This window comes from Vigna angularis, chromosome 2 (assembly GCF_016808095.1).
Source record: "Vigna angularis cultivar LongXiaoDou No.4 chromosome 2, ASM1680809v1, whole genome shotgun sequence".
Classification (NCBI taxonomy): Eukaryota; Viridiplantae; Streptophyta; class Magnoliopsida; order Fabales; family Fabaceae; genus Vigna; species Vigna angularis.
This window is the reverse complement of record NC_068971.1, coordinates 4,494,149-4,611,187: the sequence shown is the minus strand read 5'-3', so window position 1 is coordinate 4,611,187 and position 117,039 is coordinate 4,494,149. Positions and strand designations below refer to the sequence as shown.

General features: G+C 31.5%; 6 protein-coding genes, 1 non-coding gene and 1 pseudogene across 11 annotated transcripts; 1 reads left to right on the top strand and 7 right to left on the bottom strand.

Annotated features, from left to right (window-relative positions):
- Positions 1-7,811: 7,811 nt before the first annotated feature.
- Positions 7,812-9,825, top strand: LOC108327863 (uncharacterized protein At3g28850). The gene is made up of 2 exons (XM_017561586.2): positions 7,812-8,028; positions 8,153-9,825. Exon 2 carries the CDS (start codon positions 8,197-8,199, stop codon positions 9,550-9,552), a length of 1,356 nt encoding a protein of 451 aa, XP_017417075.1. The 5' UTR covers positions 7,812-8,028; positions 8,153-8,196; the 3' UTR covers positions 9,553-9,825.
- A 3,240-nt stretch (positions 9,826-13,065) lies between these two features.
- LOC108326777 (binding partner of ACD11 1) lies at positions 13,066-16,894 on the bottom strand. Of its 3 annotated transcripts, none has more exons than XM_017560331.2 (5): positions 16,739-16,894; positions 15,927-16,097; positions 15,318-15,393; positions 14,806-14,922; positions 13,066-13,757 (listed from the first exon to the last, which is right to left on the bottom strand). In XM_017560331.2, the coding sequence occupies exons 2-5, from the start codon at positions 16,040-16,042 to the stop codon at positions 13,299-13,301; spliced, it is 768 nt and encodes a 255-aa protein (XP_017415820.1). In that variant the 5' UTR covers positions 16,043-16,097; positions 16,739-16,894; the 3' UTR covers positions 13,066-13,298. The 3 variants fall into 3 exon arrangements, with proteins under 3 accessions (XP_017415820.1, XP_017415822.1, XP_017415821.1); XM_017560333.2 differs by lacking the exon at positions 16,739-16,894 and adding an exon at positions 16,175-16,713; XM_017560332.2 differs by lacking the exon at positions 16,739-16,894 and adding an exon at positions 16,205-16,713.
- A 13,080-nt stretch (positions 16,895-29,974) lies between these two features.
- Positions 29,975-31,279, bottom strand: LOC108327168 (uncharacterized). Its single transcript, XM_017560899.1, has 4 exons — positions 31,157-31,279; positions 30,475-30,777; positions 30,295-30,378; positions 29,975-30,208 (listed from the first exon to the last, which is right to left on the bottom strand). Exons 1-4 carry the CDS (start codon positions 31,277-31,279, stop codon positions 29,975-29,977), a joined length of 744 nt encoding a protein of 247 aa, XP_017416388.1.
- Positions 31,280-40,466: 9,187 nt separating this feature from the next.
- On the bottom strand, positions 40,467-42,663 carry LOC108328716 (transcription factor PRE6). The gene is made up of 2 exons (XM_017562613.2): positions 42,175-42,663; positions 40,467-40,886 (listed from the first exon to the last, which is right to left on the bottom strand). The coding sequence occupies exons 1-2, from the start codon at positions 42,295-42,297 to the stop codon at positions 40,731-40,733; spliced, it is 279 nt and encodes a 92-aa protein (XP_017418102.1). The 5' UTR covers positions 42,298-42,663; the 3' UTR covers positions 40,467-40,730.
- Positions 42,664-60,899: 18,236 nt separating this feature from the next.
- On the bottom strand, positions 60,900-62,808 carry LOC108327941 (60S ribosomal protein L34). Its single transcript, XM_017561678.2, has 4 exons — positions 62,651-62,808; positions 62,424-62,503; positions 61,230-61,339; positions 60,900-61,146 (listed from the first exon to the last, which is right to left on the bottom strand). Exons 1-4 carry the CDS (start codon positions 62,727-62,729, stop codon positions 61,053-61,055), a joined length of 363 nt encoding a protein of 120 aa, XP_017417167.1. The 5' UTR covers positions 62,730-62,808; the 3' UTR covers positions 60,900-61,052.
- Positions 62,809-78,690: 15,882 nt separating this feature from the next.
- On the bottom strand, positions 78,691-82,616 carry LOC108329687 (uncharacterized). 3 transcript variants are annotated; one of them, XM_017564022.2, is made up of 5 exons: positions 82,037-82,616; positions 80,631-81,934; positions 79,508-79,924; positions 79,093-79,328; positions 78,691-79,010 (listed from the first exon to the last, which is right to left on the bottom strand). In XM_017564022.2, exons 1-5 carry the CDS (start codon positions 82,120-82,122, stop codon positions 78,756-78,758), a joined length of 2,298 nt encoding a protein of 765 aa, XP_017419511.1. In that variant the 5' UTR covers positions 82,123-82,616; the 3' UTR covers positions 78,691-78,755. The 3 variants fall into 3 exon arrangements, with proteins under 3 accessions (XP_017419511.1, XP_017419512.1, XP_052729455.1); XM_017564023.2 differs by having other exon boundaries at positions 79,093-79,325; positions 82,037-82,600; XM_052873495.1 differs by having other exon boundaries at positions 82,406-82,600.
- Positions 82,617-90,990: 8,374 nt separating this feature from the next.
- On the bottom strand, positions 90,991-91,097 carry LOC128195694 (small nucleolar RNA R71). The gene has a single exon (XR_008247490.1). It is a non-coding gene; the product is annotated as a small nucleolar RNA R71 (small nucleolar RNA).
- Positions 91,098-109,947: 18,850 nt separating this feature from the next.
- LOC108327165 (elongation factor 1-gamma-like) lies at positions 109,948-111,310 on the bottom strand (annotated as a pseudogene).
- Positions 111,311-117,039: the final 5,729 nt, after the last annotated feature.

Genomic DNA, 117,039 nt, shown 5'->3' with positions numbered 1-117,039 from the left:
TAAAATATTCGAAAAAATGTTTAATCATATAGTGATAATAATTGTGAGGAAAATAAGCCATTCAATCTTAATAATTATAAACACGAGCATTTTTTATTGTAAGTATGAAAGAATTCAATGTTTTATCTTAATTATTCCCTTGTGCTTTTTAATTATGGTATTTTTTGAAAAAAATTATTTGTAATCTATTTTGAAAGTTTAAAATTATATTAATGATTATTTTATCAATTATATTCTTCTTTTGTATTTAATTATACTTGATTTATAGTTTTATATTAATTTTTGTTATGAACTATAGAGATGGAAAGATGTAAAATAACATATTTTATAAATATTTCATGAAAATTTAGAAAATCTGTACAACAGGAAATGTGTCATGTGCATGGAGATGGATGAAACAATCATGAGACTTTTTTTATATATAGATTATTTTGAACTTTATTTGTGAGTGGAAGATAGGAATTTTTCTTTTCTAATTAGATTCTTTTTACTGTTTAAATATAATTTTTCTTCTGTGAAAGAGTAAATTTTCATCATGTTTTTTTTTTAACTTTTGCATATTGGGCTGAACTTTTGTTTTTTTTTTAAATGTCTAATAACAATTTTTTTCCTAATTTTGTCAGTTTTGTTTAAAGCTGTCATCTTATTTTTTTAGTTGTTCAGAGTAGTTTTATATTTTATAAAAATAGTTTTTTAAGGGCGTTAAAAACACTAACAACGTAATGTTTACTTATAGTTAAGTTGGAAGCAATTCACTCAAAGCTTTATTTCTGAATCAGAACCTAAAGAACTCTAAAACGCAAGATCACATATTCCAAAAATTCAAAAAATGCAAGATCATAATACAATTACAAATCATCCTAAAACGTGAAATCAGAAAACAAAATCCCAATTCGAAAATCCCAACTCCTAAATCAAATTAACAATTTACAGAGGAGAAACAAGACACAAGAAATTCTCAAATCAGAACCCTCAATCCCAAACGAAAATCTAAAATCCTTAAATCACAAAGAACACCAACCATTGCGTCACCAACCTATAGATAAAACAAAACATAAACTCAATCCAAGGAAGGAAACCCAACGTCGTGAGATCAGAATCCCAAAAATAGAACCCCAATTCGGAGTCCTTATACGAACAGAACCAGAACAAAACTAGAACAAGAAGAAGGAAAGAAGAAAAGTTCCTTGCGATGCCAACCAAAAATAAAGGAGAGGAAGGAAGAGGGTGTCTCCTTGCACGACGAAGAACCCACGCTGCTGGGTTTGTTCGAGAAAAAGAAAGTCGCGAAAATGGAAGCCAAGAGTTTCAAAAACTCTGATTAAGGTAAAAGGTAAAGTATCGTTTGGAATTTGAATTAACAAAAGAGAAATTAATTAGATGACAAATTTCACCAGATTCTTCAACCAAATTCACTTGCCACATAATGAAAAACTGGAGATATTATTCATTATTAGCTAAGTTTTGAACATTATTTAGTTAACGTTTTTAACATCGTCAGCAAAAAAAAACCAACATGAATCATTTCTACAAAACATAAAACCACTTTGAATAACTCAAAAATAAAAGGATTACTTAAAATAAAACTAACAAAATTAACTACCAACATTGATATTAAATCTTTAGAAATGAATAAGAAATTACACTTAAACAATAAAGTGGTCTAGTTTAAGAAACAATTTTCCTAATAATATACTAAAGTTATTAAAATTCAAAAGTGGTTTAAAAAAAATCTATCGATAATCAATCTCAAATACATTTTCAAAACTTCTCTATGATGGTTCTAAGATAATATGATTTGGAGGAAGTTAGGGATAGAATGAGATGGCGTTTGTGGGAATTAAAGGAGTACTATACTATTCAGAATTGCAAAGCCAAATGAGAGTATGTACATGGATGAAGTGAAAAATACTCAAAGTGAAATTCTCTTGTATTTAAAATTAAAATATACTTGAAACTCTTGATGTTGTAAATAGAATAATAAATGGGTGCTTGTAGAAGAAAATTCTTACATATTCGGAACTGAATTCAATAGAAAAGAAATGCATGAATTGTGGGCGCAATTTGAGGCGTTTGCGGAGAACCTCAGGATGTAAACAGCTAACATGATTGGCCATGGATACCGAAAAGTATCACACATTCCCACCATTACTCACCAAACTTCCAAACCATTTTTTCTATTCATTCAATTATCAATATATTAATACCTATCACTTATCCACGAACCATCAACCGACAAACATACCCTCAACAAATAATATAACTATATATTATCATATTATATATATTATATTTATGTCTTTCCCTGTTTTTTGCCACTAAATTATATACTATTAATTAGCATACGTGGTTAAATTAACATTCTAAGATATATGAATTAGTGACCGAAATATTATTTTTTTTGGTGGGTTTGTAGCAATGGATTCTCTAAGAAATTCAAATGAATAGGGACCGAATCCCTTCAACAAGAATGGTGCTCACGTTTGTAAAATTAACATGAATGTTTGACTTGAAAATTAGTAATAAATAAAATTGTTGAAATTAAACATTAATGGAATGCCTTAGTCTCCACGTGTCTTCTAAGTTTTGACATCAATGCTGCGGCAAAAGAAGGGAAATATTAATTCCATCGTAATAACTTCAAATGAGTCAATAGATAGTGACGGAGTTAGAGAATTTTGTATGGACAAAAACTAATTTATCGATATTATATATTTTTAGTCAAAAATTATTTATTTTATGACATAATAATTCTAAAATTTTGGTCTCCTATTTTTTTTACATAAAATGTATATAAATTAAAAGGAAAAAAAAGAAGGTATCAAATTTAGGCGTTGATGAGGGAAATTGATCATGTGGAGCCATAATTGGAGAAGCAGTGAGTTAGCTCAGGTTACTGCAAAGATCTCACGCCTGTCCACGTGCCATCACGTGTATCACCAAATACCAAATCATATTAATTAATTAATTCAGTTATTACTTGCGTAATCATGAATTCTGATTTTTGATAATGTTGCATTGATGAGCTAACCACGCATAACAGAATTGACAGGTGGATATCACTCTATGCTTAACATTACTTCCACATTTATAAATTATAAATTTAAATTTCTTAATTAAAATATGATTGTTATTAATTTAATTGATGAACCGATATTCGTCAATAATAAGGAAAAATCTAATGATTTATAATTTTGAATATATTTGTTATATTATGTCAATTGCCATGTACATAAGATGACGATATGTTAAGATAAATTTTATAAATATGAACTGTATTAATGGAGTTTTAATCTAATTGTAGAATTTGTGACAGACATCCAATTAAAATTATAAGTAATGTAAAACTAACATATTAAAAGTGTAAGCGTTAAATATATTTCTTTCAAGTACATGTATATTAATTTTTGAATGAATATTCATTAATGTAATTTTGAAATTTTTGTTTTAAGATTTGTCACGAGCTTATTGACGTGATTAATATTGATAATGTCAAGTTAACATCGTTGAGAACTTGAAAAATAGTAGCGTATTAAAAACTAAATTATAAATAAAAGTACAAAAATATATATATTAAGGAATCTAATCAAAGAAACAAAGAAGTAATGCATTCACAACGAAAAAAGATAAAAAAAATATTAATATATTTTTGTTCTTTTGTTTCTTAAATTTTCATCTAATTTCTTATTTAATTTTCACATGTCCCCACTCTATCTTATCATAATTGTAAAAAAAAAAATTTAATAGTTTAAGAACATCTGTAAACACATTTAAATATCTACAATGACAAAATATAAGTCACTCACTTAAAACTCATTAATATTTGAGAAATAAGAAATAGGAAAATGAAAATAATGTTTTAAATTGGTATTGTGCCGCTAAACACCACTAATTGAGAATGAAATGGTTTGAATTACATTCAACGTTGATGTTAACCCTATTTAATAAGTAGATTATGGCAAAAAAACATATTAAAATCATACAATATTACTATAATATTAGTTTATTAGACAAAATTTAGATGTAATATCATAGATATGGTTTACTGTTCTTCAATCATAATTGGAGTTTTACTTCACTAATATGCATTAATATTTAATCAAATATGTTATTATGTATATCATCTAAATAAAACTCAAACATGATAAAAGAATTAGACAAATTATATAGAATACGTGTATTTTTTTAATTAGAAAGAGCTCAACTGAAAGGGATATTCTCCATATAGGAGATAAACCTATTTTTTAATCAAACTATAAAATGGCATACCAAATCATTTACACATTTAATAGTATTGTAAAAATCCTTTACTATATATATTATAGTAATAACATTTTTATTAATTTCTTTTAGACTGTTATGAACATATTATTTTCTATATTTGTTATTATTAATTAAAATTTGGCGAAATGTGATCTGCAGTGTACCATGTTTCACATCATTAGATTCATATGAAATGGTAAGTTTATCGTATGCTGATTAAATCATTTCAAAAGTCTAACCCTATCATTTATTTGTCCTCCAATTGATTGGTTTTCTGAGTTAGTTGGCTTAGATTTGACCTAGCAGCCTCCAAAAGTTTCCTTAATCATCCATAGAGATAAAAGTTTAACAAAAATAATATAAATAACTAAATACCCAAAGTAAAAATGTTATTTTTTATTATTATTTTTGTTATCTCCAAAATGCTCTCTCCTATAGTAATGTCATTCTAGTTTTCTTCTTTTTTTCCTTCAACTTTATCATAACTAATCTATTTTTTGTTATCCATAATTAATATTGTAAGGAATATACATGAAAATAATAATTGATAGTACAATAAAAAGATAATATAATACTTATTTTGACGTTTTTATATGACAGATATTATGAGAGAGAAAGAGTGAAATTTTAAATTTTCTTAATTTTCAAATATTAATTATTGTTGTACTTTAATTAAATCGTGCATATACTCATCTGTGAGATTATTAAATGTGTTAGTTAGTGTATCTATGTCCTGTTATTATGACTTCTTTCAGTCTTCATTGGATAAAATAATAGCAATATAATTGAAGAAAGATGACATCATATTTATTGAAAAGAGGAAAAAAAACATTTAAATCAATTAATAAAAGTCTCTAAATGCAACCAACCCCCAACGCCGGTCATTTCCGCAACTCCCACCCACCTCTGCAACACAAATTACTACTATACTCTAAATGAAATCTTTTCAATAATTTTTTTAATTGCTCCTATATTTAATCCTTTGTTTCGGGTACATATCCAACGTTTATTTAAAATAATTTTTTGTTTTTCACACTTTGTCTTCTTCATATTAAGGTAATATATTTGTAAAATATCTACTAAAAATATTTTGAGACTAAAATTAGTTTAAGTTACCGATTAAAGCAATTAATACTATAATAAATAAGTTATAAAAAGTTTTAACAATTATAATTTTGATTTATAAAGATGTTGTTAAAGACAAAGTGCTCTTACATCTAACCAAGTAGGATGTGACTATTGAATATACCCATAACTTTTGGATTCTGAGTTTTAATTTTCATTTTCTCTTTTTTTTTAAGAGTTGGTTTTGTTTATCTTTTTGATAATTTTATAGGTCGATTTGATATAACTGGTATAGATATGTCTTTTGTAAGTCAATAATTACTAGATTGATTACCACACTTGCACAACTCTTTAAAGCAATACAAATTCACTCAATCAATCTTCACAAACTTTCCTTTTTAATCCATCAGATTGTGTTTGCCTTGATCGATCTGAAATGAATTTGTCCTTAGCGTGATAGGTATGGGTTCATGTAATGAATTCATTCTTGACTTAACTAATTTTAACGATGAGGATTCGACAATGATTCTTTTATAACTGATCCTTAGTGGGTTCATTGAATGGTGCGGTAGGGATTCTTTGAATGAACTTTTCCTTAACCATTTTTAATGGTGAATATTCGGTAGGGGTTCTTTTAGAACATTTTCTTAATCGATTGTATATGCGCAAATGATAGGGGTTCGTTTATAACTCTTTTGTAATCGATTGTATGTGCTCGAACTGCAATTTTTTTAAAAAAAAAAACTCTTCTTTAACATATCACTTGATTGGGTGGCTGGGTTTTATTGGATGAACTTTTCGTTAACTGACGGATGATCTTCATATGAGAAGAAGAAACATGCTTTATGCTCAACTCCTTGTAAAACTCCCTTAACTTCCTATCTATGACTTGCTGATTGTTATCAATAACAACTGCCTCAGATAGTTCGAATTGACAAATTATGTTCTTCCAAACAAACGATTGTATTTACCAAGCAGTTATGGTAGCTAAGGCTTTTGCTTCCACCCACTTGGTGAAGTAATCTGTTGCCACCAAGATGAATTTATTCTAAGCTTGACCGACCAAAAATGGGCCAACAATATCCATTCCCCATTGCTTGAACGACCATGGAGAGACAATGTTGTGCAACTCTAAAGAGGGTGCCTTAACATCATTGACGTGCTTTTGGCATCTATTGCATTCTTCAACAAACTTATTGCAATGACTTTGATTATTGGCCAAAAGTATCTCGTTCGTAGAACTTACTGTTTCATTATGCTGCATGTCATAGACACGTTGTGTAGCTCATCCATTACATATTGAGCTTCTTCCTTATATAGACATTTAAGGAAAGGCGTTGAAGATCTCTTCTTATAAAGGTCGTCACCATTGTAACAAACCAAATGATTGTTATTTATGTTGATAGTTTTTTTCATAAACTTTTGATTAGGATCGATCTAATTACGGTTTAATTCTTTTTAAACTTGATTATTAATTTATTTATGCTAATTAGATGTTTAACTGATTTTAACCGTAATCGATCAATTTTCTCTATCTCGAGTGATCAACCTTAACTATTATATGGTCGATATATATCATGGTTGTATACAATACAATTCTATTTGTGAATATAAAAAATTATAAAAATAATTTACCCGTTTAAAGAATCATTAGAAAATTATAAAAATTAGAATTATTAAAATACATTTCAATGCTTAATCAGTGCATATCCCATATACGGATACGCCCCACGCCCTAAAAGTTATTCTAATTTCTAATTTAGCATGATGGCTTAGGTAAAGAAGTTAATTATGTACTTATGTTGATCTTATCTTATGTAAGGAAAGTTATGTTTATGTCCCAAGCTTCGTGCCAAAAAAGTAAAGTCGTGATATCACACGTAAATCTATATTTTAAGGTTAATTATGAGTTATCGCATTTAAATCTCTGTGTTCTTTTAATTCAACAAATTGTTGCAAGGGGAAATCAAACTATATGGTGTGAGTAAAATCTAAATCATTAGGTATTATTCTTAAAGATACATTAAAATTTGTCGTGTAAGCGTGTTCAATTGCGTAAATTTTCCAGTTCCATAAGGGGACATGATTCTTGTTTGTCATACAATTATTAACTTATTTTGGTACGCAATGATTTAGCAATTTAGTATTAAATTGAAGCCTCTAACAAATATTTTTCCCTTTAAATGTAATGTAGTTAATTAACTGAAGTTCATGGACGCTTAATTATATTTTGAAACGGAAGATTGGGTTTTTTCTTCTAAAATACCAACTAATTTATTCAATGATTTTGCAAGTCGGAAGCCAAATATAAGAATTATTAATACATTATCTGTTATATCCTTACCGATAAATCATGATTATGAGTTTGATGATTGGTCTATTCATCATAATGAGAGTATTTTGTTAGTTATATTGGAAACTCGATCGATCATAGTAAGGTAGGAACATTTGGGGTACCTATATAGTTAGAAGAATACGATTTTCGATTTGAACATACATGGTGAGTTGTACGCAACCGAGTGGTTCCTTTAGTTTGGTCCCTGTGTATATAAAAACACTTTCTTTTCCCTACTTTTCTCCCTCCATTTACGCAACTTGGCCCACCCCTTGTGTGTATTTGAGCTCCAAATCTAAAAAGCAATTCCATTTCTTCTTCTTCATCTTCTGTTCAACCAATTTGAATATCCACCCAACGCAAAGGTAGTTCGTCCTTTGTTATCTTTTTCGTTTTTTCTAACTGATTCCTGACACTTATTTCTTTTCCTCGTATCTCCGAGCAATGTGTAACTAAAGCAGGAGAAGCTGTGTTTTTGTTTTGTTGTAGGCAAAGGAAGAGGTGGAAATGTTTTGGGGGGCTTGGTAGTGATCATGGGTTGTGCGAGTTCAAAGCAAAAGCGATGTCGGCGTTGCAATGCTCCTTATTCTCCTGCTCCCAGAAGCTACTCAATGCATGTTCACCATCCACCTCAGGAACAAGGTGATAGCTATCATGTTGTGGCACTCACTTCCACGACATTGGGCACTCTAAAACTCAATTCTCCCGCTCCAACTCACAGTTTCGCTGGGAATTGTGATCACGATTTCAGGCTTTCCAATGGTAAGGTTGGTAATGCCGAAAGTTTCAGGTTTGATAGTGATAGCTTTGTCCATAGGCCGGAGGCGAAAGAGAAGAGTGAGGAATTGGAGAAAGAGAAAAGAAAAGAGTTCTCAATGGGGTTGATTGAGGCCAAAACTTGGTCTAGCATGATTGAACAGAAGTTGCCGAAAGTTTTTCCCAAGACCCCAATTAGAACACCACCAGGTGAGCCTGAGACAATCAACACATGGGAACTAATGGAAGGCCTTGAAGACACCACCCCTTTCCGTTCTCCGAGTCACTTCCGGAGCTTCACCTTTGATGTCAATGGTGATGACGTTGGTGAGGTTGATCCACCCAAAATGAGTGTTGTTGCTTCTCCAAAACCCATGTGGCTTCTGATGACTGAGGAGGAATCAAAACTCACTCCTGCAATCTCAGACTTTGACCCTGAAATGATTTCTTCGTTCAGAAAGTCCTTGCAACAACTCTCTCCAGACAGTCCTTTCCACCTTCGACCGGCACCGGGTGATGAAGATATTCATGGGACTACGAAGTGGTCCCTATTTGAGGAAAATAAAACAAAAGGTGATGATGTTTTTGTGGATGATTTGAAGGTTGATGATCCGTGTGGGAAAGATAAGGTGGTGTTGTACTTCACTAGCTTACGCGGCGTGCGAAAGACTTATGAGGATTGTTGCCAAGTGAAATTGATTCTGAAGGGATTAGGAGTGAGGGTGGATGAGAGGGACGTGTCTATGCACTCAGGGTTCAAGGAGGAGCTTAGAGAGTTACTGGGTGAAGGGTATGGTGGTTTGGGATTGCCAAGGGTGTTTGTTGGGAAGAATCACATTGGTGGAGTTGAGGAAATTCAGAGGCTTCATGAGGATGGAAAGCTTGAGAAGCTTTTGGGTTATTGTGAGAATATTGAGGACAGTGTTGGATGTGATGGAGGGGGAGTGTGTGAGGCTTGTGGGGATATAAGGTTTGTTCCCTGTGAAACCTGTTCTGGAAGTTGTAAAATTTACTATGAAGGTGATGAAAATGAAGAAGAGTATGTTGATGGTGAGGTGGGGGAGTATGGATTCCAGCGTTGCCCTGATTGCAATGAAAATGGACTGATTCGTTGCCCCATTTGTTGCTGCTAGTTCCCATTTCCGGGAGATACTTCCAAGAGGTACTGAAACAAAATTTTGAGTCTTATTCCTAAGGGCATTTTGTACTTTGTGAAATTTTGTTGTACAGTAAAGTCTTTGTGTTGGATATTAGTGAGGAGTGAATAACGTGTTCACATCACTCCCTCTGCATAATCAGTGTAGTTTGCTACATAGAGTATACTTTTCATTTTCCCTTTTGTATACCATTGCCTTTCTTGCAAAGTCAAGAAGAAATGCAGAAGAGAATTATAAAGTTGATTGGTATCGTTTGCATTCTTTCCCTTCATGATTTGTCTTTACAAATTTGAAGATGTAATGTTTGCAAGTTATTTCATGGTAGGCTCTGAAGCTTTTCAAGCCTAGAGTTGAACCAAATGCACTTGAGGGTATGAGGTTTGTGAGCTCAATGCAGTTGTCATGCTTCTCATCTTTTTCTATCAAATTTTGACCACTTCACTATTGAAGAACGTGGATGGCTAGCACATCTTTTCTAGTCCCTCATTTTAAAATTGATTGGTTACTGATAAAATCTATTCGTTCTCTGCTTTAATGGCTTATTTTTATATTTGTTTTGAAGTGATTGTTTTCTAAAGCATTCATGCACATTTTAGTGGGGGCATAAAATATCATGTTAGGAGGACATAGTATAGGTCAACTTTGGAAAGAGGCTTGCGATTGAGTCAAATCATGCTTCTCTGGATGGAAAAGCACTATATTTACATGTGAACTTATCACAACCTAGTAGACGATTTCTTTTAAAACCTACTTTAACAGTTGAAAATATAAAGTTCCTTTGAAATTAAAGTTTCAAAAGCAAAAGACAGTTATATGTTTCTTTCTTTTATTCTTCTCAGCCATTAAGTTAGAGGATTGGTTTTTGGCTTTCAAGAATATTCCTACAAGAGACTAATCCATCAACTTATACCATCAAACACCAAAGAGAAATACTTTTCTTAACGGGTTTTTTTATAATAAATTTGAGAGCATTAATATAAAGGAATTTAAGAGCATTGCTATGAAATCTAATAATTTGTGCAAGAAAATGACACTGCATGGTCCAGATGGTCCAAAACATAAAAGACAACAAGGAACACCAATTTTGACTTGAGGTTTCATCACAGCATATCTCCAAAGAAGCTGTGGAAAATGGTGAAAGGGCATTCAGACTTTTTCTTGGTTGTTCATTACGGGGCGTTGCCATATTTGAGACACCCTATTATGTGAAATAATTAATATAATTCATTGGTTCACTAATAGTAATCCATGTGGTGCCATTTACAAAAGAATGCACCGCTAGGAACGCTAGCACCATACAAATGATCTGTGCCAAGGAAGCAAAGATTTTTTTTTTCCTTACCTACTTATGTCCTTTTAATCATCCTCATATAATGCAAATCAATGGCCATAGATGCAAGAAAACCAAGATAAGCTACACGTCCCTTGCCGTCCAATCAAGATCGCAACACACTTAGGTAAGAGGTAGATGACAACTACAGTGCTGAAATTGTTGTAAATGCAGATAGCTTATTTATGTGGAGAGCAATGTTAGATGTAGAATACACAAACTATAACATTAATTTTCTTATGATTTCATAGAAATCACCTAACATTGTTACTGACCCCTACAGCTACAAACAGTTTTTCATTTAACAAGGATCAATGCATCGTCACAAAAAGGTGTAGTACTAGATTGGCATGAAAATTTTTCATATAATAACAAATGATGGAAGGATTTTGAGACCTCAATATATGTAAAATGTTATTGTACTGTAGGGTCGGATGGCCCAAGAAGATAAGAAGAAATTGAACGGTTTAAAGGCGTAAGATACTAGGAACAAAACAAAATTTTGACAGTCTGGTCCGGATGGATCATCCAAGAAGGACCGGCCTACCTTAGTAATCAATTCCTCTTAAAAGCAAAGTTAAATGAAAATATTGATTAAGTGTAATAGACTGAAATTGGATGGTAATTAAGGTTTTATTGATCTCAAGCTCATCTCGAAAATTATAAATAAAAGTCATAAGTAAGAGGTAGGAGATCATATTTATTGTACATTTAAGACTATTACTCTGACCCCAGATTGTTTAGTGACTTAAGCATCAAAGTACCTTTGACATGATCCTCTAGTCGGTTGGAGCAAAGGTGTTGATAAAACGAAAATATAGTGTCCCAAACGATTTTGAAGGAAATTGTGAAGGTTTGTAGAAATCGTTTGACCCTATACCCGAACCAGTTATAATTCACATTAATATCATCTCTTACATGACCTTATTTAGAGATTGGCATGAAAATTTACATAGTGAGTTTATCATAGTAAAACTCGCTTACCTTTTAGACAGAGAAGTTATATATCTAATAGCTTATAATATGAGTGAAAAAGTTTCACCGTAAAGAAAAGAGTCCATGTATGAAAAAGAAACCAACCAACCACTACCCGACTTTGATGGTATATAAAGTATTGCAACTGGCAGATTGTCGTAGGAATAGAAAAGGAGGAGACACACTTTGACAGTACCCATTCACCAAACCCAAGCAACAAGCCAATCCCTGATCAACGATACATAAGATATGTAATCAATGTGTACTTTTAACAAAAAATGAAAAGAATGGATAAATGTGGTTACATTTTCCTACTGACACGGTATCAGGACCAGCAAGAAATAGTACATTTAAATAATTAGCATTTAAATAATTGACATCAGTGCATGTAAGTTATTATTATTAGACCAAAGTAAGTCGACTACGCAAAACAGTAGTTGAGTCGCATAGAGAGAATGATAAATTGTTTGCAATGTATGCTGGCTAGGATGCCTTTAAAAACATAACAGTGAAGTTGGCAGGGAATCAATCACTGCATACAAATATTAGAAAGTAGTTCACATGTTATAATGTAAATTGTTGGTTACTTATGTTTTGATTGTAACAACCGTGGGTTGAAGACAACGTGAAAAGATGTTGATGCAACAAATCTTCTGACACCATAAATTAATTATTTTTTATGGAGGAAGCCAAGCAATGCCTATTTTGCATCTTTCCTGCACAGCATCTGGTTTGAAGTGCCTTCCTTATTACAGTAATCCCTTTCTTTTCTGAGTAACTTCAATTCTTTTTTTTATTTATAACAAATGTGGTAAAACAAGAAGACACCTTCAATGATACCAAACATAGTATTAATGACATGTTTGAACGCTAACACAAGCTCATTGTTACATCACTTTAGATGTGCACATAAATAGGAATTAAGCAATAGTTGAGACTTACCTTGTTATTTAACATCTCTAGTATAAATAGAAGTACCTTTTTGTAATCTTTCATCACCTTTTATCTATAATCTATGATCATATTAAATGGGTGTGACTCGCATCTCCAAATCACATGCAAGCAATTTTATTTAGTCAGAAGCGTTACCATTAGCTATTTAAGAGAGCCTTTAAGAAAATACTATTTCCACCACAATTAATCCATCTAAACCATTCCCTTCATATAAGTTTTGCACCTTGATATGAAAGTTGGCGCTTAAAATTTAAAACTGTCATATTTTGTAAAACGATACACATATATAAGTGGCTTCTTACCATGGATTCTTAAAAACTACTGATATGAACATTTGCACCAGATGAGTAGCCACACATGTAAAGCAAGTTCGTGCCTTATAATACAGTATCAACAAACAAATGATGCTATTTGTTTGTGTCCAAGGACTCAACATATAACGCAGCAGTTTTTGTTTGGAGTTTCATTTCTTTTCACTCTGACCCAAATCAGCAGTTGCTTTGGCTGCACGTGTCAACATATCTGAAACCCAAAGAGCACCTTTGGCAAAGTACCTACTGTTGGCTATAGCATTTCCAGCTGCCACAGCAGCTTTACCGGTAACTGATGCAACAACTATAGCTGTTGTCCCTGTGACTGTTGCGGCTGATTTGGTGAAGTCTGTGACATGATACTTCTCATCCACAGATTTAAAAGTTTCAATGCCTGAATTAATGGAATCAGTCAAGCCAATTTTATTGCTGAGTTCAGCAACCTTTGATGATGCTGTAGACGACACATTATGAGATTCATCAAAAGCTTTTGCCATGACAAATGCATCTTTTCCCAACACATAGCCCTTAGCCACCATTGTTTTGACAACCACCTGAGCCAGAGTTAGTGCTTCTCCAGGGGAAGAAACAAACTTATCCATGCGATCATCCTGTCAATGAAAACAACCGTTAATCAATTCTTGACCTCAAACAGCAACCACGCAAGCCACTTTTTACCATTTATAGAGGTGGATTGTTGTGAAGTTTTAGGATAAGTTGGGTTTTTCTACCAGATTCTTTTAATGATGAATTAAGGTAATATGTAACATGAAGTGATACATCAAGATAGAAATTCGTAAGCCAACTTCAAAGTGCATAAAACTTACCTCACTAAACTCATGGAGTTAACAAATTCTATCGACTATTAACTAAAATAGATGACCATACCATTAAGTAAGTTACTACTAAGGATGAGAAGGAAATAAATGCAAGAACACAAATCAAAATATGTTAGAAGCACTATATTCTTTAGTGCATGAAAGGCAAGCCACAAATTTCCAGGTACTGAGACATAGTCATGGATCTCAGTTGCATAAAAGCCTCTAGGAGACATAACATACTAGTAAGTTATGAGAAAATCCAATTTTCCAAAATATAAATTCCTATTTGGTTTAAGGATTTCACTAAAAATTACAAAAAAAGGGTCTCTTTTTCACTTTATTTCATGTTCTCCTTCAGAAACATAGAATAAAAGGTGATTGAAAACATAAAAAATAACAGCAGAAAACTTTTCTGTGAACACAATAGACCATAAATTCCCCACAATTGATACTGAACCATATTGCAGAAAAATAAAGACTGTCACTCCCCAAGTTTCAAATAACTGCTAATTATTTTTCATAATAAATAGTTTTTCATGCGTAAACCAAAGGATAAAAAATAGGACCATGATATGTTAACAACTTTTTTACAATAGATTATGTGTCACTATTTTATTGATCCGTATATTTGAAATGGACCAATCAGAAGCTACCACTACCACATAGACTGTCGTAAAAAAAGTTGTCAAAAAAAGTTGTTAAAAAAACATTTTCCTAAAAAATAACCTGAAATGTACATCATTGTTTATGAATTTTTATGAATAGGCATAAAAAAAAAAACTTCTGTCAGTTTGGTCTAACTAAAAGAAACAGGCGATTCTGAGGATTTGAGGCATACTTGTGAGATTGTAATACTGTGTTCAGGCTTTGATACATGACTACCCCAATCATCATAGTCATTTACGTAAGCTTCATAGCGTGAAATGAATATACATTGGTCCAATATCATTGATCCCTGAAACAACATTGAACCAAATATGTAGGTATTATTAACAAACAATATTCAAGTGAGAACAAATTAACAATGCCACCACTGATAAATTAATTTCTGCAACATCAGAAGATGAATTTGATTTAAAAGAGATTCAAGTAATACAGTATTTCAGTAACAAATTTCCTCTAATGCAATGGAAATTTCATAAATTATTACTTTTTATCATCCTTTCTTGAACTGTGTTAATAAAAGAACATGATGCAACAGTGATTGTCATCATTATCTACATTCTGAAGTTGAAAACATCTCGAAACAAAATTGTGAGAAACAGATGAAGGAACTCGTTGTATGTTATGTCAATCCATGATATCCTACAAGAAGGGGTAAGCAAGTAAGAGAATAAATAAGTAACTTACATTTAGCAATAGTGCAGTTTCAAGTGCATAGGCATCCCGATAAGTCACATATGCAGTAGATGCATTGTCATCAGATCTGTATCACGACAAAAAGAACTATTATTCATATTGTTTCTAAGAAACCTTGATATTGTAACTACAAAGTCGCCAAACAATGCTATCCTTTAGGCTCTGCAACTTGCAAGTATAAATCTTTCTGCAGAACTATACTGTGAAATAACGTAACATCTTTGAAGTATTCAATCCAAGCATGCCAATTGTTATTATTGAGTGATTAGGAACACAGAATACACACTCAAAACAACAGAATTTTGAATGTCCTTCAATTACCTAAGCCAGAGACTCCTATGTAACATACTGATCAAGACTTGATTTTCTACATCTGTCGCATTTTCTTATGACTTGTCTCAAATATTTACATTGGTGCTGGGAGAGATTAGATAGTAGTATGGGTGAAGCACAATCACCAAAAGGAAAATGAAGATTCTGATTCATTATGTTTATAGTCCACCATGCTAATCTGAGTGAGGGGCTCGTAGATCATATCATCTATCCTATGAAAAGGTTCAATTTTGATACCCAGAAATTTACCAGCAAAAGTAACATTACCTTATTATTTCAACATGCTCAATTAGACCACAATAAGCAAAAAAATTGTGTACATCGTTCTCTGTTGCTCTTGGAGATAAGTTTGTAACTAGAGCAGTATAACCGTCAGTATACATACTTGTCAAGTGACTCAATCTCAAAAGGGAAAAAGTAGGAGCAGGTTCAACAAATCTGCAGAAAGTAAACCAAGTAAAAAAAATTGACTGACTACTTTATAGAGGAAAAGATGTAAGGATAATTGATGTAACTTCAGAAACTGGTAGTGGGAACAGGCTTGCCTTTCCCTTTGATCTCTCCATCAACAAGGCCATGCATTGGTAGAACAAACAATGAAGATAAGCAAAACTACACTAAATGATAGAAAACATTATCTATAATTCAGTAGCATACATTATCTATCAAGAGATTGTAAATTTCAAAATATTTGGTGGTCCTCGACAGATATCAGCCACAATTTTAACGCAGAACTATACCACAGATCACATGACTATCATTTCAATTGTTTTATTTATTATTTTAAAACACAAATGAGAATGAAGACTGCCCATCAACAAAAGACATAATTTTTTTCACCCTCAAGCAAACAATGGAAACCAATCCAACTCAATCAAATTCTATAATGTTAAACTGGATATGGAATCACCACCACCGCAATTGAAAAAAACACTGATTTGATCCACAAAAGAGACAGAACAATAAACTAAAACAAAACAATCGAAAAAAAGACAACATCAATACGAGAAAACAAAAGTACTTGAAGAAAACTATAAACCAAATACCAGAAAGAGATTGAAAATGGTTATATGTTTTACCTTACAGTTGTTGTCGGCGAACTGAAGCAGGGGAAAGTTTAGAGAGAGAGAGAATGTCAGCAGATAATGAATCCAAAGTGGAATTGTTTGGTTTTGTGATTAGAGCAATGGAAAATGATAATTTGTGCAATCTCACGCGCCTGACATTTGTCTTGTGTAGCATTCTCGTTGGTTGATTATACATGCAATAGAGTACGTGGATTGTTAGTATTTTCTCAATTCAACTGGCGCGTAATACTTATTGCTGTCCTAAGAGCGTGAGTGATAAAGTTTGCGCCATTGATTTCTTCTAGATTTATTATTAGTGTGAAACTGAATTACAGTGACAGGGTTGGTAGGTGGCAAAGATTAATGCAAAAGTGAAGTGGGAGGTAAAAAGATAGCTTTTAGGCTGCTTTTAGTCTTGTGAGTTATCTCTAGGAAATAGTTTTATTTAATGCAAAAGTTATGCCTTTTTCATAAAAAAAAAAATGTAAACCCCTTTCTTCCATTTGAATTTAATTTTTTCTTTGGAGAATTCCAAATTTACTTTTTAAAAAATTAAATTATTATACAATCCCTACTTCTTGGCTGATAAAGTTATATACTATTTTGGTCCCATGTTATTTGAAATTATTACCAATTACAAATTATTAAATGTTATTTTTCTATATCTTACACAGTTTGTTATGGAGTGGAAAAAGAAGCACTATAAATTAGAGAGAATTATTGAAAAAAGATAGGAGATATCATTCAAGTGGTGCTTATAAAGAATGGATCTAGGCACCACCTTTCCCAGATGGAGTATATGTGTTTTCATGAGTGAATACTTATACATTTATTGTGTATTACAAGTATTTATTTGAATTGGACAAAAATTAATTTTGAATTAACCTTTTATATAATTGAAACTAAAACCATTAAAATTTAAAAAGAAATAAAAATATAAAATATTTAAGTTTCTTAGTGTTCTTATAGTAGGTCGAGATCTCCTTATAATATTTCATTTCACAGTTTTCACTCCTAAATATATGATTATGCCCTATTCAGCTAAATTGTAAATATAAGGTGATACAATATAATATGAAACTCAAATTTACTGTACATGATCATAAATGAACAATGCTTTTGTTTTCTAAATAATTTTCTTTTATATATGAATTTTTGTTGGAGTGAACTTACTGTAAGTTGGATCTGGTCTAATAATTTCTAAGATGTATTAATATTAGAGATAAAAAATAATTTTATTCACGTTAGTATTGTTTGAACTCATTTCATTTTGAATTTTTTTTTCATCAACTGAATTTGATTATAAATAATAATTACTTTTTCAGTTGAGTATGAAAATATATATATTGGTCATATTCATGTACTCACCATAATATCCATTCTCACTTAAAATTTTTCTTTTAATTATAAACTTTGTGCAATTATGTTTTTGTGATGTAATTAAATATTTTTTATGTCTTACATTTAAATATTTTTACTTTTTTTAATAGTTTTATTAATTGTATATTTTCTTTTTACATGATAATGTTTAATCCTTTCAATTTAAGTGTTCAATAATTATTATTAGCATATAAAAAATATATTAAGTTATTAAAGTTCAAAAACAAAAGAAATTATGTTAAATTTTAATAATTATTAGTTTAATGTTTGTTTTTTATGTGAGCAAACATTTAAAATATATTTTTTAATTTGAACATTTGTTTTTCTTTCATATGTTTTAAAATATTTTTAAATTTTATTTGCTAGATTTTATTATTATATAAATATTTTGATTCTAATAAAATTTTATTTTATATTTTAATTTGAAATAGATATAATTATAATATTTTTTAAATATTTAATATTAAAGATATAATAATATTATATTTTTAATATTAAATATTTAATAATATTATGTTTTTTTATCATATTTTTTATTATTTTATAAAAAATAATAATAGAAATTAAAGTAAAAAATAATAATATAGATACCGTATGATTATGTACCTATTACCTAATGAGAGTGTAGATGAAAAAAAATAATATCTGTAGAATTAGGATATGAGATAAAGATGATTTTTTTTCTCAAAAATAAATATAAAATAATGAAACTCATTTGTTGTCATTTTTAATTAATCATATAATTAATGTTTTAATTATTCTATTATAAGTTTTAATCATAAATCAAGATGACACATAATTTGATCCTATATATTTATAATTAATTTTTAATTATATATTTATTCAACGTAAAGAATTGTAATAGCAACACCAATTCCTAATAAGAAAAAAAATTACTTTTGATGATGATCTACCATCTTTATATCATCATATTATCAGACTCTATTCTTCTCTTCCTTATACAATTTTCTAAAAGTTCTTGTTATCACCATTTCTTTATTAACTTTTTTAATTATTTGGATGGATTCTTATTTTTCAAGATATTGATAAACTATTATATTTTTAATTTAACATTAACAAACAAAACAAAATTTTTTAGACAATGTAATTTAAACTTTTTCATTTGTCGTCGTGTTTGAATATTGATATAATAGTTATTTATACTTTTTATTGAAATATGTACACACGGTTTAAGTTTAATTAACTTAATTAACTTAAATATGTACAAAGGGTTGAGAAAGAACCTACTTTGAGATTGAGTACTTTATGAAGGCAACTTCATATTTTCCCAAATAAAGCAATTATGTGAATTTGTATCATTTCTAATATTACATTAAATATTATTTGGTAGAGAAGTAAAGATGTATTATAAAATAAATTATCTACAATTGAAAAATATTACTAATATAGTACTTAATCAATTTTGTTAGTTTTTGAAGAAAAAAAGAGTAGAGATTATAAAAGAATTTAGATTTTGTTTCATATTTAATGAGTTTCGTATATAATTATGTAATTATCAATAATTTTAAAATAATGGAAATAGCATTTAGAGGGAATACATTGAGAGCCATCACTAATAGTATTTTTAGTCCACAATTGCATAGTATGCTATTTTATATCATAGAAAAAGTAATGTATGCGTCGGCAATGCAAAGAATTTGTACACCATTGTCCAATAAAAAAATTGTCTTGTAAGTTTATTTCCTTTAAAAATTCATACCAATGATGCATTTTTATAGCTGTCAAATGAGCCCCTTTAATAAGATTTGGCTCTAGTCCATATGGGTTGGGGCCAAAAAAGCCCACAGGACCATAAAAAACTCTTCATTAAAAAAGCTCACAGGACTAAAAGCCCTATAGGCCAGGGCCAGCCCACGGGCTTTCTTTTTTACAAAATTTAACGTCCAGAAACATAATATCATCATACAAATAATCACAAATCATGTTTATTTTTTATCCAGCTTTCATTTTATCTCTGTTAGTAATAACTTATAACCATAATTGATTCATGTGTAATTATATTTTTTTGCCAATAAAATTAATTTTTTACTTCATAACTATTTCTATATTAATTAATTTAATAATAATGCTTTTAAACAATTATTCCTTAATTTTCAAATTTTGTTTTGATAATTTTTTTATCTTAATTTTGGTTTGTAAATTTGTCGGTTCAGAGATATTAACATAAAATAGGTTTAAAAGTTAAAAAAATTAATTTAATTTGTAAAATTTTGATGGACTAACGAATTTATTTATAGATGGTAATCTATTTTGTCACTAGTTTAAATCAATATCATTCAATTAAGATTTGTGATCAAAATTACATTTTTTTAATTGGTGTGAACATGTTAAAATTTTGACTTAATCACTTTTTAACTTTTTTAATTTCCCAAATTTAATAAAATTAATGTTTATTATTAATAAAGTTATATAATTCTTTTAGAATTTTTTTATAAAAGGTATAATTTAGTCATTTACATCAATTTATATATTTTTATGTATTTTCATATATTTTATATTATATTCATTTGTCTTTTTTATTAGTTTCTTATTAAGAGACATTGATGTAATTTATTTATTATTATAATTATTATAATTATTATTTATTTTATATGTTAATAATTAAATACAAAAATAATTTTAATTTTAGTGTTATAAATTATAACATTATATTTATTTAAAAATATTGTATCTATTATTTAATTACTTTCTATTACAATCGGCTCAATTATGATAAATAATTCAATAAAAATTATCTTTGTTGGATAAAGATAAGTCTGATTTTAAAATATTAATTTAATCTAAAAGGTTAAAAAAAAATCTGATTTTATAATCGCTAGAATTACATCTAGATCTTGTATACTAACATATATGATATTTATAACAATTTTGCCTAACAAGGATTTTCACTAAAAAAGTTAGTTCTTTTATTACCTGAAATTAATTTTAAACTTCATAAAGTTTGTGGTTTAATTTTTTAATGTATATATATCTATACAAAACATTCAATAAAAGAATTTTATACGACAAACTATAAAAAATAAAAAGTTTACACCGATATTAAAAATTCATCCAATCAGTAGATTTGAATTTAAAATCTATCCATAATTAATATTTCAAATATTTATATAGATATCAGAATTCGATTATTGAAAAATCAACTGTGTTACTTTTATAATTTCTTTTTTGAAATTTTTTTCATTTTCTTTTAAATAAAAGTAATAATAAAAATTTTCTTTTTTAACTTTCCAAAATAATAAAATTATATATTTAAAATATACTTATAATTAAAAAATTATTTTAAATATTTTTTTATAAAATCAATATTTATACATTTATATTTAATTAAAAAGATATTAAATATCATGTAAAATTTTTAATTTAGTTTGGGGGTTAGCTTCATCCTAACCCTATCACAACCCACTTTATGTGGGGCTTTAGGGGTTGGGGCTTTTAAAAAGCCCTCTAAGTGGGCTAGAAAATTGGGACTTGATTTTAGAATGAGTCAGGGTCAACGCATGGATCAAGGGTTCAAATGACACCTCTATGCATTTTGTTTATAATTACCAAAATATATATTTTTCACATTCAACTAAATTAAAAAAATAAAAAACTGTTGAAACCCACACGAGAAGCCTGAAATTCATCTATGATTTTGTACTTTTTAGTAAATAATAAAAATTATATTAAGAGAAATATGACTTTAGCACTAATAAGAAAGACTGTCTTGTTAGTCCTACTCAAAATATTTTTACTTAAATTCACTATTTCTATAATTGAGTTAGAGGTGTGTTCTTAAAATTTATTATAAAGGTTATAGATCAATTCAAATATTCTTTATTAATATTAAAACAAATTAAGACAGTATTTGCAGATGTAACTTAATTTCGATTTCAAATATGTTTACACTCCATTTTAAATTTTGATTTGGGCCTAATGATAAAACATAGTTCAGCGCCATAATATATTTTTGGATCATTGCATGATTGGATTTGTTATTCCAATAATATTGATGGACTAAAACCTAAAGATAATTATTATTTTAATCAAGACCTATTAATTAGTACACTTAGAAACAATTTAAATATTTTTTAAAAAATAAAATGAAAGTATATTTATAAAAACAAGGGTGTTAATAACAAAAATCAACCTCAATGGAGTTTGGGCTCCTAAGGACTGGACTTGGAAATGAAACATACCTGTAGATTTTCTTCCTCTTTTGAATGTATGTTGAAATCGATATTTATACCTTTTCTTATTACTAAGCACACATACCTATCCAAATTTCTTTAATACCTTTCTCTAGTGCCGTCAAAATGAGTTGAAACCCGTGAGCCAATCCGACTTACCACGGGTTTGAGCTGGGTTGAGTTAGAAAAAAATGCAAAAATTCTGATGCGAGCCAATTTTGACCTGGTTCACTAAGAACCCAGCTCACACAGGTTGAACCCGTGGTGGTTCGGGTTGACTCACCAACCCACATATTTTTTTTAATTAAATTAAATTAATTATTCAAATCGTATTTTTTTTATTGAAATCAAATTAATTAAATTAATTATTCAAAATGTACAACCTTTACTTAACAATAACGCCTTTCGCGCTGCCATCTTTCCAAAAGTTCTCCTCTGCAAATAAAACCCTAAGATTATAGATTGGATAATATTATAGATGGAGATAAGGAAGAAGATGCTTCATGAGAGCATAATACTGTGGATTTATCCATTTAGGACTCCAATTTAATAGATGGATAATATTATAGATGGGATAATTCAGGAATATACCATTTGTTTTATCTTGTTTTTAGACCTATCTACAAACATGACAATTTTATCTTGTGCTATATATTTTTGTTAACGGCTATATGTAGTTTCTTGGCCAAACGGTTGTGTATATCTCATTAAACTAAATTGGAAAAATTTTATGCATAGCTTAGTGTATATATATATATATATATATATATATATATATATATATATATATATATATATATATTTCTTTTGTTTCATTTTCTTTTATATCAATTGGTTCAATTATTATTGTTTTAATTTGATTGATCAAAGTAACATCTTATAAGAATCTGAGAAGAGGGTAAAAAAAAAGTTAATTAAATGCGCCAATGAGCCAACCCGTTTAACCCACCAATCGGCGGTGGGTCGGATCGAATTCGAATTTTTTCGACTCGCTAATAAATGAGCCGGGTTGGGTTGACTCATTAAATGGCCAACCCATAGTGAGTCGGGTAGGGTCGGATCAGATTACCCGTTTTGACAGCTCTACCTTTCTCTTTCATTTCCCGTTGCTAAGTAATCAATAAAATAAAGTCAAATGAGCTAACAAAACACAAAAGGTGTTAATAGAGCTACATATTACTTTTTTAATAATAAAATAAAATCAACAATAAATGAAAAATTAGACGAGAATGACGTAGTTAAGTTCTTAACCCTATATGTTTTATGTGCATTAGTTACGAACTCTATGTCGTGGTTTCTGGTGTATGAACTTCAGCATGCTATGATGTTATTTTTTCCCACAATAACAATAACAATAACAATAACAATAACAATAACAATAACAATAACAATAACAATAACAACAACAATAATAACAACAACAATAATAATAATAACAATAATAATAACAATAACAATAACAATAATAACAATAATAATAATAATAATAATAATAATAATAATAATAATAATAAGATAATAATAATGATAATAATAATAGTAATAATAATAATGATGATAATAATAATAATAATAAGGATGATGATAATAATAATAATAACGATGATGATGATGATAATAATAATGATGATAATAATAATAATAACAATAATAATGATGATGATAATAACAATAATAATAATAATAATAATAATAATAATAATAATAATAATAATAATAATAATAATAATAATAAATAAACAAATAAATAAAAATAGGAATTCACACAAAAGTTGAATATTTCATAACTATTAAAATAAAATCTCATAATGTAACTAATTATAAAAATTCAAAAGAATTCTCAAATAATTATTATAAACAATAATGAGTATCTAATTTTGCAATGCCAAATTTATTTTCAACGTTTACGATTCAACAATAAACTGGTAAGCAGCCAAGGTAAAAAGTGACTAGTAGTATTGTTGTAATAAAAGTATTAACTAGATGTCGATTGCCTACTTTTTTTACGTCATAAATCACATTTAGGCGTAGGTGGTCCATGTATCTAACGTTTAAAACCTATTAGATGTTGGCTAGTCAAAGAATAAATGTCTAACTGTACTAAGTCATTAAAAATATAAATTAAAAAGACATTTTTGTGCAAATTAGACATTAGTGGGTCAAAGTTTGACGTTTAGTGGTGTTCAAATTAATAAAAAAATTAAGCACAAAGTAATTTAAGAGATTCATTAGACGTCGACTATATAGGTAATCTGATTTCTAATAGGTATATGACGTTGGTGTTGGGTAACCAACGACATGTCCTTTTATGAAAAAAATAGTGAGAAAGAACATTTCACTCAATGTTTTTGTGCACTCCTTCTTTAGTACGTTTCAAACGTCTCCAGCAAAGCTTTCGACGACCACCAAATGTAACGTTTCTGTTAGACAATTTTCACTATATTCAACATTTTCTTCCACTTAAGAGAAATGTTCGTTGATTGAATACTTTATGTATGATTTTCTTTCATTTTGACCAATTGGTTTCATGCATAAACACAATTTGTGTTGGAATAATCGGTACCGTTATAGAGTCGCGCAGCGGAATAAAATATAGATGGCAGAAAGCGTGTAACGATCACAACACAAGTTAAAATAGTCGGTTTCAAAAATTGATTTTCTTAGCGAACTTTTATCGAACAGTTGATGTGCTAAGAGTTTTAGGAATCAAGAAAATCAACACAGAATTTTTATCCTAGTTCGAATCAAAAGATTCTACGTCCAGTCGTTAATCACTTTAAATAATGATTAACCTTTTTCACTAAAAATATAGTTTGTAGATTACAATCAGATAATCAAAATAAGCAAAGAATAGAAAACACCTTCCTTCGACAAATGAACGGAAGAACCTGCTCAGCCAACTTGAAGAGAACCGCTCCGACCTTTGACACACAAAACGCGAGCTTCTCCTATTCACAAGACCAGGCAAGAGCACTCTATCACTTTGAGAACTTCCTCAGACAAACTGTATTCTCAAAATGGCATAGATCCTTTTCACTCACAGAGAGCTTCCCTTAGGCACAAAGCTCTAATACTCTCAATTGAAAAGTTCTTTCTAAGAGCTGTGAAGACCTCTATTTATAAGACTAGTTTCGTACAGGGTCAAAAACTGAAAAGACATCTCCCAACTGCCACTGATAATCGATTATCAAAAGTGATAATCGATTATTTGTGTCCGTTATGGGGTTTTCAAAAAGTGATAATCGATTATCCTGAGCAATAATCGATTATTCAAGAGACTTTGACATAATTAAATGAAACAGTGATAATCGATTATTCTGTGTAATAATCGATTATTTACGCAAGCAACTCTCTTTTAAACTGGCTCGTGATAATCGATTATTCCTCTTGATAATCGATTATTTGTGCAATGACTCACTAAATACGAAAACTTCTAAGAGTTTTTACATCATTACATTTTATCCTATACATTTGTTTCTACAAAATGCGTTTAACAAAGATGCATTTAGAGTCTTCAATTCTTCAGCTTTTATCATCATCAAAATTTCACAGTAGCTTCAAGATACCAATGCTCCTCATTGGTAACAATTTGAAGCATCATCGAGTCCTTTTTTCTCCCTTACCGACAATGACTCATTACCTCGGTTGCAAATCCACCCTCAAGGTTAGTTTCGGTTTTGCTTTTTTATGTATATTGTACTTTGTTTATAAATTGGTTGTTGCACTTTCATCTTGGATATATACCACGGGGTTTGCAAAATTTCACAGTTTGTTTGGGTTTTGTGTTATATATTGTACTTTGTCTCTTATGCTTTGTACGTGACTTTAGTTATATTTTGTCTTCATCTTTTAGTGTGATTTTTGGCATTTTATTTTTTATTAAAATTTTAAAATATTTGTTGTATGAAATGATAGTTAAACAATGAGTGATTTAATTCCCATTTGAGATTTAACACAAATGATTAAACTTTTAATCGTTTGTACTAAATCTCAAATTATTTGATCGAACAGTTTCGAAAAATTATTTTTCATAATTTGCTATAATTTGTACTTGGAGTATATGGATAAATTTGATAAAATTTTGGATGAGATCATTTTGTATTGTTCTTCTGATGAAGTTTGTTACAAACATATTATGAATCGAAGCTGGATGGAATGTCATATCAGTGAAGAGTATGAAAATGAAATTTCCAAGTTCTTGCAATATGTTTAAGAACACGCAAACTCTACAAATAGGACATATTTTTTGTCATTGTGTTCAGTGTCTTAATCAAATACGTCAAGATTTGGGCAAAATGCATGATCATTTATTCATTTATAGTATCATGAGGAGTTATACAATTTGGACATGACATGGAGAAGTATTATACAAGCCTACAACATGATGAGGAACAAATTATGTAGACGAATAAATGAGTGGCCATTTAGAGGATATGGTATGTGATGTTGGTGAAGAAAGTTTTGGAGGAGCTTATTATTTGTATGATTCTCTTAAGAACAATTCAGAGGATGAGTTGTATCCAGGATACTCCAAATTTACATGCTTGTTGCCAATTTTGAAACTGTTTAGTTTAAAAGTAAGAAATTGATGAATCGATAAAAGTTTCACAAAATTGTTGGAATTACTGAAAGAGATGCTTCTAGAATATAACACGTTACCTATCCATAATTATGAGGTGAAGAAAATTCTACGTCCAATGAGTTTGGAATACCAAAAGATACATACAAGTTCCAAAGATTGTATATTGTACAAAGATGAGTATGCTTCATTGAAGGTGTGTCCCACATGTGGTTTATCGTAGTTTAAAAAGAAAGTTGATGGAAATAATAGTGTTGAAGACAATGATGGTCCACTGAGGTGATGTGATACTTGCCTGTAATACCTAGGTTGAAATGATTTTTTCCATTGAAGAATATGCGAAGAATCTTAAACGGCATGTTGATGGAAGAAAGTGTGATAATATTATTTGACACCTAAGTGATTCCCCAAAATGGAAGAAGATTGATGAAACATTTCCATAATTTGGTATGAAGCCAAGAAACTTAAGACTTGCACTAGCTACTGATGATATGAATCCTTATGGGAGCTTAAGTAAGAAACCTAATTCATGGTACAACAAATTCAAATACTATATTCAAATATTGGAACTCATTGATCTTTAAATTATTAATTTCCGTATGTCAAGTTATGACCTGAATATTTGATTATTTTCTTTGTCATGTTTAAGGTAACAAGAAGCCATATTCATGAGTATGTGACTACTATGTCATGCCTTAGATCAAAACCATCATTTGAGTAGGAATTAGAGATGATTGGACTAAGGTAATAATACATATATTTCACATATTGCGAATCATATTGAATTAAAACATAATGAAGTTGTGTTATTTTTATAGTGCTTCAAGAATCCATCACTAATAATAGTGGACACAATGGAAAAAATACGACAGGAATGAGTTGCATTTCTTTTGGAGCGATGGAGTTAGGACTTACACACCATAACAATAATTGTTTTTTTTCTTGAAGACATACATTAGTTTAATTTTAATACTTTTAGTTTTGATAGCTCTAGTTTATAATTTTAGTTTTGATCAATTCATACTTTAAACTTTAAATTATGTTGGTTTTCTGCTTTTTGAAGTTTAGTAAAATTGTAAAAGCAAATAAATTATTTTAAAAAACTGACCGTTGATATTTATAATGCATTAACGAACATCAATTGACATCGACTAAAATAAGGATTGATGTCAATTTGTCTTATTTTTTTTATTTTTAAAAATTTGCACTCAATACTCCATGTGAATGTCATCATTGAACGTCAATTGGCCTAAGAACTAATGTTCATTCGATGTTACTATTTTATTTCAACTTCAAATTAAAATTTTCGACTAAAATGTCAAAGTTTACATTAATATCAAAGATAAAAAAAGAACTAACATCAGAACTTGTTATTTTAATAATAATTTAATCAAATAAAAAAATAACACATAAATAGTTAACTAAATGCAATTATGATCATGCAAAGATTTTGATGTGCAATTATGATTATCCAAATACTTTTAGGTACAAGTTGACATCTTAATATCTTTCTAAAATAAACTTTTAAGTTAAAATTAGACTTTTCACTTTTTTAAGCTTGATTGATCTTTAAGCCATACATGTATAGAGACACCGGCCAAATTTCTCATTCAAAATCACATGAAGTACGTTTCATAGTATATAGCTATTCTTAAAAAGAAGAGTTTTGACAATTAACCCGATACCTAATCTATCCATGTAACACACATATATACAAAAGGAAGAATTTGGCAGCTTTTAAGAATTGCTCTTACAAAAACTAGATCCACGTCTTGAACATTTTAATTTATGAATCAATGGACCAACAAAAAGTTGCTGAACTTTCAGCAGACCTCTACTCATTGTCAAGTAAAAACATCAACTTCTAGTGTACTGATAAAAAGGGAAAACAACAACATGAACTTCTAGTATATAGATTTGATTGTTTTTAAGATATATGGATGAATGAAAAGATAAAAAAATAAGAAGTGTGGTAGGGTAAGTTTGTAAAATGTATTTGAAGGAGATAGAAAAGAAGAAATGTAAGTAATAATTGATAGGGTTATGATTGGACCACATCGAAGTTGGAGCCATGGTGCAGTGCAGGACAGATGATGGAACAAGCCTTGGATTGCAATGCAAATGTTTGTACGTCTTTTCAATTACTCACTCTGACACTCACATATACACTTGCATCTTTGTCTGTACGCTCTCTTAAATTACCACTGTGCTATCACACGCACTCTTAAAAACTACCTTCTTTGGAAATCTATACTACACCCTACACTTACACACCTATATTACAACCACAATCTTTCAAACATCTACGTTCCAAAATCAAATATGCTTTCACTTTATCTATATATAATCACTTTTTTTATAAATTGCACGTTTCACTTTTCGCGGAGTGAAAACTTTAATCTGATATCCCTTTTAATACTTTAGAAATTTTGTATGCTGGCTCAATTTGTTATAGATTGATAAGGAAAGTGAATTGGTTTATATTTTGTTTTTTATTTTATATATGCTCATACAATAAAAAAGAATTAATTTGGCTTATTATTTTTTAAGAGTTGGATTTAGTTTTAAAACTTAGGTGTGAAATTATAATTTATTTTTGTCCTACACTTTAAATTATTTGATCATCAATTTTAACTTTTTTTTAACATATTTATTAGTTATTAAATAGTATTCGAAGCTTGCATGTGATATGTCGATGTAAATAACTCAAATGCATGAATACATAAAAAAATTAACATTATTAAGTTAATAAGATTATTGTTGTGTTTTAAAGTATATGAAGCAAAAGAATGAAAGAGAAACTGATATATTTTATTGAACATAAGCCGTAAATATTATAGTATATAATTTGTAACCAACTTTGAAAAATATCTCCTAAACTAATTAATTAAATAGTGCATAAAATCTTTCTAAGAAATAAGATAGAAATATATTTTTATTTAACTGCTTTGACTACTTCGACCAAATACTGTTTGAGTTACCAAATTCCAACAATCTCCTCCTTGACTCAAAGTCAGCATATGCTAAATTTTTTCGTCCTTGATCGTAATATCTAAAGTTCTTTCATATCTAAAGTTCTTTCACTTTTGGAAATCTTGATCAAATTTTTTTCTTAGTTTTCAAGTCCTTACAATCTTCTGCAACTTCTTCATCTACTTGTGGTTGTTCTTTTAGCTTTTCCGCATTTTCAGCTTCTGCTTCGGAAAGAGTTGTCTTAAGCTGCTCTTCTTCCTCTAATTTTTTTGGTTCATTTTGACTTTCACCAACTTTAACACCCACTAGGTCTACTTTCTTGTCATTCAGAGATGGGGTTTTTTTAGGTCCTTTGAAATCCTGTAGTTTGTTTGTTGCTCTCCAAGATTTATCTTTTGGAAAAGGCAACCTTGTTTTTTTTTTTCATATTGCAAAGTTACGCATACGAATGATTTCTCTTCCAGTTGAGGAAGCCCTTGTACCTGCATATTGTCTTCAACCTTGTGCACAACAAACTGCTCTTCATCAATCTAATTCAAAGCAAAACTCTTGCCTTTCATTTGAACTCTGAATAATTCTTTATCATCTGAATCTTTAATCATGCAGGTTTTATCTTCAAATATAACTTTATAGCCTTTCTCTAGAAGTTGGCCAACACTCAACAAGTTTTGATCAATTTCAGGAACGTATAGAACATCAATAATTAATTTCAAACCTGTGCAACCTTCGATCACGATGGTTCCTTTGTCCTTCACTACTATTTTTGCTCCGTTTCCAATTCTGACATTTGTGTTGTAGGTTGCATCAAGATCTTTGAATAATTCTTTATTGTAAGTCATGTGGTTCGTGCAACCACTATCAATTAGCCAACTTTTTGTTGATCTTGCAGTGGCAAAGCAAGAAACAACAAAAAGATCTTCTTCTTCACCCTATTCAACAACAACTTGCACATTCTCTTATATCTTTGATGACTTGCAAATTTTCTCCACATGCTCTAATTGTCCGCATTTATGGCATTTCACATCTGGCCTTCACTAACACTTTGTATGTGAATGATTGTTTTTCTTACAAAAAGGACATGATGGAAAAATATGAGAGGATTTGCTGTCATTTTTGTGGTTGAAACTTCCTGACTTACCCTTTTTTTTTTCCAGAAATTTAGCTATCAAAGCCCTTTCAATATGACCTTCTTCTCTCATGAGTCTTCTTTGTTCTGGAGCCTAAAGTACGGTCAAAAGTTCCGCCAAGGTAATAGTAGAAAGATCTTTTGAAATCTCCAAGGAAGTCAATGTGGCTTCATATTGTTACAAGTATTTTTTGAACAATTCGAGAATCAGGAATATCAGTGCCAAAAAGACATATCTCGTTTGCAACGCCGAGAAGCTTGTCCGCATAATCTTTGATTGTCTCTGAATCTTTCATCCTTTGCATCTCAAGTTCTCAAACTAGATTCAAAGCTTGCATTCCTTTGATTCTCTAACTACCTTCATACTCTTCCTTCAAAAACTTCCAGATTTCATGTCATTTTCAACATCATTATTCTATTCAAAATGACTAAAGATACGGCTATGAACAAAATTGATTTGACTTTGGATTTTCGAAGCCTCTTTTCTTTGTGACTTTTCATTTGAGCAACCGTAGGATTATTTGGCAAGGGAGGCACTTCGTAGTCCTCTTCTACTTCTTCCCATACATCGTTAGCATCTAGATATGCTTCCATTTTGACAACCCACATTTGATAGTTTTGTCCATTAAATACAGGTACATAAACGGTAGTAAAAGATGTTTGAGATTCCATCTTATGTGTGGTGGCTATTTTGTGGTTGTAGGTGTTTGTGGGTTATATCACAAATCTCGTAAGATCCTTTTTGCTCTTGATACCAATTGTTGTGTTTTAAAGTATATGAGGCAAAAGAATGAAAGGGAAACTGATATATTTTATTGAGCATAAGCCGTAAATATTTATACTACATAATTTGTAACCAACTTTGAAAAATATCTCCTAAACTAATTAATTAAATAATGCATAAAATCTTTCTAAGAAATAGGATAGAAATATATTTTTATTTAACTGCTTTGACTACTTCAACCAAATGATGTTTGAGTCACAAAATTCCAACAATTATATCCATTCATTTCTGAAGTTTGAGACATGAACAAATCCTAATTTCGCATATAAGTTTATAAACTAAAAATATATTTAATCATTTTTCTAATAATACAATTAATATGTTTAGTTAAAGGGTATTGTTGGATAAATTATTTGTAAGGGAGATCCAATTGCAAAATAACATGTGTGAGCAATATTCAAATTGTGAGGAGAGTGTGACACACCTTTTTTTTACCAGTAGAGTATCATAAAGGGTGTGAAATATGCGTGATAGATGGATGAGAGTGTCTTTGGTGCATCATAATCAACCTAGGACTAATTTTCATCATTTTTACCTCTTTAACCTAAATAGTAACCAAAATCTTATTGGGAAAGGTAGTGAATAACAATTAATTAGAAACTTTAGAAAAATAAAAATAGGATGAGTTTTATGCAAAGGAAGATGAACCTAGAAGAAATTTTTAGTTTAGTCCAACTGAAAATGTGGTATTAGATGAAACAAAAAATCCCAAGTTAATTTCTCTTATATGTGTTAGATATATTATCTTTATTTTATATTTATCTTTTATTTTAGTTAGTTTGTTTTTAATTCTTATTTATATTTTGGGCTTAAACCTATATTTCTTTTATTATAAATAAATAACTCTATGTGTATATTCAATACAAGGAAAATTAATCCCATACATAATTTTCATTATATTCAACATGGTATCTAGAGTTTAACGTTCTTTTGAGGAAAAATTCTTGTTGTCTCTACCACTACACTAGTCGTTGCCGGCGGCAGTGCCATTTACTTTGTTTGCGACGCTGCCGCTGCCACTACTAAAGTTCTAGTTTTGACCAATGATCACATGATTTTGATTGTCTCGACCAAGAAACCACCATGCCATCAACTACGCCTTCGTCGGAGCTCATACGCGCTCTTAACGCCTTTTAAAGATGTGGATTTGCTTCATTTTACATCGTGCATGGTGACATGTCTAGTAGCAATTTAGAGCATCGGTGTTGCTTGTTTTCCTCTTTCAAGTTCAGTGTACGTTGATGCACGTCTCGTCTCCTCTCAGGCGACTATTCCGAGCATTGAGGTTGCTCTTTTTCCTTTTTCAAGTGTCTTGATTGGAAATCTTGGATTTTTTTGGTTTTTATCTCCTGTTCATCCATGACTTCTTACACTGTCGTCTCTTCTGACCTCCCTTTTGTCACCGTTGCGTTTGACTCGTCCATATATGCTTTTTTTCCCATAGAAAATATGACTTTTGTTAGTTTATTTATAGCTGTGATGGCTCTCCAACAATGACCCTTTATCCACTGAATGTCAACAATGAATTCTTCAACAACGATTTGCAAGAAGAGATTTACATAGAGCAACCTCTCAGATTTGTTGCTCAGGAAAAGTTTTTGGGTTGGTATTTTGTCTTCCATATCGTCTTGTAAATCATTAGGAATTTGGTGTCACTCGAGTGTAGAAGAAAAAATTTTCACTAAGACTTTATGTAATATATTAGTAAAAAGCTTGGTACATATGATTTGTATACACTAGCTTGAGGAGGAGTGTTAGATATATTATCTTTATTTTATATTTATCTTTTATCTTTAGTCAGTTTGTTTTTATTTCTTATTTGTATTTTGGACTTAGTGCATATTTCTTCTATTACAAATAGATGACTCTATGTGTATATTTAACACAAGAAAGATTAATTTTATACATAATTTTTACTATATTAAACAATATGCAACCAAATTTGTTATGAAGTCAATAAGAAGTACAAGAAACACTAAGTTTAGCCACTTTGAAAGGCATGCTTAAAACATAAGGGATTTGGGGTGAAGTTTGGCTACTTATTTTTGTGACAGGTGATCTACACACTAAGCTCCTTATGTATTCATGTATCTTTGGTGGGTTTTGAATCATGAGTAGGGTTTATATTTGTTGAATTATAACCAACCTATATATTTGATCTTTGCTCATGTGGAAAACTGTATTTCAAATAACTTCTCTTTTGACTTCTTTGCACATGTTATGTTGTCTTTGCACATCTTATGTAGAGGACTAACATGTGAATATGTTTAAAAGGATTAAAGTAATCATAAGTGCTCTATATCTATTCATTTATTTCATGCTGATAAAAAAAAGTAAAAAATGTTTATCTATTGAACCAAGCATTATTAAGTAATAATTGAAAGTTAAGAGATGAACTTATATAATATGACAAACAAATAAATCACATATTCAAACTATTTCAATATTATTAAATAACATTATAGTATTTCAAAATATCAAATGGTTAATTAGAAATAGTGAATGATATAATAAAAAATGCTAAAAATAATAATAAAAGATTATTGATAATTGATTATGGATCAACTCAACTTCAACCTCACCTAAATTTGTTTAACATGCCAGTTTAGGTTCGATTTGATTTACAATTAAAAAAAATATTTTTTTGACTCAAATTCATAATAAACCAAATTTTCTTCCAAGTTTAAACCTATTTTGACATGTGTAGAATGTGAGATCATATTTCTTTTCACAAAATAAATTCTCAAAGCTAAGTCACTTTCTATCACTTTAAAATATTTAGCTTTTACTCGTAATTGGTAAATTATAGTAATTCACTTAGAAAAATATCACCGTAGAAATATCATTTGTTTAAAATAGAAACTTTCAATTATATACACTAGTACGAAAATCGTGTACAACGTCGAAATATATTGAGATTTTAACGGCGAATTCACGAATAACGTCATATCAGGAGACGTTAAATTGACGTCGAATTCAAAAAATTTGATGTTAAACGTCGAATTTTGTTAATATGTTAATCATTTTCTTTAGTTTTTGGTATTTTATAAAGCAAGAACTATGAACGTAGTATCAACAACAAACAAGTTCAATCAAACAACAATAACAAACAAGTTCAAGCAAACAACAACAAATAAGTTCAACAAATAAGTTCTTCAAAACGAAAACGAAAACTAACCTTCAAAAGGTGGGTTGGTCAGAATAAAGTATCGTCAGTAGTGACAGAGAAAGCGGAATGCGCCTATGAAGGACAAGAGCATGAAAATAATCGGTCAAAACAAACGAAAATCATACATAAAATGTTAATTAATATGCATTTGTATCAAATGAAAGAAATATCGTCATCAAACTTCGTTCGAGAAAAGTTTGAGAAGAGAAGAGGGTCTCGCGCACTAAGATAAAGTGAATGAATTTTCAATCTCCCACTCAATTTTTTATTGAATTTACTAACCTAACCTTTTGACGCACTGAGGCATTCGACGTTTTATATCCTTTTATGTCGAATTACAATTCTAAACGACTTTTAATAACTGTATTTATTTACAAAAATGTCACGAGTTTTTTACTAGTGATATAAGAATAAAATTATAGTCAAACCTAATATATAATAAGATTTACATTAAGAAATAAAAAATTAATTAACTTTTAAATTTCATAAATTTAGATATTTTTAAAAGGATACTATAATATTTTTTTTTATTTTATTGAATATTAATTTCTTTTATATTTTTCAATTTATTTATTATTATTTAATTTTTTCTTAATAAGTCTAAGTGATTGTATTGTCATGTCATCCTACTTACTTCCACATGTTAAAAAAATGTATATAAAATTTTATAATTAATATAAAATAATATTATAGTTAACATAATATAATAGTTGATTTTTGTTATTTTGATCGAAACATATTAGATAAGTAATAACTCAGTAATGATATAAAATAAAATAAAACTAATTTATTGAATATTATTTTATATTAATTATAAAATTTAATATTTATTAACATGTGAAGATAAACAATCAAAATACGGAGCAAGATAATAATTAAGTCACTCAATTATTCAAAAGAAATTAAATAATGATAATTTAATTGAAAAATACAAAAAAAATTTGAACACTCAATAAACTGAAAATAAATAATAAAATTTAATTTAAAATATTGAAATTTATAAAAACTCAAAATTACTTACTGTGTCTACAATAATTTTTATATTTTTATATACTGATATAGAGTGAGGTAGTTCGTTATTGAAAAAATGACATGGTGATATAAATAGAAGAGCATAAAGGGCCAAATTTATAGTTAGACGTTTCACTACAATTTAAATATCCATGTACACAATGTTCAAAATTTCGGTTATTTGACTTTGAATTCCTTCGGGAAAAAGCCTTATAAACGTGTGGTAGTAGAAGTAAAATATATAAATTTGTTGACTGACATAGTTTCCAATGAATGGCCACAAAAGCTTCTTCTCACGTATCATTTTCCTACTGCAAAGGATCAACCCTCTGTATGAATCATATGGCTCAGCCAGATCTTGCAAAAACGTTTAGTCCCTTTCCCACAATGTCGACCGAACAAAATTTGCAGATTTTTATTACCAAACCTACCGTTTTCTTCCAAATTCATGCAACTTGCAACATGCACACCCCTTCTTTCTACCGATAAATAAAAGATTAAATGTCAGAACCTATTCCATTCAACTAGCCATATAATTTGTGGCATATAATAAACATCACCTTTCTCGTGTTATATTTGGAAAAAATATTTTCTTTTTTTCAGTTTGTTGGAGATCTTATATAAACTATAAATCAAATAAATTTATAATGTAAAAATGAATATAAACTCACATCATTATAAGAAAATATCTAGATAACAATCAATTTTAGAGTCAAAACATAATTAATCGTTATAATGACCAATTTGGATTTAAATTTATAAACTAAAAATTGACATATAAAATAGTTTTGAATTAAAGATTATAATTAGATTGTAAATTTGTTTCTAAATTAGTCACTAACATTAGCTACTACTATTATAATTAGCGATCAATTTATATACAAATTCTTTTGGTAGTAAAAAGTAATGTTAGTAACTAATTTAAAAACCAATTCACAATCTAATTATAATTTTTTTTAGAAACCGACTAATCCTTAATTTAAATTGGTTATTGACTTTTTTTTTTTAAATATTAGTTACCATTTAGGAATTTTCTTATATTGTATTATATAATTCAATTTTATGGAAATTAATTTAGATTTAAAAGTTTATTTTCTAATATGATATTATAACTATTATAAATCTATTATAATGATATTTATTGTTTATTAGACCTATTATGTCATTTATTATCGAATCATTATCCGACCATCTATTAATATCTAAACATGACTTTACGTTATATCACAAGTTTAATATATATATATATATATATATATATATATATATATATATATATATATATATATATATATATATATATATATATATATATATATATATATATATATATATATATATATATATATATATATATATATATATACACGTGTGTCTGTGTATAATTGCCATCTTTAAAATATGTTAATAATAGATGTTTCTCATCTTTGAAACATACAAAATTTGGCCATAATCATCAAATGATGGTAATAACATTGGTGATGAAAAAAAAACGATAATAATATTTTTGCTCCAAGTTGTTACATTGAAGTCTCATAACACGATGTACACCGCAAAAAAGAAATGTTTATAAGGTGGTTGACTGGTTTTTATTGATATAATATTTGCAGAAATTAAACTTAATTATATGTGAGTTTACTTTATTAGTATGACGACAAGTTACACAAAAAAATGTGGCACCGACAGTATATACATACAGGTTTCTTATATATTACAAAATTATGTGTATGATATATGATGAAGACAAAGAAAGTACACATCAACGAAGAGAAATCTTAAAAACTAATCGTTACATGACAAGAAAGTAGTGGAACTAACTACATATTTGATCGTTATTTACGTTAATACCTTTTAGAAGAAAAAATAATTAGGTAATCAGTGGATTGATTGAAGGGATTGCTGGTTTTTCTTAAAGGGAGTGGTGCACTCAGGTGATGGCAAGCTTATAACAAGGTGCGAAAGAAGAATGGTCAGAAAAAGTTGAAGAAATTGAAATTGGGATGATATTTTGGGAGATCAAAACTTAACTTCACCGAGTTGGATCCGTGACAATAATTGTGCTGTAAACAAAAAAGAAAGGGTACGAATACATATATGATCGGACATCAGAATGTCGAAAATCTTAAAAAATCTGTCGTGGTGGAAGGTGGTGGTGGCCAAGTTAGCTTGGTCGTGTCGGTGAGAATAGGGATGAAACGAAGAAATGTGAAGTTAATTAATGGAACCGAACATGATAACTAATTGGTGATGTTGTAATCGAGAAGAACATGGCATTGGCTGGTGCAGTGTGATGAAGATGAATGTTAGGAAGCGTGGTCGGGATTCTGACATTTTTCATTCATAAATATAAAAGATTAGGTCAGAAATGACAGAATTGTTTCTTGCTAATTGTCGTCATGGAATTACACCCTTAAAAGAATGCTTACTGTATTTTTTTTTATGTAATTTTTAATTGGTACAAACCATTCTTCCTTTTTTTTTTCTACATATCGTGCATGCCAAATACTTCTATTCAATTTCTTTTTTAGTATTTTTTACAACATAAACTATGGTTATATATATATTTATAAATTTTGAAGTTTTGGGGGCTTATTTTGATTTCTTCAAGTTATTTCAAATTGAAGTGTCGATCCAAATAGTTAAAGAATCAAGTCGAGATTCAAGGTTCAAAGAAGTATAATTTCAAAACAGTTCTAACTGTTAGGTGATGAGGAGTTTTGACGTTGGATTTGAATACCAAAGGAAGTTGATTAACGTTGATTACTTTCAACATGCAAAATTGAGACAAATAGCAAAAGAATATTGATTTATTCATTTTTCTTTTAATTTCTTCTTTATTTTGCCTTTCAAAAACAAAGTTCTCCTTTTTTTAGTTGTTTTATTTTCTTTAAATTCAATGCATTTGGTTTTTGGACGCATTTATGCTTCCCTTTATTCGTTTGTATTATTTAAGTTTCTCAATTTATATATAATTTTTTCTATATATTTATATCTCTTTTAATATTCAAACTTCATCTGTTTGCTTTCTTATTTTGTTTTCTTGTTGAATTTGCATGATTCATTTTCATATCGACTATTTTTCTTCTTAAGTTTGACTTTTTCTTTATAAAAGATGATATATGCAAGAACAATGACCTCGTCAAGTTATTTAATTTTTACACATACTTTTGTCTATACCAGTTTTGGTAAAAAAAAGAAAAGTCTTGTCAATTCAATTTGGTCATTGCAATTCGAATTACACAAGGTTAAGTCGAATAATTAAATATTTGCTTACAAGCATTATATTTATTCAAATTAGAAATTTATTTCTTTTATGTCATTTGGTTATGAGAAACTACTAAAAATTCGTTGTATATACTCCTATTTATAAATTGAGATTTCAATTACATTATAAATAACTAAAGTTTTGGCTCATACACATGTAATTGACTGAAAATTAAAATTTTGTGTGCATCAAAACACTTAGAAGATTTGATATTTAAATTCCCAATTTCTATTTAGAACCTAAGAGTGAAAGAATCTCATTAAGAAGCGCAAAGACAACGACAAAGAAGACTTCAATGTCGTGTAAGCAACATTCAGTTGAGTAGAATGGTGGACATATTTTAGTCATTTTTCTATAGCATTCGAAATTTATTGCATTGTATTGTTTTGCTTTTAATAACGTTGATTGGACAATAGGATTTAAATCCAAAACATTAAGAGGAAATGTTCCAACAGCCTCATTTTTCGATATTTGAGTTGTCGTTTTCACCTTACATTTTTCATAGCATTAATACTTATGTTTATTAGTTTTATCTCAATCTTTTTCAATCCTATTTTCAAGATGTGTACATATTCTGAATCCTTTGCTAACGGTAATATTCATTTCACTCTCATACACTGTTGCCTTCCCACAATCACGCTATGACAAGAAAAACAACATCAAACAAAACGAAAAAAAAAACAAAACTACAGTTAAGAAAATGGCTCGAGCACAAGAAAATCGAGCACGCTTCATTGAATATCCGCTACATTCCAAACTCTTTCACTTTTCACTTGTAAACGAGGACACTTTCTGAGGGTATTTGTCTCAAATTAAGTGTCTCTTTCCAAACACTAAAAGTCTAAAAGTGTGGATTTCTATATTATTTAACCAACCGTCCAATTAGACCAAACCTCTCACTCACGTCAATTACTTTCAGCTCTTATTATAGAAACTTGAACCCAACTTTACCGACACAATCCCATGTAATTAAAACCCGTCTGCATAATGTTCATGTTACAACCTCCATTAACTAACAATTTTATCCACATAACCAAACTTTCCGTTATACTCAGTAGTAGTGTTTAGCACGAGTTCATACTTTACCAATAAGATTCAAGCACAATAAACAAACATTAAATATAATATATATATATATATATATATATATATATATATATATATATATATATATATATATATATATATATATTTCTGTATCAAATATGCATCTCTTACTATCTGACTTCTTCTAAGTTCTAGGTGAGTAAAGCAATATAAATTAAAGTACATAACTAGTAAGAAGTTTAATAAATTTAAGGAGTGCTACATTTTGGCCATCCATAAAAAGAGGCACATACATATATGTAGCTGGTACAAGCACTTAAAATTTATTGGCAAAAGAGAAAACATCTGGTTATGAAATGTCCTACCTGCCATATGGGAGGTACAGTATAGCTCCCAGGCTCTCTCTCAGCACACCTAGAATGAAGTACACTCTTATAATAATTAGCACTCTTTGAATGAAAAAATCATAACACTCATGGCTTATTGATTAAGTAGGCTCCTAATGATTCCCGCTTCAGCACTATCAGCATCAATTGTGGTCAACAACTGAGACAGTCGCTCACTCAAGTCACTCACCTCTCTGTGCAAGCTTCTGATGTAGTTGCAGGTTTCTTGTAGGACCTTCGACGCTGAAACCTGCATTGTAAAAAAGTCAGTATCTTGGTTACCTACGAGTCACTTTCTTTATCTCACACACACTCACACATGCCGTACTTTGCATGAAATTTAAACCGCTTCCGTTGAATGAGCAGGAACAAACAGATTAGACTCCAACACATGCTATCTGACCAAATTGTTATTACTATATGATCCAATCACTCCATACGGAAAGATTCGTTTCATGCATGAATTGGTCAAAATTAACCACTTGACTACTCTCCTCGTTTTTTATGGTTTTTTTCTACTTCTGGGCTTCTGCATTACTTGTATATACTGCTGTTACTGCCAGAGTTGTTTTGGCGTAAGCTTTCTTGTTCTTCGTTTTCAACATGTAACTGTGCTAGATTGTCATTTGATTTAAATGTTAAATGTACAGTATAAGTTAAATATTTAAAAAACATTATTCAGTAATTATATCATGTTCAAACACGATTAACTCTTTTAAAAAATAGATGTAATATCTTTTGAAAAATATTGTGTGCTCGCATCTTTTATGAATTATAAAGTAACACTATTTCAGAAATACACATGTAACTATAGCGCATCAAGTAAAATCAGTAAAATGGACCAAGAAATGTATGCAATAAAAAATATTATAATATATATATATATATATATATATATATATATATGTATATGTATATGTATATGTATATTTAAATACGTTATCTTTGCAAATATAATTTTATAGAGTCAATGCGAAGGCTTTAAAGTCTGAGGGATCTGTATAGATTTTGGAATTGTTTGGAACTTGGCCCTCAATATGCGGGTCAAATTATGACTATCCATGACTCCTCCTTTATTATAATACGATTGACATGTTCAGCAGGAGACATGCCACTATGATCGGTAGCATAATCCTACTCTATCACTTCACATATACAGAAACAAAGAAGCAAGCTGTTTCTGTGTTTGTATAAGAGATATATATCTTTATCAGGAAGCGTGAGGTTGAAACAGTTGTGTTTTATATGAGCCAGGAGAAGCTTCAGTCTAAGTTAGATGCACATGCCAAGGAACCCCTTCAATTTTCTCAACAAAAGAGTTTAAAGATTAAAAACTCCCAGTAATTATGTGTTAGTATGAATACTTTTAAATGATACTGTAATTCTCTCTCTAGATGTGGTTTTTCATCATTTTTACTGCGAGGTTAATAGCTATATAGAACTTTCACACTTCAAAAGTAATTTTTTTTTTATTTTTTTTATTTCTAGACACGCATTACATTACATTTGTGAGTAAGGTGAGAGATTGAGTTCTGTACCTTGTCAGATCGCCTACTGCGAATCTCAGGAACAAGTTGGCGCAATTTGGAAACAAGCTCGATGATTTGGTCATCGGAGATCCTTGTAGACCCTGAATGTTGTCTGGATCTTCGGCTAGACATGTTACTAGGTTGCTAGGTGGAGGTTGGTGTACTTGTGTGTAATTGTTGAAAGTGCAAGCTAAGCTAGGCTAGTTTTGCTGCTATATATAAGCAGAGGTATGTGTGGGGTTATGTATGTGTATGATAAGTTTTACCTGGTAATATGGAAGCAGAAGGAAAGCAAAGAATGAATGGTTTTGGTTTGGGAAGTGGGAAATAAAACACATGGAGTTAGTGGAAGAAGGGGAAAGGGGATATATAGGAGTAGGAGGAAGGAGAGAAGAGTGTTGGATACGAGGGAGGTTTTGAGTGAGAGGAGAGAGTGATGAGAGAGATATAATGAAGGAAGAGAGGACCATGGGGACAGCAGATAGATAGAGAGAGTACAATAACGTAGACAGCTATGTTGGATGTCAAGAAAACATTGATTGAAAGCACTGGACTATCCTTAGTAGTTTGAAATTTAGATTAGAGAATTGTTAATTAAATTAACACTGATCAAGATCAATTCTCCTATTCGCAAACTCTCATTATTTTCTACTCTCATTTTATACATTTCTTCTTACTTACATCCAAAACTTTTTTTTGTCTGCTTACTTATTCTGTGCTATTTTTTATCTAATCTTTTTATAGCTTACCCCGATTTGTAATGATGCTCATGCTTAAGATCTTTCATGAGATTGCTTATCACTGAGACGTGGTATTAATATTCTACTGTGAAAATTAAAGTCATTCCTTTATTATCTTAACTACTCCAAGATATAGTTGGAAGAAAAATGCAATCTTATGTCTTCGAATTCTATACATCCATCAAAGTTTTGAAACAATTAAAATGTTAAAACACCTAAGTTATTACAAATGGAGTGAAGAAGGAAGAAATTGACCGATAACTGTGTTAGGAGTAAGAACGCATATTAAACCCAGTTTTAACTTTTTTTTTTAATTGGTCGAGGAGAAACATGTTATCAAATATAATCTACCCCATTCAGAAATAATTTGTTTTGGGTCTGTCAAATGGTAAAATGTTGGGTTGACTATTTAACTTATCAAAATCTGTCTAAAAAATCATCTCATCAATTATCGACTATTGTAAATCAATTTCATTCAAAGAACCACATATATGATTTACTCAATATTGGAACCACAATCCTCTTGAGTTCAAAATAATATTTAACAAATCTGAAACTGAAAAAATATAAAAAAATTGACGGGTTAGGTGTATTCGTAGATTAAGTTATTTAGTACATTTCACCATTTGTTGTAGTTTAATTGGGTGGGTTGACCTAACAAGTTCAACCTGCTTTGATCCATGCTATACTGAAAAGCTTAATCTTCGTAAGTTATGTTTGAAAGATTATCTGTTGAGAGATAGTTTTTTTTGCACAAATCTTTTGTAAATTGAGAGATTAATAATTTAGTTTAGAAGAATACCTCAAGTTTTTAATTAATATTAACTATAATTGGAATTTTACCTCCATAACCTAAACTGAGATGTAATATGAATTTTATTACTTAATCATTTAATATACATGCTTTATATATCAAACTAAAACTGTATGTTAATTAGAGAACATCTGAATGTGTTCCTATAATCTGTAAACACTATCTCACCTCACGTCTTATATTTATTATTCTTTATTCATATTTCTTTAATTCTCAAAATTGGTTCAATTTTTTTTTCTCGAAATCAATAACAATCTCTACTTTACTTGTATTTTATTAAAATATTGAACCAAATAACCTACACCCATCTGAAAAGGACAAAGTCGGCTGTTCAATTAGTGTGTTCTCTTCCTCGTTCTTAATAATAAAAAATGTCATGTAAAAAATTATAAATAAAAGGATAACGTTTTTCTTATGACAATAATGGTACTCTTTTATTAAAGCAAGCATGTCGTTTTTTAGCAAACCATAAAAGAAGACTTGATTGAGTATCCAAAGAGAAGAAAAGAGAAAACTGAGTTATGATGTTGTAATTATAAAAGAAAATCTTGAAGGAAACATGGAAAAGAAATAGTTGACAAAATGTAGGAGTAAATATATTTTGAAATATATATGTATTGAAAAACAAGAATAGTGTATTTTGGTGGAGCATACTCTAGCAGTTTCTATGGTTTTGTTCTGAAAAACAAAAAAGAAAAATAGTGTATTTTGGTTAGGAAATGTCCTTTTTAACAACTCTTTTTTAACAATTTTTTGACAACACTGACATGGTGGCTTATGATGGGTTGGTTTCAAATATTTTTCTGAAAACAAATTCAAACAGACCAATAAAGCAATGACATGTGGCTCATTGTCAAAAAATTGTTAAATTTGTTGTTAAAATATCAGGATCCTTTTGGTTAAGATTGAAAATAGTTGATTTGAGTATTTGAAGTTTAGTGAGTATGGAGAGAGAACGTAGGTTTGAGTTCCGTGCTTGCCTCCAAATTGGGTTGTATCTCAAGTGTGATTATAAGAGTGTGTTTGCTTTTAAGTAAACAAAGTGGCCCGTCATGTACATCTCTCTATGAACACGATCATGTGATTATGGAAAGACGCTCCTCATTCAAGGCTATATCAAAATTTTCTCCGCAAATCACAGAATTCCATGTGATCGTACTTCAAAACATGGTTGTCCACACCATTCACGGATTTCTTTCAACATTTATCTCCTAAAATCATCTTTATTAATCGTCATTACTTCACTAATCCCAACTTAATTACAACCCACTTCTTCTTATCATATATCTTTTATCCCTTCTCTATTACACTTTTGCTAAAGTTAGTAGAGTGCATTGTCAATTTTATAATAATAGATTTTGTTGTGTTACATTGCTCATGACGTGACATCTTGACATGAAAATTCACGTAACATTCTCACATGTGTATTGGCCTACAATATTCAGAATATGAAGTTACACCTTCCTAATTCTTATTAATATAAAGGTAGAGAGTAGAATTTAACCTAATTTAAGATCTTTTATAAGTTTTTTACTTAATCATATTTACTAACTTAATATAAGTTCTACCAGTCATATTCACGGAACTTTTACTGAAAAAACGAAAACATATTCAGAACTGCACAGAAAAAATAGTCCGCAAGGACATCCCATATACACAAACAAAAGACATGCAATAAACTGAATACAACACATTCAATAAAAGATGTTTACGTACATATTAGTGAAAATACTAAAACAATTTGATTTGAGCTTTGAGAAGAAGAAGGAATAAACTAGAATAGGGACCTTACGTTCAGTTGATGCTTGATTATAGGTGACAATGTGGTAGATAGGTTTGAAACGGTAGAGGGATGATGCTAAGCGGGAGATGTTTAGCATGCACATGGCACAGTGATGGAGTATCTGGTTCATAAGTTGGTGTGGCATGAATCTGGTTCAATGTGTTTAGGTGCTGGATCATGTGATTTTCATTGGTCTTTTCAAGGTGTAGTTTGATGGTGAGTATTGAATGATCAAGTTAAATTGTGCATGACAATCAGAGATGTTTGTGGTTCATGACTGGACTTTGGTGTGCTCTTTGTTTATAATCCATGATAATTATGTGGTGTTGTTCTTACCATTGTCGGTTGATGGGAGAAACGCTTATGGTGCTTAGATTGGCTGATGACAATGTGTAAAATCCTCATGCTAGCTTGTCAATACCACACTAGCGAAATTCATTACAAAATTTATGACCATGTAACAAACTAGACCAAAGTTGTACAATCAAAATCCACTACCACGTTATTCTGCAGAATATGTTTTGCCACTTGAGATTTCCATTTTATGAGATTTGGTTTTGCACCTCTCCTTCCATACTATTGTTTCATGTGTTTGTTGTAGTGTATGATAATACATTTATTCCTACATAAAATAAAATAGAGTTTCAATTTCCTATTTCTTTCCCCTCTTAATCTCCTTACTTTTTACATTTGTTCCTTTCACTCTCCTATTTTTTTCACCTTACGGATTTTATACAATATTTGGGATCTAGACAGCAGTCAGAGTACGAGAGCACAACTTTTTTCTCCTCACTCGTTGCCCATGCCCAAGCCTTTCTCTCCTTCATATATATATATATATATATATATATATATATATATATATATATATATATATATATATATATATATATATATATATATATATATATATATATATATATATATATATATATATATATATATATATACCTTATATATCATTTCTTAATCTTATATTTGTTTTTTTTTCTCCATATATTTATTGTTAGAGCTACCACATCTCTTTTTAGATTTTATCTTCCTTCTTGCTCAACATTAGTAAACATAAAAAGATAAAAGAGTTTCACCAAACATTGTTATCACACCAATGCATTTATCGCACATACTTTTGTGATCACACAGCTAAAAAACAAATGATTGTGCATGATGCTTACACAAATGAAAACTTGACAAAACCTCTAAGCTTATATTAGTTTCAATAATCCTTTTTTTTTTCTTTTTTTCCTATAAACATGTTTTTTATTTATTTTTTAAATCTAAATTTACATGTGTGATGATTCTTTAATGTTTATGAAGTTATATCTTATTATCTTTACTTTCTTTATTAAGTTTTAAAAGATTGATAGCAATATATAGTATATAGATTGACTATAGTGTATGCTATAATTGGATTTTATCTCATCCTTTTTTAATGCACCACTACTTATCTTTTCTATTCACTTATGTAAATCATGTAATGTCGTGGAAGTGTTCTTCAAATGTAACTCTAGGTTTATTGCTCATACTTAGAGTCTTTTTCTATTCACTTATGCAAATCATGTAATGTTGGGGGTGTGTTCTTCAAATGTAACTCTAGGTTTATTTCTCATACTTAGAAAATGTGGGACTTGGATTCATATTTGGATTCCCAACAATCTCCCCCTCAAGGGTGAGTCCCTTCCATCTTAATGGAACTCGCTTACCTGAATACCCTTTGCTAGGAAGACAAACCATCGGCTCTGATATCACTGTTGGGTCTATCGAGGAGGAGGTTCCTTGTGGGTTACACAAACACAAATAACATCTGAGCCAACTATATAAGAGATCGACATCACTCTTTATCCAAAACCTTAAGGCAATGGGTTAATGGGTCTTTCACCTTTATATATTGCTCTACTTTCTCATTTCTTATGTGTATATAAACTCATGTCAATATCTTATTTTATTCGATGTGAGATTTTGTTTGTACCCAACAACTATAACCAACGAGGACTACAACTTGGAATCAGTTCTCACTCAATCCTAAGCTAGTAAAATAAGATTAGTGATTCGTTTATCCAACAACAATCATAAATTAATTCACAAACAAATTGAACGAAAACATAGATAAATATCCAAGAAATAAAAGCATAAAGATTTAGCATTGATTACATCTAACCTCAACACTAGAGAACTCCACTACTCATAATATTGGAATGCAATCTCAGCACCATCTAGACATAAGATTTACATGAAATTGTCTCTCTCGAGCCTCCAACATTATATTCTTACTACACTACTAGTACATATTTAATTCTCCACTCAATGCCTAAAATGAGGACATAAGGTATGTATTTATAAACTATCCAGGATGGTACTCAACTCAACTTTGGTGCTCAGCCATAAAGGTTTCCCTCCATGTAGGGTTTTCTTTTAATCACCTTAAGTGCTCAACATCGCTTTAAGCCTTGGTACAATTACATTCCCGCTCCAGTAGAAGCATTCCCAACAAACCACAATCACGAGTAGTCATTTCTAACTGTCGTTCATCTTAACGGAACTTGCTTACCTGAATACCCTTTACCAGGAAGACTTTCGATATAGGGACAATTATACTCGTCCGAGCCGGTCACCAAGACAAACCATCAGCTCTGATACCACTGTTGGGTCTATCAAGGAAGGGGTTTACCGGGGAGATACAATATCAATGAGATCTGAGCCTAACCACATAAAGGATTGACACCACTCTTTACTCAAAACATTAAGACAATGGATTAATGGGTCTTTCATCTTTATATAGTGCTCTACTTTCTCATTTTTATCTAATGTGAGACTTAGATTCACACTTGGATTCCCAACCATCACTCTTAATTTATTATTATTTTTTATTTCTTGAGATGTTTGTAGATTTGTAGTAATTTACTTTTTAGGTAATAGTCACTAGAAGTCTATAAAAGACATATTATCTTTCAATGCTTGTGTGAGTGGGTCTCACAAATTGAATATATATTCTTATAATTAAATTTCTTATATTATAAAAAAAATATTTTTACTTTTTTGAATGTGAAAGGAAATGAGACTAATATGAAAAATAATTTTTTGGCTTTTCTATTATAATATTATAGGTCATGTAAGGAATGTTAAAAGTATTTTTCCAATTAATTGAATCTTATTGTAGGCAAAGTAACAAAAGTAACAACATTTTTTATCTTTTAACCATTACTGTTATTAATTAAGAATTTATGGTATGATGTATAGGTAGCAATGACAAAAGAAATAGATTAGTGTTCTAGTGGGGTTGAAGGTCCCTCGCTAAAACACTCTTGATAGTACTGAAGACTGGATGGGCGTTGAAGACCGGACGGACGTTGCTTGCACGCCCTCCTCCTTCTCCAAGTCGGGCAGAAGGGCACCTGTCAAAGGCACTCCGACGCTCAAGTCAGTAAAATGACCGAACGATTAGCACCATAAATAAGGCATATGGTGTGCATAATGAGTAGTCTGTCTAGAAATTATACTTGGGACTCTTATTTATACTGGTTGTAATGTGCTTTTACCTTTTGTCAGCCTAATGACGGCCCAATCACGCCTTAATCTTCATTAGGGGCTTTAATGAGCTATTATCGGCCTGGATGATCGACCGGGTGGTTGGTCAGCCTAGATGATCAGTCGGGTGGATGGTCAGCCTAGATGATCGACCGGGTGGTTGGTCGGCCTAGATGGTCGACCTGTGGTGTTGGCCTGGTGGTTGGTCGGCCTGGATGATCGACCGGGTGGTTTGTCGGCCTAGATGATCGGCCTGGATGATCGGCAGGGTGGTTGGCCTGGATGATCGACCTGGTGGAAAGGCCTAGTGATTGGCCTGGATGATCGGCCTGGTGGATTGGCCTGATGGATCGGCCTAATGATTGGCCTGGATGATCGACCTGGATGATCGGCCTCGTGATCGGCCTGGATGATCGGCTTGGATGATCGGCCTGGATGATCGGCTTGGTGGATCGGCCTAGTGATTGGCCTGAATGATCGACCTGGATGATCGGCCTGGTGATTGACCTAGATGATCGGCCTAGTGATTGGCTTGGATGGTAGGCTTGGTGATGCCCAAGAGACTGTACGGTATAATTAGTATCTATCAGTTTAAGAATATAATTTGCAGATAATTGATATTTATGGTATTTATTATTTATGAGTATTGAATAATGGATATTTTAATAGTAGTTTATAACCGGTTACTGAAGATATAGTACTATTTGTATTCACGAGTATTTGTTATCTATAAAAAATTAAAATTAAAATTATATTTTATAAAATTAACTTTAATTAAAATTAAAATTAATTTATAATTTATTAGATTAAATTTAATTAAATTTTAATTTATATTATATTTTATATATTTTTGTAATTTTTTTTATTTTAGTTTAAAAATTTATAAAATATTTTTTTTAAATATCTGTATATCTATATATTTTTACAAGTTTTAAAATATCTAAGAATTTTAAAATATGTTGAATATTTTTTAAACAAATAACGGATGAACTTTTATATATATTGTAAGTTTTCAAATTTATCTCAAATTGTTCTACTTTATAGTTATATGTGAAAATATTTTGCTCCTATTAAATTTGAACTCTCAAACTCAAAATTTGTGTATTTGCATTCAATATGGACCAACCTAAATATCTTATTAAATCATATTTTTGTCTAATTCTTCATGTAATCCCGGTCATGTACTAAAATGGATTTTCAATTGTGATAAACTCATAAATAATTGACAACCATCAAAAGATTGTGCTTTGGAGCTCTCTTTGGGTCTATGTCAACAGAAACTTTGGTTGACATGTGCTTAATTATCATATGTTTCAATTGTCATTTTTTTAATGTTCTTAAATGAATGGATGTTGTATTCTTAAAAAAATGACCATAAGTGCGAAATTATAATTAAACATTCTCTAATTACTTATTAAAATATAAAATATAATAATTATTATTTACTTCTAATGAAATATTCTCTTATAAATTTTCGTTATGATCTTTATTTTTTTAAGAGAGATGTACAAGTCATATCCATTATTCAATCATATTTTAATAAATAATATGTTTAATTTATTTTTATGAAATAAATGACCGTACAAAGACGCTGATTCACATAAAAGATTTATTTTCCTTTTTTTATAAGTTATTAAAAATAATAGCATTCTTATAAATTACATTTTTAAGACTTATTAGTAAATTCCGTCTTATTTTATTTGTGTGTCGGATTTGCTTAAAATAGCATGTGGGTGTAAAACTATGGATAGATGCTAGTTTATTAGAGTCGAATTTTTGAGGGTAACCATGATTTATCGTTAATTTTTAAATTAATTGTTTAAGTAAAATAGTTGTGTTGATTAAGTTGAAACTAATGTGTTTCTTACAATTTATTTAATATTAGTTTAATTTATGTTGATTTTATCAGCATTAATAAAATGAACTTAAAAAAAATTATAAAATGTCTTTTTGTTTAATAAACATAAATGAATAAAATAGAAAGAGAATTATAGTGGATAAAAAAAATTAATGAAAAAATCGGTATAAAAGAAAAAGATGATGAGAAAAATGAGATGAAATAAAAACGTAAATGAAGGAGATAAATATGGATGAAGTTTGAAGAGATTTATCAATATGAAAAAAAAATAGAAGTGATAAGATTTATATAAAAAAGAAAATAAGAAAATTGTTGTCAAAAATATTTGTCATATTTAAATTTAGGTCTTTAAGTTAAAAATAATTTACTATTCATATTTAATATCACAAACGGAAACAAATTTATAATATATAACTTAGTGTCAATTTATTTACCATTAACTTAAATAAATAAAAATAGTAACTTTATATTTATTTGTTTTAACTAGTGTTGGTTAAGTTTTTATTTATTTTAATATTTATTTTAGTGAATGTTTATTAAACTTATACTAATCCAACACTAGGAATGAAAAAACAGATTATCTGGATTCGTTTTGGCTTGGCTTACCCTTAGTTCACCAAAAATCAGTTGAGCAACTGTAACTTATCTTACAAGAAAAACTAGTTTGACAAGTTGGTAAGTCACTTTCTTTTTACTTTTTAAAAAAATTTGTTTACGTATATACTATAAAAAATATTAAAAATATATATAATTATATAAATAAATATTAAAAATATATATAATTATATAAATATATTTTAAGTTTTTAATAAACTAATTAATATTTTTAATTAGATGAATTAAAATAATTATTAAATTTATATGTTAAATTATTATATTATAACTAATAATTAAAATTTTATTTATAAATATGAATGATTTAAATTATTATATAATTGTATATTTGTATATTTAAAAAAATATAATATAAAATATTTAATTTTTTAAATTATTTTAATTTTAATTTGTAATTTAAAAAAAATAAAATAAAATAAAACGGACTAACGAACCGAGAGAGATGAATTCCCTTTTAGTTCGCCAAATTAACGGATTAGATCAACTGAATTAAAGTAGTTACAAATTATTAATCACGAGTCATTTTGTTATTCCTATCCTGACATGAATATTTATTTATTGAAAAAATTAAACTTGTTTTATTGCATTAAAATTGATTTAATATATGTTATTAAAGTCTAATATTCATCATATGCGTTGCATAAACAAACCAGTTTGCAAAAATCATATAGGACATAAAAATCAAAAAAAGAAAAAGGAATTGAGTGTATGGAGATAAAGAGGGAGAAGCAGGAAATGAAAGAGAATGATGGAGAAGGAGGGTCCATCAAGGTGACGATGCACGTGACGATGCTTCATCAAACCATCAAATTCCTTTTCACCATACAAACCAATCCAACATCAAGACATGCCACGTGTCATGTCGTCTGCTCCAACAAAATTGCATGTGATGACCTCAGTCTCACACCAGACCACACCCCAACCTTCTTCTTTTTCCTTCTTCCTCTCAAATCCATCAAATCAACACTCTCTCTCTTCATCTTCTTCTTCTTCTTCTTCTTTCCCTTTTGTTCTTCTTAATATCCTTTAATTTCGTCTTCATTAAGAATTAAGAGGCTCTTAATTAAGGATATTAAAGTCATAATCAATCGTCATTTCATTAATTCCCTCCAAATTGCTCACTACAACAACTCTTTAGTCTGCCTCTTCGCCAATTATTGTGTCTCAAATGCAGTGTTCACTCTGACTTAATACACTACCACTGAAAGGAACAACTCTCTATTACAAATTATCATAACAGTTACACTTTTATTACCTTACAATATAAATTTAATTATTTCTCACAATTTATCTACGAAAATATTAAGTTTCTAGAACATCTTTCATATAAGATCATGTACACAATTATAACTTTTAAGACTTTCTGATTAGAGTATGGTAACATGATATCAAAATTAAATTTTTTAATTTTAAATAAAACTTTAAGTCATAAAAATAAATAATATTTTTATATTAAAAATATACATTTTTATTAATAAGAAAAAATAATTAGAAAACGTGTCTTGTAAAATTGCACTAAAAAGTTACAAAGCTTTTAAAAATAATGAAATCTTACACAATAACTCTTAAAATGGAGATAGAGAGAGCTTAAAACTACATATACAATGTTTTTCTTGAAAATTACTGAGAGATGTAAGGAAATTTACGTTCATATTTTATTCATCGTGTATATTATTTAAACTATGTTACTAATTCAACTTTAGATCGAGTCAATATATTGCTAATGGAATCGATATATATTGTATAAATCTAATTGTGGGTTCATAAACAAATAATTTTATAAAATACTAAATTGTACTGGTTGTTTGTATAGAAATGTGGTATTTAATAGAAAAAAACTATTTTAAGTAATATGTGAAGTTTCTTTTTAAATTATATAAAATGTTATATATTTGATTATTTTTATTTATACTTATTTATTATAGTATTTTTTATATATACTTTTGAACTTTAATTGTACTTATCTTAATTTAATTTTGAATTAAATTGTTTTTAATATTTAACTTTTAAATTTTATTTCTTTTTGTACTTTATCTATTTTTCTTAATTTTGAAAATATTAGTTGAAGAATCAATTTTGGAAGAGTTAGGAGGTTTCACATCAAAATATGAAGGAATGAGAGTTTATATGAAGCCTCGTTTGTTCATAGTCATTTTGTAATTTGATGTAATTGGATCTATTCTCATTTAATTGTTATATTTATTTTTCTTCAATTAATGATTATTATTTTCGATCTATACTCAATGTTTATATTGTCCTAATTTTGAAATTAATAGATTGTATAATTTTTATAATTTCAATTGTAATTTAAAAATTCTTTTAAAATTAAAAAAAATACCATCAATTGTTTTATGTCTACAAAAAGGATATAGAGAACCGATCCCCTTTCTTTCTTTCATAAAGCAAGTACTTAATTAAATTAATTTAAGATATTGATAGGAAAAATAAGAAATTTAGGCTTTTTCACTTAAAGAAGTAAAACCCAAATATAATTTCGTGAATAGATGATAACGTAGTCTTGATTAAATGAAAACAATACGAATGTTAACAGAGTTAATAAAGTTAAATTCCAATAATTGTGCTCATTTATATTGATCTTATACATATGCACCAATTATTTGATTCTTATTTTTTATGCAATTTGTAAAAGATAGGTATCTTATTACTCAAATTCTTATAGTTTAGAAAGAATATTTATCTATTTAGTTAAGACATAATCTATTTGAATATAATTGTATTTACTATTTTATTACTAAAAGAATTTCTTTTATCAATATTTTCAACAAAGTAATACTTAATATACCTTATAAAAACTTTTGAATTTATAAATTAACTTTTATATATAAAAATTAACTACGCTCACTCCACGTAAAAATAAAATGACCTTTCTAACTAAATGGGTATTTTTCAGAAAATAATTTCCTAATTATAATTAAATAAGAAAAGAGTCTAAACTAAAGTTGCATGTGATCCACAAAATACTTATCTTTATCCGTATAAGGGAGTAGGGAAAACATTTTCGAATGTATAAACTTTTTTATAAAGAAGAACAAGATAAAAGACTTCATAAACAAGTAGTTAGAGGCCAAACACTCCCTGTTCGATTCCCCTAATTATCATTAACTTCAATTATAATACAAAATTATTGTGGGTTCATGCTTAGCATAAAAGTTTGAAAAGCACACTTTCGTATAGGGATAAGAGAAATTTTAAATAATTTCATTTAATTGTTTAATGTTTGTTATAAGTTTTCTAGAGTAGAAATAACAAAATGATTAATCCTTTATCTGCTATTAATAATTTCCCTCTCTCCATTAGAAAACTATATTTCTATTCCATTTTTTATGGAGTAGAGGATAATAAGCTCATGAATAAAATAATCAATTATAAAAGAGAAAAGACATAAAAAAAAGTGAAGAAATTGATATTTCATTGAAATTATCTTGCCCACTATCTCTTCCTTCTCGAAATTACAAGAATAAATATAACTTTTAAAAAAATAAATTTTCTGGCTTTTATTATGAATAATTGTTTTCTTTTGGGGGACTTATATTAATATTTTTTTCTTTATTTATTTTTCCTAAAAAAAAGGGACAAACAACCTAACAAACCCTCAAGATGAGAGCTTTTATATATATATATATATATATATATATATATATATATATATATATATATATATATATATATATATATATATATTATAAATTAAAATATAAAATTCAATGGGTGAGATTCTTACCTTTTTTTTTACTCAAATATTTTCAGTCATTTTCCTCAACCGGAAATAATTTTGCATCTTAAATATTTCAAATTAGAGTTCTTATTTTGTTTTTGTACTATTAAAAGTATTTATTTATTATAAATTGTAATCATACAAAAGAAAATAAACATTATGAATAATGCACTAAAAAGTAAAATACAAATTAATTATATATATTTGAAACAAAATAATCACAGGTTGGATATAGCTGCATTCTTTAACGGTCATTTGTTAGGATGTTGGATTGTTTCTCCAGCTATTGGTATGGTAACCAACCCACCACCATTTGTCATTTTCATTCTGTTAGAATCACTTTCATTGTTAGGCCTTGTTTGTTTTCCCCATACCCTTATCTTCTTTCTACAAACACATCTTATTATGAACACAACAGTGTGCAGTTAATCCAACCTATGACCACAGTATAAAACATCAGTAATATAGAATCACTTTCTTAAACCTGCTAAAATACCTCATTTTCTTTGTAGCATTAAATAGGAAAAAGGTTATAATAATTTGACATCATTTCTTTCTTTCTTTCATTCCTCCTTTAACCCGTTTTCTTTCCAACCAAACCTGAGGTTATGATTGAAATCAACAAAAATAAATAGATAGGTAGGAATAGGATTTTATTTTATTTTTTTATCATCAATTTCCATTTTTTTCATTATTAAACCAAGCATATCATATATATATATATATATATATATATATATATATATATATATATAAAGAATAAAGTATGTATGAATTAAGGGACTAGAAAATTTATAATTAAAATAAAAAATTATGAAGATGTTTATTAATTTATTTATTTGGTGAGGAATTGTGAACATGTCTATTCTTGATTTAATGAAGGAGTAGTGTCTAGGCCCCAATCTTTGTTTGCTAAGTGGGATGGTGGTGGATGAGCTAGGTTGGTATACTGAAGGAGGAGGTCACACAAAGTTAAGAGTGTAGTGGTGACGGTGACACAGATGTCGGAAGAATTAAGAAAGATGGGACTGCTACTTTATTAACAACAACAAATCTTGTGAACACAACATAGGATGCAACTCTTTAAGATAGGTCACTGTTTAACAACTTTCAGGTTAGGTCCAAAAAACCCTAATAAATTTCCTTATGTTACTCATGTTTAGGTTAATTATATATATTTTACCACTCGACTAAATATATATATAATTTTCATAAACCTTATGTTTACTTGTTGTGTCACCTAATGCAATAAATTCGCGTCTTTTTATTGTTGACTTAATAATTAAAGGCTATTTTTAAAATAACATAAAAACTATTTCAATGGACATCTCATAAATATGAAAAAAAAAGGTATGCATGTGATAAGTATAGATATTGCAAACCATCATGTTAGCATGACACATGTACAAGAGATTATTTCACTTATTTTTAACATGATTTTCGTATATTATTATTGATAGCAATAACTAAACACTATCCAGAACCCTGAATCTGAGTATATTCTCATTTTAATATGTTTTATTTTATATTCAGTTTGATTGCACCAATATTCAAGTTATGTGAAGCAATGTTGGTAATTGGTATATAGTTTACTTTGATAATATTTAAAAATATTTTACATTATTATTTTTTATAAAGATGCCAGAAATTTGATTGATCTTTCTTTTTACTTTTATTAAAACAACAACAATATCGATTTGTTTCCCCCGTTATAGTTTTTTTGTCTTAAACTTTTGTTGCTATATATATCCCACTTCCGAGATATGCTCGCACTTTTGTTTTTTATCCATACAAAAGCAACATAGATTGGTGCGAACAATACTCGAAGTTCATATATGCTAAATGTGGTATTATTTTATTTGTGAAAGAAGAATGTTTTAACATATCCATAGTTGAGGCAAAAGAGAACATGTACAGTTAAGGTTTGAAAACTTAGGTGTATGATATAAGTAGCATATCCAACTTTAACTGTCGAAGAAATCCCATGATTCCTTTTTCTTCATTTACGGTTAAAAAGGACAAATTACTAGCCTGTTTGAATCCGACAAGAAGTTGGAAGTTAGAATCCAATTGAAGTCCATGATAACAACCGAAGACCAAAGGATAGATAGGAAATCTTTAAAGTACTTTATTTAAAAGTCTTCAGCACAATCTCTCAAAGCAATGCGTGCGCAGTTCCCTAACATGGTTACTTTAATTTGAAGAAAGTCTCCAATATTAGTCGAAATTCAAAGCCATGAGATATTGTAATTAATGAATATTGTCACGCTAAAGAGTAGTTTTGATGATTCATGGTGCTGATTACAGGTCCTTTTTTGTTCTTTAAGAAAAGAGGAAACTATGGGCTTCCGACAATTTCTTAAAATTTGTCTAAACTTTCGTGAAGCCAAATTAATGCATGTATCTCTCACCTACTACTATTACAACAACAAGTTCAAGATTGAAACTTTCGGTTCGTATGTCCAAGGGTGCATTCGGATAACAAATCATTGTCTTGGTTGACCCTGGTTTCAGATTGTTCACCACTCACTCTAAAGTTGCTATGATTCAGATCCTCAACACACTTTATCATAACTGCAAGCTGCATGCTCTGCATGCAGTTTGCTTTTTAGGTCAAATAATACTAATCACAAAAGGACATCAAATACTATTTTTTATTACTAACTCTATTCCTGGTCATGTGTTTTTTAAGTTATCTTTTATACGTAGGAATTAGAAATATATACAAATAACAACTCATATACTATGTTTAATCAACTACACTATATTTTCTCAGCAATGTTATTTATAATTATTTATTTTGATTTCTTAAGTCGATGTCAACTATTTTTTTTAATACGTTTTTCTGACTCCAAACACAGCTAGAAGTCCTTCCTTCACTTTGTACTTACTATACCGTTATGTTGAGTTGGAGAGTTACCTACAGAATATATTTCAATGTCAACGTCAATAAGAATTAGACAATACTAGCAATAAATGTGTAATGAAGGTAAATAATCTATTACAATACCTCAAACATGTATGTATAGATTTCAGAATAAGTTTCAAATTAGTAACGGTCTAATTACGGTCCAAATAGTAATAATCTTACTTAAGTTTAACGTAATCGTTTTTAATATTAATTCTTGTTTAATCAGATTGTTCGAGTATTTGACCGATTCTTTTAGCGTTCTAGACTAACATAATCGTCCGAGCTAATCGGACGATCATAGTATACACTATTATTATTATTATTATTATTATTGTTGTTGTTGTTGTTGCATTCTTTGTCTACTTAAAATTTTAATATTTTGTACATTAAAAATTAGAGAGAAACATTGACATAAATCACATTAAGCAATTGCAGATGTTTTTTTTTATATAAAAAAATTACATTTCGTAATCTGTCTGAGCTATCTCTTATAGTAAACAGATAAAAGAAATAAAGGTGATAGTATTAGCATAAAAAATAATTGATTCATTTTTTAATGTAAATAGAATGCTAATTAATACATGCTGGAAAGTAGTTAAGAGATAAAATAATTCATTACTTTTACATGAATATGTAATATCTATTGGTATTAATGCACTCGCACTTAAAAACATTTCGTTTATGAATTTATTAATCAAAAGCAATGGGGCAATTAAAATATTAGTAAAATATGCTCAATGTTTTTTAAATATTATTATAAATCTATTTAACAGAACTATCTAAAATGAAACAGTCGACCTTGTGAAATTTACAGCAGATTGAGAAATAAATAAGTAATTGTTAGTGCTTTAGAAATTGTGTACCTAAGTGACACGTATTGACTTTAATCCATCTACTCTATGGGTTTTATACTTTGAACAAAAGTGACGTTACATGAATTGGGCCTTAAGCCCAATATGAAGAAAACAAATAAAGGGCATCTGGTGTATTAGGTTCCTTCAATAATAACCAGAACAACAACACTAGAATAATTAATTTTGGATTAACATGATTATCAACAACGTTAAGATGACCTATTTATCTAGGGGCGCCAGTTTCCGAAAGGGCATGTGTTTGAATCCCATTCTTGACAAGCTTTTTATTTTAATTTTTATAATGTATTGAGTAAAATAAAATAAATGTACAAATTAATATATAATTTGAATTTATCCCTAAAAATATGCAAATCTATTTTTAAAATTAAATCCGTTCAAGTTAACTTTTAAAGACGCGTCATTTAGGTAACTTTTTAATAATGAGTGATGTATCTCACCCCCTCTTACTCCATATGTATATCTAATTACAAAATAATACAATATGTAAATTCAAAATGACTCAAAAATAGAGCTAAAGGTGAATTTACTCGTAACAAATTTGTTTGGATAAAAGTGTTAGGCTTTACACCAAAACTTTTGTCATAGCATACGATATTATAAAATGAGTAAGAAAATTCTTACAAAAACGCTTAATTTTTAAAAAGAAAATATAATAAAAACATTTTTATTTTTCTTCGAAGTATGTTATTTTTTTTTTCTTATCTTTCCTATTCTACAAAATCGACGGCATAGATTTTTTTTTTCATATCCTTCACCTTTTCATTTCACATTTAAATATGAAATGTTGTAATAAAAAAAGATAAAAGCTTTAATAAAAAGAAAAACAATTTTTATCATATTAATTAATTTTGTTGACTTAGTCACTGAAGTGGATGATTCATCACTTGAATAAGTAACAAAATAGAGATAAAATAAATAAATAATTTTTTTTATTGAGAACCAAAATGAAAAACAAATGCAAAATACATAAATTTGCTTGCAGAAGTAAAATAAAGAAAACATGTATCACTTTACATAACTTGTGACTGATGTATCACTAAACAAATTAATAAACAAAATCACAGTATAAAAAAGAATCCTATTGAAGATAAAGAAAAGGAAAAATATTATTAACAATTATAAAAGTGAACAAAAAGTTATTTAGAAAAAAAAAATATGTATTATATAATGCTGATGACACCGTTATCAGGTAGGATGAAATATCGACTACCTTCATCATCATTTTTTATTTATTATATTTTAAATATTGGTTTTTTTTATTCGATAATATTATTTTGAAATTTCAAACTAAATTATTATGATTCTTTTTATCTCCCTAAATATAAATCAAACTAAAACAATAAAATGATTGATTTGAATATTAAATTTATAATTTAAAATTAGACTAAATCCGCACCACACCAATGACTTAAAAATGAATATTAATAATGATTACTTATATTGCATGAAACTTTATAACATTATATACTTACAATGTAATACTTCCTACTATTAAGTATATATTAACAAATAACTATTACTTCTGCCCGTCAAGATATTAAAAAACCCGGTTGAGGAAAATTTAGATAAATCCATTTTTTAACCCACTAAAAAAATATTAGAATCGAATTTCTATGTTCAACTCGATTTTACCGAATCCAGTCATGGAAGGATTACATTATCCGACACATTCTTGAGCGAATGATATCAATTCAATCAAAATTATAAAAAACTCCATCGAATTTCATTTTCGTCCAGACCCTTATTCCCTGCTCAAAATATTTTAAGTTAATCTTATTAAAGGGTTTTAAACTACCTACTAAACACAAAAAACCTTAAATGGTTTCAGTTATTCTATCCTTCAAATCGAAATCCTACACTAAATATAGAATTCCCAATAAACTACCAAGTACCAATTTCATATCATTGATTTAAGCTACCAAAAAGAAACAAAAATCATAAAATCAATTTCAAATTAAGTTCCAGATTCATGATCAACACCAAAGCCAAAATTCTTTAGCACAATTCTTAACGACAAGATATTAATCAGCTTAACTCTTAGCGGCCTGCTTTTCTTTTGCCTTCTGGATCTTCAATACCTTTTTCACAATTTTCTGTTCTTCAACGAGGAAAGCCCGAATAATCCTATAACAAGTTTAAATAGTTGTTAAATTTAACTCAACAAAGAAAAATGAAAAACATGCCCAACGATCTTCTAAGCAATATACCTTTCTCTAACAGCTCCACCAGATAAAACACCTCCATAGGCCCGGTTAACTGTCCGGCGGTTCCTAGACAATCTAGACCTCTTGTATTCAGTAGGTCTCAAGTGGGGGATCTGCAGATAAATCAGCATTACAAAATTAAGAGACAAGACCAACAACTTGATTAAACACTTTAAGTAAGGATAATGGGGTTGAGTTACAGTGGAACACTTACGTAAAAGATTAGTGAAAAAACAAAGTATAATGTACCAAGATCGAACAAAACTTTCAGTTGATTCTAATAAGCTCCTGGGATTACTTTGGATTACTTGTGAACACAGTTTACCATTTATACGAAACAATTCAACTCAATTTTCTCTCATTATAAAAAGCTTGCACATCAGCACTTATATGACAAGTGCTAAATAAAATTGTGTTCAAATTGCTTCCCCAAGTTATATGAGAGCTTATTGGAATATGAATATAAGCTTAGATAAACCCTCCATAATATTAAGTGTAATGAGATATACATGGTCATATTAAATCATTTAAACTTACTAGAATAATTCAGATACAGTATTTTATAAGCTTTTCCATTAGACTTATTGGGAAAAAAAAGTATCGGAATGTTATAAACCATTTTTGAAAGAGAAACCTTGCTCTTTCAAAGAGACTAACGAAGAAATTAATAAGGTCAGCTAGAAGTAATAAGCTGCGGCAAAAACATTCATTGCGTGACCCTTTTAAATCATTCATATTTTCATTAGCTAAATTTAGTTATTTAAGAATTAATGTCGCCAAAAAACTCTAAAAGCAAAAGAAAATTAAAGCATCCATTCTCCTGAAACCGACAAACAACTCATTTCCATAAGATAACTGATATAAATAATTAAAAACAGCTCAATCCCATTCCCACAACCAATCCCTAATTATCCTATAACCAATTCACACATATGGACACATACCAGGACCAAAAATGCACAATTTTACAAACAATTAGGCACCCCACCAAATGGAAAAAAATAAAAAATAAAGAACAACCCTTAAATTTTTCGGTTAAACCTATCTAATAGGACACAACATAAACATGTTTACCCACAGCATACAAAGCATGAGATCTCTCTATGTAGCATATAATTGGAATTCTTCACAATGAATTACAGTTCCTTACTCTTCAAAGAGCATACGAAAAAAACGTAAATAGCACACACTACATACCCCTTGGATCCTCTTCCCAGTGACAGGACACTTGGGTCCACTAGCCCTCTTCTTAGTGCTCTGGTACACCAACTTCCCACCTGATGCATACCCATGTGTTAAAACACCAAACAGCAATTGCAAAACATAATTTTGACAACAAATTGAGAAACACAATTGAGATAAGAACAAAATATACAGATTGGAAAAAAGATCGCAAAGAGAAAATAATAAGAGAAGACACTTACCAGGTGTCTTAACAATCCGGTGCTGATTTGATTTGGTGGCATAGCTATGGCGCTTGCGATAAGTGAGCCTCTGCACCATTTTCGTAGGTAATGGAGTTAAACCTAGAGGACACAAACTAGGGTACAACGTGTGGGTAGATGTTTTATAAAGGAGGCTTCTCTCAAACCCTACATCTAATTCGTTGCCTTTATGGGTTTCTATCAAACTAAGCCCAGTCCAAAACTCAATCCATCTATTTAGTGGGTTTTAATATTAGAAAGAAAATGTTTGGCCCAAGTTTTAGGTAATTCACGTGTAATATTTTGTTTAAAATATATTCAAATTTTAAAATATAAATTAAATTATATTTTTGAGGATGAGAAAATATGATTTTAAACCTTGGAATTTTATAAAGTCATGACAATAAAGTATGAAACAGAAGTTTAATACGAATAATTTTTCATTATGAAAAATGAGAATGAAGACAATTTTGAGGAACAATTGTTTAGTGATAATTCAAGAAAAAACTTTTGGAGATCACTAAGTGAGAAGAAATTAATGAAAATGGTATCGTGAATTTATACTTAACGTAGATGCAGTTTTATCCAACGTCATAAAGAATACTACAACGAAGGAAATTTTGGATACTCTCATCAAATTGTATGAAGATAAGTCATTTCACACAAGAATATTTTTGAAGAGAAAACTCTATATTTTTTGAATGTGTGGGTCCACATCAGTGACAAACCACGTAATAATTTGAATACGTTATTTGTCTAACTTGTAGTGGCAAATTTTAACATAGATGAACATGCATAGCTTCTACGGTAGAGTTTACCCGATTCGTATGATTAACTCGTCATCAACATGAAAAATAACAATATTAATGGGTACCTATACATAGAGGATATTGTCGGAGTTATTTTTGAAAAAAAAAATCTAGGCGGAAGAACAAAGTAGATATAATGGAAAGTTCAAAGCAATCAAAATCTTTGGTGATAATGTGACGTAGATCAATAAAATGTGGATCTAGTGAAAGTTAGACTCATGATAGATCGACGTCTCAAAGTAAGAAGCATCTTAAATGCTACCATTGTGGCAAGAAGATGCATTCAAGAAAGACTATTGGCACTAAAAGATTGGAGGAAAGAACTTTGAAGCATCAACTACACAAGATTGTGTTGCAAGTACCTTGAAGGATGGAGAAGTAGTGGTGAACAAAGCAATAATTAACTTTTGTTGAATATAGTGAAAAACTGTATTTGGGATTAATCTCCCTTGTGTTAAATACACACATAGGGTTCTCTATTTATAATAGAAGAAATATGGGCTACGCCCGAAATACAAATAAGAAATAATAATAAACTAACTAAAAGATAAAAGATAAAGATAAAAGATAAATATAAAATAAAGATAATATATCTAACACTCTCCCTCTGGTGCATAAACCGTATGTACCAAGCTTGTTACTAATATAATCCATAAAGACTTAATGAAAATATCTGCTTCTGCACTCGAGAGATATCAAATTGCTAATGATTTGCAAGACGACATAGAAGACGAAATACCAACCCAGAAGACTCCCCTGAGTAACAAATCTGGGAGGTTGCTCCATGTAAATCTCTTCTTGCAAATCGCCCTTGAGGAATGCCATCAGTGGATAAAGAGGTAATTGTTGGAGAGCCACCACGACTATAAATAAACTAACAAAACCATCTTTTCCATGGTAAAAAAAAAATATATGGATGGGTCAAAGAGAGGACAGAAGAGACAACAGCGGAAGAAGCCATGGATGAACAAGAGAGAGAAACTATAAAAATAAAAAATTCTCCAATCAAGGCACCTAAAAAAGGAAAAAGAGCAACCTCGATGCTTTGAATAGCTACCTGAGAGGAGACGGGATGTGCAACAACACACGATGAACCTAAAAACGGAAAACGAACGACCTCGACGCTCTAAATTACTACTAGACATTCCACCATGCACGACCAAAAAGGGAGCAAATCCATAAGTTCAAAAGGCGCTGAGAGCGCATAGTAGCTCCGATGAAGGCGTCAATAATGACATGGTGGTCGTCTGGCCGAGACGATCAAAACCATGTGATCGTCAATCGAAACTGAAACTCTGGTAATGGTAGCGGTAGACAACAACGGTAGGTGACGGCGCTGCCGGCATCGGTAGATGATGCTGCTGCCGACAGCAGCGGATGTAGTGGTAGAGGTACCAGAAACTTTTTTCTCACAAGAACCTTAGGCTCTAGATACCATGTTGAATATAGTGAAAAACTATATTTGGGATTAATCTCCCTTGTGTTAAATACACACATAGGGTTCTCTATTTATAATAGAAGAAATATGGGTTAAGCCCAAAATACAAATAAGAAATAATAACAAACTAACTAAAAGATAAAAGATAAAGATAAAAGATAAATATAAAATAAAGATAATATATCTAACAACTTTAATGGTGAAAGATAATTACATGATAGGTGGATAATGGATCCAAGTACAACTTGACACTTGACCTCAAACTAAGATTGGTTTTACACTTATGAACTTGTCTCAGGTGGCACTTGACCTCAAATTAGAATTGGCAATCAATTAACACTTTTGGCTATTTTATTGAAGAAATTTGTGTTGCTATATTGAATTGTTTTTTTCGACACCTTTTGGAAAGTAAGATACAGGAAGCAAAGTCAAAGAAAGAGCTTAATTTGCAAAGTTTGTATTTACCTCATCTTTCATTTTTGTAAAGTCATGGTTTGTCTATCATCTTTCTTCTTTTAGTTCGTTTTCTTTTCCTTAGGACTTCAACCTTAGTTAGTGATATGATTATAACATAAGAAAAATCTAAAAAACGGGTGTTGAATAAAGTTTCAAAATTGTTTGAAAAATAATGTTTAATATCATTTGCATTTAAGACAAGATCATTTAAGCAATGATGTGCAACATCAACACATGCCCCTACAACTTTTGATAAAATGGAGGAAAAGGGTTAGTTTTCTTCTTGTTTTAGTTTGTACTCTATTTCGAATGCACCATATTGAAGAAATAGATTCCATTCATTGTATCAATGTTAAAGATTTCTATTGTACATATATGAAACATGCCAAATAGACTAGTTATTGATATGAAAGATTGCATGTGCTATTTTTTCCTTTATAAAAATACATCTTTATTTTTATTAGTAATGCACTTATGTATTGATATATCTTAGTGTGTGCTAGAATGTGAACTATATACATAAACCCTTTTTCTACAATATTTTGTAGATAAAACGGTAAAGCTTTTCGTACAATTTTTTTGTGAACAAAACTACAAATCCTTTCTTGTACAATTTTTTTCTTACAAGAATTACATACCTTCTAATGACATAAATTATCAAGTCTCCTATACACCCTAGAGACTTATTAAATTATGATGATAACTCTAAAAACAACTCCTTATTTTTAGAATACTTTTCGGTTGCTTTTTTTCTTCATATTACTTGAGATGAAATTTTGGTGAATATCTATTAAGAACCAACGATTGTCTTCCCATCCAATTAATTAGATTTCATATAAACAACATCTTCTAGTTTGTCATTATCATCCTCTTGGGACATGGTTTGTTATGCTCCAAACTCTTCTTGAAAACGCACATTTGCAAGAACATTTTTGATTTGGAAGTTCATGTCCACAAGGCGTAGTGTCAGGCCTCAAAAAACGTGCGTCCACGTGGCGTCCACGTGGCAGCAGGAGAGCGCGCCACATCAGCCGTGCACATGGCCGACAAACAGTGCCCGACACCATTGCCGAACGCCAGCTGTCGCACGCCCAACTGAATCAGAGCACAGTGGGAACGTGCGTCCGACGTAGTGGAGAACAGTGTGTCAGTCAGGAAGAACGTGCATCCGCGGTGGTGGAAGACGCGTGGCAACAGTGCAGTGGTCTACCGTCCGTTATGGGCTGTCAGAGAAGCGGCGGAGTGCGATGCCAGCGCAACTGCCAGAGTGAACGTGCGTCCGGCAGCAAGTGGGAACTCTGAACATATTCTCCACTCACCCTGCACGCACCTCTCTTCTGCATTTTTCTGAGAAACCTAAGTTCTCTCCTCCTTCTCTCTACACTCTCTGCACCCTTCCCTCTCTAAGGAACCACCACTGCACCTCCTCCGATCAGTATCTTCGGCGCAGCTGAAGGACGCTCGACGTGGTACTCCAGAAGGACGTTCGGTTCGTGAAAACTGAACCGGTAAGTCCTTTCCTTCCTCTCTGACGTTCGTTTTCATGCATGCATGTTGTACGTTCGTATTTTCCTCAAAATGGGTAGTTCTGATTTTAGTTTTTGGCGTTCGTTCGTATAGTGAATTAACGAGCGTTGGCGAGTTGAGTCTCTGTGGAGAGCGTCTGTGTGCGTCTGTGAACGTTCGTTCATTTTCCAGGTAAGGGAAGCTTATTTAATTTAACTGGTTTGATGTATGCTATGTGAACGTTCGTTATTTGGCTGTATGAAAGAAATGCATGATGTATGAAATGATGGTATGAACGTTCGTTATTTTACTGTATGATGTTTCTAGGGTGACTTGCATGAACGTTCGTTATTTTGATTATATGAAGCTGTTATGCTTGATTTATGTTGAACGTTCGTTTTTATGGAATGAGAATGATATATGACTGAGTTACATATTATGCATGAGATGTTGGATAAAATGAAATATATGAAATTGAGAGTTTGGGTTGATATGAACGAATGAGATGATTTGATTTTATGAGAAATGAACCTTCCATGAGATGTTGTGCGTTCGTTCTGAACGGTCATTGACCGTTCGGTTTTGTTGGCAAAAATCATTGAAATGGGATTCTGTCATCTGGGTAGAATCCTGGTCGAGGACGAACGTCCTCACTGTTTGAGCGTTCGGTTTGGCACTGTTGAATCTTGTACGTTTGATAAACTTCTTTCTTTTTGTGTACTTGTATATATATATGTAACAGTGCATTTTTCCCGTTCGTACTACTTCTCCAAACTTCTCTTAGTTTATTTTCAAGATTTATCAATCTGAGTCACTGGACGTTCGGTCTTACACCAGACGTTCGCCCAGAATAGCGTTCGGTCTTACACTGAACGTACGCTCAAAGTGTCGTTCGGTTTCATACCGAGCGTTCGTCATAAATAGTGCTCGGCCTCGAGCGTTCGTTCAAATAGTGCTCGGACTCGAGCGTTCGTCCAAATAGTGCTCGGTCTCCAACTGAGCGTTCGTCCTAATAGTGCTCGGTTTCGAATTGAGCGTTCGTCCAAATAGTGCTCGGTCTCCAACTGAGCGTTCGTCCTAATAGTGCTCGGTTTCGAATTGAGCGTTCGTCCAAATAGTGCTCGGTCTCCAACTGAGCGTTCGTCCAAATAGTGCTCGGTTTTGAATTGAGCGTTCGTCCGAATAGTGCTCGGTATCATTTTGAGCGCTCGTTCTCTTTTCCCACCAAATAGCGTTCGTCCAATGAACAGTACATGAGATTAATGAACAGTACATGATGAATAGTAAATGATGATGAATAGTAAGTGATGAAGAGATGAATGGAAAATTGTGACGTTTGAAAGAGCGTTCCGAGGAGGAACGACTCAGAACTTGATTATTAAGAGTTATAATGTATGAATGTGGTAAGCTTATCCGGTTGTTCATCCTGATGTTCCGTGAGTACTCGTCCTCACGTAGAGGGGGGTACGTCATGTGTGGGAACGACAGGAGGTCCTAGTCCTGGTGATTATTTGGACAGATAGGACTAACCTCGGGTGGCAGCTGATGAGAGTTCCAGTTACTACATCACCCGAGTGCATGAACACCGAAGCTACACAGAGTTCATACAGTCCGGACAGTCAGTCGTGTTGAGTTTCATTTAATGAGTACGTTAAAGTGGGCTGTTATGTAATGAATGTGTATGTTGAGATAGGCATGTATGTTGAATTGTTTACCTGAAATTGTATGTTGATGCATGAGTTAAATTACGTAAGCTTACCCTTTCGTTTTCCTTGTGTTGTCCTTTGTTCTTGTACGTCCGTCTTGTCATTGCAATGATCATCCGTGTGGATGTGAGCAGAGGGAGATGAGCGTTTGGAAGAGTTACTGGAAGAAGAGAATCTGGTAGATGTGGAAGTGAAGACCGAGCAGTGAGACCGCCCTGCCAGTAGTGTATTTTGTTGAACTGAGTGGTCGTTCGACCACCTCTTGCTTCCGTTTAAGTTTAAATTCGACCGTTCGGTAATTGTTTCTGTAAACCGTTCGGTCAGCTTTCTTGTACGTCCGGTTTATTCACTTGTAACTCTTGTGGAGACGTGCGGTTTTAAGCGCTCGTCATTATTGTCGAAGTTGCACTCAAGGACGTTCGTCCTTGAGCGTTCGTTTGTTTCAAAATTTTAAACTTTTAGTGTAAAACTGTTTGAGATTATTATTAAATGTGATTTTTCTAAATTTATAGTTATGACTGTATTTTTGGGATGTCACATTAGTGGTATCAGAGCCAGGTTTGTTCTTTTAAGGACATTGTAGGTTGTGAGAGCACCATGCATGTTTTGCTGTGTGCTCGACATTCGTTTATTGAGTAATATAGACTCTTTGAACTTATCTAACGATCATTTCCTCTACTTTCCAGAGAACCAATGGCACCTAGACTTCCTCCTCCTCCTCCACCACAGACCAATGAAGATGATGTGCCCAATAACACGAGGCTGTTGGAATCTGTGATCGAGAAGCTACAAGAGCAGAATGCTGTTCTGATGCAGCAGAACGCGACTAATTCACAAAATCTCGAAGCTGCTCGCGCCAATTCTGAAATGACTCAGAGGCAACTAATGGAGATTCTTGCAGCTACTAGGGGTACGCCGGGAGCATCTGCTTCAAATGCTACTCATCAGGCTGAGTGGACTTTGGAGAGCTTTTTGCAGCATCGCCCTGCAAAGTTTGATGGGAAGTGCCTTCCTGACGGAGCTGATCAGTGGATAAGGGACATGGAACAGATCTATGATGCCAAGGATTGTCCAAACGATCGAAGACTGGCATTCACTGAATATTTATTGACTGGAGAGGCCAATCATTGGTGGTCGACTGCGAAGATGTTGCTAACGGAATCTCACAGCCCTATTTCCTGGAAAGTCTTCAAGGAGAAGTTTTATGAGGAGTATTTTCCAGATAGTGTTCGTTTCGGCAAAGAAGTGGAATTTCTCCAGTTGGTGCAAGGTAATATGTCTGTTTCTGAGTACACCAATAGGTTCAAACATCTGGTTCGTTTTCATACCCTTGCCACCAGTGAAGTGTGGCAGTGCAGGAAGTTTGAAAATGGACTGAGAAGTGATCTTAAGGTATTGATATCCAGCCTCTGCATTAAGTCTTTTCCTGCCATGATTGAGAGAGCAAAAGTGTTAGAGAAAAATGTGGCTGAAGCAGAACGACTGAAGAAGCAGCAACCACCAGCTAGAGGGCCGATCATGTCCAGGCCGAATATGAATCGGAACAGGTTGCCGTATGCTCGTCCAGCACAACCATCAAATTCTCAGGCTATGGTTGTTGCCGGACAGTCTGGACAGCATGGATCAGTCAGATGTTTTAAGTGTGGAGGACCACACTACCGATCGTCGTGTCCTCTGTTGGAGGGAGCAAAATACTGCACTCGCTGTAGAAGAAACGGTCACATGGAGCACGAGTGTAATATGGGTGGGCGTGCAGTAATGAGGCCGCCAAATGCCGGAAGGATGCAACAGAATCGGGGTGGAAGAGCACAAGCGGTTGGTCGTGTTTATGCTATAACAGGCGCCGAAGCTGCCAGTTCAGGTACGCTCGTCACTGGTACTTGCTTATTGCATGGAATGCCTGTTTGTGTGCTGTATGATTCGGGGGCAACACACTCCTTCATTTCGAAGGCGTGTGTTGAGAAATTGGGATTAGCCGAACGCGAGATGCAGTTCGACTTGGTAGTATCAACCCCAGCAGCGGGTGAGGTTAGGACGTCTACTGTATGTGTTAAATGTCCTATAGAGGTTGAAGGACGTAATTATAAGGTAAACCTCATCTGCCTACCCCTAAAGGATTTGGAAGTGATCCTAGGAATGGATTGGTTGGCTGCCAATCGCATTCTCATTGACTGTGGTGCTAAGGAATTGGTGTTTCCGGACGAGTACGAAGTAGAGCTATCAGTAACGCTCGGTCAACTAAAGGAAGACATTGTGGATGGTGCTAGTTGTTTTCTGATCATGACGCATTCGGACGAACGACTTGAAGGTTTGAATCATGAGCGATCGTCCAATAAGTCGAGTGGAGAACGATCAGTCGTGGATGAATTCCCTGATGTATTTCCTGATGAAGTGCCTGGATTACCTCCTCCACGCGAGGTGGAATTTACTATAGATCTAGTGTCGAATGCTGGACCTATCTCTATTGCACCATATCGGATGTCGCCAGCAGAGTTAGCTGAACTCAAGGAACAAATAGAAGAGTTAATGGATAAGCAGTTTATCAGACCAAGCGCATCACCTTGGGGAGCACCGGTACTCTTAGTGAAGAAGAAGGATGGTAGCTCTCGTCTCTGCATTGATTACAGACAGTTAAACAAGCTAACTATCAAGAACAAATATCCTTTGCCTCGGATTGACGACTTACTGGATCAATTACATGGCGCGACCATATTCTCGAAGATTGATTTACGGTCGGGATACCATCAGATTCGGGTAAAGGAAGAAGACATCCAGAAGACGGCCTTCCGATCTCGTTATGGACACTACGAGTATGTAGTGATGCCATTCGGTGTGACTAACGCCCCAGCAATATTTATGGACTACATGAATCGTATCTTCAGGCCGTATCTAGACAAGTTCGTGGTTGTATTCATTGATGATATTTTGGTCTACTCCAAGAGCTATGAAGAACATGAGGATCATTTGAGGACTGTTCTGGGCATACTAAGAGAAAAGGAGTTGTACGCCAAGTTCTCTAAATGTGAATTTCTGATGAAGGAAGTGCAGTTCTTGGGACACATAGTTTCAGCTGGAGGAATATCAGTGGATCCGGCAAAAGTAAGAGCAGTATTGGAATGGGAGAGTCCACGTTCGGTAACTGAAGTTCGTAGCTTTGTGGGACTCGCGGGCTACTATAGACGGTTCATTGAAGGGTTTTCCAAGATAGTAGCCCCGTTGACTCAGCTGACCAGAAAAGATCAACCGTTCGCCTGGACCGATCGGTGTGAAGGAAGTTTCCAGGAATTGAAGAATAAGTTAACGAGCGCCCCGGTATTGGTCATTCCTGACGCGGCCAAACCATTCGTGGTGTATTGTGACGCGTCTCATCAGGGTTTGGGTTGTGTACTCATGCAAGAAAAGAGAGTGGTTGCGTATGCTTCTCGGCAACTGAAGGTTCACGAGAAGAATTATCCAACTCACGACTTGGAATTAGCAGCAGTCGTCTTTGCTTTGAAAATCTGGAGACACTACTTGTATGGTTCAACGTTCCAAGTATTCAGTGATCACAAGAGCCTCAAGTACCTGTTTGATCAGAAGGAGCTGAATATGAGACAGAGACGTTGGCTGGAGTTCTTGAAGGACTACGACTTTGAACTACTCTACCATCCGGGAAAAGCAAATGTGGTAGCAGATGCTTTAAGCAGAAAAGTAGTTCACGTCTCCTCCATGATGGTCCGAGAGTTGAGTTTGGTAGAAAGTTTTAGAGATCTAAGGTTACAGTTTGACTTGCAACCGAATGTTATCAAATGTTGTACTCTTAGAATCTCTAGTGACGTATTCGACCGGATCAGAGTGAAGCAGCGAGAAGATGAAGAGTTGGTGAAGATCTTAAGCGTACTCGGTACAGATCAAGCAAAACACTTTAACACTGGAACTGATGGTCTTCTACGCTACATGGATAGAACGTGCGTTCCGAATGATGGCGAGTTGAAAAGAATCATTCTTGAGGAAGGACATCACAGTCGTCTTAGCATACACCCTGGTATGACTAAGATGTATCAAGACCTCAGGAACTCATTCTGGTGGCCAGGAATGAAGAGTGATGTTGCACGTTTTGTGGCATCTTGTTTAACGTGCCAACGAGCCAAGGCTGAACATCAGAGGCCTGGCGGTCTACTTCAGCAGTTAGAGATTCCAGAATGGAAGTGGGACAACATTGCGATGGATTTCGTAACTCACTTACCTCGCACGGTCAGGAATCATGATTCTGTATGGGTAATTGTGGATCGACTGACGAAGAGTGCTCATTTCCTAGCAGTCAATCTGAAGATGTCAATGACGAACCTGGCTAAACTTTATATCCAAGAAATTGTTCGCCTGCATGGAGTTCCATCCAGCATTGTTTCAGACCGAGACACGAGGTTTACTTCTCGGTTCTGGAGATCATTACAAAGTGAGCTCGGTAGTAAACTTCAAATGAGTTCGGCCTATCATCCTCAGACAGACGGTCAGTCCGAGAGAACCATTCAGACGCTTGAAGACTTATTGAGGACGTGTGTCCTAGATCACATGGGCGTCTGGGATGAAGTCTTGCCTTTAGTGGAGTTCACATACAACAACAGTTTTCAAGCCAGTATAGGAATGGCTCCTTTTGAAGCTCTATATGGAAGGAAATGTCGAACGCCCTTGTGTTGGTTTCAGGAAGGGGAAAAGGTGTTAACAGGACCAGAGCTCATTCAGCAAACAACTGAGAAAGTGAAGCTGATTCAAGAAAGGTTGAAGACGTCCAGGAGTCGACAGAAATCTTATGCTGACAAGAGGAGAAGACCCTTGGAGTTCGATGCAGGAGATCATGTCTTCCTTAGACTACATCCGACCACTGGTGTAGGGAGAGCCATCCGACCAAAGAAGTTGTCTCCCAAGTTCATCGGACCTTATCAAATCTTGAGAAAGATTGGGCCAGTTGCGTACGAGTTGTCTTTGCCGCCTCAGTTATCAAACTTGCATCCAGTCTTTCACGTTTCTCAACTTCGTAAGTACGTATCCGATCCTTCTCATGTATTGGAGTTGGAGAATATTCGTCTTCGTCAAGATCGTACGTTGGAAATGCAGCCGGTACGCATTGAAGATAGCGACACCAAGTACTACAAGAGGAAAGCAGTCAGATTGGTAAAAGTCGTCTGGGACGAGAAGACAGGCGACTCTACATGGGAAGTGGAAGATGCCATTAAGGATTTGTATCCCCATCTGTTCGAGACTCAGTCCTAATTTTCGAGGACGAAAATTTTTGTAGTTGGGGGGAATGTCAGGCCTCGAAAAACGTGCGTCCACGTGGCGTCCACGTGGCAGCAGGAGAGCGCGCCACATCAGCCGTGCACATGGCCGACAAACAGTGCCCGACACCACTGCCGAACGCCAGCTGTCGCACGCCCAACTGAATCAGAGCACAGTGGGAACGTGCGTCCGGCGTAGTGGAGAACAGTGTGTCAGTCAGGAAGAACGTGCGTCCGCGGTGGTGGAAGACGCGTGGCAACAGTGCAGTGGTCAACCGTCCGTTATGGGCTGTCAGAGAAGCGGCGGAGTGCGATGCCAGCGCAACTGCCAGAGTGAACGTGCGTCCGGCAGCAAGTGGGAACTCTGAACATATTCTCCACTCACCCTGCACGCACCTCTCTTCTGCATTTTTCTGAGAAACCTAAGTTCTCTCCTCCTTCTCTCTACACTCTCTGCACCCTTCCCTCTCTAAGGAACCACCACTGCACCTCCTCCGATCAGTATCTTCGGCGCAGTTGAAGGACGCTCGACGTGGTACTCCAGAAGGATGTTCGGTTCGTGAAAACTGAACCGGTAAGTCCTTTCCTTCCTCTCTGACGTTCGTTTTCATGCATGCATGTTGTACGTTCGTTTTTTCCTCAAAATGGGTAGTTCTGATTTTAGTTTTTGGCGTTCGTTCGTATAGTGAATTAACGAGCGTTGGCGAGTTGAGTCTCTGTGGAGAGCGTCTGTGTGCGTCTGTGAACGTTCGTTCATTTTCCAGGTAAGGGAAGCTTATTTAATTTAACTGGTTTGATGTATGCTATGTGAACGTTCGTTATTTGGCTGTATGAAAGAAATGCATGATGTATGAAATGATGGTATGAACGTTCGTTATTTTACTGTATGATGTTTCTAGGGTGACTTGCATGAACGTTCGTTATTTTGATTATATGAAGCTGTTATGCTTGATTTATGTTGAACGTTCGTTTTTATGGAATGAGAATGATATATGACTGAGTTACATATTATGCATGAGATGTTGGATAAAATGAAATATATGAAATTGAGAGTTTGGGTTGATATGAACGAATGAGATGATTTGATTTTATGAGAAATGAACCTTCCATGAGATGTTGTGCGTTCGTTCTGAACGGTCATTGACCGTTCGGTTTTGTTGGCAAAAATCATTGAAATGGGATTCTGTCATCTGGGTAGAATCCTGGTCGAGGACGAACGTCCTCACTGTTTGAGCGTTCGGTTTGGCACTGTTGAATCTTGTACGTTTGATAAACTTCTTTCTTTTTGTGTACTTGTATATATATATGTAACAGTGCATTTTTCCCGTTCGTACTACTTCTCCAAACTTCTCTTAGTTTATTTTCAAGATTTATCAATCTGAGTCACTGGACGTTCGGTCTTACACCAGACGTTCGCCCAGAATAGCGTTCGGTCTTACACTGAACGTACGCTCAAAGTGTCGTTCGGTTTCATACCGAGCGTTCGTCATAAATAGTGCTCGGCCTCGAGCGTTCGTTCAAATAGTGCTCGGACTCGAGCGTTCGTCCAAATAGTGCTCGGTCTCCAACTGAGCGTTCGTCCTAATAGTGCTCGGTTTCGAATTGAGCGTTCGTCCAAATAGTGCTCGGTCTCCAACTGAGCGTTCGTCCTAATAGTGCTCGGTTTCGAATTGAGCGTTCGTCCAAATAGTGCTCGGTCTCCAACTGAGCGTTCGTCCAAATAGTGCTCGGTTTTGAATTGAGCGTTCGTCCGAATAGTGCTCGGTATCATTTTGAGCGCTCGTTCTCTTTTCCCACCAAATAGCGTTCGTCCAATGAACAGTACATGAGATTAATGAACAGTACATGATGAATAGTAAATGATGATGAATAGTAAGTGATGAAGAGATGAATGGAAAATTGTGACGTTTGAAAGAGCGTTCCGAGGAGGAACGACTCAGAACTTGATTATTAAGAGTTATAATGTATGAATGTGGTAAGCTTATCCGGTTGTTCATCCTGATGTTCCGTGAGTACTCGTCCTCACGTAGAGGGGGGTACGTCATGTGTGGGAACGGCAGGAGGTCCTAGTCCTGGTGATTATTTGGACAGATAGGACTAACCTCGGGTGGCAGCTGATGAGAGTTCCAGTTACTACATCACCCGGGTGCATGAACACCGAAGCTACACAGAGTTCATACAGTCCGGACAGTCAGTCGTGTTGAGTTTCATTTAATGAGTACGTTAAAGTGGGCTGTTATGTAATGAATGTGTATGTTGAGATAGGCATGTATGTTGAATTGTTTACCTGAAATTGTATGTTGATGCATGAGTTAAATTACGTAAGCTTACCCTTTCGTTTTCCTTGTGTTGTCCTTTGTTCTTGTACGTCCGTCTTGTCATTGCAATGATCATCCGTGTGGATGTGAGCAGAGGGAGATGAGCGTTTGGAAGAGTTACTGGAAGAAGAGAATCTGGTAGATGTGGAAGTGAAGACCGAGCAGTGAGACCGCCCTGCCAGTAGTGTATTTTGTTGAACTGAGTGGTCGTTCGACCACCTCTTGCTTCCGTTTAAGTTTAAATTCGACCGTTCGGTAATTGTTTCTGTAAACCGTTCGGTCAGCTTTCTTGTACGTCCGGTTTATTCACTTGTAACTCTTGTGGAGACGTGCGGTTTTAAGCGCTCGTCATTATTGTCGAAGTTGCACTCAAGGACGTTCGTCCTTGAGCGTTCGTTTGTTTCAAAATTTTAAACTTTTAGTGTAAAACTGTTTGAGATTATTATTAAATGTGATTTTTCTAAATTTATAGTTATGACTGTATTTTTGGGATGTCACACGTAGATGACAACAATGTAGGTTCATCATCAGCCTGTGAGCTTCCTTTTCTTTTCACACTGTGACATAGGTGCACACATTATGATACTGTAATCATAAACTAAAACGAGATGAACACCATAGAATGCGATTAAAAAATATAGAAATAACTGTATATACTCGTTAAATGATGTCCTTATCCTTCTCAGAATTTTTTACAAGATAAAGACATATTTTAAAAAATATTACGAAAATAAACATATTATGAAATAATTAAGATCAATGAATAACTCGTCTAAGATTGTAATGACTTTATTTGAAGAAGTCGTACACTCTCAATACAAATTTAAAATATTTTTATTTATATTTCTTTTTAAATAAAAATCGTGAGGAGTAAATAAAAATCTTCTTGGAGGAAACGGCTTTAAGTATAGAAATTATAATAAGGATAGACTGGTTTCAATTTAATAGTTTTGGAACTAGAAGCGGTGTGAAAGTTAAACAACTCAATTCAAAAGTCGTGATAAATGTACACGACTTCCAATTAAATGTTTTTTAATTAGTAGTCATAAAGAAGAGATACAACTTCAATACCTCTTCATCTTTCATCTATATTTATTTTATAATTTTACAAAACTTAATTTCTTTCTTAAAAAAAAGTATTTTTACTTATCACATTTTATCATCCGAATGCATGTATTAGTGATTAAGTCGTATAAAGTTATTTTAACATTCGAGAGTTATTGATTACAAGATTTGTATGGTAAAAGTATGTATTAGTAATAATTTATTAATAAAAAAATAATTTTATAATAGAAACTCATGAAAAATACACAGCAGCAAAATTTGGCTTACGAAATAAATATATTTTCCAATGTTGATGAACTTCATCCGTTTTGCTAATGTATATATTTGTGTAATTTGTCAGGTAGAAATCAATAGATATAATATTTTTTAACACTAAAATGTAAATATCTATTTTATTTTATTTTACTTCATAGTAAAATGATAAATTTAAATTATCTACATATTACATAAAATATAAGGATATAATTGAGAAAAAATGCGGGTAATATATTGAATTGTGAAATTAACAAATTAATTTTATTATCAAACATTTTACTTTAATTAATGAAATCGTAAAATACATATTTTCGAATATTTTGGCCAAAATTCGATGTTTGATTTGAAGAAAGATATTTCACTCTAGATAGTTTTAAATCAGATCCACAGTTCTTTTTTTTTCTTTTTTTTTTTTAATTCGGTGCTTATTTCCTTTATTTTAGTTATTGTCAATTATTTTGAACGAATTTGATGCAAGGATTTTCATATGTTTTAAGTTCTCGTTAATTTATTCGAGTTCTGTCCTAGTTTTTTATTTTCGTTTGTAAGTCCTAAAATTTAAAATAGATGAAAGAAGCTGTTGAATATAAATAAGTGGTTGAAAAAAAATGGTAAATCACACTAAATAAATAGAGCTTGCAATTAATAATTAAAGAAATTTCAATTAGAGAAAAATTTCATAAAATTTATTTTAATGTATTTTATCACATTGTACTTCTTAGAAAATGATTTAGTAAGTTAAAAGCAAACGAATAAAATATATTTTATTGGATTTATTAACTAACGTAAGATTTTTGACATACCAATAAGTTTTGATTTAAAAGTTATTTTTCTTTATTATACTCTTAATTCGTTTATATTATCGATGTTCTTTTTATCTTTTTTTTTGTATTGAATTGGTTCGATTTTAATATCGAGGATTAAGTTAGTTAGTTTGAATTGAAGTATCAGACCAAGTGAACAAGGACGGAAGGTTAAACTGAATCATAATAAGAAAATATCTAGTCGAGTCAACCTATTCGATTTTTTACTGAATTGAAGTAACAAAAATATTTTATGTAGAGACAGCATGAGAATTAAATGGGAAAAAAACTATAAAATATGCCCTTTATTTCCTTTTTATTGTGATAAAGTATTTTTATCTAAGTTTAATAAAAATCGAATGCGGGCTTATAACATAATATGTTAATTATTAGAAAACGATCACTTGAAGAATTCGATCATTGAGACACTTTGAAGTTATATGAAAAAATTCATTACTACTTCAATAATAACATTCTAAATGTGAAATAAAGTATTAAGTAGGGAAAAGTAAAAATGATGGTTCTACACGTATCCTTCGGTTTATAAAAGTGATCTTGTTTAATTTACTACGACACCATGCTAGTTGATCTGTCGTTATCCTTGACATGTTCAACACTCTCAAAACCAATTTCATGTCCACTTGAGAGAAAAAGTAAAGCACTTGATCTGCCTCATCTTCATGATGCTTTTGGAACTTCTTCAGAATGCAGCTTCCACTCCTCAAAATCTCTCTCAATCTCTTCTCTTTCTGCAAAAAATGCAATCTTTAAAGAACAAACTCGATTGCATTTCACATTAAGAAAGTGACTGTTGAAGCTTTAGTCAGTTACCTTTTGAAGATCTGTTCTAATCTCCACCAAAAGCTCTGAATTTGAAGGGTCTTGGAGCTGTACATGATTTTCTTTTAGACCTTTTAGAGCCAAGCTAGATGCATCTTTATCAGCTCTTATAAAACGCCAAATTGTTCTGATGGATTCTTCCAAAATCTCCACTAGCATGTCACTGGTGATTGCATCTTTATCTGCTTCTCTTTTACTGAATTTCCTTTTATCCTTGGCGTTGTCTTCTGCGTCCAAATAAGATTCTAAAACCATGAGGAACTTTTTTGTCTCATGTATGAAACTTTATATGGTCCCCCCACATAGGAAAGTGGACATGAAAAAGGTAACCACCATGTTCCATTTTGAATAAAGACACTAACGGAATTCACATTCTAATTTTAAAAAAAAAGAACAGAAAATTCACCTCTTATTACTGGAACTTGAAGAAGATTGCGCATTGCACAACGATTCCTGGCATAGTTTTGAACTCGTGGACCATGGAGGAAAGGTTCATTCTCTATAAACCTTTGGAGAAGCACTTGGAATTGTTGAAATTCTCCTGCTACTTCGTTGAATCTTAGTAACCCGTATTGGTCAGATTCCCATAGCTTCAAGGCCTTCTCATATTCCCACTGAAGGAATTCCCAAGAAAGGCACAATTGCCCCACATAAACCATTTCCAAGTCACTGTATAATTCTCCTACAAACTTCTTCATTGGGTCAGCTTCTATTTGTTTTCGTCTAGAAAGGCGAAAGCCGCGTGGAATAATGCTTGTGAAGGCTGGTGAAGGGTTTTTACGGGTTGAAAATGATTGGAGTGGGTCCTTTGACTGCAAAACACCTACAATTTCCAAGAAACTTAAGGAATGTGCTATGACTATGATTGGAATCTTCTCTGTTAAGCGTAATGCAAAGGGTAATGAAGATTATTAAAGTATAACAACTTTCCCTGAGAATGCTTTCCTAACTAGTCTTGCATGGTAAGAGTTGTATACAGAAAGAGATAAGAAACAAAAGGCGATAGAAACATTTCTTGGAGCATTACTGTCAGTGCTAGATCATTGTAGGGACTGGTTTCTTTTGGAAATTAGGAAAAAGTTATCCACAATAAGAAAATGTCCAATTGTTAGGCAGAAAAATAGTAATTGCATATTTAATGTTTATGAACCAAGTAGATGTGATCATCTAGTTAAATGTAAAGGAGCTGGTAGCTTTTGGTAGCTTTATGCGAATCTGACATTGTTAAATACTTGATAGAGCTATTAGACAAGGAAAAGCTTAGTGTAGTTATTCACTCAACTGCTATATGTATTTGGGTAATTCATGATTTCCTAGTGCCCAGCTAACCAATTGAATGGGTCGTTACCTCTACTTCAATGATTTAGATGAGGTAGGTCTTGATGACCATCTAAATTAAATGAAATTGTTCATGCACTAAGCACACTAACTTTGAACAAACAAGTGAAGAGCAATTTAAAAAAAAAAAAGGAAAAATAGCTGCAGAAAAGAAAATCAAAGTTCAGGTAGCTGATGTAAAAAATACTGACCTATAGCATACATCTTTTGGTAATTCAAGATGTCGAATTTCCGCATTCGTTCTCTGTAACTCCTGTAGAATTTTGGAAGCTCGTTTGTGGTGTTACCATGCTGTAATTTTTCATCAATTTTCCATGGCTTCAAGTCTTCCATTATCCTTGGAGACTCAGAATCCTCAAGGATGGTTGGCAGACCAGTGGCTCTGACCTTCTTCAGTTCCATCTTCAACTGTTCTATCAAATCTTGATGTTCCCACAGTGTGTCAAACCGGTTAGAATCCTCAAGATCAATAGTTGTTAAAGTTTGTGAATGGGGCTTCATTGATTGTTGAAGCTTGGAATTGATATTTTTATCTTCAAAACTTTTTCCTGAAGACTCCTCTAGCTTGCATTCTTCTTCCAACTTTCCAAGCTCATCCATTATATCTTCATCCTCTTCGGTGAAATCATCAGGCTCATATCCAACATCAAAATTCTCATATCTTTTCTCATCCCCTAAGTGCATATTCTCTTCTGTTAAAACTGCATTTTCTTCTGCATTGCTCTCCAGTGTCTCAAACTCCACAGTGTTTCCAAAATCTGTGTCCGACAAAAACCCCTCCCCCAAAGAACTGATAATAGAATCTGAGTTGGAACTTGAACAGGTAGAATCATCTTCCGAAAGAAAATTGCGAACAATTGGCTCGACAGGATGCTCTTCAGACTCCTCAGCTTTGAGTTTCTTTTCTGTGAAATTGTCGAGATTTTCTTCACTAACCCGTTCTTCACAATTTTCTGGCATAAAATTCTTCCTTAACAATAACCCAAAATCATATTTAACTTGATTTTCCAATTTAAAGGCTTCGTTTGAATGAACAAAACATTCTTTGACAGTGAAATTTCCAGCCTGAGGTTCATCCAAGAAGTGACTGAAACTCTTGCCTGACATGAACTCATACTTATTGGTGGTGCTGGCAGAAACAGCATCACCCCCCTTCACAAAATCACTACTTTCATCATACCCTTCTCTGAATTCGTCATCATAATTGTAATTCCACTTTTGGTATTCAAATTTGAAAACCAACTTTGTCGTTTCATCTTCTTCGGACCCAAAATTCTCACTGCCACGAAGAGTTTCAGAACAACGTTTTTCAATGGACTTTGTTCCTCCCTGGCAACCATCGGAATAATTTGGATCATTTTCACGTGAGAGAGCATCAGCCAGATACCCAAAATTTTCAGACTCAGAGTGAATTGACTCAGCTTGCTCATTGTCACAAGAAAACTGGGAAGAATAAAGCGGTTTCATTGCTCTAGAAGAATCAGAACAACAGAATCTGGAACCGAAAAAAAAGAAGAGATTAAATGAAATGGCCAATTGGTGTATCAATTATTGAACCGTTGGTAGAATTCACATTCTAAAATTGAGAATACAATACCTCATGAAGACTTTGGTGAAGACCCAAAACAGAGTATTCAAAAGCCTAGAGAGAAATTTCTGAAAATATTCCGCAAAAGGATCCATTTCCGTTGAAGAAAACCTTTCATAGAATCCATAATCACATAAATGGAAGTGAGCTTTTCACCCAAATCTCATTGAGGGGGTGAATTCATTCCACAAACGTGTTCATTCCTTTTGAAGCAAAACAGAGGAAATTAAAACAGGGGAAAGTCATGCAACTCTGATTTTAACTTTGAAAATTTGCACAGGAATGAGACTTTACACCCGCAGGGATAAAGATGTACGTGCAAACTCTGGAAGATGTTTTTCACATGCGAATCCGATTCAGCAGAGGGTGAAGTGTTACCTAATTATTCGGAAGGGAAAGAAAAAGGATGTGGAGAGAAAAGAACATGTCAGCGACCTGTGTTTTGAGTTGGGTTGCTTAGAACCAAGGATTCTGGTTCTGTATTGCCGTTGTTACCATGATTCTGGGTCTGTTTCTACTTCTCTTGATTTGGTTTGGTTCAGAAGAGAATTCAAAGGTTGTGTCAAATTGAAAGTTTACGCCTCATTCTACTACAGAATGGAAAAACCAAACAATATATACTAGCATTTGGGGTCTTACTCTCTGTAGTTTTCATGTTAATATATGTTGTTTAGTGTATATTTTGATTTTGATTTCTGTAATATTTTCATTTTCATCTTTTCCAAATTTAAAATTATTGTTTTGTTTACGTGAAAAAAGAGAAAATTTTTCTCTTGTCTATCTACAACACCTTTTGCTTTCATATCTGAAAACAAACAAAATCAATATCGTAATTCTTAATGTTATTTAAGGTAAGTGGATAATTTTTATTCCTAAAGTTAAAATATCTTTTAAAGTTATTATATATTAACACATAATAATTTAACATTCTTCCATTAACAAACAATTAACGGGTGTTATGTCATAATAAAATAATAAATTTATTATTTTTACAGTACCAAAATTAAAATTATATATGCTAGATAAATATATTTAATAGGTGAGAGAATATACGAGCTTAATTTATATCATTTTAACTTTAATGCATAATAGAATTTTTGTATAGATATTTAGTCAAAATAACTTATTACATATAATCCATAAATTACTGTAAATTTGTCATATACATTTTAAAGATTTTATGTATGCGTTTGTGTAAATACACACTAAATGTAATTGAAGGATATGGTTAGTATTTTAAATAAATTCAATTGATATTAAATGTCACTAAATGTGTTTTTTACTTCTAATATCTTGAGTGTTACGTTTGTGAATACAAAATGGTTTTTGACATTTATAAGGTATCCATAATTCTAACCACTTTTTATTGTTAGTGTAAACTGAATTGATGGAAGAGAAGTCAAATAAGTGTGGCTAAGAAAATACGACCATAGTCGACATTGGTTATAGAATTGTACAATTCTCACTCTCTTATTTACCCACAAAAATAGGCCTAATTTTGACTTTTCAATGTATAATATATTTTTTTTTGTGTTAAAAATAAATAAATTTATCTTTGCACGAAACTTTGAAGAATATATATATATATATATGGGGTTTGACCGGGTTTTAGTAGACAAAAATACCCTTATATCATGGATTCTAAGTTTTAAGGTTAAGGATATTTTAATAATTTTCATTCTCAAAACTAAAAAAAAAAGAAACTCCCAAACCTTTACTCACCTCTCTCATTCCTCTCAACATGAATTCTCTTTCATGTCTCTCACTCCAACCTTTTCTCTGTCATCCCTATTGTAGTCCTAATTGAAAGAATCAGAAACACTTGCCGTTAAACAATTTGTCTTTGTAACGAGTTGAGTCATTGACATATTCACCTTTAGACAAAGGTTCATTCAAGATCTCTTCAATTTCACCATTATAAAATGAAAATTCATTATAAAATCATTTTTTGTAAGAAATTATTTAACAACGAGTGTTTCTGATCTTTTACAGGCCAATTAACAATTCCTTTGATGTCATTATGCTTGTGAAAATTAGATAAAATTAGATAAGACAAAAATTATAAAATGAAAACTCATTATATAATCATATTTTGTAATAAATTGCTTAACAGCCAGTGTTTCTGAATCTCCATACTCTTCCTCGCCCACACACAACAATCAGCGACACCGCAATTTGTTGTTCTTGCTCTGTTCGTTCACTTTAATAACAAAATAATTGATGATGTTGATGTTGATTTTTGATTGGAGAGTTGTGTTATATATTTTCCCTTCTGATTATTATTAAATTTCGATTTTAAATTTTAGAATTTTGTTGTGTTACAAACTTCCCCTCTGCACGCACACTATCATCAATAAACCAAGATCAAAATCAAACCAAGTTTAGCCAATTAAAAATTAAGTCAGAAGAATGTAATGATAAATAAAACATTTAGCTTCACAAATCAGAAAAACAAATTAAATAAGTGAGGTAGGTAGATTAGGGTTAGGCGAGTGTTTCTGATTTTTTTCAGTTGAAGCTAGCATAGGATGACAGAGAAAATGTTGGAGTGAGAGAGATGAAAGAAAAAGGGTTGAGAGGAATGAGGAAGGTGAGCAAGGGTTTAGGGGTTTATTTTTTTAGTTTTGAGAATGAAAATTATTAAAATACCCTTAACCTTAAAACTTAGAATCTATGATATATAAGGATATTTTTGTCTACTAAAATCCGGTACACATTGCTAAAATGTACCAAATGAAAAACGAAAAAACAAGCGTACGCGCGTTAACAAACTCATATATATATATATATATATATATATATATATATATATATATATATATATATATATATATATATATATATATATATGATGGCAGCCATTAAAGTTTTTATTGCTATTTAATATATATTAAATGAAGGTTTGACTAATTTAACAATTATTTTCGGTTTTTTTATTAATTTGATTAAACCAGTTTCATATTCCAATGTTGATTACAAAATATATAAATAGGATCACTTAGTAGAATTTCTATCGTTCTTATCGTGTCTTTGATTTAATTATTTGTTTATTCCAAATAGTGATAAATTAATTTTTGAACTTTTCAGCGTAATCAAAATGTGAGGTTAGATTAAACTTAACAGTATTTTCATTTAAATATGAAAATGATAGATGATATAGAAAATGTTTGTATACTATAAAGACTTTATGCAATCCGAAGGCACATAAATTAATGAATGCAGTTGACAAGAAACCCATTTACATAGAAATCGTGAAAAAGAAAGAAAAAAAAGAAGGTATGTCATATTAGCGAAAAATAACTTTTTTTCTTTCTTTCTTTTTTTCATTGTGATGGTATCTTTTTTCATGTATTATGAACTATATTAAAAAAATTCTTAATTTTTTTTATTAAAATTTGTTTTCAAATAATTATTTAAATTAAATATGTTTCTATTTATATTATTAAAAATTAATATTTAAATATTTTCGTGATTAATAATATAAACATATTTCAGAAGTTTAAAAGATAAATTGTAAGTTATGTAAATAATAAATACTTATTAATTAAAAATTATAAATTTTATATAATATTAAATAAATTTATTTATTTTTCACTTAAAATATTTTATTTATCTATAATATAAAATTCCTAACTTTATTTTATATTTATGAGAGTTTTTTCTTCAATTATAGCATACATAATATTATAAGATGGTAGATTATGGAACAATTTTGACTAGGTCAAATTTCCTTTATGATAATAAAAATTAATGAAATTAGAATTATAAAAATAAATATAAATACTTTTTAAATTTAATTGTAAATAGTTTTTATTTATTTAATTTTAAAAAAAAACTAGTTAAATTTAAGAAAATATTAAATTTAAAAAAATCACTTGAAAGATAAAATTGAAAAAAAAAATGAATACCATAAATATGAATCCATTTTATATAATAGTATGTTTTAAGTTTTTTATTTTTTGTTTTATTGTAATTGAATTCACTAATAAAAAAATATAATAATAAAAGAATGATGAAATAATTTCTGGAGATGAATTGATCACAATGACTTGAGAAGGAATAGATAAATATCATTGAACTTCTTGGACTATCGACTAAATTCAAAAACAATGGTAAAATTGAAACTTTTTTTTCATTAGCATCATTCAAAATGGTTATTTAAAGTGTTTGATTTCAATGCTCATTAGCATCTTCTTATGTTCTCTGTGGAAAAAAAAATTCAAGTATATATATATCAACATCATTATTATCTCCATCAAAACTAATTTATTTAGCTTATGCTTTCATAAGCTAAAATAATGTGGACATGTTAGGAGATTTAGGTTTAGATCTTACTTACTTAAAGTGTTTGATTTCAATGCTCATTAGTATAACCAGAGATTTTCAACTTTTCTTTCTTATGCATACAAAATCAAGTTAATAATTTTTTAGTTTTGGATCATATTGCATTATGTTTTTTTTATTTGTACATATTGCGTCAATATGTATTATCATAGTAGACACATATAATAGGTGTTAGAGAAAACTTTGTCCTTGTATGCTTAATTGAGTGAAAAGTGAGTTCCAAAATAAAAGAATTATTTTGACTGTTTTTATTAATTGTGTTTTAATATAGGTTGACATTAAAGTTAATGGGAAGAAATGATGAATTTTTTTAAACAAAATTATCAAAGAAAATTGTCCATGACTTTATTATATTTTATGTATCATTGATAATATTTAAATTTATACTAAATTAATATATATTTTGTATTGTTATTCCAAATGTTATTAATTATCATTAATTTTATAAGTCAGAAATATAATTAAGGAAGTGTTCCTAAAGAAAAACCATATGATCAACTTCAAATAAATGAACGTCTTAGATAAGTTTTGTTATGAATTAGAAAAGTCTTAGATAAAAATTGTGGGATGCCTCTCATGAACATGAAGAGTTAGGAAAAAGTTTATTTTTTTTTTTATCATTTTGGCTTTTAATTTCTTGACCACTTTTTGTGCTCCAAATGTCTTGGAGTAGCCAACTTCCATTTGTTAAGGTTGAATGTAATAAATATTAATTCTAGGTGATTTCCATTATATTCTATTTAATATTTCATTTCGCAAGTCTTGCATAATTATTTCTTTATGTTTTATGTGTACAGTTTAATCATCCATGCTTTATTAAATTTCATTGCATTGGGTGTTATGTTTTGGAAGTTGTAGACTTGCGTGTTTAAATAGGCAATTTCATAACTTTAAATATATTAAATTTAAATTGATCTCATTTTAAATTGTTTTGTTTTTAATATTTTGTCCAAGTAAGACAATTTAAATTTATTTAATTTGAATTTTTTTATTTAGATAAAATATTTAATTTACTACTAAATTAAAAATAAATATTAAAATAGAAAATAATTATTAATAATTTAAAATATCAATATTAATAATATTTTTAGTCAAACTTAATTAATTTTATTTTTTATTACAGTTCACTAAATAAATTTAATTGACATTGACAAAATATTTTTCAGTAAATGAAAGTGTTTTTAATTAACGTCAATTATAATTATTTAAACTAAGATGGATGTGATTTATTTTTGTGAAAGTATTGCTTAAAATTAATTTTGATAACTTTTCCATCGACGTAAGCTAATTTTTTTCCCAATTAACATTAGATTCCGCATTAATATTATTAAATCGCATGAAATCACAAATCCAGTCTTATGCATACAAAATAACATAAAGATATGTGTCTTTTAGAGGAAAAGAAAATAAATTACTTTTTTGATAAAAAAAAAGTCAATCTTAACTTAAATTTGATTGTTTTCAAAATTGTAAAATCAAATCTAGAAAATGATGAATATATTTATCGTGATCTTAAAGAAATTTAGAGAAATAAGTTTTAAATAAATAAATATTCGTTAGTTGTCTAATTTAAATCCTTTTATATATAATTGGTAAACCCTTCCGGACTAAATTCAATTCAATTTAATTTTACATCTATTTTTTAAAGTCAAAATTTAAGCACCGTTAACAATGACGTTGTTAAGATTACGGCCATATTTAATTTAAACTGATAAAACATTAAATTTCACCAATTAAAATCCTAATGAATTGAAGCTTAGACATAATTCATTATATTTGTTTTTTTTATAAAGAAAAAACTCAAATCAAAACACGAGAAGATTTGAACCAAACTATCCCAAGTTGCTCTAACTATGCCATGAAATTTGATATATAAATTTTTTTATTCTCTGAATGAAATACTTAACTAATAATATTATTGTTGCACTGTTTCTCTTGAAACCGTGTTTCGTGCGTGACTTTGGTTTCACGCATAGAATCGTTGTTACAAAGAAATGACGACTTTGGTCGGTTCAAACCCAATAGCAATACAAATTAGCTACACAACAAGGTACCAATTCGTCAACTTTTCACACCTTCCTGGACTGAATAATAACAAGAGTAATGAATCTTTTGACATATCTAAATATTTTATATTTATTTAATACTATTTTTTTATTTTTTATTATTTATTCTCTTAAAAAAATATAAAAATTTATATTTTTATAGTCATTTTATCCTTATGTTTTATATCAAATGAATGTAAAAGTGTGTCATGCTACCATTACTTTAATAACAATTATAACTTTTGTCCTTTCATTTTATATTAATTATATCTTAAAATATTAATATTGTAAATTTAAAAACTATTACTCTTTGTACTTAATCACAGGAATAATAGAGCCAATTAAAATAATTCCACAATATAATTGTTTTTATCTGTGTAAATATAATTTTTTATTAATTATTTAATATTATTTTAATTCAAATGATAAACTAAACATTGAATATAAATATAAATAATATATACTTAAATAATTTAGCGTCAAACGGAGCCTGGGAATGCCGAAAACCTGTGTCATGAAAAAGAAAAGACAGAGAAGGTGATGACAATGGAGACATGATCACGGGTTTTAGAGAAAGTGTATATCTAACTAGAAATTAATAATAATAGTTTTTCTGCCGAACATGGGATGAATCCACGTTCTTCTTTCTAGATGATTTTTCTTTTCTTTTTTTAAGAATTTTATGTGATTGAAAATAGTTTAGTTCGTGATAAATTCACGTGATAAGTGTGAAAAAGAGTTGTTTTTATATTTATAAATTATTTCAATCTTATAATTATTCATGTTATTACTCAGTGAAAAGTTGTAATAGGAAGTAGATTGTTATGTAAATTATTGTACAGGAAAGGATGTATAATTTGGAGTCTGTCAGCCAATTCTCGTATAGCGCAAGCCAAAATTCGCACAGCCAGAAAAAGGAGTACCTGTGCGCTGAGCGAATAACAACAGTTAAAGTGCAGCAGTTAAGAAAATTCGCATAGCACACCAGTACATGTGTGCTGAGCGAATTAATGAAGTTAAGTGGCTTTAAAAGACGTGACAGAAAGACAGAAACTATCTTCTGACACACGAAAAAAGCCAGAAAAATACTGGAAAACTCAGGAGACGATCAAGAGACCTTTCCAGACATCAAGACTTCACTTTCTGCAAAGGAATTGCTGTAAAAAGTACATTTGAGATGTCTAGGATAGGCTAATCTTTCTGTTCATTGGAATTGGTTATATGACAATACATTGATGTAAATTTCCTATGCAATATATGTCTCTGTTCTTGTTCTTTTCTTGACTTGCTTTTGATTATACGGAAGTATAAATCTCTTTAAAGGTTCTTTTGTACTGGGAAGTATTTTTAGAACCAGAAATGTAAGAAAAGAAACTAAAAGTAACTACGCTAGGAATATCTTTTGTGCTTTTGGTCATTTTAAACATATGAACTTCATGCAAAATTATTTGTTGAATTAATTAAGGAATTAATAATTTAATAGATAATTTTAGAACTTGCTTTAAGGAATTAAATCAAGATACACTCATGTGAATGCTTGAAAAGAGAAAGTAGGTTGTCCAGGATTTTACTATAATGTTAGTCAGAGACCAATTCCAGTGATCTTTTATCATATTTTTTCAATCTTAATTTTTCTTATGTTGTTAATTTCATGCTCATTTCCAAATTGAAATCAAATGTTATCTTCAGTAATTGATTTTGATAAATAATTTTAATTGAATAACGTGACTTAAATTCCCTTGGGAGAACGATAATTTACTTATTCACTATATTACTTGTAACGCTTTGGTATACTTGCCAAAAAGTTATCAAGTTTTTGGCGCCGTTGCCGGGGAATTTGATTGTTATTGTTATTTCAGTCATTCATTGTTTATCAATTTCAATTCTGTTCCATTATCTGTAAATCCATTGTTTTGAATTTTTGTATATCTGTATATATACGTTGTGTTTTGTTTCTGTTGTTATTTCTTTGGGTTGATCACTTGAGATTGTTGTTCTGCATGAGAAGCAGAACCAAATCTGAAAATTTATTGTTTGATTCTGAGATTGAGAGAACAACCCGTAGGAATAACAGTAGACGTAGGAGAGAAAATAGAAAAAGAAGAAGCTAGAGAAGCTAGCTTGTCTACTACTTCCAACACTTTTTCTTCATCTGATCAAGAGGATAAGGATATGGAGGGAAATAATGATGATGAACAACCAAGAGTTAGGCGTACGTTGGAAGATTATGCTTCTGTGTCTGTACCTACATCTTTCAACAGTATAGTCCGACCTATGGTGAATGCTGCTCATATGGAAATGAAGCCAACATTGATTCACCTTGTTCAAAGTAATCAGTTTACAAGACTGTCACACGAAAATCCCTACGATCATCTGACAACTTTTAATGGGATTTGTAACACTGTAAAAATTTTACATGTGCCAGATGAAGCAATCAGACTAAGTCTCTTTCCCTTCTCATTGGCTGGAAATGCCAAGCTTTGGCTAAATTATTTTCCTGAGGAAAGTCTGACTGTTTGGGAGGACGTTGTGGCAAAGTTTTTGAATAAATATTTCCCCCAATCCAAGATAAATAAAGGCAAACAGGAAATATCCTTCTTTCAACAAGAGCCTGAAGAGTCGTTGAGTCAAACATGGGATAGGTTCTAGGGGTTGTTGAGAAAAACACCAATTCATGGGTTTGACGTTCCTACTCAATTAAACCTTTTCTTAGGAGGTTTAAAATCTCACACAAAGCTTATGCTAGATGCCTCAGCTGGAGGTAACATTAGGGGGAAGACACCTGATGAGGCTCATGAAATAATTGAAAATATGGCATCTAGTGATAATGATATCCAAAGTGAGAGAATGCAAACCCAAAAGAAAGGCATGTTTGAATTGCAATCCCAAGATGCCTTGTTAGCCCAAAATAAAATCATGACTCAACAGCTTGAGTCTTTGATGAAAAAGTTGTCACAACTACCCAAGGAACTCCAAATTGTATCACAGGCACAACATCATCAAACTGTGCAAGGTTGTGAACTGTGTGGTGGAGAGCACCAAAATGGACAGAGTGCTATTCAGACCAATGCAAAGGAAGAGGTAAATTACATGGGAAATCAAGGCCATCCAGACAATTATGGAAATTATAATCAAGGATGGAGACCTCATCCTAGCTTGAGTCAGGCTAGTTCTAGTAGACCACCACAACAACAATTTCAACAACAACCTAATCTTTCTGATAGGACATCCAAACTGGAAGAAACTCTTCAAAAATTCATACAAATGTCCATATCAAATCAAAAGAGCACAGACGCTTCTATTAGAAATTTGGAGACACAAATGGGTCAACTTGCAAAGAAGCTTGAGGAGACATCTGAAAAGAAATTTGTGGCTAATAATGAAGTTCACCCCAGGGAGGAATGTAATGTCATAATAACCAGAAGTGGAAAAGAAGTGGGGTTTGATTCCAAGGATAAGCCGACAAATAAAGAGATTCAAGCACACAAAGAGATGATCAAAAGAAGTTAATTGAAGAAGAAGAAAGTAGAAACAGGAAGGAAGATGGAAGACAAAAAGAGAAAGTGTTGGTGAAGCAACTTCCTTATCCTAAAAATACTTCACTATAGGATAATGAAAGACAAATGGATCGGTTCAAGAAGATATTTAATCAACTTGAGATTACTTTGCTCTTGACTGAAGCACTGCAACAAATTCCTGCTTATGCTAAATATGTGAAGCAATTCCTCAATAAAAAGAAGAAGTATTTAGATGAGGAAACAATTGAAGTGCACTTATGCAGAAATCTCTACCTCCAAAAGTCAAAGATCCATGGAGTTTCACTATCTCCTGCACCATTGGAAATCATGATATAGGGAAGGCTCTTGTTGACTTAGGGGCTAGCATCAATTTGATGCCCCTATCTCTGCTCAAAAAGATTGGTGACCTTGAAGTCAAGTCAACAAGAATGATCTTGCAAATGGCAGATAGGTCCATTAAGCATCCTTACGGTGTAGTGGTCCATTAAGTAACTACACTAGGAATAGCTTCTGTGCTTTTGGTCATTTTAAACATCTGAACTTCATGCAAAATTATTGGTTGAATTAATTAAGGAATTAATAATTTAATAGATAATTTTAGAACTTGTTTTAAGGAATTAAATCAAGATACGCTCATGTGAATGCTTGAACAGAGAAAGTAGGTTGTCCAGGATTTTACTATAATGTTAGTCAGAGACCAATTCCAATGATCTTTTATCATATTTTTTCAATCTTAATTTTTTCTTATGTTGTTAATTTCATGCTCATTTCCAAATTGAAATCAAATGTTATCTTCAGTAATTGATTTTGATAAATAATTTTAATTGAATAACGTGACTCAAATTTCCTTGGGAGAACAATACTTTACTTATTCACTATATTACTTGTAACGCTTTGGTATACTTGCCAAAAAGTTATCAAAGGAGATAGACCAGTAGAAGAAACAATAAATTATAATTAAATAGATGTCCCGATTTTCTTTTTGTGGAAGTTGAAGAAGAATTAATAATCTTTAAAGTAAACTTGCTGAATACTTTTAAGAGACTTGATATGATTTTTTTATGGAAAAGAATTTGATATCATATGCTTTCAAAATTTTAAAGTAATGGATAATATTCGTTTCATCAATCTTTTCTACATTTTGATATATGTAATTTTTTTACCATTTTGATTTAGTGTCACGACTTATTTTTTATAAATATAGATATAAGGGTTTAAATACAGTCTTGATCGATGAATTTTTTAGTTGAGTCTTTATATTTGAATATGATGTTATGTGTTTTTGAAGTTTGAATGGAAAAACTTAGTTGAGGTTGAATGATGGAAAAATTGTTTAAGTTTAAAGTAATCATAGCTTCAACTAAGTTGATTTGTAATCCAATTATGTTTAACTAGTTTTTAAAGTAATACCAATTATTTATCTTCTAAAAATGAGTAACTTTTGTGAGTTAAACAACACTACCACGTTTGAAATTATTAAATTTGTTGGCCCACAATAAAAGTCTGAGGCCCAAAACCTCTTTGGCCTAGGAAGCAGAGACAATAGGTCTCGTAGAAGCTTCCTCACGTCAGAAGCCTTTTCAGATTAGACTTCGTGAGAAAACGCGAGAGAGAGAAAGGCAAATAGAAGACTTCCAAGGTGTTGCTCCGGTGAGCAAGTCAATGGTGGTGGCTGGACGAAAAAGAGATGGGAAAGGCTAGAGAAAGAAGAACACAACACCAAAGGTAAGAGAAAGCTGTAATCCTTTTGTTATTTCTGATCGTATTGTTACTGCATTTGTTAAGATTTCTTACACTAGAAAATAATGGAATCCTACTTAAATAGGTTCCGGTGAGAACAAGAAAACACAGGGATAATTAATTATCCCTAACAGAAAAGAATAAACACTAAAACAGAAAACCCTAAAACATAAATGGTTGCTCCAAGGAGCAATTATTACAAAACAGAAACTTTAATAGCCTCCCTTCAAGCTGGATGGTGGATGTTCATCAATCCAAGCTTGGGGATGACAGAGTTGAAGTGAGTACGATGACGGAATTTGGTGAAGACATCGGCAAGCTGCTCCTCTGAACGAATGGGAAGAAGATGTAAAAACTTTGCTTGAATCTTTTCACGTACCACGTGACAGTCTAACTCAATATGCTTGGTCCGCTCATGAAAAATGTGGTTGTGAGTAATGTGTCTTACAGAGTTTTTGTCATAGTAGAGAACAACGGTAGCAGTAGGTTGAATTTGAAGGTCTTGAAGGAGGTAGTCAAGCCACTGCATCTCACTAACCGTGGCAGCAAGAGCACAATACTTTGCTTCAGTAGAGGATCTCAAGACTATGCTCTGTTTCTTTGACCTTCATGAAACAAGGGAGGACCCTAGGAAAATACAATAACCAATAGTTGATCTTCTAGTGTTAGGACATGTGGCCCAATCAGAGTCGCTAAATCCTTTAATCTGTATGTCAGAATTAGCAACAAAGAATAGTCCTTCTGAAGGGCTGGATTTGACATATCTAAAGATATGTTGCAAGGCTTGGTAATGATAGTTAGTGGGTTGCTGCATGAATTACTTAACAAATTAACAGTAAAACACAAGTCATGTATAATATTAGTAAGATAGGAAAGCTTCCCTATCAATCTGCGATAGACACTGGGTTATCCAAATAGTTCTCTGTCTTGTACAAGGAGTTAGTGTCGTTCAAAAAGGGGGTGGAGCATGGTTTGCTCCCCAGCATTCATGTTTCCTCAAGGATGTCAAGGGCATACTTTCTTTGACAAAGATGTATCCCCTTTTTGGATCTAGCAACTTCAAACCCTAGAAAGTATTTGCGTTCTCCCAAATCATTTATCTGGAATTGATGATGCAAAAGAGTCTTTATGTGAGTGATCCCCCTCATACAGTTCCCTGCCAATACAACATCATCCACATACACAAGTAAAGTAGTGAAATATGTGGGAGTTTTCCTGATGAATAGGGAATGATCAGATTTAGATTGGACATAATTAGCAGAAACAAGAAAATTTGACAGCTTGTCAAACCATTGTCTGCTAGCCTGTTTTAAGCCATATAGAGATTTAGTTAGCTTGCAAACCTGCCCTTTTGTGTCAGTGTTTAAACCAGGTGGAAGATCCATGTAAACATCCTCATTTAGATCTCCATGTAAGAAAACATTGTCCACATCAAGTTGATGTAAAAACCAACCTCTTGATGCAGCAAGGGCAAGTAAAAGTCTGATAGTAGTGAGTTTAGCAACAGGGGAAAAAGTATCCAAAAAGTCTATCCCTCTTGTTGAGTGTAGCCTTTGGTAACCAGTCGGGCTTTATATCTTTCCACAGTCCCATCAACTTTGTGTTTAACTTTGTAAACCCATCTACACCCAATGGATTTCTTTCTAGGAGGAAGTTGGGTTAAATACCAAGTACCATTATCTTGTAGAGCTGTGATTTCTTTTTGCATGGCTTCAGCCCATTTTAGATTGTTCTTAGCTCATCATAGGAGTTGGGTTCCTTGTCAGCAGTTATGGCAAGGGTGTACCTCAAATGTTTATCAGATAAAGATTCATAACATAAATCATTAATGACATGATAAGGAGTTTTTAAACCATTTTTGAGACACAGGGAGGCAGATAAGGATTGATTAGTTTCATATATGTAATCCTTTAAATACTCAGGGGTCCTTTTTACTCTATTAGACCTTCTTTGATTGTTTCCTTGCTCTTCTTCAACAAGATCAGTGTTTTCAGTGCTGACATCAATGCTTTCAGTAGTGCTTTGAACATTCCTTCTATCCTCAGCCGAGTTCTAATCATGGTTGCAAGGGAAACTATTATGAAAAAATATGCTTTCCTCATCGTTATTGCAGTTACTCTCATATCTATACTTATTCTTATAGGAAAAAATGTCTTCATAAAAGATGACATTTCTACTAATGAAAATTTCTCAAGTGTTGATGTCTATAACAATGTATCCCTTTACACCATTCTTGTACCCAAGAAATATTCCTTTTCTAGCCCTAGAATCTAATTTTTTTCTGTTATTTTCCAAAGTTGAAGCAAAACATAAACAATCAAAAACTTTCAGATCAAGATAAGTAGGGGGATTACCATGTAATACATCATAAGGGGTTTTATCCTTAATAACAGTAGAAGGAAGTCTATTTATCAGGTATATGGCATGAGACAAGGCATAAGACCAATAAGGACGGGGAATATTAGATTGAAAAGTCAAACTAGGAGTAACATTCAATATGTGTTGATGCTTACGCTCCACCTCAGAATTTTGTTGTGGAGTTTCAACACAACTTCTTTGATGTTCAATGCCATAAGAATCATATACATTAGAACAATTAAATTCAGGACCATTGTCAGTCCTAATGATTTTAACAGTTTTATTAAACTGGGTCTTAATTTTCATGATAAAAGTTTGTAAAAGTTCTGTAGTCTCACCTTTACTACACATAAGAAATGTCCAAGTGTGTCTGCTGCAGTCATCAACAATAGTGAGAAAATATTTATGCGCATGTACAGATGGGATGGAAATAGGACCCCATATATCACAATGTATGATATTAAAGCAATTAAAAGATAAAGAATTACTCTTAGGAAATGGTAATTTGTGTTGCTTAGCATAATGGCAAATGTCGCAAGCATCATTGGAAATAGTTTGTACATAAGGACAAGTTTTGCATATTCTTTCAATAGTTTTGTGTCCAGGATGGCCTAGCCTATAGTGCCACAAATTGATATTTACATGTTCATAGGAGAAAGCAAAACTAGGTGCTAGATTCCTTTCAAAAGGTTGCAGGTAGTAAAGCCATTTATACACATTAGCGCATCTAATCATCTTCAATGTAGAGCTATCTTGAATTTGAAACATCTCAAAAGAAAAGATTAATGTGCAGTTTATATCTTTAGTTAGGCTTTGGACAGATATAAGGTTGAAGGAAAAATCAGGTATGTACAGAACATTAAAAATTATGAATTCCTTAGAAAATTGCACAGTTCCTACATAGTGGGCTGTTACAATGAAATTATTTGTCAGTTTAACAATTATACGTTTAATCTTATTGAATGTCATGAATTGGTTTTTGTAATGGGTCACATGGTTAGTGGTCCCTGTATTTATAATCCAAGATAACATACCTTTTCTGCCTTCTGTAATATTTCTGTGTATTTGGTTGATGCTATGTGAAGAGTTGTCAGCTTTTTCAAGCATTTACAGAATTTTCTGCTTCTGTTCAGGAGTGAATGAACTCTGGACATGATTAACACTATTCTGTTGAATGGTCTGTGCTATAGTGGTGGTAGAACAAGCATTTGCAGATCCCTATTCATTCTGCCCCAAATTATTTGTGTTGTTACTGTCATTCTTTTTGTACCATGGTAGATATCCATGCTTAGAATAACATTCATCAACAGTGTGATTCATTTTATGGCAGTGAGAACATTGTTTCCCATCGTTGGGATTTCTTCCTCTTCCTCTATCTTGACTTCGGGGGGTAGATCCACGTCCATGGGTCTTCCAATTCTGGTCCTTTCTCCACCCCTATCTTTCATTGGTGCTGGCAAGAATTTTGATATCATTCTGATTTGTGAGTCCAGAATAATGTTTTTCTTGTCTTTCTTGCTGTATAATCAATGAAAACACACGGTTAATGCTAGGCAAATGTTCCATTAATAATATTTGTGTTCTCATAGAATTATAACACTCATTTAGGCCTTTTAGGAAGAATATAACATGTTCCATTTCCATGTATTTATGCGAAACCTTAGATAGATCACAACTACAAGAAATCTTGCAGGTACAACATAGAATGGGTATGAGAAATTCCAATTTTTCCCATAGAATTTTCATATCAGTGAAATACTGATTTACACTCCTTTCTCCCTGTTTAATAGAGTGTATTTCTTGAAGCAAGTCAGAAAATTTAAAATAATCTCCCTTGGAAAACCTTTCTCTCAATTCTTCCCATAGTTCTTGAGCATTTTCAACATATATGACGCTTTCTGCTATCTGGGGTGAAAGAGTCTTTATGATCCAAGACAACACCACCATATTGCTCCTCTCCCAAGAATAAAAAAGGGGATCATCTCTTTGAGGTTTCTTGATCCCCTCGTCTATAAACTTCAACTTGTTCTTGGAAAGAAGGGCTCTCCTCATATTTCTGCTCCAAGAAGTGTAATTGGACTCATTAAGAACCTGAGAAATAAGGGAGATGCCTGGGTTTTCTCCCGGATGAAGATAAAAGGGGCTGGAAGGGTTGTTGAGTTGATCCATGTTTTCCATAATACCAAGAAACACTGAAAGAAAAGATTAGCACCAAGAAAGCAAGAAATTTAAGCGAAAGCAGAGGTAGTACCATATTAAATTTGTTGGCCCACAACAAAAGTTTGAGGCCCAAAACCTCTTTAGCTCAGGAAGTAGAAACAATGGGTCTCGCTAGAAGCTTCCTCACATCAGAAGCCTTTTCAGATTAGACTTCGTGAGAAAACGCAAGAGAGAGAAAGGCAAATAGAAGACTTCCAAGGTGTTGCTCCGGTGGCTGGACGGAAAAGAGATGGCAAAGGCTAGAGAAAGAAGAACACAACACCAAATATAAGAGAAAACTATAATCTTTTTGTTATTTTTGATCGTATTGTTACTGCATTTTTTCAGATTTCTTACACTAGAAAATACTGGAATCCTACTTAAATAGGTTTCGGTGAGAACAAGAAAACATAGGGATAATTAATTATCCCTAATAGAAAACAGTAAACATTAAAACAGAAACCCCTAAAACATAAATGGTTGCTCCAAGAAGCAATTATTACAAAACAGAAACTTTAATAGAAATAATTATATATCCACTTGGAGGAATGATACTCAAGTGAAAACATCTCACTTGTGAGACATTCCTCAATATCTTAAAAGTTTCTTCTCTACTTTAACTTGGAATTAAATGGCTTTGTATTATATGATCTTTGATATTATTAAAGATATAAAACAACGGTTTAAAACAAAAGGTGATTGGTGTAGAATGTTAAAATAGATTATGACAATTGTGATATTTGAGTGATTAACTCATAATATGAAATAACAATTATTAAAGAGTAGTACCATGTTTGGTTTGATATAATGTAAGTATAATTTAAGTGTAAGTCTAAGTCTCATTAGATAAAAATTTCAAAGTTAAACATCTTATAAAGGGAAAAAAAATCTTAAATCCAATGTCTTTAAAATTTTGGTAAAAGTCATGTCAATTTCTTATATGTGTGATGATGCCCAACTTAACTTGTTAGCCGTTGCTAGGACTCGGGTTCAATCCCCAAATCCTTGGCAACGGCGCTAAAAACTTGTTAGCTCAAAAAAATACTTGTTGGGCTCGATTTCGGCAAGTGCACCGAATCGTTCAAGTAATAAACCGGTAAGACCGGGTATCGTTTTCCCAAGAGACTCGTAATACTAGAGAATTGTGCTATTAACAACTCATATAGACTCAATAACATAACATCAATATACAGAACAAGTGCAGGAATGTAAATTCATACATAATTACAAGGTTGGACTTTGGTATTGAAGACACTTGGAAATGGAAAAGACTAGAAATGATATGAAATGACATTGTTAAGGCTAGTTTTCACCAAAGCACTCTTGTGTATAACCAATTTCATCTCCTCTCTATCAATTTACTAAAGTCAATCCACTAAAACACTCTAGCCCTAATTCCTTAGGTGAAAGAGCCTAGGTTTTTCTTATCAAACCCCAATTCCTTGGCAATCTAACAAGCAAAGCCCGCATTAAAGAGCTGGGATCTAAGACAACATGTGAATCATCTTCCATTCCTAGAATCAATGACCCACAAGGACTCCTATTTCAGTTCAAGATTTCATCTTACGTTCCCATAATCCATAAAACCCCAAAATCAAGTCATGAACGTTCCCATTACATGCAAGCTTTAAGATCGGAAACAAGAATACTAGCAATTGATAGAAAAGGCATATATATATTCAAATCATTCAACAATTACACAAGAATTCAAAGGCTACAACTAATCCCAACAAAGATGGGTTTGGCTCTCCATTTCCATGGAGAGCCCTAAAGCTTACAAGATGACCATGGAAGAAGATGAAGAACCCAAGAGGAAGAAGGGAGTGTTCCCACGAACCCTAGCAGTCCTCCAAGCTCTCCTCTGAGTGAAATCGCGCCTCCAAATGACCAAAGACCTCAAACCCTTCGCGTTTCTGGGTTAAATAAGCTGTCTTCCACATCATTAAAAATCGCGCCCGGGCGCCCTCTGTCAGTCGCGCCCGGGCGCGAGACTCTCTGGAAAGTCACGCCCGGGCGCCCCATTTCTCACGCCCGGGCGTGAAACTCTCTGGAAGCTGAAAGTGGACGAACGTCCACTTCTCGCTGCCGAGCGTTAACGCCTCCTTGGACGAGCGTCCTCTTCTGCTCGCTGGACGAACGTCCTCTTCTGCATGGACGAGCGTCCCTCGTGTCTGGCTGGACGAGCGTCCTCTCTGCAACTTGGACGAGCGTCCTCTGCCTGGCTGGACGAGCGTCCACTTCTGCCTGGCTGGACGAGCGCCCTCTGCCTGGGACGAACGTCCTCTCCTCTGGACGAGCGTCCTCTTCCTGGGACGAACGTCCTCTCTGTTAGCTTGGACGAGCGCCCACTTATCTCAGGACGAGCGTCCACTTGTTTCTTTGCTGGACGAACGTCCACTTCTCTGGCGAGCGTTCTCTCTTCTCTTTTGGACGAGCGTCCTTTCTTGTCTTTTTCTGGACGAGCGTCCCCTCTAAACGTCCTGGACGAGCGTACTCTTGCTGGCGACGAGCGTTTCTGCATGTGCTTGCTTTGGTTTGCTCTATAATTTGTTGGAGACTCTTCCAAGCTCATTTTTAGCTACAAAATAAGGGATTATTGATGAAAGTACATCAAAGTAGCCAAAAACACAATTATTTAGAAAACAAGACAAAAGAAGAGGATTAAGCAAGTTATAAATAAGAAAGGAGTTGATTTTGCCACTAAAATGATGCTTAAAATATGGTATAATTTAGCATTATCAATGTGTTGAACTCATGTCACATATATATAATCTCTCTCTAATAATACCCTAAAAAACATGTCTATAAGTAGTATCGTAGTCTCATATTTGTCTTGGTGACTGTTAAACTCTTTGGCAAGTGCACCAAATCGTTCAAGTAATAAACCATGGTAAGACCAGGTATCGTTTTCCCAAGAGACTCGTAATACTAGAAAATTGTGCGATTAACAACTCATCTAGACTCAAGAACAACTCATCATTTAAGAATATGTGCAAAAAGATAAATTCACAAGTAATTTCAAGGTTGGACTTTGGTATTGAAGGCACTTGGAAATGGAAAAGACTAGAAATGGTATGAAATGACATTGTTAAGGTTAGTTTTCACCAATGCACTCTTGTGTATAACCAATTTCATCTCCTCTCTATCAATTTACTAAAGTCAATCCACTAAAACACTCTAGCCCTAATCCCTTAGGTGAAAGAGCCTAGGTTTTCCTTATCAAACTCCAATCCCTTGGACAATCTAACAAGCAAACCCGCATTAAGAACTAGGATCTAAGACAACATGTGAATCATATCCCATCCCTGGCTCAATGACCCACAAGGACTCTTGTTTCAGTTCAAGATTTCATATCCCATCCCTGGCTCAATGAAACCCTAAAATCAAGTCATGAACGTCCCCATTACATGCAAGCTTTAAGATCGGAAACAAGAATACTAGTAATAGATAGAAAAGGCATTTATAAATACGAAACAATCATTCATTACACAAGAGTTCATAGGCTACATCTAACCCTAACAAGATGAATCTGGTTCTCCATTTCCATGGAGAACCCTAAAGCTTACAAACATGGAAGATGGAAGAAGAAGGAGACCCAAAGGAAGAGGAGGAGATGTTCCCACAAGCTCCTCGCGCCCTCCATGAGCTCCAGACGTGGAATCGCGCCTCCAAAGAACCAAAGACCCTTTTTCTTTCTGCCTCGTGAGTATATACTGCCCGAATTCTCGCTTAAGCTAAATTATTCTCGCTTAAGCGAAAATGAACTTGTTGGAGAAGATAGTCATTCTCGCTTAAGCTAAATTATTCTCGCTTAAGCGAAAATGACTTTTTCAGCAATGACTTCCTGGATCACCGAGGCTCTTCAATGTAATGCAGGATCTTCCTAACATCGAAATAGATCAAAAAACAAGGGATTAGAGTATTATTTACGTAATGTAGCCCAAAATATAGATAAATACTAAAACTAAATAAAAGAGAGGATTTAAGCAAGTAATAAGCTAAAGAAGAGTTGATTTTGCTACTAAAATGATGCTTAGATAATGGTAAGAATTAGCATCTGACTTAAACCGTTGTGACAACAACACCACAACAACAACAGTTTAAGTAAATGTCATTGTACACTTAAGAAAAAATATATCATATTGTTAAATATAGTAAAAATTATGTATGAGATTAATTTTTCCTTATGTTGAATATACACATAGAGTACTTTATTTATAATAGAAGAAATATGAGTTATAAACCTAAAATACAAATAAGAAATAATAGCAAACTAACTAAAGATAAAAGATAAAGATGAAATATTAATCTAAGATATCTAATAATCTAATATATCCAACAAATATGATAAGAAGTTTTATAACGATTATCACTAGAACTAGCATAAAAAGTGGACGTAATGACAATCTCATAATAAAGTAGAATACTTTTATCTAGAACCAACATATAAAGTGTGCATGTATATTATTTTTATTTTAAAAACTAGATACTATGTTGGTTCTTCACTAAAACCAACATATAGTCTCTAATTTTCTCCTTCCCTGTCCTCCCCTTACGTTGCACTTCATTGTTATGCTCACACTAATACTCCTTATCACTACTCTCCTTCTCACACTACTCTTCTCCTTTGCACTGACTCTTGTCTTCTTCATCTCGTTGATGGCTTTCGTTTTCTTCCTCTTACTACACTTGGTTGTCACTCTCGTTTTCTCCCTCTCATTGGTGATCTTTTTCATTCTTGTAGAGGTTGTTATTGTTGGTGTCGCTTTCGCTCTCGCAATCGCTCTCATAGAAGTTGTGTTTAGGGTTTAGGTATTTCAAAGGGCACTCCATAGGCTTTGTCCCTTGGTTGGTTTCAATCTTAGTTGTAGTGGTCTTGTCGTTAGCCTTTTTTGTTCTTCATGAAATTCTCCTTCGCTTTGTTTCTCCTTTTCTAATTACCAAGTTAGGAATTTTGATTTGAAAGTTATCTTATATGCATTTCTAATTGAGCAAAGAGGTGAATTTGAACGAAGAGATGAAAGAAGTAGAGTAGGGAATGAATGACAACGGTAGTTTAAGACGAAGTTGAAGGTTTAAGATCTTACACCATTGTTGAGGGTTTCATTGAGAGAATGGTGGAATTCAAATGGAGAGTTTGGGAATGGAATGAGAATGAGACTCATGTCGGTTGTTGCAATAACTGACATAAAATGTGAAGTTCCTATGTCGGTTCTCGAATCGACATAGAAAGTTGAAACTTTCTATACTGGTTATATTTATGTTGGTTCTAGAACCAACATAGAAAAGATTTTTTTTATCTGGTATAGAAAGCCTTTGTTGCATTAGTGTGGTGATTGAGCTATATCGTTATAACAACAACAACAACATCTAGGGATGACAAAAAAATTTGCGCCTGCGGATATCTGCGGATAAAATCCACGACGGATAGTTGGTACCCGCGGATATTTACTACCCGCGGGTAGCGGGTTTTTTAATACCCGCTTATAAACGGGTCGGGTGCGGGTATTATACTATCCGTACCCGCGGATAACCGCTACCCGTAAAAAATAAAAATATAAATTTAATTTATATTTTATTAAGTTAAATTTAATTAAAATTAACATTAATTTATATTTTATAATGTTAAGTATAATTAAAATTAAATTTTAATTTATATTTAATTTAATATATATTATATTTTATATATTTTTTTGTAATTTTATTTAAGTTTTATTATAATATTTTATAAAAATATATTTTTTTAAATATTTGCGGGTACCCGCGAGTATCCACAAATATCCACGGATATTTTTTAAGCGGATATCCGTGCGGGTAGCGGGTCGGATAGCAGGTGAATTTTTTTTGTCGGGTCGGGTTGCGGGTAGGTATTATCCATGCCCGACCCGTCCCGTTAACAACATCATAATCACAATCACAACAACAATTTAAGAAAAGGATATCATACACTTGTGAAAAAATATATCATATAAAAAGAACTCACTCTAGAGAGATTGTTGGAAATAATTCAGGTTTGAATCTATATTTCACATAAATAGAATTAACAAAATTAAATTATCATATAAAAAGATCATAAATACAATGCTTCGAGATTGAGTTTGAAAATAATTTTAGTTCCTTATATAAATTTGATTCAAATTATATATATATATATATATATATATATATATATATATATATATATCCTTAATAAACTTCTAAAAAACGCATTATGTAAAAGCTTTTACATTATGTAAAATGTCATATCAAATTTTTTTATTGATAACCTTAATTACATATATAAATGTATCAAAGTGATAAAAATTAAATCGTTTTTTTTTCTCTTATTCAAGAGCAAGAGTATTCGTAGGTTTTGAAGGGATTTTCAAGAAATGACCTGTGGGGATCGAGGATGTCATTTTAGGATTGGAATTGAGGTGCAACCAAATGGTCAAACATAGATGAAACAAACGTAAGTCTCATATACTCAGTTCAAACATGTAGACGTAATCAAATTATTGAAATATTTGTGGTTAAAAATAATATAAAACTTTGAGTATCTTGTGATTGTAATATGAAAAATGAATTGATGTTATTGTTTAAAATCTCTACATATTATATCAAATATTTTGTTTTGTAATCAATTTATCCCTACTTTTATTGGTGTTTTATCTTTGGATTATAATGATTATGTTTTAACACGAAAACAAATGATTTTACGTATACATAATAATCGTGTTTTAGTACGAAAACAAATAACTTTACCTAAACATAATGAAATAGTAGTCTTACGGATTTATGTAGATCTTTGTCAATATATATATATATATATATATATATATATATATATATATATATATATATATATATTTAATTTATAAAATAATAATATTTTTATTATAATAATAATTTATAATTTTTGATGTTGACAATTTTGATATATATAATTTTAATTTAGATTTATTATGTTTTTAAAAATTATTGTATATTTTTTAATATACATGTATCACGTATTATATTTTATTACTTTTAAAATAAATTCATTGATATTTTAGATATATGTCGTATTCGATATTATTCGTATATTATAGATCTATATATTATATTTATTTTTAAAAAATATACGTAGATAACCAGTTTTTTTTCTTATATGAAAATACTTTTAATTTGTTATAACATTTTTCATTATTCTACATTAATTAATGCTTTAAAAATTTATTGGACGGACATTAAATATACATAATTATAATAAGGGCAACAAATAAAATTGAATTATTTTAGAGACACTAATTAATAAGGATCAAAATTATAAAAATGAAAAAGTCAGAGAGTCAAAATTATAAGCATATTTGAAAGAAAAAATATATTTAAACTCTGAAAAATTATAAGAAACTATTAAATTAGACACAAACCAAAGTTTGTTTAGAGTCACCTAAGTCATTTAATGTTATTTACTCCACCGAACTTTCTAGTAATCTACTAACTATCTTAATATATTTATATTATATTTCAATTTAAATTTAAAAATATGTTATCTTCTTTATTAACAAGTGACGTATTAAGTAAAAAAAATTATACAATAAATAATTTATTCATTTAATCATTATAATTTCCCCTTTCTTCTTAAAACAATAAAAATATTATATAGAATCAAATTTAAATTCTATTACAGTGAAAAAAATAAAGAAAAATAGGAATTATCAATAAACATTAATATTAAGAGTCATGTTACACACTGAAAATGGGTGTATCTACAAAGTGTACTATGAACATAATTTATACTAACTAACAAATTAGAAAGTATAAAATGTGTTACCAATTAGAATGAAAAATTTAGAATGAAAGTATACTAACTAACAAATTAGAATGAAAAATTTAGAAGTAAAACTAAATGATTTTAAGATTTTAAAATAAAATGTGTTGGTGTGTGACCAATGTGTTAGCCAAAACCTATTCTGATCCAAGTGATGCCAACTAAAGTTAGGACATGTGTCATAATCTATTGTGAGATGTTCACTTAGTATATGTTTAATACAAATGTAATTATTTATGAGAAAATACTATTTGAGATTGTTGTAGGATATATATTAAATGAAATTTTGAGAATGAAGTAATATTGACTTTAGAGTGTAGTGTGAAAAAGAATCATATCCCGTAGGTTGTAGAAATTTACCTTCTCATATGAGGAGCTCATATGACAAGTTGGAAAGCCTCCTAATCTAATTCAACACACAAGTTTTTTAAAAGTAAAACCAAGTTTTTGTGATGATATAATGTTGACACTTGATATATGAGTGTGAAATCAGTTGGGCTCTTAGATATAAATACTTAATTATGATTATTTGTGATTGATATTTTAAGTGAATCTATACAATGATTAAAATAAAATCTATGATATTTTATAAACTTATAGCTTTTCTTATTTTATGTGTTGTTTTAGTTGTAACGATCGTGTGATGCACGAGAATCAATAATATTTGAAGCGAGAGTAATTAATAGAATTAAGATAAGGGTAAGTCATTTTTATTTTTTCTTTATTTATATAGTTATCTCCTTATTATTGATGACTTTTTATTTTAATTTTGTTTGTGTTTGTTTGTAAGTATGTTAAGTATTTTATTATATAAATTAGCATATTTAAAATTAATTTGTATATATTTTTTTATTAACTTGGTATTTAGATATAAAGTTTAAAAATTAATCCATGATTAAGTTAAATTGTGTAATAGTATATAATTATGATTTTTTTTTATTCATTGAATAGCTAAATTAGAAATTCACTTCTTTCAAATATTAAGTTATTTACGTACACATTAGGACTCAAATGATAATTTATCCTAAAATATCTTAAAAAAATATGATTAAGGCTAAATTTCTAAATGGAATATTTTCTTTTGAGATAAACAACATTCATTCTGCATATCTATTTATAATTAAAAAAAAAAATAAAGTCTACTTAACTAATCAAAGATAACCTTTTCATACAGAGAGTCAAAATGACCAGAATCATTTGTAGATTGAAAATTCGATAATAAATTTATTTTATCAATAACGATTAGTAAGCATATAATATAATCTTTATATGTAGCTGATGAAGTACCATCTTTATGATAATTTTCGCAGAATTATAACTGGTATTTTAGTTTGATTTTCAAAACCAAGAAACAAAATAACTCCATCAAGTGAATTATGTCCAATAACTATCGAATTTATCTGAGATAAGATATTTTACCTTTCCTTTTTACCCATTTATAGGATTTTGCTCCAAATAGAGGAAATAACGTAGTTCGTTGATAAGCTTTATAAGTTGAAAAATAACATGCTCTATGTTCTGGGCCTGCGGCCCAAAAAGAAGGGAATCATTTTGATATTGAAATATGGCTAAAGAATGATGCATGCGAGGAAAAAAAAAACTAAGAAAAGTATGCTTGCTTCCTACACATAGGAAGGTGCAATAATAAAACAAAAGAATACCTATTTGTTTTATCTAGATGTATTTTTGTAGGTTTTGGTAGAAGTAGAGGATCGTTTGATGGATGTGAGGATACACATGTTATATTGTTGGATGATGTAACTGTTTTGGGGTAAACGAATATTCTAAGCTATACTTTTAGCTTATAATAAAGAACACATGGCTTATGATTTATTTTTCTTCTTCTCTTCATGCTGGGCATTAATAAGATATAATAATAGCTTTGGTATTCCAAAAATTATCATAGGCTGCTTCATTGTTTCTACACCTTTTCAAATCTATTCATTCTTTTTTCGACTTAGAATTTTAATAGCTTTTGCATATTTGAGATTCTTCCCATTTCAATTATTCTCTTCTTTTTTTCAACCCAGGTTTCTTTTTTAAGTATATCATTCCATTAATCAATTGCCGCACAATTACATACACTAGTGTAGTTAAGAAAAAAGACAACGGTTATTTTCGTCCACAAGCAGTGGTTCTTGAACCGATGCATATATAAACGAGGCAAAAAGTCCACAACATTATGCCTCAGTTGTGAATTGAGGCAAAAAGGTGGAGGATTTCGCCTCGGCTCAAAGGAAACCGATGCAATAGATTTTTCATTTTTTATTTTTTTTTTCGCAGAATTTTATGCCTCGGTTTCCTCTGAACCGAGGCAGTATGTCTTTTTTTATTTTAATTTCATTGATAGCAGGATTTAAGGATTATTAGAATCAATCTCCAAAGTTGAAAAATCAATCCATTGGTCGATGCAGGCCTGCAACGTGAAACGGAAGAGCGTATAAAATAGGAAAAGGAGTGTGGAAAAAGAGGAGAAATCAAATAGACTATAAGAAGTTGGGTAACGAGGGAGTTGAGGCTTAGACTCAAACCCAAATCTTCCTTTTGAACCATCATCTCTAGCTTTATAAATTTTAGCCGCTGAAGAAGTTGGTAACGAGGGAGTGAGATTGAGGTGCAGTTGAGAGAGAGAGTAAGAAGGGGATGATGATGATGATGAAAAGCATGAGAGATGTGGAGGAGTGGAAAGGGGGGTCATGTGGGTTGAGATTATATAGAAAAGAGAGAGAATGGGTGGGAGTAGTGTGTAAGTTCAATGATGACTTTATGTCAGCAAGGCCAGTTATCTCAATCATGACATTTTCCTCCAAAATAATACCGCCCACCTCTTTATCAATGGGAGTAGACAGGTACAATGCGTTGTCACCATTAAGCCGAGCAACTGCAGGAAAGAATCTAATGATATAATGTGGTAAAGTAATAAGAAATAACTCAAATGATATAATGTGAAACTCAATAAAATAATCTAAAAGATCTTTTAAATAGTAAAATTTGTAAAATAATGACAATTCAGTTTATACAAACTAAAAAAGATTGAACCAATCTTGTGATTACGCAAAAGATTATTAGAATAAACTAGTAGTTCCATCTTTAAAATATTATTTTTCTTGAAAAATAGTTTCGAAAACAATAATAGATCATACATCTAACCTTTATGGTATTTATAAATCCTTGAAAGTAGTCTTGCTATAAAGCCTTGCTAGGCCAAAGTCACCTAAATGAGCATTAAAGTCTTCATCAATAAGAATATTGCTAGATTTTACATCTATATGGATCACCACTTGCTCCCATTCTTCATGCAGATACAACAACCCAACAACTACACCTTTGAGAATTCTGAATCTCTGATCCAATTCCAAAACAAAGCTTCTGCTGAATAGAAGAGAGTCAAGGCTCCCATTTGGAATGTAATCATAAACCAAAAGGAGATCATTCTTGTGCTTGCACCACCCTTTAAGGTTCACCAAATTCTTGTGCCTCAATCTTCCTAAGCTTTCAATCTCAGCTGCAAATTCCCTCATTCCTGTTCTGGGTAAGACCCCTTTGTAAACAGAACCAAAGTCTCTAACTCCATTTAGTTGGCTCTCTACGAACCCCTTTGTTGCTAAGTGAAGATCTTTGTATCTAAACTTGTGAGGACAATCCATTTCCCAGTCCTCAAGAGTTTCAAATACCGTGTATCTCTTATAGAGTGTCACATAAAGAAAAAGGCACAACAAGGTAAATGTCAAAGCAGACAACATGCCAATTATAACCTTGATCCAAGGAAAAGACTATGAGTGTTTCTCCTTTGGTGGTGGCTTTGGAAGTAGTGCATAATCTAATGGAGGGGCAACCCTATTCAATGCAAAACTCCACCCCATAATATAATGAGCACTTGCTTTCCTCTTACTTGTTGATGTAGAGAAACCAAAAAACATGCTCTCCTTCATGACAGATTTGATGTCAACAGCCTCATATATAAGAGGTTTGCTTGGTTTTGGTTCCAAATAAGGAGATATTGTGAGATTCAGTATTTCTGTTTCACCATCATATTCAATCCAAACACGAACAACATCAGCCTTCTCCATGTTGAACTCTTCCTTTTTGCCATCTACAAAGTAAGCAACAATATTCATAATCCTCAATCATCTGATTCACCCGCTCTTTCTAAGTTTCGTCAGAAATGTCAACCTTGGTCCACCCATACAGCTCCATATCATAACACTCGTCAATCACAAATTGTGGAATCTCTTGCCCACGGAAAAGCCACAACCCCTTCACCTTAAATGGTGCTTGTGATCCAATTACAAGCATCTTTCCAAAAGCATACTTGCGAGCCAGATCCATCCGCTAAAGAAAACCACCAACCTTGTTTAATGTCACAAAGGAAACAATGTTCTTGTCGTTGTATTTGTAATCACAAAACCAGAGAGAATAACCCTATGGATCATACATGTCCCAAAATCCTACAAGTTCACAAGGAGGATTTAACTTGATAAGATATCTACCATCTCATATCAGTTGACTTTGACACTCTTCGCTAAATAATAGTAACAAATCATGATGAAGAAAGCAAGGATATTTCAAAAACACGTGACATACTACCTCCTAGAAACGACAAAATTAAAACACAGAAAGCCATCATAATACCTTTGATTGCAACCTCGCGGAAGTTGGTCTTGGTGTTTGAGTAGAGTCTTTTCCTCTCATCCAATATCATCTTTCTTGGAGGAAGAAGATCAAGGGGATTTTTGGGTTTGGGCTTGGGTGCCTCCTCTTCTGCCTCTTCTTTGGGCTTCTTTGGCTCTAGCTTAGCCACTTTCTTTGGCTCATCCTTAGGTTTAGGTTTCGACTCCTTAGGCTAGGCAGGCTTCTTCGCAAATTGAACAGGTGGAACAACGTCGGTTTGCTTAACGCGAGCAAGGGAGGGGAGTAGTGGTGGAGCACGCGACACAACGAAGGTAAGACCGCGACGGAGGTACAAACCGCTATGAACGAGCAAGGGAGGAGTGAAGGAGGCGGTCACAAATGCGACGGAGGCAGGGCGATCGCCGCCATAGAAGCGTGACGAGCAACGGTGGGGGAGGCGCGACAACAGCGACAACAATGGTGGAGATGCATAGGAAGAAGAAAGCTGGACGTAGCGAAGCTTTTGGATGCAGCAACGATAGCAGAAGAACGAAGAAACACAGTGCACGTAGGGTTAATTGTGAAAATATAAAAGCAATATTGCTCTGGTTATATCTTAACCGAGGTAATCAAACCATATTGCCCCTGTTATTCGCCTGACCTGATGCCTAAACATGAACTATACGCCCGGGTACACACAAAATCGAAGCATAAAAGCTTCGTTCAAACTTGCAAAGGCCCTACTGCCTCATGTCCAAGGGCAACCGATGTCGTAGATGTTTTTCACACGATTTAGCGAGAAAATGTGATACATTAGACATCGGTTCTTATATTAACTAAAGTAATATACACTTTATGCCTCGGCTCCTCTTGAACCGAGGCCTATAAGGTTGCTGAAATTGCAAAAATACCACCGCGTTTTCATCTGCTTCGATTTTCGTAAAACCGATGCCTATAGGGCGCGTTAGAAAATAGTTTTTTTACTAGTGATATTTGAAATTTAAGTTATTATCTAAGTGGAAATCAAATGTGAGTTTAAGTTTTATATAGATAAAAATGAGAAAGTAGAGCATCATATAAGAATAAGAATTTATAAATATATTATTTTAAGGTTTTCGATTAAGAGTGATGTTAATTCTTTATATGAATGAATTCAGATTTTTGAGTGTTATATCTCTCCAATGAATCTCCTATGTTAATTTTATAAAATTGTTAATGATTATCCATAATTTTTATCGAAACATCATCATCAAAACCATTTTTTTCTGTGTATTAAATCTTCTTTATATCTCTAACATCATGGTGACTCACTCCTCTCATTTAAATTTCTCCGAGCCTTCTATTTAGAATTCAGTATATTCTTTTACAAACCTTCCATTTCTATTAGTAATCTTTATTTCTATACAGTGAATAGAGCATAATTAAATATTTTCAAAGTCTTTTATTTTTATATCACATTCTTCTTTTAACTTGCATATTCCTTTTCAATGTATTCACCTTTTCTTTCTTTTTTTAGTGTCTTATTTTGTAAAAACAAGTTTTATTAAATTTATTTTAACTAAAAATCACAAGGAAACTTTTCTATCTCACTAATTCTTCCTTATTTATGAAACATAACTTATAATTTATTTTTCCTAAATCCAAATAATATACTACCCAACCTTAAGGGAAAAAAATCGATGGAAACCATGCAACATTATATTTTTTTGTAAGAAATTTGACAATAATCACAAACAAAAAAAAGTTTCTTGAAATGTCCCTATCCATTGTCTTTAAAGATTTATTCCCAAACCATTCAAAAAAACATTTTCCCAAACCTTATGGTGAAGAATTGACTATATTGAAAATGTAATTAAGAAACAAGTTTCATACACTAAAATCAAAAGCAATATTTTATACTATAAACCACAAAATTTACAACAATATTTTGATGCAATTATTAGAAAGTGAGTTTAAGGTGAGGTTTGCACCTCATTTATATATTATAATTTGGCCTTATCTCTAGTCGATGTGGGACTTCCAACATCCCCCCTTCACGCCGAGGTATAGACATCTCATGCATGATAGTAGAAATTGGGTGGTCCGATAACGGCCCGATAGCGGGTGGAATAGAAGAATAGAATGCCCACTTAGAACTCGCTAGGATAGGCTCTAACCTGGCTCTGATACCATATTAGAAAGTGAGTTTATGCCTAACTCATCCCCACAAAACCGGCTTGTAAGGTGAGGTTTGCACCTCACTTATATATTATAATTTGGCCTTATCTCTAGTCGATGTGGGACTTCCAACAGCAATATGCAAATGTATATTGGGATTTGAAAAGAAAGCCATGTTGATGACCAAATAAGAAGAACAAGAATATAATAGAAAAGAGAAAATAATGAAAAGAAGAAAAACGCTTTTAAACCTCTTTTGTTGGACTAAAGATTGATACAGGAGAGGCAAAGAGCAATGTTTAGATGATGTAGTAAAATATATATATATATATATATATATATATATATATATAATTTTAAAGTATTATAAAACATACAAATTTATGAATTATGATTTTTGTTGCATAACCAACATGTTTTCAATCAAGACAAGATATATTATCAAAGTTATGTATCTTATAACACGTGTCATAATATCTAGTGAGCATTACAATTTATCACTTAAGATTCTAAAATGCTATATCATTCATATGAAGAAAAAATCAATGTTCAACCTAAAAAAACTAATAATAGAGAATTAAATTTCAATTACTAAATTTTAAAATAAATAAGAAAACACTCTTTTAGTGAAAAATTTACATAACTTCATCTGACAATCTTCTCATTTAAGCATGTCTGTAAGTCGAGTGACAATATATTGGTTTGAACATTATCTTAATGTTTGAATAGAGAGAAAATAATTCAGACAACAACCGTTTAAAAGGCTGATAACGTTTTAGAAACAAATAATTTCAAAGTTAAAATTAATTTATATTTTTTTAATATAATAATATAAAAAAACTAGTATTTATTAATTTAAAACCATTTTTTATGAAGTAGAACACGTGGTGGATGATGGGTTGCTGGGAAACACAGCTTCTGCAGCATTATATCATCTCCTTTGCATACGTAACTTTGTCTGTTTTTTGACGCTACAGAAAATAATTTTGGATGACTTTCTATTTATTTATTTATTTGATGCCTTGCTATTTCAAATTCTAATAAACTCAAATTAACTTAGACACGTTATGCAGATAATTATATTTATTTAATTGTGAGAAGTTAATTCTATCAAAATAACCTTGTTAACTACACTTTGGGTGTGATGGATAGATAAATAGTGAGAAATTATTTGTTTTTTTTTTTCAATAACTTAAACCATATATGTATTCTATAATTAAACCATATATAAAGGAGAAGACATTCTAAAAGAAAATCTGAGGGGCAAACAACGATCACCACAATCATAGATAAGAAAAATTGAAAGGAAAGAAAGAATAATCATTTATGGTCCATATAATATATATATTTTATATCAATGCTAGGGTTCACCATCAATCGGGTGGATGACAAAGTAATAGATTGATTGAATATGAATGAAATGTTTAGGTAGGAACTGCTCAACATGAATTGAGAAATGAGATATTTTGCATGGATTTTTCAATCGCAATGGTAACAAAAGGCTTTTGAAAGACTAGATTTTGATAAAAAAAAAATTAGAAAACATACTGATTTTGTAAAAAAAAATAGAAAAGAAGAAAACCTCCTTATTTCAAAATTTTGCATGGTCAGTAATTAAGTCACAATTGAAGTTTTTTTTTCATGATGTATAGCTTTCCTTTTTCAAGTTTTGGATCTGCCGTGAGATTAATACCATTGCCTTTTGAAGAATCTTATTTTAATAAGTCAAATTAAGGAAAATCTTGATAATTGTTAAACATTGACTACATTGGTGGTAAAGACCACAACTTGTTAACATTATTGCTGTTATATATTGTTGGGATTAGACACCTGCTTTAATAGCATGAATTTTATGGTTGGCGTCATAATCCAAAAATATTCATGTTCTTCATCTTTAATTTTATTTATAGCAATGGAATGAAATATATCTCTAGATAAAGCTAATTTATGAGTTGGAGTAAAATATTCACAAGTTTTGGTAAATTTATGTCTCCCTTGTTTTTCTTCTTTAAAAAGAAGAAGCTTGAATTTAACATATTTATTTATTTCTTGTAGATCTTTTTAAAAAAATAGATTTAATTTATATACAAACTTGATCTAACCTGAGAATCGGTCTAAAACATATGTTTCTAATAAAGTCTTATAGTATTATTTAATCTAAATAAGCTCATTAATCATTATAACCTTTTAATATTATTAGGTTATATTTATATTATATATACTCATAAATAGAGGCATTATGACAGTATGTACGCATTCTAAATGTAACATCTCATAATCTCATACTTGATAATTCATAACATCTCATAATCTCATACTTGATAATTCATAACATCTCATAATCTCACACTTGATAATTCATAGTTGATATATATATATATATATATATATATATATATATATATATATGTTTTAAACTCAAATTTTAACTACAAACTCATTAATATAACTCGAATTTTTCTAATTTATTCTTCTATCTCTTTCTTCATTGGTACTGAATCAGACGACATTCCTTCATTTGCTCCCGTATAACGAATTATACGATCATCGCACATACACAAACACAAACAAGTAGGGTGAGCTAACATGCAACAAATCATTTATAAAACATGCATAATTACTTTGATACACTCAACAAACCTCATATAATAATTATGTGAGACACCCTCATACCATCATACAACAATCGCACCATAGATACTCATCCCATCATACTACAATCCTTAATAGACACTCATCCCACAATACCCAATAGACACTCATCCCACAATACCCAATAGACACTTATCTCACAATACTCAATAGACACTCATTTCACAATACCCAATAGACACTCATCCCACAATACTCAATAGACACTCATTTCGCAATACCCAATAGACACTCATTCGGATGATACGTTGATGAGCGGTCACGGGAGGTTATGCACTTGTGATGACTTCTACTTCTTCTTACAAATACACTTCCAAAATACTCCATACCATCCACAAGGTTAGACCTCAACACTATGTCCAAAACCGGCACATAGACCAGGATCTCCTGCCCCTCTCACCACATAATTCATCATTCTCTACTTGAGACTGGATGATTATTATAGTATCAGGATAACCTCCAACAACAGGACCCTCAACATCAACATATACACAAATACCATATCATTAGAGAATCTCTCCACGAGACTCATACCATGCTCATATTCCTCAACTCATATTATACCATTACAAAATCTCTCCATAATACTCATATCATGTTCAGATGCATAAATTCAAATCCAATATAATAAAATACAATCATCACAGAAATCATACAAAATGAATATATCACAAAATACATTAACAATACTAAAATATCACCATAAATGGTCACCGGAGAAGAATCAAATGTTTAACGAATCAAACTCACCATAAACGTCAGTACATATGACTAGTCACAACTTATTGGATTTAACCAGGACTGCTCTATGATCAGGGATGTACCAACTCCGGTTTTTAAGATTCCTCTATCCTACCATCACAATTATAATTCATAATTCCATATCTACCACAATAACATGAATTCATCAGAAATTTTCATTCCAACAAGATATATTGCACAATAATTTAACAGTACATAATCTGTTCAACAAGATTTAAGTTAAAAACTTGTCGAGTAGACTTCTAGGAAAGAGAGGTGCGTCACAATGGACAACTTAAGTACCAAGTCTTTCCTTAGCCAAAGTGTTCCTCAACTAGTTTTAACAAATTTCTTATTTACAGATTCAAAACAACAACATATAATATTAACACAGAAATTCAATATAGATAGATATATAACAAGCACCTATGTTTTTCATTAACAGTATTCACACAGAATTTCAAGACATGAATAGTAATAAAACAATATTAAATCATAATATAAAAGCTTAGAAAGGTTAGCTTCCCTACCTCTATTCCAGACTTAATCTTTTGCTCAGAATTTGTTTCCCCGAAAACCCTCCAGAACTTCTACTCTTCTTACAACTAAAAATTTCTTCATAACTATTTCTTCTCTATTTCTCAAGATTTCTCACTTGATTCTTCCTCTCCTTGTACAGAATAACCTCCCCTCTCATGGCTATTTATAGTCCACAAATTTTATTATTTAACAATTTTTTAATATTATTTATTATTTTAATATTTTAATCACCATGGTGTGCTTATCCACTATCATTATTTTTAATTTTTTTTAAAACAAAAAGATAGAAAAGAGTTTGAACCCATGTTCTTGAAA

Excerpts from the sequence above, each read along its gene's own strand:
- LOC108327863 (XM_017561586.2), top strand. The coding sequence starts at position 8,197 with ATGGGTTGTGCGAGTTCAAAGCAAAAGCGATGTCGGCGTTGCAATGCT.
- LOC108326777 (XM_017560331.2), bottom strand. The coding sequence starts at position 16,042 with ATGTATACTGACGGTTATACTGCTCTAGTTACAAACTTATCTCCAAGA. Across the intron at positions 15,394-15,926 it reads GAGCATGTTGAAATAATAAG|ATCTGATGACAATGCATCTA; the intron begins GTAATGTTACTT and ends GTCGTGATACAG. Across the intron at positions 14,923-15,317 it reads AAACTGCACTATTGCTAAAT|GGATCAATGATATTGGACCA; the intron begins GTAAGTTACTTA and ends ATGTTGTTTCAG.
- LOC108327168 (XM_017560899.1), bottom strand. The coding sequence starts at position 31,279 with ATGCAAAGGATGAAAGATTCAGAGACAATCAAAGATTATGCGGACAAG. Across the intron at positions 30,778-31,156 it reads GAATTGTTCAAAAAATACTT|GGTGAAGAAGAAGATCTTTT; the intron begins GTAACAATATGA and ends GTTGTTGAATAG. Across the intron at positions 30,209-30,294 it reads AACTGGAAGAGAAATCATTC|GATTTCAAAGGACCTAAAAA; the intron begins GTATGCGTAACT and ends AACAAACTACAG.
- LOC108328716 (XM_017562613.2), bottom strand. The coding sequence starts at position 42,297 with ATGTCTAGCCGAAGATCCAGACAACATTCAGGGTCTACAAGGATCTCC. Across the intron at positions 40,887-42,174 it reads GCAGTAGGCGATCTGACAAG|GTTTCAGCGTCGAAGGTCCT; the intron begins GTACAGAACTCA and ends TTTACAATGCAG.
- LOC108327941 (XM_017561678.2), bottom strand. The coding sequence starts at position 62,729 with ATGGTGCAGAGGCTCACTTATCGCAAGCGCCATAGCTATGCCACCAAA. Across the intron at positions 62,504-62,650 it reads CCGGATTGTTAAGACACCTG|GTGGGAAGTTGGTGTACCAG; the intron begins GTAAGTGTCTTC and ends GGTATGCATCAG. Across the intron at positions 61,147-61,229 it reads GGTGGAGCTGTTAGAGAAAG|GATTATTCGGGCTTTCCTCG; the intron begins GTATATTGCTTA and ends AACTTGTTATAG.
- LOC108329687 (XM_017564022.2), bottom strand. The coding sequence starts at position 82,122 with ATGGATCCTTTTGCGGAATATTTTCAGAAATTTCTCTCTAGGCTTTTG. Across the intron at positions 81,935-82,036 it reads TTCACCAAAGTCTTCATGAG|ATTCTGTTGTTCTGATTCTT; the intron begins GTATTGTATTCT and ends TTTCGGTTCCAG. Across the intron at positions 79,329-79,507 it reads TCAAGTTCCAGTAATAAGAG|AAGACAACGCCAAGGATAAA; the intron begins GTGAATTTTCTG and ends ATTTGGACGCAG.